At 46.9% G+C, this 143,789-nt stretch overlaps 3 protein-coding genes and 1 pseudogene across 4 annotated transcripts; 2 read left to right on the forward strand and 2 right to left on the reverse strand.

The window, feature by feature from the left end:
* Nucleotides 1-2,934: 2,934 nt before the first annotated feature.
* On the forward strand, nt 2,935-27,573 carry MTMR9 (myotubularin related protein 9). Its single transcript, XM_080926863.1, has 10 exons — nt 2,935-3,370; nt 4,390-4,498; nt 6,462-6,587; nt 8,255-8,428; nt 11,373-11,590; nt 15,402-15,563; nt 18,222-18,363; nt 19,496-19,716; nt 20,779-20,930; nt 23,261-27,573. The coding sequence occupies exons 1-10, from the start codon at nt 3,189-3,191 to the stop codon at nt 23,422-23,424; spliced, it is 1,650 nt and encodes a 549-aa protein (XP_080782989.1). The 5' UTR covers nt 2,935-3,188; the 3' UTR covers nt 23,425-27,573.
* An 18,174-nt stretch (nt 27,574-45,747) lies between these two features.
* Nucleotides 45,748-52,979, forward strand: LOC308427822 (L-threonine 3-dehydrogenase, mitochondrial; the record flags this gene model as incomplete). Its single annotated transcript, XM_080926052.1, has 8 exons — nt 45,748-45,931; nt 48,046-48,088; nt 48,672-48,742; nt 49,573-49,722; nt 49,823-49,995; nt 51,239-51,329; nt 51,679-51,948; nt 52,840-52,979. 8 exons carry the CDS (start codon nt 45,748-45,750, stop codon nt 52,977-52,979), a joined length of 1,122 nt encoding a protein of 373 aa, XP_080782178.1.
* A 21,521-nt stretch (nt 52,980-74,500) lies between these two features.
* Nucleotides 74,501-85,677, reverse strand: FAM167A (family with sequence similarity 167 member A; the record flags this gene model as incomplete). The annotated part of the gene is made up of 2 exons (XM_080926906.1): nt 74,501-74,764; nt 85,294-85,677. The coding sequence occupies 2 exons, from the start codon at nt 85,675-85,677 to the stop codon at nt 74,501-74,503; spliced, it is 648 nt and encodes a 215-aa protein (XP_080783032.1).
* Nucleotides 85,678-131,076: 45,399 nt separating this feature from the next.
* Nucleotides 131,077-131,455, reverse strand: LOC308428372 (large ribosomal subunit protein eL31-like; annotated as a pseudogene). Its single transcript has one exon. The product of its transcript is annotated as a large ribosomal subunit protein eL31-like (transcript).
* Between the last annotated feature and the right edge of the window lie 12,334 nt (nt 131,456-143,789).

Consider the following 143,789-nt stretch of genomic DNA (forward strand, 5'->3'; position numbering starts at 1 on the left):
CATCAATGTTTATTATAGACTGTTCACAATAGCTGAGTTATGAATCAGCCACACCTGGATAAAAAAAGTATGACACTCCCAATGTAGTTTTATTCATATGCACAGAAGAAATTAGTGTTTTCACAAAAGTGGATGGACTTCTGACCATGTTACCCTTAACATGAATGAATCAGATGCAGAGACACAAATACCATGTTTTCTTATGTGTAGTTCCTAGGATAAAAATTTGCTGATTATGCACCCATACCATTTCAATCTTGAGAATAAAGACAATATCTGCAAGGCAATGAAGAAATTCTTAAAAGTATTTATTTAAAAATATCCACTTTATGCATGAGTGTTTTACTTGAATGTATGTAGTGCACTTTGTGCTTGCTTGATGCCTTTAGAGCCAGAACAGGGCACTAGATCTAGGCTTAAAGATGGTTTTGAGTTTCCATGTGGATGCTGGGAAGTGAACCTGGGTCCTTTGGAAGAACAGTGACTACTCTCAGTCTCTGAGGCATCTCCCAGTTCTCCTTAATATTTTAATCCAATTTCATAGTGTGTGTTCTATGTGCATGTGGAAGGGGGGGGGCTGTGGAGTCGGGAGGTCAACATCAGGTGTATTTTTTGAGTCCCCTACACTATATTCTTGAGTCATGTTTCTCTCATTGGTTGGTCCAGAGTTTGCTGTTTCTGCTACCCTGGTTGGCCTGTGAATCCTCAGGATCCTCTTGTCTCTGTCCCCGTTCAGCACTGAGGTTTTAGACCCAGGTATCTTTTTAGTGTGTGTTCTTGGGATTCAGCCTTGGGTTTTCACAGTTGCTCCTTACCCACTGTGGTGGTGGAGTAAGATTGGCTCCATAGGTTCAAATATTTGAATGCTTAAAGAGCAGTGCTATTTGAAAGGATTAGGAGGTGTGGCCTTGTTGGAAGGAGTCTGTCACTGGGGATGGGCCTTGGGGTTTCAAATGCTCAAGCCAGGCCAGTGGCCCTCTCTTCCTACTGCCCGCAGATCCAGATGTAAAACTCTCAGCTCCTTTTCCAGCACCATGTCTGCTTGCATCCTGTTATGTTCTGCCATTCTGAGAATGGACTAAACCACTGAGACTGCAAGCCAGCCCCAATTAAATGCTTTCCTTTATAAGAGTTGCTTTGGTCATGGTGTCTCTTCACAATAGATGCTAAGGCACCCACTGAGCTATCTTTATAATCCTTGCGTAAATTCCTTGTATACATTATAAATTCTATTATCTTCTTGGCTTATCAGAAGCTCCCAAAACCCTTATTTCTTGACTGTTTGGACAGTGAATATTTGTCTACATCAGTGGGCTGTTTTAATAGAAGCATAGCCCTTTAATAGAAGCATATGTCATTGAATTCTACTGCCACCTACTGCTTATATAGAAAATTGCTCCTCGCTGTTTTATTGGCAGCATCCTAAGCACTTGCTTTATTCGTTGGTTTTCTCAGTGCTGGTGAAATTTCTGTTTTGAACTTCAAATCACAGTCGATATAACTTTCTAATAGTTTCTAGAATTTCATTATAATGTCTCAGAAGATATTGAATCTTTTTTTCTCTTGGCAAAATAAAAACGAAAGGAAAATGTATGGCTTGATAGAACATGAAACATTTTTACAACTCAGTGATATAACGTTTTATTAATTTATTTTCAAGAAAACCAGAAGGGTCATGGAATTTCTGGAGAATTTCTGTCTTCTAATATATACTAAACTGGACATTAAGTTCTTCCTTGGACATCTTCCATTCAGGGAACCTTACCCTTTAAGGCTCTACTTTCATGTTTTCTCTATAAAACTTTCCATTATTTTTCAGATTAGAAGTAAAATTCTCCATTCCACAATTTGTAGTTAATATCATATGAAGTTAATAATATGTAGTTAATATCAATATGAGTCATATGAAGAAGGAAAATGAACAAATCCAGTCTGAAAAGTACTTCACATTATTTTGCCTCATTCCCTTAGAATTCATTGTTGCTTGTTTTTCATTTGAAGGTAAACTGGAATCGCAGGAGTGATTTAAGAAGGGAAAGCTTTTAGAAGAAACAAGAACAAAGGCAAGGGCAAACACTGCGTGGTCTGGTCAGCTTCACTTTGCATACTCTAAAGTCAGCTACCGCGCTGTTCTTCGACACTACGTGGTGAGAACGTTCACGGTTAAAAAAAGTAAGAGCAGACCAGGACTCAAACGTAATTCTTAATCTGGGATAAAGTAGAGGGACAGAACTCAAGAAGGGGAACATTACAACGGCAAGACTACCACTGCAGTGTCCTTGAGCAGTTCCACTAGACTGTACTTAGCCGGGACGCTATCAAGCAGTCTTTGATTCAGGCTTTACTATAAATTAACTGAGCTGTCTCTGATGTCACTAGAGTCCTTCACAGGGCAAGGATTAAACAGTTTCTCTTTGCATCCTTTTAGAAAACGCTGTTCTTGGTTAAAATCATGGCGCTCAGGAAAAGTCTAAGGCATAGATCCCCGCGTCCCTTTCAGACACCAAGAGGGTATTTCTGAATCACAATCAGGGCTCCAGTCCTACATTTGACATCTCTTCGTAACCAATCCATGAGAATAGCCACCAGTTATAGCAAACGCCCAGAAGAGCTCTTGAGGGACACCATTCAAGCGGAGGCCGGCAGGTCAGTGACATCTTGTCCCGCCTTCTCCGATAAGGAGTATTTGAAGGGTAAGGATTGAGCCTGTAGAAGGTGAGCCTTTTTTTTTTTTTTTTCCGTTGTAGGAACATAAAGTCATTGTTTCTGGCTGTTTTCCACCGGATTTAAAATAGGATCAACTTCCGGTCCGGCTCCTATGTCTTCCGAGTCTTGAGTACCTCTAATTCTGCACGGAGTTACTGCCGGGTGCAGCGTCCGGTAGCTACTTCCGCCAGAAGTCCCTAGCTGCTCGGCTCCGATGCTGTCCCGACACCGGGTCGGTCTCCTCCGCAGCCCGCCAGTCAGAGGCCGGTGGCTGCAGAAAGTGCAGGGCGTGGCTTGAAGCCTTCTCTGCGACTAGTCCTGGCCACTGATGCTAAAGAGACTCCGGGAAGTGGCCTGGGCTGTCGGTCCCCGCAGGCCTTGACGCATCCGTCCAGTAGGGGCGGGGCCGCCCAGCCGGGGGACTAAATCTACGGATTAACCGCCTGCGGGAGTAGACCTCCCTCCCCTAGGCTGCGCGGAACATGGAGTTCGCGGAGCTGATTAAGACCCCGAGGGTGGACAATGTGGTGCTGCATCGGCCTTTCTACCCCGCTGTGGAAGGGACCCTGTGTCTGACGGGCCACCACCTTATCCTGTCTTCCCGGCAGGACAACACGGAGGAGCTCTGGCTCCTCCATTCAAATATCGACGCCATTGACAAACGGTGAGCGCCCACCACACCCAGGTCCGTGAGGAGCCTGGAACAGAACAGACGCTTTCAGGTGTTTTGTTTGTTTGGTTTGTTTTTTTTTTTTTTCTTTTTGGCATCCTCATTCAGCCAGCCAAATGAGCCTTCTGTGACCTAGATCTGAAAGCCATCTGCACTGGCTCCCTGGAATCTCCAGACTATGGTCTCAGAGTCGCAGTGGTCGTACTTTCAGTGTTCTCTGTAAAAAATGTTTCTTTCATCACATTTCTTAAATGTTCCTTGCCATTTTAAGAATTACTGGTTGTCAGTCTGACTTTATGAAGTTGTGACTGAATACAATTTAAAGCGCCCTCCTACCCCGTTTTTAAATAGGCATGCCCACCCCTTTTCAGTCTAGGCCAGCCTTGAACTCCCTACTCTCCAGCCTCAGCCTCCCAAGTAAGTGCTGGAATTACAGTGTGTGTATGGGCCACTATGTCTGGCTATAGTGCTTAACTGAGTGCACTGCCATTATTTTAACAGACGTATTTTATTCTCTCCCTTAAAAGTTTTAATATCGTTAAGGTGCCAGCCTCCCGTTCTGTACTCTTTACCTATGCAAGAGAGTGTCCCAGAGTCAGTTACATATACTTTGATCTGCATTTAATTTCCCTGTCTTGTCAGTATCCCTTGAACCCTGTGTACTCTAGGCAGAAGGCAAATTGCTTATACAGTTCATCATGAAGTGAGTCTAACAACGTACTTTCTACTACTCGGCTGCATATCTTGAATGTTAAGATTATTACAGAGATTATGCCTTCAGACGATCTGAAGTCATAGTGTTACCAGCAGTTTGGGTGAAGAGGTTGCAGGTCATCCCTCCATCCATACCAGCAGCAGGCTGCTACTCTTTGGTTTATCTTTAGTGCATAAATGTATTCGCTGGTCTCTCATGCCTGCATGATAAAGGATGAATCCTGCCTCTCCGTGTTCTGGTTCTCACCTACTGTCCTCACTGGCTTTCTTACCATCTCATGATTTGTAATTTCTTACAGATTTGTAGGCTCTCTAGGTACTATCATCATAAAATGTAAAGATTTCCGAATAATTCAGTTGGATATTCCTGGAATGGAGGAGTGTTTGAATATAGCCAGTTCCATTGAGGTAAGTATTTTGCAGGCAAAGTTCTGATAGGGAAATGGCAGTATTCTGATTTTGTAAACACATGAGAAGAATCATGTTTACTGTGAAACTCTTGATACTTTCTGTGATGACAACAGTTTTTGAACTGTTTTTTCTTTTTTAGTGGATTCCTTGAAAGAACATCCCACATGGAGTTCTGAGCCAATAAAACAAATACAGTGTAGATAGATCGTGGACATGTTACAGTGAGCGGGTATGATCTTGAGTGTAGTGAATCTTTAGAAAACCCTTGAACTCTGGGCAGTGCTCTTAGTACTGTGGTTGTTATAATATAAGGTCCTGTTAGCATGGGGCTCGTGGATGAACTACCTCACCTCTCACAGCCTATAGTGTCTCATAAAAGGAGGGCAACACTACCTGCCTTTAGGGGTGTTGTACGGTTATATTCGTGGGTATATGTAGAATGCTTAGTATAATGCTTGGCAAATGCTATTGAAGGGCCTTCTGTGGCAACACTTTTATTCTGAGACTTTGTAGAAATGGCCACGTCACATAAAGTTCACTGTCGTAGCCATTTCTCAGCTTGCCTTTGTGCTGTGTGTCAGAAGTGTATTCACAGTGTTGTGGAATAGACTAAAGCAAGTGCTTAGCACCAATAGTTGTCATCTGGGACTTTAGCATATCTGCATGTGTGTGTCTGTGTTCACCGGTTCACCTAAGGCGTGCCTGTTCATGCAGGTGTAAAAGCTTTAAACATTGGTTCTGGCCACACATAGAAACTTTGCTCGGATAGTTTAAGGTCCGTTTCCTTCTTCTAACTATTTTGATATACACCCCAATTTTTAAATTGCCTTATTTTGAATTGCTGCCACTAAATTATATCAATTATATCAACTGACTCTGTTTAAAGTAATTTCTAGGTAATTATGGAGTCAAGCCGATTTTACTTCCTTTCTGTGTAACTGACTTACTGGACTTGATGTTTTAAAAAAAAAGTGGGTTTAGCTCTTAAAAGGAGAGAGAAAAACCTTAAATCTATAATTAGAATTTTGTTTGACTTTAAACAAGAAGTAGAGGATCAGGTGATGTGTTGTTGAGGAATTTACACACAAACCTTTCTACTTTTGCCAAGTTCTACTTGAAGAAATGAGCATGTAAGATAGTCTGTCATACATAGTTGTCACTTGGAAGTATGATCTTGATTTGGCTGTATTCCCCAACGTGAATGAGAAAGCAACCTGAGATCATGTTCCACTCTTTGGACAAAGGAATGCCTAGGGCTCGCTTTGGTTGGGTGTAGGATGAAGATGCTGCGATGCCTCAGCAATTGGCAGATCCCTTTAGGAAGGAGGAAGTGAGCGTAGATGAAGCTTCCACATGTGTGTGTCTTGTAAGAGCTCAGGTTTATTATGTACATGTACTGTTCCTGGCCTATTAGATGCCTTATCTGCACGGAGACTCCTAATAAGCCTGAAGAGTCTCTTACATTGAACAGGACTTAGGGAAAGCTATATGATCCAACCACGTGTAGCTGGGACCTGGAGCTTGAGGCTCCTGATACTTGGCAGCTGGCCAGCGTTAAGCATTCCTCTCTATGGTGGCAAGCAGGCATAGCTGTTGAATAGTTTACAATGTTTAGTTAACTACTGTGTTTTTAGCTGAGACTTTATTAACTAATCCAGACCTACTTGTTTTCAGTAACCAGAGGTTCTTTTTATTGAGCTTTGTTAAACTGTACCAGAAAGCATTATTTCACTAGGCACAGACTGTCTTGGTGCTTGTTTCATTCAGACACCACTTGTTGAGTATAGGTGTGTGTGTCAGGTGTCTTGTTAGATGATGATGTGTGGATGCTGCAGTCAGACTAACTGCGTGTAGAGACACGGCATTGAAGGCCTGTCTAGTATTAATAGAGCACCATTGTCACTATGTGCTGACCATTACTTTGTTAGATTTATCGAATCTTTTGCTTTCTGTCCTCTAGGCATTGTCCACTCTGGACTCGGTCACCCTGATGTACCCTTTCTTCTACCGACCCATGTTTGAAGTGATTGAAGATGGCTGGCATTCCTTCCTTCCTGAGCAGGAGTTCGAGTTCTACTCTTCCGCTGTGAGTCAGCGTTTGACACTGGGTGATAAGAACTAGCACGACTCTTTATTTTGCTTGTGGAAATTCTCCCTTCCCTTTGAAGAGTAGTGAGGTGGGGTTGGGTTGTTCATGTCTAAAGTTAAGAGTGTATATTGGCTGCTGGGGTTCAGTCTCTTTGGTTCTGGGCTGGTTATTTTGTCTCTGTGTTAACATAACTGCTGCACTGGGCAATGCTTTTCCTTCTAGAAGTTAACATAGTCTAGGTATTTTTAAATTTTTTAAAAATCACATTTATAAATATTGTTTTATTAAAGAATAAAAATAAAGCATTGTTTTGCTTAAAGCCAGCCCTGGCAAACTGTGAGTTTGATAATTAATAGGTGTCTCTTGAGTGACAACTTAATGTGTAATAGATTTCGATCCACTCTTCTGTATTAAATCCACAGTGTGCCTAAGATGGCACTGGAGAACCCCCTTGCATGTGTGCTGCCATGGGTTAATGCCTGGCTGGTCTCTTAGGCCAGCTGCAAGAACCAGGTCTTTTTCTTGGCTGTTTGGCTTCTTTATTCTATCTTACTATTATAATGGTCACTTAGAAATCAAGAAGTAGAGATTAGGGAACCATGGCATTTGAAAATGAAGATGCCCATGGTGGCAGAGGGGAAGAAGGAAGGGAGTTTTATGATCTTGTATGGTAAATATAATTGAATATGGTGAAAATGTAGTTTAGCCTAGAGCTTGTTTGAGAGATCTGTATAAAAGATGAAAAGTTGGCGGGAATCAAACGGCATGTTATGAAAAGCATCGGGTGAGAGTGAGCCATAGGCTTCTGGAGGATATGTCTAAAATAAGAAGGGAGCCAGGGTTTGAATCTGCTGAGAAGTGGGAAGAGCAGTTTATAAGCAGCATCCTTCAGGTGTGGGGAAGCAGCAGTCTGGGGGCTGTGCTCGGGGCTTACTGTTCCCCCTGGGCTAGGAAGTAAGCAGTGAGAGTGTACGCCTCAGAGTCAGCATCAGGCCATGCTTATTCCTAGTCAGTATCCCTGGCACATGGCCAGCAAGTGGTAAGGGTTTGTTAAGTGAATAGAAGAATGCAAGAATTTATTTTTATAGAATGGGACAAAGTGGGGGTATCTTAGGGTTTCTGTTCCTCACAAAACATCATGACCAAGAAGCAAATTGGGGAGGAAAGGGTTTATTCAGCTTACACTTCCTCATGCTGTTCATCACCAAAGGAAATCAGGACTGGAACTCAAGCAGGTCAGGAAGCAGGAGCTGATGCAGGGGCCATGGAGGGATGTTACTTACTGGCTTGCTTCCCCTAGCTTGTTCAGCCTGCTTTCTTATAGAACCCAGGTCTACCAGCCCAGGGATGGCACCACCCACAATGGGCTGGGCCCTCCCCCCCTTGATCACTAGTTGAGAAAATGCCTTACAGCTGGATCTCATAGAGGCACTTCCTCAACTGAGGCTCCTTTCTCTGATAACTCCAGCTCACTAGTCATTCCAGAGCGACTGAAGCTGGTCTGAAGAGTGGAGATTTTTCCTCTACAGGACTTGAGTGTGGGATAGATGTCCAAATTCCCTGCTTAATGGCTTCCCTGGAAATCATCTCCAAAGCCTTTAAATCTTAGATGCTTCATGCCACTGAGATGGTTGCTAAGCTTTGAAGTGCTGTGTGTTTTCCAGACCAGTGAATGGAGACTGAGCTATGTCAATAAGGAATTTTCCATCTGTCCTTCCTACCCACCAACTGTCATTGTGCCCAAGTCCATCGATGATGAAGCACTTCGGAAGGTGGCAGCCTTCCGGCATGGGGGGCGCTTCCCAGTCCTGAGCTATTACCATAAGAAGAATGGCATGGTGAGTGTGAGGGGCTCTGCTGGCAGGAGTGGGTGGGGTGAGCAGGGTCTCTGATTACCAATGATCTCTTCTCTGTGTGGTTTCTGCTGAAGTCATTGGCCAGATTGTTCCTACTGTGCATCCTTCCTGTAAACTGCTGGGCACCGGGAGTGGGATGCTTTCCTGAGGAGGACGCACCAAATCCCTTCAGTACTGCTCAGCTTGAGAAAGACTGGGTTTACCTCCAGAGCAGTGGGAAGGAAGACGTGCGTGCTGCAGTAGAAAGTGGGGTTGGGTGGGCTGTTCGTACAGGATGGAGCAGTGCTACAGCAGGAACCTCAGCACCGCTGATGTGGACAGGGCGGGGAGGGGCTCTAGCTAACAGGCTTTGCACTTTTTAGCTTTGCATATGCTGTCAACATTTACACTTAGAGGGAGGTTGTACCATTTCTCTGACCTGACCTTGGGCCTGACCTTGGGCGAGACTGTCTGTTTCACATAGGTCTGTAGCATTGTCTTTGACACATGGCCTACTCACATCAACAAGAAACTTCGCTCAGGGCTTCCTAGGTTCCTCACAGGGGATGCAGCAGTCTAGAGCTTGCCCTGTATGAGTTTTCCAAATTACTTTCTGCTCTCTCTTTCCCCTCCCCTCCCCCTGAGTTTTTGAGACAGGGTTTCTTTGTTTATCCCTGACAAGCCTGGAATGCTCTCTGTAGACCAGGCTGGCCTCAAACTCAGAGAGATCCGAGATCCACCTGCCTCTGCTTCTCTAGTGCTGGGATTAAGGCATGTATCACCATGTCTGGTACTTTCTCCTCTCTTGCTTTTCAGTAAAATATTTTCTTAGTCTGCAGCCCATATTAAATTAGACGGTTACATCTCCCTTCCATTGTCCCCCCCCCCCCCCCAGGAATATGAAAGAGAGGATCCGTGTAACAGAGTTAGAATCTTTTGTCAGCAGGCCACGCCCTGCCAGCAGTGGTGTTGCTCCTCAGTTTTTATTACAGTGTTTAACAACTGACACTAAATGTACTTTTGTGTCCTCTGGTGGCATCAATATAAAATAATTGCTGTTTATTCTGAGCCAAACAGTAGTGTCTGCCCTGGGTGACAGGTTGCATAAGTTCCTGCAATCCCAAATAAAAGAAAGGCACAGGTAGTGCATGTACCGGCTGCACTGGTGAGCACCTCAGCGGGTGGGTGCAACAAAGCAAGAAAGCTTGTGTGAGTTTCAGATGTCACAGCTTTAGATTTAGGGCATACAGAGATCAGAGATTGGCAAAGCCTAATGGTGCATTCCACAAGGTTTTCTTGTAGTCACAGGCTGTTGGGCAGCTGCTGTGGAGAAACATGGTAATGGAGGAAGGATGGACACTGGCTCACAGATCTGATGTTCTGGTCCCCATCCTGCTGCCTTCACTGCTCTGGGCTTGCAGTGAGGTAGAACACCATGGTGGTGGGAGTGTGGGGAGACAGGAAGAAGGGGCCAGCGGCGGGGCTAGCCCTCAGACACGTCCCCAGATACCTGTTTACTCCAGCCAGGCCCCACCTCCTAACATTTCCTCTACCTCCCAAACACTGAAGTGCAAACTGGCGGCAGGTGGGGCTGAGCTGCTTCCCTAGTTCCTCTCGGTGAGGGCATGTGATGAAGGTTTGCCTGAGACACTCCAGTCCATTCTCTGGAAGAGACGGTTTAACAGGCATGGGTTTCTTGAGAAAGGCTTAGAGAGCAAACCTTTCAAAATACATACATGGTGGTCTTCAGGGACAGGTAGTTTCAGAATAGGAAGAGGACGGCAGAGGACAGCACAGGCTGCTTCAGAACATTGAAGATGATTCCCCACACAAGGACACATGTGAAAGTTTTTATTTTGTGTTTTTATGAGTAATTCTTGCCTGCCAACCCTGTGTATATGGAGGTGAAGTTTGCTCTTTCCTTCAAGATTATGTTACTCTGTCAGATAAAGTGATAGAGATATAAAGGTGTTGCAGTAAATATTAAAAGATAAACGGTTTATCTCTTTATCGGCCCTGAGGTCTCACTCCTCAGGCCAGACCCTTATACAGAGCCGTGAGCACCTCTGGTGCCCGGTCTGAGCTGCCACCATGGCCCAACTTGTCCATACAACTCCCTTCCCTGGCGGTTTTCTACCACCTGTTCTCTGCCTCTGTCCCCGGGTGTTTCTCTACCCCAAAATCCCACATAAATACAACTCTACAGCTTTTCATTCAGATTTATATATTCAACTCTCAATCCACAAACCCTCTACACAACAAGATTGCATCAAGTAGACAAAGATACAAACTGCCCTTCTATACGAGATATTAGACCCACAAAATCCTTACTGTTCATAGCCTTTTAACACCAATCAATCCCACCTGGGTCTAGCTGGTCCTTGGGGACCTCCATGTTGCCATGACCTCCACTCTCCTCTCTGACATCCCAGACCTCTCACCTTCCTCGCCCTGCCCAGTCACTGGCTTTCCTTTATTTTACTAATTATAATGGGAAGGTTCAGATGAAGTCACCTCTTGAGCAGTGAGTGACTAGGCAGCCCTTCTTGGGGAAGTGGAATTAACATTAAAATACAAACAGCTTCAGGACAATCTACATAAAGGGGGAAGAACATACATGTCTACTTGTGGGCATAGACTAAGAACCAGAAGGTAGGATTATCAAAGAGAAAGCAATCTGGAGAGGCGTAGAGAGGAATATATATATATATATGTAGTCAGGTGGTTGGTTTGTTATGCAGATGAAGCCTCCCAGATCCAGAAACATAGCTGCTTTCAAGTGTATGGCTTATCTTTGTTTTTACAATGTTAACTGTTGTTAATGAACGCGGAGTTTTTTGTGTGTTCCTTGACAGAGTGCCACAGATTGTCCTTGAGAACCCTGACCCAGCTCCTCCTCAGAAACTTCAACTAACTGCTATTGAACTGGTACCATGTGTGCTTCTAGGTGATAATGCGCAGTGGCCAGCCCCTGACTGGCACCAATGGGCGAAGGTGCAAGGAAGATGAGAAGCTGATAAATGCCACCCTCAGGGCAGGAAAGCGTGGCTACCTTATTGACACCAGATCCCTAAATGTGGCCCAGCAGGCTAGAGCCAAAGGAGGTGGCTTTGAACAGGAGGCTCATTATCCCCAGTGGAGGCGGATTCACAAGTCCATTGAGAGGTAATGAGTCAGGGTGATGGGGACTCCTCGGAAGCCAGCTGGAGAGGGTGATCCTGCTGCTGTTCAGAAATCACAGCCACTGTACATAATTGAGGGTCTGCAATAGGCTGGACAGCTTATTGTGGGGTTCTCTTCCCCATCTGCTTTACTAAGGTTTAGTGGACAAAAGTATGTATGTGTGTCAATACATACAGCTCTCACCTCATAGGGAGTGAGAGTGAGTTTATTCTTGAGCCAGTTACAGTGACCCTGGCCCAGAAACACAGATTTGGGTTCCTCCAAATGAAATGTTCCAATGTGGAAGTGATTTCATGGAGTTTTCATAGTCATAGGGTGAAAGACATAAAGTAAGGTTTTTTCCGGTACATTGGTGAGAACATCGGGTAGGTGGGTTACAGCAAATGGGGGAACCGTCTGCTAGTAGGCCTCAGTGCTGTCTGACGGCATTCTTAGCTTTGGGGCTAGTGGCTTACCAGGTGAATGGATTCCAAAGTTTTACCAGTGGTGGAAAGGTTACGTTGAACACAAGATGGGCCGATGGATGGCTCCTAAAGGACAAGAGATAACCAAACATAATTTGCCTGTGAATCTGCAACATTCCAACTCCACAATCACAACATTCAGATCAGTCCGTCCTGTGGCTTTAACGTAGGTGTGGCTGTTTTCTGCAAACTGGAGTTCACAGTGTTGTGTACGGTGTGCCATTTTGGTTCAGCTGTAGATTGTGAAGTGATAAAGCAACACACCCATCATCTCACCTGGTAGTCTTTGGCAAGAACTGTCAGCAGTTTTCAAGAGTTCCCGTAACTGCTGTGACTGCTCTGCAGAGCCAGCCTCTCAGGTCCATGGCTTGCAGCATCCCAAAAGAACAAAGCAGAAAGCCCAGTATCAGTAACTAAACGTTTTTAAAGCCAGAAGAGAAAGAAAAGAAGGTTCCTAATTCAGTCTCTCATGGCTGTGGCAGTACTGGGACTTGTGGAAAGTCATGAGACAAAAGCCAGAGCTCCGTAGATGTAGTTGTGGGCTTGATAGGTCCTTTCCCGGGAGAGCGCACTGGGTGGCCTCCATTCTTGGCATGGTGGAGTGTGCTGTCCAGGCCCAGGCGAGTTTTAGGACTGTTCTTCTTCTCTTTCTGGCAGACTACCATTACAGTTTTGTAAAGGGTTAAATACAGTCTGAGATTGATTTGGTAGAAGAGTACTCTACCCATTGATCCTGTGAACATGAGATCTCTTTCCATTGATTTGTGTCCACATTAGTTTCTTGAGCATTTTACAGCTTTTAGTGTACAGATCTTTTAGTCTTGAGTAATTCACTCCCAAGTACTTTCTTCTTTTTGTTGTTTTCTAAGTGAGATTTTCCTATTTATTCTTACATGGTTCACTGCTAGGATGTAGAAATATCCCTGACCGGGACTGGGGAGTCAGCTCAGTCTGTTAAAGGTCTTACAGCATGAAGACCTAAGCTCAACTTTCCATTGCACACATAGAAGGCCGGATATGGTGCTGTGTACCTGTAGACCAGTTCTGGGGTGCTAGAAACGGGAGGATCCAAACAGCTCATTGGCTGGCTAGTGTAGCTGAGTCAGCAAGCTCCTGGGTTAGTGTCTCAAAAACTATGGTGGGGAACAATAAAATCAGACACCTGGCATCAACCTCTGGCCTCTAGCCATATACTTGTAGATACATGCCTCTACATATTCCCCCCGCCGCCTCTCACACACACCTACTTCCTGACTCACATATGCTGGTTTTGCAAGTAATCTAAAATTCTTTTTTTCTAATAATTTTTTTGCTGGAGTCTTTAGAATTTTTCTGTTTATAAGTACCTTTGTTTGTAGAGAGACAATTTCATTTCTCCCTTTTGATGTATATAGTTTCTTTCTTTCTGTTGCCCGTTGCTTTGGCTAGTACTATGATGAAAACAGGCATTGTTGTGTGGTTACTGATCTCCAAGAAGACACCGTGGACTACTCTGTGGAGTGTGATGTTGACTGTAGGTTTGTCTCATGTGGCTTTATTGTGTTCAAGTGCATTTTCCTGTAGGTGAGTAGTTGAGTATCAGGAAAGGATGCTGACTTTTGTCTAATGCTTTTCCTTGTGCCTATTGAGATCCTTGTGTTTTCTGTCCTGTATATTGCCACGTGTATTAGCATTTTGAGTTGTGTCCTTGTGAATGAAAGTTGTGGTCCTGGGTGATATTGTTTTAAATGTGCCGCTGAGTTGTGTTGGGTACTGTTTTGGTGGTTTTAACATCCATATTCACCGTGGATGTTGACCGGTGATCTTCTAGTATTTGTCCTTGTCTGGCTTTGATATTAGAATTGGGCTAGTAGGTAAATTCATGGCACTCTTTCCAGGCTTTTGGAAGACGGGCAGGACTGACGTTTAGTTCTTTGCATGTTCAGTGACCTGTGAAGCCTCCAGGACCACTGCTTTTCTTTGATGGCAGATCCTCGTTTTTCATTACTGATTCAGTTTGTTGTTGTTAATCATGATTCGGTCTCTGCAGTTCTGTTTCCCCATTTTCTCATTGTTTAGGGTATTCAGTGTGTTGTACATAATTGCTCATAGAAGTTCACAATTCTTTTCTCTCTCATTTTTTTTCCTTTTGAAGAAGGATGTCACCGTGTAATCCTGGGTGGCTTGGGACTCACTATGTAGACCAGACTAGCCTCGACTCACAGAGATCTGCCTGCCTTCATGACTCAGCCCAGCCTGGACTAAATGAAGGCCCTGCCACCTGCATACCCCTCGACTCTGTGCTGTCTCCTGCATCGCTCACTACATTACTTGAATTTGCTTCCTTTTTAAATTTAATTTAGCTAAAGTGTTCTTAATTTTAGCACCAGCTCACTTTTTGGTGTGTGTGTGTGTGTGTGTGTGTGTGTGTGTGTGTGTAGCAACTGAACACAAGGCTTGGGTATATTAAGCAAATGAGCTCCACCCAAGCCTTACACATTGAGTTGTGTAAGATAAGCAAAATCTCCAGTTGAATCGACACAGATGAGCCTTACAGATAGCAGTCTTTAAATTCAGCCCTGAGAGCTTACAGTGTGTCAGCTGCTGCCAGACTGGCACAACAGACTTGCTACATGCAATTACATCTTCCTGCATAGACGGTTTAGAGGTTCAGGCTCCTCTTTCCTCCTCGTGTTTCCTCCACCTGCTTGCTTCTCCTGGTGTTTTGGTTTGTTTTTGGTTTTTGGTTTTGTTTTTGTTTTTGGCAGTTCTGCACCTTTATTTGGCATTCAGCAGGTTAGCTCATCCACACTGACCGTCTGTAGATTTTGAATGTGGATTGTGGGATGGGAAGTCTTGTAGCCATATCTTTTTTTTTTTTTTTTTTTTCTGCTTGCTTTTTCTTAAAGGAGGGATTTACAGTTCTTCAGGGGGTAGCAGGTGTGTGTGGGGATGAGGGGATTTTGGAGCTAAAATGAATAGGATTTGTTCTGGTCATGGGTGTCTGTGCTGAGACCTAGATGTAATATAGATCATTTAGCAGGTTCAGACGTGTAAGTCTTGGGATCAGATGGTCACAGGGCAAGACCCTGGCCCTGCCCTCCCAGGTAACCCAGCTGTGTGGACCAGCCCCCTCTGTTCATTCAGCGGGAACAGTTTGCCACAAGACACTGAAGCATCTTTGAAGTAGTGCTGAAAGTCATTCAGTCCTTAATCAGTTTGCTGCATGGTAGTGTAAGGCTGTGAATCGCTTTGCCGCTAAATGCACCAGAGATGGATTTGCTGTCTTTATCATCTTGTTTTACCCATCTGTCTTTCTTCCTGTAACTTTCTCTTTCTTGTTTTAAAAGATTCCACGTTCTTCAGGAGAGCCTGATCAAACTCGTGGAAGCATGCAATGAACAAACCCACAACATGGACCGATGGCTCGGCAAGTTGGAGGCCTCCAACTGGCTGACGCACATTAAGGAGATTCTGACCACCGCCTGCCTGGCAGCCCAGTGCATTGACAGGTAGCTGTGTTTGGCTTCCCTGGATGGGACTTGGCGATGACCAGACATTGTTCTTAACCAGACATGTGTGCATAGAGCACATTCAAGTTCGTTCCCACTCCTTAGTGTCCAGATGGCTTTATCAGATACTTCGTGGTGGGCTCTGCTTACAGTTACTGGTGACGATGTGTGGATCTGATAGTGACTAGGCCATGTCTGTTGAGTGAATATGGTTAATGTCCATGTAGATGCCTCTGGTGACACAACTTTTAAGTACCACAGGTCTACTTTTTGTGTGAAATCCTTAACTTATGAGTTTATCATAAGAATGAAAGGGAGTTTTCCTCACAGTATTAGTGGAATAATACTGTCACACGATGTCGCTGTCCTCTCTCCTGTGCTGGATTTCTTGTCCTAAAGCACTCCATCTCAGCTGGGAAGTCCTGATGGTTGTGCAGTTTGCTGAGTAATCTCGGTATTCACTCCCTTCAAGGCTCCTAACCCTAGAGACTCGAGGCAGAAAAATGAGCAGAAGCAGGAGGATTGTATAACTTGTTGCAGAAACAGAGCTTTTTAAAGAAGGGGATTTCCACTGAAGCCATAAGTTGTCACCACCTCCCTGATGGCATTTTGAAATGGTAACTTGTTTTTTGCTTCTAAATTAGGGGAATATATTTTTTGTTTTATTTCATGGCTAAAAAGAAACTAGAGTGGGCTGCTTAAGTCCTTGTGATAAAGTTAGTAAACAGGCAGAAAGCCTGGGGGTGGAGATCACAGCTACTGCTGTTGGTTTTGGTGGCAGATTGGGATTTAGCCAGTTAAATGGGCAATTAAAGACCAAGGTTCTAGAACAAGAAGCCATCAGCTCAGGAGGACACACTGCTGACATAGACATTTTTGTTTCCTTTAGCCAAAGTCTACCAAATTACTCCTAACAAGTACAGAGACTTTCCCCCCATGTCTTATGTATCCAGCCTAGCCCAGAACTTGCTTTGTAGCTGAGGATGACCTTGAATTTCTGATCCTCTTTGCTTCCACTTTGGAACTGAAGGAGTACACCACCATACCTTTTGGGGGGCACTGAGGGTAGAACCCAGGGCCTCCTATGAGCTAGGTGACCACTCCCTGCTGAGCCACGTCCTCGCCTGACTGTCCCTCCATGCCAGTCTTTCCAGCAGTACTGACAGCACAAGGAGGGGAGAAGCCCAGGAATGGCCGCTTTCAATTCCCCATGGGACCAGCTTTTTACTGTTAGGTGTCCCTTTTCAGATATATTGGGATTTACACCTCCATGAGAAATTGGTTTTATAACTAAGTGCTCAAAATATAGAAATCAATCTTAAATTAAGCTCAGAATAAACAGCACTGGCAGTTAAGAGATACATTCAATATGTATTAAAGCCACAGAGTGTCTGTTCAAACTCTTTAGCATAATTACTAGATTTTCTCTAACAGTGGGGATTCTCACCTATGTTTTAGTGGGTATTCTGTTGCTGCAAAGAAACACCGTGACCACTACAGCTCTTATAAAGGCAAACATTTAACTGGGACTGGCTACAGTCAGAGGTTAAGTCCAGTATGGCCATAGCAGAAATCGTAACAGCATGCAGATAGCCATGGTGCAGAAGAAGCTGAGATTTCTGCACTTGGCTCCGCAGGCAACAAGGAGAGACTGAGACACACTATCCAACCTGAGCTTCTTAGACTTCAAAGCCCACTCCCAGTGACCCACTTCTCCAAAAAGGGCGTAGCTACTCCACCAAGTCACACCTTCTAATAGTGCCACTCCCTGTGACCTAGCATTCAAATACCTGAGTCTACAGGGGCCATTCCTATCCAAACCACCGTAGCCTACCATGGGTGGAGTCTGTTATTTGCATGTTAAGAGCTCCAATATAATTTCACAGACAAGTACATCAACCATAGTATCATAAAATGTATAGGACTAAGTAGATTATAATTTAGTCACTTAATGGATTATTATATATCCATTACAATAGCAGTGCTAAGCATGTCATAAAACACAGCTAATGTTTACAGTAGAAGTGAAAATAGTAGGAAATTGTCTTTCATTATTACTGTATGATATGCATGTGCATGGGAAAATAACTGGTAGTAGATCCTAAACATGAAATGTCCTTTTTCCAAAACTTTCTTTACTGTGGTTCAGTACAAAGGGTGGAAGAAGGCAGGGTGCGGTCCATCTAGGTGTCTCTTTAGGATACTGGGGTCCCATCCCCCAGTAACGTGGGCATTGGTGTCACCCCGGCTTTGGGGATGACTCGATTTGCTTTCCACTGTGTCACAGTGTGGTTAGAACTTGATTCTTGGTTACTTCAGTTGATGAAGGCTGAGTTCAGGGTTGGAAAAGTAATTTAATGCCTGCTTATAAGTTTGATGGGAACAGAGTTTGCCCAGCCACTAAAGCAGGGAAGGCAAGTACCTGCTGTGACAAGGACTGACTATGGCTTAGTAAAGGAGTAGGTCAGTTGAAGGGCACTGTGAAGTTTGTTGGTGAAAAAGATTCTTGCTATATGAAATTTGGGATTCACTGTAGTCTCGTGTTTTCCCCAAGAGAATTTCTCATCTGTCCAGTTCATTGGTCAGACCGAAGCACTCTATTCATGAAATGGTCATTGTCCTGGAGTTTCTCATCTGTGCTCTGGGTTTTCTTCTCAGGGAAGGTGCGTCAGTGTTGATCCATGGGACAGAAGGAACCGATTCTACACTACAGGTGACATCTCTGGCCCAGATCATCCTGGAACCGAGAAGCAGAACCATCCGAGGCTTTGAAGCCCTGATCGAGAGAGAGTGGCTGCAGGTGAAGGAATGGGAGGGAGGCTGCCTGCTGTCACTGAGATTGACGTCTCCGTTGTGGTGCTAACATCATTATGCATGAAATTTTGATTATTTGAAAATTTTAAGTTGTGTGCTTAGTTTTCTGTGAGTCAGATAATCTACCTTCACCCAAATAAGAATTTAGACTTATCATTAGCTTTCGGTTTCTCAGTCTCCCATGTTTGCTGAACTGGGCCTCTATGCACAGAAGCAGGTGATCCACCATGGGGTGACAGTCTCATCCCAGCATTCTCTTTGTTTACATGGCTCATGCTTGTGCAGGCTGAGCATCCCTGTTGTGAAAATCCCAAATGCTCCAAAGTGCTGACTCCTGACGTCCTGTGATTACTGCAGTGGGAACACGTGTGTGGCATGACACACAGAACCACCCTCAGGCTGGATGGATAAGGCGTGTGCTGGGAGGCTTAGGTTCTATACCCAACATATCTCACGTTGCACGTACATTTTTCAAACTATGAAAAACCCTGGAACCCAGAGTACATCTGGTCCCAATGAGACAAGGGGTCTTCAACTTGTGTTTGTTACCAGTGTGGGAAATAATGTTAAACATAGAAGGTTTTCCATGAATGACTGAATCTTGATACAGACAGCCAAGCAGGAGGGAGGGTGGGACTGACCACGACGTTGGACTTCCACACAGTCTACCTCTTGTCCATCCCTCCAGCCTACACTTCCTCTAAGATCCGGTTAAAGCTCATGGTTCATGGTGTGTCTCAACAAAGCCTCCTTTCACTCATGAAGTTGATTGGAGACTCTTATCCTGTTGTATTTCTCCCTCGGACACACCATTGCCCTATAATGTTAGTGTGATGCTCTGTAACGACTGTTGACACACGCCTGAGGAGGTTATAAGTCCCTCATTATAAGCTGCATTTGGCGTCTGAAGGACATTTTCAGCCCCAATGTTCATCTTCTCACTGCACAGCTTTGCAAGGGTTTGGAAATCATCGTTTTTCTTAGTTGCAGAACTTAGTCGTTTTAACCCAAAAACTCATCCAGGCAGGAACTACCTTAGCTTTATGGTATTCCTGTGATTGTATGAACTGGTGTTCCTGGGCGTGCCATAATGTGGTCATTTCTGTCTTTCCCACTAGGCTGGTCACCCGTTCCAACAGCGCTGTGCACAGTCAGCCTATTGCAGCAGCAAACAGAAGTGGGAGGCCCCCGTGTTTCTTCTCTTCCTGGACTGTGTGTGGCAGATCCTCCGGCAGTTCCCTTGCTCCTTTGAGTTCAATGAGCATTTCCTCATCATGCTCTTTGAGCATGCTTACGCCTCACAGTTCGGAACATTCCTGGGCAACAATGAAAGTGAACGGTGAGTGAGCTCACACCAGGTCACCTCCCAAAAGACACTGAGCTTTGGGTGTTTGTGAAGGCCATTTATAAAAAGGGAGACTCTGGGCTGGAGAGATGGCTCCGAAGTTAAGAGCACTGACTACTCTTCTAAAGTCCCAAGTTCAGTTCCCAGAAACCACATGGTGGCTCAAAACCATCTGTAATGGGATCTGATGCCCTCTTCTGGTGTGTCTGAAGAAAGCTACAGTGTACTGATATATGAAATGAAAAATTAAATCTTAAAAAGAAGAAGGTGGAGTCTACAGTTAAGTACAAGTTAAACTATGTAAGGTACAGACACCTTATGAGCCAAGCATGTGCTTGGTGAGATAGAACCTCAGCTTTGTGCTGCATTAAATTAGTTAATTCACTGATTAAAAGCTTGGAACAGATTAGGCAGTCATTTTCATGTTAGTGTCTTGGTGTAAGATCACAATTTCATATATTTGGAAGATAAGTTGTGATATAATCAGACATGCCCTCTATCTTCTTCTGTAGCTTAGGAGAATAAGACCCAGAGAAATTAAGGTTATCCAGACATACCAATAAGCCATCAAAAGTGTGGCCTGCGGGCTGGAGGTGGCTCAGCAGTGAAGAGTTCTTATCGCTCTTGCAGAGAACCCCAACTGTGTACTAACACTCTCATTGGGTAGTTCACAGTGCCCTCTGAGGACAGCCGTGTCCATGTGATAACAGATGTCTACTCAAAAGTAAAACTTGGGAAATGAAGCTTTACAATTATAACTCCAGTACAGGTCTTCTGGATCACAGTTTACCCGGGAATTGTCCCCAGGTCCTGAGTGACATTAAACTGTCCCTAGGCCCTGAGTGACAGTTCTGCTTTATAGTCCAGTCATAGCTGCTTACAGAAGGCTTAGGAGCTTCACATCAGTTTCTTCTGACAGATGTTTTTATTCTGAAGCATTTGTTTCTCTGTTAAGAGTTTTATTTTATGTCACACCAGGAGTTGTACAAGCTCTGTCAGGATGAGTACTTAAGGTGTTTGTTAGCCACTCTAATGGTGCTTTTCTTTTTTGAGCAGGTGTAAGTTGAAGCTACAGCAGAAAACAATGTCTTTGTGGTCATGGGTCAATCGGCCCAGTGAGCTGAGTAAATTCACCAATCCACTCTTTGAAGCCAACAACCTGGTCATCTGGCCTTCTGTAGCTCCACAGAGTCTCCAGCTGTGGGAAGGTAATTCCCCCACTGTGTGCAGAGATTCACATACACCAAGCTGTGCCCTGAGCTGTCCTGGGGTCACATGCCACAGTAGGTGGTATTTGAAGATGGCCAGCTGTAGCCCAGAGACCTGAGTGTGGGTGTTACTGTGTTTTCTGTGGGCATGGCAGCTGACTAGCATGCTCTGGTTAACAGGCCCCTTTGATAGGAGCTGGTAGATAGCTGGGACATGAGTGCGGTAAGTTCTTCAGGGAGGGTTTCTATCTCTTTCACGTCTTCAGCATCATTACAGTTAAATGATGTCACAGTCATTTTAGTGGGATCTGTAAGTCAGCACCAAACCCCAGTGGGCACGCAGGTACTGCTGCTCATGTGGAGTAGCAATTCATAATGCATTTCTAAGTGTGTTCCAAAGCAGGTTCTTACATGTGCAATCTTTCCCATGAAGCTAATCTCCTCAAATAGCAAAGCTTTTCTTTTGTTTTGTTTTTTAAAAAAGACCAGATGTCACTAAAGTGTATTAGGTGTTCATTCCACTGGCTCAGTAGATGTTCCATGCAACTTAGTAATGTGTCCATGCCTGTTTGCACTAAGCACCATAGGTGCAGAAAGGCTGTCGATTGGGAAGTTCACCTAGGTTACCATGCATGTCTCTTGACAACTTCCAGTTTGTAGTTCTCTTGGGATAGCTCATGTGTAAAAAGTGATTTGCCCATCACGTGGTGCTTTCTCTGTGTGGACTGCCTTTTGTTCCGCTTGGCATGTCTGCTGAGTGCATCCTCCTCCTCCTCAGGCTAGGGGCCTCCCTCCTTAGAGTGCAGGGAAGCTAAACACCTCCATCAGTGTCTAGTTTCCTGAGCAGGCCCCTGTAATTTAAATCCTTGATGGGGCAGAACCTCTCTGCTTACTCTCTGGATTGTTGTAAATGACTACATGTCACAGAATAAGTAATTTCCCGAATGAGAGATTGCTGCTTTGCTTCCTTTGTAAAGACTTTGGGACTGACGAAGTAGCTCAGTAACAATCTGAGTTTTGTCCCCAGGAATAATGCGGTGAAAGTAGAGAACCTACTAGCTCTGGCAGCTTGTTCTCTGACACACACACAAACACACACAAACACATCATCTGAATAAAATGTAGTGACATTTTCCTCAGTGTCTGAAGTAGTTTACTTAAAAGCTACTTCATACTTAATCACTGACACGAGAGGCCAGCTGTTCGAGACAAATGCCAGTCAGAAGGGACTTCAGAGATGAAGTGGTGGAGGAAACCCAACCGCTGTGTGCTTATGTCATAGGAGGCATTAACCGAAGAGTAGCAGACAGTGCAGTTGTGGAACAGAGACAATGTGAGCCAGCTTTCTCCAAGCATTGGGCTGCATGTCTGTGAAGTTCACGTGCACACACAACCCCCATGTCTGTGAGGGTCACCCGCACAGACAGAACCAGCCATGGATTGAAATTTTCAAAAGTTTGTCCTGTGGCAGGTTAGCTTCTTGTTCACATTCTCTAAGAAGCACAGTACCATGAGTGTTTACAGTGTCTACACTGAACAGGACACACATCCTGAGATGCTTGTGTCCGTAGGGTAGAAGCAAACACTCTGTCATTTGGTATAAAGGATTCAGCATCCAAGAAAGTGATGCCTGGGAGTGACTCTGGAACCAGTCACCTGAGATGACAAGCACCCCTTGAGTCCATTGTCTGAGAGAGGAGCAGCTCCCTGAGGAGCTGAGTATGGATGGTGAGAGTAACAGCCTGTGCCTCTGATCACATCACTATTCCAGTGAGAATGTTTCACTCACGCAGGAAATCTCACAGACCAAATAGAACCTGCAGTTGTAACATGGGTGACTTAGGCTATGAAAGTGGAAACTTCATGGCACTGTCAGTTACCAGCTTATTTTCAGGAGCACATGACAGCAGCGTTTCTGGCTCTAACCTGTGAGCACCTCTCTCCATGACAACTGCACTTCTTTGCTGCTGTGTGGAGTCTTTCAGTAATCAAAGAATCTGTGTAGTTTGAGTGTCATGAAGCACAGGGTGAGCCAGGTGTGGCAGAGCATGCCTGGAATCCTAGCTGCTCAGATGCTGAGACAGGAGGATCACAAGTTTCAGGCTGGCCTGGGCCATTTAGTGAAACCTGTCCCTCAAAATCAGGAAGGGCCGTCATTCTGTAGTAAAACATTTTTCTGTCATGTGTAAGGTCCTGGGCTCAGTCTCCAATGCTGCAAAACAAAAATCTAGTAAACAAATATAATATGAGTTGTGGGAAACTGGTGAGTTCCAGGGACAGAGTACTTCTCTGAACATCCTACCTCTGCTTTTCATTCCTGGATTCTACAGGGATCTTCCTGCGCTGGAGCAGATCCTCTAAGTATCTGGATGAAGCATATGAGGAAATGGTTAACATCATTGAGTATAACAAGGAGTTACAAGCCAAGGTCAATGTCCTGAGAAGGCAGTTGGCTGAATTGGAGACAGAGGATGGGCTACGAGAGAGTCCTTGAGAGATCTCCCACCTGACCTGTCCTGAGGACTGTGTAGGCCTGAGTCCGTCTCTCCCTCTCTGCCCTTCAGTTCATGTACACAGTAGCCTTGAACTTGGCTGTAAGTTTTGGATCCCTGTAATGTTAAGCCTTCTCAGCACTGGAGGTGGAAGTCTCTGACACACAGATATGCCTGTTAGGCACTTGGCTTTGGGAGCAGAAGGTGTTGACACCTCACTAAATGTATGACACCTATGTATGCCCTTGCTGTTCTCCATCACCACTTTCTGAACAGTGTCCAGACTAGTTAAGAATCCATCTAAACATGGGCCAGGTTTATTTGCATTTGAGTATAGAGGTGGGTTTTTGTTTTTGTTTTTTAGTGGAAATGGTTGAGAAGCCAGAATAATTTAACATTCCTGCCCCTCTCCTCCACCTCAGGTATAAAATGATCATTCTTTTTAAAAACAGTTTTGGACTAACAAAGCCTGTTTTGTCAAGAAGGAAAATCAGAATAGTTATTTGTGATAAATCTTTGTATGAGGCCAATGGGTGTGGTCCTCTAGTAACTTTGGTAAGAAAAGGTAAATTTGCAAGTAGACACTGAAAGTGTGTGCCCTAGAGAACTCAAGAGGGAGCTCCTGACTGGTGGCCGTCTGCTACCATTGCTTTGGCTCTTCAGGTTTCTGACCATACGCACCAAATGTGCTCTGAGCAGTGGGTGTGAATGAAGACATAGCTTGAGTAGAACTCACTTTAGTACTACTCAGCATGGACAGCATCTGTGAGCCAGAGGTCTGAGTCCTCACTGCACGGGTTCATATTTCCTTCCATGTGACGTATTTCATTTTAAATGTTTTAAGAGCTGATTTGTGCACAGCTCGGCTTTCATAGTGTGAACCACTTGTAAATCCGTCCTGCGTGAGGCAGACAGGACTGCACTGGAGTGGGACGTTAGGAAGGTGACACAGCTGCTTGAGACCTCGCTGTGTCAGGAGCGGGTGCAGTGGCTGCCGTCAGCTCTGAGTGCTGCGTCTTCGCACGCCTGTGGACTGGTGCTTTCCAGCCGTTTGTCTCATGAGTTGCCAACTGCTTGCCATTGCAAATGCTGTCATTTCTAGAAGAGAATACTGCAGAGTAATTGTTAAAGCTGTATCAACTCCGTCTGTGTATAGTCATTCCCTGGCCCCTCTTCCAGTTATGTATCAAGGTGAAAATAGAACTGCTGGGGGCAGCACCTCTCTAATCCCAGCACTTGGAAGGCTGAGGCAGGAGATTTTAAGTTTGAGGCCATCCTGAGCTATATAGTGGATTCCTAGCTAGCCTACCTACAGAGCGAGGCTAAGACTGGAGTGGGTGTGGCCCTGCTGAAACACAGCAGGGGACACTGCTTTCTATCTCCAGTTGCCCCACCTCCTCTCTCTCTCTCCTTCTAACCCTGGCAGAGGCACAATCAGCATTCCCAGCTCTGCTCCTGGATTTACCCACTGCCACCTCTAAGCTCAGCTCTACTCTTTGGCTCATTGAGGCGTGAATCACATGAAAGGCTGCCTTTCTGTAGGCCTGTTTTATGTGGATTGTTTGTTTATCTTTAGTTTGAAGAAGAAATGGCCTGGATTTCTTGGGGCTGCTCAGTCACCAGCCCTGTCTATCACTCTCCCACTGCCCTGCAGGTTTTCTTCTATTTTTATCTCGGCCATGTGTGAAGGAGTTCTCAGCTGATCCATAAGAAAAACCATCTTGAGGCGCTTTTCCTTTGCGGTTCTTAAAAAGTGATTCCCACTGCTGTGGGCCAGCCTTAAGGCTTCTGTGCACAGAGATATGAAATTTATTATGTTTGGTCAGGGGGTGCTCTACTACACCACACTGTGCCCGCCTTCTTGATGAACATTCGCTGTGCAGTCCTGAGTCCTAACTCCTGTATTACCTTTGCTATTTTTGGTCCCATGATAATAGCAGTCTTCACTATTTTTGACTAGCTTGCAGTTAGTGTTGATTTATAAATGGAGATATCTAAATATCAGCTTTAAAAGCAAACCTTAGTATCATCCCACTCTCCAGGGGTCATTTATTATAGCAAACACTACAGTTTCTTAAGCTCAAGAACTCGACTGGAGACAGGTGTGTCAGCACTGAGTTGGGGTTTTATGGAGTAACGCTGTCATTCCTTTGGATGCAGTGAATAAGTGCCACAGAGACACTTAGGATGGTCAGGATGATGCGGAGTTGCTTAAGTGGCCATAGCTCTGGCGAAGATGATGGAGGGACAACTCATGAGGAAGTGACTCTCTGTAGGAGTCCGTAATCACATGACCCCTTGGGTTAAGAAACTTGGTCTCCTCTGCTTACATCTAAGGGGTTTCACAGTGTAGGCCACAGACTCTGGGAAAGACTCAGAGGTCTTTTATCAGCAGTGCAAGGATGCCTGGGTTTATATTGGTAAGTTTGGAAGTCAGAAAACCAGAGTTACCTGATCATCTCAGAAACCTGACACTTCTTTGTTGGCAAGACTTTACAGTGACAGTAATGTCTTATTGTATGCAATGAAGAGAAAAACAGAAATAATAAAATTCAGTAGTCTTAACACATTTATTTTAAGGAAAAATTAGAATGTCAAAAGACAAAAACTTAGTGTAATCTTTTTGCCAAATATGGGAAGATGGTAGCAGACAGTCATCTGAAAATTTTATATCCAGGGTCTAAAACTCTCGGAATTTGAGGCCTGACATAGTTGCGTCTTGAAAAATGAGCGTTAGTGGGATTTTACCCTTTGATTTGGTCAGGAGTTGGTTTGTGTTAATGAAGTCAGTATCACAGGAAAGATGTGACCAGAATTTAATCTCCTAGTATGAAAACTGGGGCAGAGCGTTTGTCCACATCTCAATTCTTAGATTGGCCACTAGGAAAGGTCCGCATTGGGGTGGAGCCATTGTCACTGTCAGGCTTATGGGATGTCATCGGAGCTGAGTGAGAGCTGCATTAGGGTGGGGACACTCTGGTCCCCGCTCTGACCTCATTCTGGAAGCTTTGACCTTCACCAACAGATGATGCCATTGGGCACATCTGGCACAGATTCTCGCAGTTCTCACTGTGTCTCAAGATGGCTTCCTTGCAATGTTGGCTGAAGACAGCGCTCACTCCAAAGCCGGAACATCTGCCATCTCAACAAAGAGTGTGAAGAGACTGCTTTTTCCGTTTGTAGTTATTGGCAGGTAGTACAGTGCGCACAAGGTCCTTTCTACTGTAATTTTTCACATCTCTAATAAATTTGGCTCTGCTTTCACCTGTCCCATAACCCACTGCCCACGGCAACTGTTTCCTTTGCTCAGCCACCCCAGAGGGAACCCGAGATTGTAGGGCTAGGTTGTAATTTCTGGACTCATCTGACTCTTAGGATGAACCTCCCTGCAGAAGTGCAAATTGTGCGCATAGTGAGCAGTCGGGAAGCTCCCTGTAGGCACTGCCTTGTCCTCCTGGGGCTGGCTTTGAGAGCCTTTCTCTTTAGCCTCCTGCAAGACAAGGGTTGACTGTGACTTGCACTAAGGTGGCATTGTGCAGCACTGCCTGCGCCTCTTGTGTTGAGACATTGGCTCCACTTTTAAACCACATGACTTGGGGAAGGTGAGATATTCCCACAAGTGCACCTAGAACCTGTTGCTTGGTCCTTAGAGATTTGCTAGGGTTACATGAAAAATAAGTATACTTGCACAATTTTATTTAGAAAAAGAATGTGTACTTCTTCAATAGCCGAGCATAAGGATTGTACCCTGTATTTGAATGTCGCTCTTTCGATGGAAGTGCACTATCATTTGTGTCTTAAACAATAAAGTTGCACTGTGTGGCAAATGCGCTTGAAATGTATGCTTTGCTGAAACTTGAGAATGCTGTACAGAACAGTTTTTATATTGTATGTCTCTGTGCACATGTGTGCGGATAATATACTCTTAGGGAAATTCTAAGTTTTTGAGAGTCTGCACAACATTTTACTACTGCCTATAATGTTCAGTTAGTAATTAGTTGATCTGTGTCATGTAACTGGAGCCAGTCCCCTTGAATTGGTTTGTCACTTGGTATGTGACATTGAGAAACAGCCTCTTGAGTATGGTACTGTTTGCTGCATAGTATTTTTATGTCACATTCTCCCTCTGCCTCAGAGGACTGTTACGTAAATGCTGGTGTTAAATTTATTGACAGTAATAATAAAATTAGAATATATTCCAATGCTGTCATGTGGAATCTGATTTTACCATCTCTGAAAATTTTGTGAGGGCGTTTGGTTCTGTTTCAGTTGAAATTGTGTATTTTTATTACTCTCCTCCTCCTTCCGGCTGTTTTGCCTGCATGTGTGTCTGTGTACTATATGCATACGGTTTCCGAGGGGTCCTGAGAGAGCCTGAGAGCCCCTGGGACTTGAGGTACAGTTATGAGCCGCCATGGGGGTGCTGGGACTTGAACCCAGGTATCTGGAAGAGCGGCCAGTGCTTGGTTAACGCTGAGCCATTACTCCATGTACTTTTAAAAATTTAAGATGGTTGGAATAGCAGTGCTGACTTCTGTGCTGTTCTTCAGTAGTGAATAAGAACACTCTTACATTTGCTAACACATGCTGTGTGTGTGTGTTGTTATTACTGCTATTTTGCTAAAGAACACGCAAGTAACTCTTAGATGTTACTTAGCTACAAACAAGCATTTTTCCATTTAAGACTGTGTATTATAGATACTGATGACTGAGTATGTATATTAATTAGTGATTAAAGGTAAGTCAGAGGAGAAAAGTAAAATGCCAGCTAATAAGTGTAGGAGACATGAGATGAAAAGATTGTCACCATAACTGACTTAAGTAGCATCATTCTGAGACTAACAGGAATCTGTGGGCACAGGATACCTCGGGGTGTGCGTGTGTGTATATGAGCCTGAGTCTGACCTTGTGTGATTCTTGAGTCATTCTGCACCTCACTTTTGGAGGCAGTTTCTCACAGGTCCTGGATTACCCATTTGGCTATACCATCTGCCTACCTAGCCCCAGGTGTAGTTGATCAATTTAAGCTTATACACAACTAGCTTACAAATATATGAGACTCAGACTATGATTTTTTATTTGGCGATGACAATTTCTGAGGGCAACCCGAATCTACTTTTCTAACTGCTGCCCTCTCTACCTCCCCAGTGGTGTTCCCCAAATACTTGCTGTTTCTCCTGGCCATGTGCTCATAATACATTTCCTATTGTGGTGCTCTTATGGTTTGTATATGTGCAGCCCAGGGATTGGCACAATTAGGAGGTGTGGCCTTGTTGGAGTAGGCATGTCACTGCAGGTGTGGGCTTTAATACCCTCATCCTAGCTGCCTGGAAGCCAGTATTCTGCTAGCAGCCTTCAGATGAAGATGTAGAACTCTCAGCTCCTCCTGTACCATGTCTGCCTGGATGCTGCCATGCTCCTGCCTTGATGATAATGGACTGAACCTCTGAACCTGTAAGCCAGCCCCAATTAAATGTTGTCCTTGTAAGAGTTGCCTTGGTCATGGTGTCTGCTCACAGCAGTAAAACCCTAAGTAAGACAGGTGCCTTCTCCTCTCTCCTTATGTTCTCTCGTTTCTCTCTTGATCAACCAGGTAACTAAAAAAACCCACCTACTTCTAATCCCTCCAGTAATTGGTTATACCCTTTTTCTTTAACCAGCAGTTTTAAATTAAGAAACAAGGTCTAGTAAACATGAGAATTCAGTTGTAGGCCTAGACATTTGGGTGCAGAATTTAGCACAGAGCAACAGATCAAACCTCAGCACCCATGGATCCTCCCATCTTTGCCACACCAGTGCTAAGAGTGCAGGTGTGTGCTGCTGTGCTTTGCCTCATTACATGGTGCTGGGGAACTGAACTTAGGCCCTCAGGATTGCGTGTCACCCAGTTAGCCAACTCATCCATCCCCTAAAACTGTGGCAGACTTTTCAACTCATCATTTTGCCAGTGTCTCACTAAAGACAATCCAACCCATTCAGGTCCTCATCCCTGATTCTACTGACCCAGCATGGGCTAGAAACGGCTGTCATAAACACCAATGACCAAACAAAACAAATTCTCCGGTACATATGTGGGACATGTAGTCAAATGGACAGTGGACTTAAGGCCTTGGGAGAAAGGCTAAGGTAGGAAACTGGGGAAATTCTTTGATAAAGTAGGACATTCAGAGCAATCTGTGTTCACAGGAGTGCAGAGGGCCAAGCACGTGCCCAAGGGAAATGTGTGCTCAAAAAGTCTGAAGACTTCTGGAGCTTTCGCACAGGGGGCAATCTCTTTTTAAGTTTGGTGCACACCCAGCCACGTGTGGGAGAATGCCAGTTATGGGGTTGATGTACTAACAGGAAAAGAAGTACCTTTGTATGTTGTTTAAAGTTAAAGACTTCTGGTATTCAAGGAAATCTCTTTCAAAACATAATTTCCCAAGAAAGTGAAGGAGCAGAGGTTCAGTGACACAAGAAACTCAGCCTCTGAGAAGACAGTTTGGATGGAAGAAGTGGCTTCTTCAGCAGAGTTCAGTGACTGCACAAGAGAAACTCAGCCTCTGAGAAGACAGTTTGGACGGAATCAGCCTCTGAGAAGACAGTTTGGACGGAATCAGCCTCTGAGAAGACAGTTTGGACAGAATCAGCCTCTGAGAAGACAGTTTGGACGGAATCAGCCTCTGAGAAGACAGTTTGGACGGAAGAAGCTGCTCCTTCTGCAGCAGAGACTCAAGGGTTCTTTGGAGAGTCAGCTGTTGCTGGGCAAACACGTGGAGGACTGTTGTCCTGAAGTGGACACAGGTGGAAGACTAAGGCAGCCTCGTGAAGGAACGTGTCACTAAAGCAGACACGTAAAAGGACACGTGATGAAGGATTCTTGGCTAACAGCACACATATATTGGTTGGTCTGTGTAGTTGAACTGCATTTGTCAGGACTCCATAGAGAGAAACCCAACAAAAATTTCTGGTGCTATGCCGCAGTTTCCTGCTGCTTCCTTGGACTCCGACTGAGACAGACGCAGGCACTTGCTGGGGTAAGACCTGTGCTGAGGCAAGTCCCATGGAGGACACGTGATGTTTGGAGAGAGTATAACTAGAACTCGACAGCCAGCGATGGAGGCCGAGCTAGGCTGTGCAGTGCTAACCAGTAAACTGCTGGTTTCCAGACAACACAGGAGGAGTTGCTCCAAAGGACCTTTCTAAACAGTTCCACTTCCCGTGTCCTTTCTTTTCCACTACCTCTGGTGGGTGGTGGGTTAAACGGAAGGTTAAAGTATTTAAGATCATTACAAATAGGCCTTTGAAAAAATTAAAGTTACAGACTACCACAGTAATATTTCAGTAGTATTAAGTATGGTTAGTATTTTGAAGTAACCAAACAACCTCTCACAGATTTTAGTAACAAGTATAAAATACCAGAGAAGACTGAGTGAGCATCTGGTTTTCACAATCAAATATCCGATATCAACAGAAATATAATGCATGCAAAGAAATAAATTAATTAGAGTTTATTAAAAGGAACAAAACAAATAGAAAATAACTATACTATACAGGAGGAAGTCCAAACACTGGATTTATGAAACAAGTAAACATCTTAAATGTGTTCAGAGGGTCAAAGGAAAACACTGACAAGGTGCTAAACAATGTTTCAGCAAAATGGAAAAAATAAAATATGGAAATTATAGAAAGAAATTGAAATCTTGGATCTGAAAAATACATCTGAAATGAAAGGCTTAGTAGAAAATGTTTAAGAATGTTTGATCTAGAAGAAGAAAGGGTCAGCAGAGCTAAAAAAGAAATGATCCAGTGTGTGAATAGAAAGAATGAGTGGAACAGTGGGGCGTCATCAAGTAGGCAGCCGATGGATAATGGAAATCCCAGCAAGGAGCGGAATTAGACGGAAGGCCTGAGCACTCTGCGTGTTTGATGAAAGGCATAAGTAGATGAAATCAAGAAGCGAAGCAGCCTCCAAAATATAAGCTCCAAGCCTGTTCCAAGACCCATTATACTGAAACCGTGAAAACACACACACACACACACACACACACACACACACACCATTCAGAAAGCAGTAAGAAAAAAAAACTTGTTACTTGTCTTCAGCAATAAAATTATAAACTAGTTTCTCATCAAAAGCCACAGAGCCCCACAGGTCCGTCATATGATATTGAGAATTATATTTCTGTCAAAACTGAGGGAGAAGTTCAGATATTCCTAGATAAAGGAAATATGAGGGGGTAAATTGTCTCCAGTATATGTGATTACAAGGACAAACGTAAAAACAGTTCACAGTCCATCATGTTGAGGAGGCCAGGGCAGTAGGAGCTTGAACAGCTGGTCACATCACACCCACATCCGGGAAACACAGAGGCTCGGCCTCCTACTCCTTGACTGTCTTCTCCATCTGTACAGTCAGGATGCACACTGACACCCACCCCTGCACTCTTGGAATAACTGGTCACAGCTAAGATGGATCTTCTCATATCAACTAACATAACCAGAATAGTCTCCACACAGTCTGAGAGGCCCGCTCCTCTAGGCGATTCCTCATAGGAGTGCCAGAGGTTTGCCCCCTAGCTGATTTCAGATGATCCTTGATCATCACAGTTACTGTGCTGGTTAGTCTTATGTCAACTTGACACAAGCTAGAGTTATCTGAAAGGAAGGAATCTCGATTGAGAAAAAATGCTTCCTTAAGGTCTCACTGTAGAGTGTTTTGTTAGTGATCGATGGGGGAGGGCCCAACCCATTGTGGATGGTGTTATCTCTGGGCTGTTGGTCCTGGGTTCGATAAGAAAGCAGACTGAGCAAACCAGTATGCAGCGTCCCTCCATTGTCTCTGCATCAGTTCCTGCCTCCAGGTTCCTGTCCTGTTTGAGTTCCTGTCTTGGCTTCCCTTGATGATGGACAGTGATGTGGAAGTGTAAGTCAAATAAACCCTTTCCTCCCCAACTTGGTTATGGGTTCTGGTGTTTTGTTGCAGCAATAAAAACCCTAACTAAGACAGTTGCCACATTAATCCTCATTGTAGTCAGAAAATACAGAAAACAATGAAAAATTAGAAGGACAAAAAAGTTTATCCTGTGAAAATGAAACCGAGCACCCAACATCTCAACATGGAAGACAGCAGTAGGAGAGGAGATGGTAGGAAAAAATCACAGCATACTCTGAAAACACATTTTGGGCACACCAATTCCCTGATTAGCAATTTAAATGTGGCTTTCTGATAGCCAGTTGTTGGCATGCCCTGGCTTATAGACAAATTGGCTGATCTTTTCTTTAGCCAGAGCCAAGGGGAAAACCTCTGTATTTCTGTGTCCAAGTACCCACCTTTCTCGTTCTTATTCCATTAAGTTTTACACTAATGTCGTCATCTTAACTGCACCCATCCCTCAGTGTCTAAGGGGAACTTATCTCCTGTGTATACTCTGTGTCTGAGGGGTTTCACATATGATGACTGAACTAACCACGAACTGAAAATATTTGACAACAAATTGTGTCTGTACTGAATGTGACATCCCCTAAATAATCACATTTATATTTCATTGTATTAAGCACTATAAATCTAGAGAACATCTATCGTTCAGAGGAGGATGTGAGTTAGTGGTATGCAAACATGCCATTTCACATAAAGGACTGAGCAGCCAAGGATTTTAGCAGCCAAGTCAGACTTAGGGGTGGCTTCAAAAATCCCCCAGGAATGCTGATGAATGCTCAGGGTACTCTGAGGAATGAGAAAGATTATGACATAGCCTCCCACAGCTATGGAGTTGAAGTCCCCAAGTTGGGAGAGGGAGAGGTTTAGTTATAGTGGAGTGGGGTGGGTCTGAGGACCAGGACAGCAGGTGGTCTAAGTTCCAGTCTGAGTCCACTTGCTTTGTCCCCCAACTTTGTGGGCTAGAAGCCTGGTCCTCAATGTAGTGGAACCTTTAACCCTGCTCTAGTATCATAAAAGGTTGGACGCTAAGCACCAGGAAGGGATCAGTGCTGGTTCTGAAGAGCAGGTGAGTTTTCCAAGAGTGGGTTCTTAGGAAACAAGGCCACACAGCAAGTTTGACCTCTTGCATTGCGACTCCTTGGTCACTTCTCTTCTGGGTTGTATTTCAGCCACCAGTGCCATCTGAAGCTGATGCTGGTGCCAGGCACTTGAGTCTTTAAAGTGGACTGAATGAACCTCTCCCGTAAAAGTAAAATATCCATTCCCTAGTATTCTGTTACAGCCGCAGAAAATGGACTAATAGCTTGAATCAGGAGAGGATCTGTTTCTCAGCTCAATGTCTGTCAGGCAGAGCCAATAAATTTCAGGTCCAAAAATCCTCCTTTATTCCCTCTAACTCTAAGTTCATTTTGCATTCCTTGGAACCCCACCCCACCCCACTACACCCCCATTCCTTTTTGTTGTACAACGTGCACGTGTTGGTCATTGTTCCTTAAGTACATCGGTGGGTCTGAAACAAACCGGAACTAGATCTGTTAGCACACGGTTAGGTATAGGGATGAACAGGAAAGAGAAACACTCTTCAATAAGCCTGTTGAAGACTGGAGGAGAATTTGCTCATGCTTTTGAGACAAGTCTGCACACCGTGTGGCACTGACTAGCCTAGAACTCATTATGTAGACCAGGCTGGCCTTGAATTCACAGAGATCTCCCAGCTTTGGCCTCCTTCGGGCTAGAAATACAGTTAGTTTTGCTTGTTTGTTCATTTGTTTTAAGACAATGTGGTGGTTTGAATAAGAATGACCCTCACTGGGCTGTCTCTGTCTTTGTTCCAGGCCATTGGATCCCCTTCCCGCCAACTTGGACTGCCTGGTTAAGCCTCAGAGGGAGAGAATGTTCCTAGACCTGCTGGGACTAGATGGCTCAGAGTGGGGTGGTACCCAAGGGGAGGGTCCCCTTCTCTAGGGAAAAGGGGAGGGGGCAATGGAGGGAGAGATTTATAAGGGTGGGACTGGGAAGAGAGGAGGGAGGGTGTGACCAGATGTAAAGTGAATAAAAACAAAACAAAAGGAAAGAAGGGAAAGATGAATGGCCCTACTTACACACTTAAATTTGTAGACATCAGGGTGTGACTCTATTTGAAGGGATCAGAAAGATTAGGACATGTGACTCTATTGCAGGAACTGTGTCACTGGGGTGGGCTTTGAGATTTTAAGAGGCCATGCCTTCCCCCGTCCCATACTCTCTCTACAAATCAGGATATAGACCTCTTAACTACTTTTCCTCAGTAGGTCTGCCTATGTGCTGCCATGCTCCCCCCCAGGATTGGAATGGACTAACCTCTGTAGTGTTAAACAGTCCCCAATTCAATTCTTTATAAGAGTTGCCTTGTTTATGGTGTTTGTTCACAGCAATAGAACAGTGACCTAGACACAGAATCTCAGCTTAGGGTGGCCTTGAATTTACGAGGTAACTAGAAATGACCTTAAACTTCTGATCCTCCTCTCTCCATCTCCCTAGCGCTAAACTAAGGGGATGTGCCACCACCCAGAGTCTTGTGCTTGCTAGACACCATGACAGCTGAGCTACACCCCCAAGTCCATACTTCTTTGGATCAGTATATACTAGAGGACGCTTATCCATGTTTTAAATATTGGGTTTGTGCTGAAAGCCAAAGCTTCAACACTGGAAGTGAAACAGATCCTACCCGCCACTGCCTTAGTTAGGGTTTTACTGCTAAGAACAGACACCATGACCAAGGCAACTCTTATAAAGGACAACGTTTGATTGGGGCTGGCTTACAGATTCAGAGGTTCAGATTCAGAGGCAGGAACATGGCATCATTCCTGCAGGCAGGGTGCAGGAGGAGCTGAGATTCTACATCTTTATCTGAAGGCTGCTGGCATAGCACTGACTTCCAGGCAGCTAGGATGAGTGTCTTAAAGCGCACATCCACAGTGCCACACCTCCAACAGGGATACACTCCCTAATAGTGCCATTTCCTGGTCCAAGCATATACAAACCATCACACCCACTGCCTAAGCTGGGCTCACAGAGGCTTCCTTTGCTGACCAAAAAGCACAGGATACAAGGAAGGCACAGACTTGGAGAGCCAGGCTAGCACAGAAGTCTGTGGCTCTGAAGCCAGGAAGCCCCCAGCAGGGTACTTCCAATATGGCTCTCTCACAGCCTCTTAGGCACCCAGTCAGGATTCACACCTACTAGGCATTTTTGCACACAGGAAACCAACCCTCATTACTTCACAGATGTTGGAAGGGACCTTACATCTGTGGGGCCCATGGACCTTAGAGGTCTTGTTACAGGGCAGATTCCTCAACTTTGTTTTTGGACCTGCTGCTTGCCCTGGAACCACACTGTTGTTCATATCAAACCCCGACTGCTTAGAAACCTCACTGTTACTAGTGTGTTTTAGACCTGTACCCCTAAAACATCAAGGCATGGTCACATAACGTGATCACACTGGAAAGAGGAACACACAAGAAGAGATCATGCAGACACAGAAAACACAGCTCTCACAATGGGGAGGAAGTTCATTCTGGAGCCAAATGTGAAAGTCATGGAGCAGAAACAGTCAGGTGATCCCAAATATCACATTCCAACATGGCAACAGTTACATGAAATTTTTGTAACAAAAATCATACATTTCAGACTTTTAAAAAAATTATTCTACGTACATGAATGTTTTCGCCAGCATGCATGTTTGTGTATTTTGGCACCAGCCTAGAAGAGGGGGTAGGACCCCCTGGAACTGGAGTTACAGATTGTTGGTTGTTAGCTACTATGTCAGTTCTAGGAATCAACACAGATCCTGTGGAAGAGCAGCTGGTGCTCTTAACCACTGAGCCATCTCTCCAGCTCAAATGAAGACATTTCTAATCCGTGGACGGAAACATCAGACCAGCCATAGCAGTGAAGACAGGAAGTAGCTGCTGTCACCCTCAGACATTATCTTATTTGGATTTGTTCTTGTTGCTTCTATTGCTGTGACGAACCCCATGACCAAAAGCAACTGGGGGAGGGGGACGAGTTAGTTACACTTTACCGCTCATAGTTCAGTGGTTCTCAACCTTCCCAACTCTGCAACCCTTTAACACAGTTCCTCGTGTTATGGTGAGCCCCAACCATAAAATGATCCTGTTGCTATTCCATAACTGTAATTTTGCTACTGTCGTGAATCGTAATGTAAATATCTGGTATCTAGGATATCTGAAATGTGACACCCCTACCCACAGAGAGACAATAGGTTGGGAGCCTCTGTTATAGTCATCGTGAAGAGAAGCCAGGAGAGGAACTCAAGCAGAGACCATGGTAGAACGTACTGCTTATTGGCTTGCTCCCCTTGGCTTTCTTGGCCTTCTCTCTCGCACAACTCAGGCTGGCCCGCCCGTGGGTACCATGTGCACAGTGGGCTGGGTCCTGCACATCAGTCACTAGTCAAGAAAATACTCCACAGGCCAATCTGACGGAGGCAGTTTCTCAGCTGAGGTTCCTTCTTCCTTGGGAAGTCTAACGTTGCTGACAAAAAATTAACCAGCACAGGGTTGTTAGAAGCTAGGGGTCTTGTTTGTACATTCCCGAAGGTATTAACTAATGGTCACAAGGATGTTAGGTCACACAGAGGGGTAGGCAATAAATGGCTTCCCAGAGACTAAGATTTCCGGAGATAATTTTGGCTCCCAACCTGTAATAGTCTGGCTTTCCACTATCAGTTCCCAAGTCAATCAATCTTGGGAAATGTTTAACATAATAAATGTTTAACAATAGTTCAGTGGATCAAGGTGTTTGACAACCTGGGTTCAAACTCCGAGACCCTGGCAAATTGTCTACCAACCTCCACGGGAATGCTATGGCTCACGCCTACCCCACCTCCTCTAATTAAACGTAAAATATTTTTGCTCCAGCAAGACAGCTACAACGTTGGACTGCCAAGGGAGATACACTCACACCGCGCCTCTTTCAGCTCCAGATGGGAGAGCCCTTGGATCGGTTGTGCACGGTGGGGTCTGGCTTGAGACTGCCACTCAGAATTCCTAAGCCCTCCCTTCTGAGCGGCTGCTCCATCCTGCTTAGTCCTTGCCTCGAAAGCCACTTAATTTAATATCGGTGTTCCCAGGAACCAGAAACGACTAAGTGCTTGGCTCTTGGCAGCTGTGCCACCAGACACTCGTCCGCAGCAGATCTCCCCGGCTTGCATTGTCCCAAATCTAGCCCCCAATCCATTATGGAAGGGGAGTGGCCTCCTTCGGGTGCAGCCGCAAGGTCTGCTCGGTCCCAGACGTAGGTGTGAGTTTGCCACAGGCGTCCTGGGGCGGAGGTGAGGTGGGGGGCGCGGCTCCCGCGGTGAGGCGGGTCCAGAGCGGAGAAAGGATAAAAGGCAGAACCAAACTCTCGGCTCCGCACGTGTTGCTCTGGCTCCCACGCGGCTTTCTCAGCATCCAGCCTTCTGCGTCTTCAGGTCAGTGTAGGAGATGGTCCGACGTGTCTCCTGCCGCGCCTGTGCCCAGGAATTGGACCTCTTTCGGGGCGCGGGAGGACCAGCAAAGTCTGCTGTCTGGGTTGGGGTCCGGGGCGACTGCAGGGCGCCACTGTTTTGTGGGCGGCGAGGGGAGAGATGGGCCTCTGGGTATCCCAGGTTGGCAAGACGCCGCCCGCTCCCTCCTGATTTTAGCAGTGTTCAACCTCTCAGGAATAGGAGTGGGCACGCGGCTCCCAGAAAACTGGTTTGTCTGGTAATCTGGGATGCGATCTTCCCGAAGGATGGCTTGGGAGGGCCCCCACACCCTTTTCATCTGGGAGCAAGCTGAGGCTGGCTGTCCCGGGTTTCTCCTGTTATTTCCCAACCTCAGCAGGTGAAAGCCGGAGACAGGGTGGAGAATTTCCCTCCGAGACACTAAGTAGCTCACTCCTGAAGCTTTCTTGCTTTCAGGGACCAGTATGTAAATTCCAGCCTTTCCATATATATATATATATATATATATATATATTTTTTTTTTTTTTTTTAATGACATGATCGAAGTTAATATGGACAGAGTTTTGCCAGATACCTTTTCTAGGTTGTCTGCTTATATTAAAGTCTCAATATGCTGACATCTTGTCTGATTTAGGAGAATAAGGAGACTCCCCAGACTCAGTGAGAGCATGGTGGTGTGCCGCCTGGCCCTGATCCCCAGGAGGCGAGCTCTGGGGCTAACTGGGAGATGCTCTTGAACCTGGAACTTAACTTTGATCTTTTTTTTTTTTTTGGCGGAGAGTGGGAGTAGTGGTGTGGTGGCTGCCTTGACTGGTGTTCCTTACTAGTTGCAAAGGCCTATGATTGAAGTGTGTAAACGCAGTTCGAATGAAGGTGGGCGTGGCTGGCAGTACCAATTAGCTCGAGAGGACACTGGCATTAGGATGCTACCACTTAGGCAGTGCTGTCCTTTTCTAACAGATTTCTGGGCACAGAACAAAACAGGAATTAAACACAGCAAAAAGTTACCTATAGAGACAGCAAAGAAAGATAAAGTCTTAGGGCAGGTTTGAGAAGAAGGAGGTTGTGTCCTTGGGGAAGAGGTATAGAAGGGATTGGGGTTTGCCTGGTGTCCTGGTTTCTTCATACTTCATGAAGTGTGTGCGCGTGCGTGCGCAAGTTTAAATGTATTTGTGCAGACCTTACTCTGAGTCTCGAAACTCATTAAACTTTTTTCTGTTTGACCATGGCTATGGGCAGCCAGCAACAGAATTATTATATTAAGCACTTTTTTAAAAGGTCAGTAATGTGGGGCTGGAGAGGTGGTTCAGTGGTTAGAGGTGGTTCACTGGCTGCTCTTCCAGAGGTCCTGAGTTCAATTCCCAGTCTCCACCTGGCAGCTCACCACTGTCTCTAATGGGATCTGATGCCCTCTTCTGGTGTGCGGGTGTGCATGCAGACAAACCGCCCATACTCATAAAATACACAAATACATAAATCCTCTAAAGTCGGTAATGACCTATGTGCACTGTCCTGCAGCAGGTCTCTGGCATGCTTCTCTCTCCCTGAGGCAATGTCCACTTTGTTTCCGGGAACGCTGACTATCCATTACTGGGGTGGAGCAGTTGTGTGTGTCTTTATGTCATTCAGCCCCATGTCCTCAGGTCCCACCCATACTGTACCATGTGTCAGTATTTCTCATTTTTGTTGTCTTTGACTTCTTTTGTTAAAAGGCTGAAATTCTGCTGTTTGTATAGGCCGCTCCTTTATCCAGTCATGCAAGGTGGACACTGTTTTATTTTATGCTTACCGTGATGGGCTCGAGACTCCGAAGGTCTCCATTTAGTCCCTGTGACTAAGAATGGTTGCTGTTAGAAGTTTAGGGTGGTTGTGGTTGGAGCACTGAAGCCTTTCCTCGTGGAAAAGGCTATTTCTAAAGAACGTCGACTAAAGCACAACTGTTTATCCCAGGACTGCTGGGATGGAATCCAACTTCCCAGAGGGAAAGCTGGGCCACCATAGTCTGAGAACACCATCAGTTAGAGTACAGATGACGTCTTGGTGGCTTCTGATCTCCGTGCTTCTCAAGTTGGCACGGCTGGTGGACTCCAGCGACACAAACACTGCTTCTGACACCTGGAACAGTGTAACTAACCCCGAGAATCCTCTCACCTGAGCCATTTCTCAAGGAAGCCTGGGCTTACAGCAGCTCACGGGAGACCTTTGCACCCAGGCGCAAATACACACAAATCCAGCTGAGCACCAAGCCTATCTCCAGTGCTTGGTCTCAGTGCTGGTCCCCTCGCAGTGTTTCTGAGGGTCCCTCCATGTTCTGGATGGAAGAAATAAGTCATCGTGTTTGAAGGGAAGAGTGCATTTTCCTCTCCGTCTCATTCTTTGCAGTCAAAGTCCACAAGGAGCTTGGGAGAGGGTCCACTGCCTACTGACTATTTGACTTTAACAAAGACTGAACAAGGATCATGTTTGCTCTTTGAAAATTTACTTTCTGGCCCTGCAAAAGCTGTTCTGGAGAACCCTGAAGATTCCCCAATACCTTCCTTTTGTAGAGTCCACAAGGTCAAACCGCTGGAGGAAGAATTCTGCTGTTTGCATTTTCTTCCCCAGGGCACTAGGGGTTTCTCAGATCTGAGTTTGGCCTCTGGTAGCTAAGGAGAGGTGTGTTTGAGTAGCCTTGTGTTTCTAGAGTCTTGTAAGACTCAGGCTTAGGGGATCTCTATGTCTTTCGAGAGATGAAAGTGGTTTGCACTTCTGTACATTTTCAAACCTTTTTTATTTTTTAAATCTCTGTGGCTTTGGATTTGAGTTTTCCTGCATGCACACTGAAAGGCATCAAAAGGCAAGTGTACATATTTGTGACCGGAAATTCAATAATACTGCAATATAAGGATATCCATTCATATATTTTTAAAGATTTATCTGTTTATTTAATGGATATGATCGCTCTATCGACATGCACACCCGAACACCAGAAGAGGGTATCAGATCCCATTACAGACGGTTGTGTGGTTTCTCTGAACCAACCAAAGAGCAGTCTGTGCTCTTGACCACTCAGCCATCTTTCCAGCCCTTGTTCATATATTTTTATGCTAAAGAATGAATGATTGGCTTGTCAGGGGCTAACAGAAAACTTCAGCCCACAGCTGGCATCGCCGTCCGAGCCCGTGAGTGCAGGGAAGGCTGATGTGAGCCAGTTCACACGAAGGGGGTGTTTATCCAGAGAGAAGGGTGTAACTAAAAGTGTGCCCCTCCACTTCCTGCTGCCCTGTGGATCTCCTGTCAGCCTTCTAAATGATGCAGTGACATCAGGGAATGACGTCGAGACAAAGCCACCGAGAGTCCTCTGGAAAGTGTGACTTGAAGGTCTCAACTAGATAGTGCAAACTCGTTGAAAGTCCCAAATGATTAGATTTTTCAGACTATAAACTAAAATAAACTGCTGTTGAAGTATCAAGCTGGATGGGTCGCCAGATTATCAAATTATACTGTCCAGAAGCAGCAGAGGAAAGGACATCAGACAGAATCACAGCGCTTCCACCCCCAATGGTCTGAACTGCTGAGCCATTTCTCCAACTCCCTTTTGGCAGCAGCTGGCCACCAGGAATCCAGTGACGCCTGGCAGTGTGTGGCATTCACTTGCTGGATACAGAAGCACTAGCAGCACGGACTTAATTAATACAATACACAAGCACCAGCAGCCCTGATTCCCAGAATCACCAACACATGCTCACCTCAGTCCCACAGAATGGGAAAAGGTGGCTCAACACTTGCACTATTTTGTTTCCAACCATCTACTGGGAGTCCTGTGACTGACCTGGCATAGGTTCACCGTTACATGAGCAGCATGGTGAATGCAGCCACCATTGAAAATTTATCCACTTGTGAGGAAAAGCACACTGCAGGACACTCAGTCTGTGTATATGCGGCCAAGTCTCTACCAGTCAATGTTTAAACACACACAATTAATAAGTATTTAAAGAAATCGAACGACCAGGCCTGTAATATAGCATGTGCCTTACTGGTTTAAACAAGCATAGATTTCTGGCTGTAAGTCACTTTTACTGCTCCCTTAAGGACCTCGGCTTCTGAATGCCAGTCTTTATAGGATACTGTGTGGAAGCACGATAAAGCTCCCTCTTCCTAGCAAATGTGACGCTGTCTTGTGGCAAAGCATCTGTAGGACCCAAGTGTGAGCCGGTCCATCCGTCCACTCTTGCTGACAGGACGTCAGTTCTGCTTGAAAAGATGGACAGATTGGTTATTCATACTCGGGAAGCTGGAAGATGGAGTCTAAAAGCTGAAGAAAGCAGTCTGCTGCCCTGCCAAGGAACAAGTAAAGGGGCTCATTCCTGACACCTAGGAGGTTTGGGGCATTTGCCAGAGTGACTTTGACACTGCAGAGGGAAGTAGTTCATTGACTCACCAAACCAACGTTTTCCAAAAGTCTAGTGCATGGAGCTAAGAAATGGGCGAAGAGATTACACAAAAGGATTAGATAGAGATGGGTGGACTGGCTCATGCCTTTGGCTCCCAGCACTCCGGAGGCAGAAGCAGATGGATTGCTTTGAATTCAAGGCCAACCTGCTCTACATAGTCTTGAAATACCAAAACAAAACAACAACAAAACCAACCAGGGTAGACTAAGAGGCACAGCGCGGCACGTGTGCAGTGGTGGCCTGACAGATCACTCATGCAGCCACCCTTACGGAGAATTAGAGAGTGAAAGGCGGCTCCGTTTTATTGGGAACTGCTTGTCATGCACTAGTGAGGACCATTCTGAATCGGATCTATGGAAACCGCCAAGCATGATGCTGCTCATCTAGACTTCCTGGTCTATGCTGGGGAGGAAGGTGGGCAGCGGGGGACAGGAAGAATCCTGAAATCCATCAGCCAGCCTAGCAGAATTTGAGCTTCAGGCTCAGACTCAAAAATTAAAGGCGAAGAGGGGAATGGATTCCCAGCCTCCATCTCTGGCCCTCATCCACAGGTGCATATGTGGGTGTATGCACCCACTACAGACGTCACACACGAGTTAAAGGTTAGCTGACCTCCGGCCTCTAGAGAAGTATCAGAGATGCATATCTAGAAACGTCCATGGCACCACTTTGAGTAGGAGTTTGCATTTTCTTCCGATGCTCCAATGAAAACTCAAGACAGATTGAGCACGGAAGCAGATGTGAGAACCACCTGACGTCTTGACCGTACGCTCTTTTTATTACATGGTTTCTATGTTTGCTTTGGAAAATATAGTTTCTCTCATAAAAGTATCTTTAACTGGGCTGGAGAAATAGCTCAGTGGCTAAGAGACTCTTCCAGAGGTCCCAAGTTCGCTTCCCAGCAACCACATGGTGGCTCACAACCATCTGTAATGGGATTCAATGCCTTCCTCTGGTTTGTCTGAAGACAGCTACAGTGTACTCACATAAATAAAATATTAAAAATAGCTTTAGTAATGCTCAATACAGTAAAGGGACGATGCTATTCACACAAACCTTTCATTCTACAGTTTTTGTTTGTTTTCTAAGATAGGGTTTCTCTGTGTAGCCCTGGCTGTCCTGAAACTCGGAGGCCAAGGCTGTCCCTAACAAAGAGATCTGCTTGCTTCTACCTCTGCAGTGCCGAGGTCAAGGGCTTGTGTGCTATCACACCTGGCTTTCAGCCCGCAGTTGTTAAGCGTGTAAAGGAGGCTGAGTGTGGTAGTGCACACATTTGGGAGGCTGGCAGATCTCTGTGAGTTCCAAAACAGCTGGTGCTATACAGTGAGTTCTGTCTTTAAAAGTGTAAGTGAATCTTGAAGTTGGGAAGTTTGAGGGCTGCTGCTGCTGCTGTGGGGCTAGTCATGCTCACACAACAGTGGAGGCCCAGGAAACACACCAGTAGGAAATGCCACCACTCACCTGATTGACTATTGCATCCCTTCATCGGATTATGGAATTATCACTGCATGGCCTACTGTGGAGCAAGATGGCTGAATGCAGCATGTGGCTGTGTGGAGATGATCTGGGCAGTAGCAGGGCAATGGTCTTTCCTTGGAAAAGCTGCACTGTGTGGAAGGTTCTGTCGCTCTGACTGGAGAGCATGGCAGTAGGCTTAAAGCATGGCAGATTCGGGCACCTCTGCTAGCCTGTGGCATGCAGGAGGACCAGTGCTGCCTGTTTGTGGATTAAGAGCCAGCACAGGTCCGTGTTGTCCATGTTGCCAGGGTAAAACATTTGGCCTTCGGCTAAGAACAGCCATCAGGCACCTCCTTGTGACTTCCTTGAGGGGTACAATGAGATAGGTCAGCAGTGTGGGGAAGAGGGGTTGTCATTCTTGTGCCTTTTGGAATTGGAATTTGTCCTTGACTTTCAATGTCCCGGGGGGTCCAGTGGTTCAAAGGCCTCCTCTGTCTCCTTTTGAACTTTTTGATCTGAGTTCTTACCTGGTGTTGGCTGCAGGGAGGATTTTTCCAACAGCATCCCCCTGAGAGTGGTTAAGGAGAGTCTCAGATGTCCCCTGTATTCTGAGTATTGGGGCCAACACTGGCTGCCTCTTATCTGAGCGGTAAAGCCAGGGACGTGCCCATGACCAAAAGGCTCGTCCAGATCCCCTGATGGGCCATCTGGGGTGAAGGGCCTCAGCTGTTCTGCAGAGCCTCACCACCTGGAGTTTTAACTGCCTGAACTTTTCATACTTTAAAAAAAAATGCCCCTCCCATGACTCATAAGGTAACCTTGCCTACAGCCATGAAACATTATTTAGGGGTATCTCAACCTGTATTCTTTGGTCAAAGACACTCACATTTGGAGGGAAACAGTTTCATCATTGCGGAACAAAAGGTCCTTATTCAAGGCACTTTTTAAACCCATTTATGGGAACACGAGGTAAGTGGGTTGGAGCAAAGCAGAGAAATATCTTTGTTATGTTTTGGATACAACCTGATGACGGTGTTAGTTTTAGAATTGGTGGGAGTTAGTGTCTGCTAAGTTACCACATTCTGAAAAGATTCACCTGATAAGTCACAATAGGCTGGACACAGTGGTGAGCAACAGGTGGCCATTTCAGAGACCAGTGATAACCCAAGGAGGATGTAAATATTTCAATTCTCCACAGTTACCTGTTCTAAGTGGTCAGCCATCTTTGTAGTCTGTAACTTAGGTGTGTCTGTCCTGCCCCAGCCTCCCTTTTTCTCCTGGGAGCTTTGAGTTCACAGTGTGGACACAAGTCCTGCGTGTATGAACCTCTTAACTTCCTGAGACAAGGGCTCCACGGTCTGCTGGTGAAGGAAGGAGGAGAAGGGAAGTCTTTGCACATTCGTGGTCTTGGAAGTACTTGGAAAATGGCTTTTCAAAATGAGCCTCCCGAAGGATGTGGGAGTCAGACAAAGGCTGTTCACAGCTTACTAAATATTGCTAGGCCTTTTTCTTTTAGCCATCTGCTTCCCTAGTCTACTTCATTGCAAACGTGACATCTGAAGAGTAAGCACAGATCAACAATGCTCAGCTACTTAGTCTGGGGCCTGCTTACCCCTCCATATGGTAGGTGTGCACAGGTTGATAGCAACTGTAGTCAAGATTGCAAGCTCTCAACAGATCTGGTGACTGGTTTCCTTTGTTTTTTGGGCAGGTTTGTTGTTGTTTGGTGCTTGTTGGTTAGGCTTTATTGACCTCCACTGTGGGTTTGCATCTGGCTTGGTTTCAATTAGGCTTTGTGTGAACTTTTATCCTTTTGTCTCTGAACCTGACTCAAAGCAGGCGCATGACTGACCTCCTATAGGAAAGTTAGCGGTTAAGTCTGATGCATTCCTGAATCACAAAAGAAAGTGCTGACCCTGAACTGTCATGAGTGTGATTTCAGGGGTAGCTTCTTTCCAGGGCCAAATGGATGTAAAGTTAGTAATGGACTCCACCCTTCCTTGCTCCCAGGGTATCAGAACAGATGCTGCTCCTCGGGATGCTGAAACAGGTGGTCAGCAGGACAGCACAGAGCAAAGCCTCTAGCTGCCAGAAGCTTGTCTTGCCCTTGCAGTTTCTGGGCAGCTCCCAGCATCGAATCCCAGCAGATGCCAACTTCCACTCCACCTCCTTCTCGGAAGCAGAACCTCCTCGGATCTTGATCACAGGTTGGTTTCTCTCCTCCTCGTTTGTGGGGCGAGCCCTGCTTTCTTTGGGGTGACAGGGAGTGTGCTTCACTATATCAGAGCAGTCTATGATGAACACCAGAGCTGGATTTAATGGTCCCACTGCAAAACGGGTCTCGGAATGAGGCATGCCATCATCAAATACTTTCCGTTGGCGTGGTCCCCTTTTATGATTGGGAACAGCCTCTTTTGAAAAGTCTTGGGCTTGGATTCAAAGAGATTGTTCTTTTAGGGTATGAGATTTTTCAGAAGGATTATTAACACTGTAGACAGGGAGACAGCAGCATAGCAGGGGCTTTAAGGAAAGCTCGGGAATAAACAGCATAATGGGAGAGTCTTCCTCCATGTCTCAGGGGATGGGAAGGATTCTGTCCTGGGTAGTTGACGATAACCCAGAGTATGTGCCTGCAGCTGAGATGTCTCTTATTTACCTATGAAGATGAGGAAGGCAGGAATCCAGAAGAATAAGTTACTTTAGTCCTAAAACCCAATTACTGTAGTTTTGTTAGCATCCAAGGGTCTTGATGGGGTTAGTTTTCTCATCTAGTTAAAGAATTTAAAGTCAGGAAAATTCTCATGCCAGACAGAAGCAGCAGCTGAGACAGGCATTTGTTGGGGGTGAGAAGACACATAGGTCGGGCACGCAGAGAAAAGGACTCCCTGCAAAATAGGCGGAGAACAGGAGGGGGACTTGAAGCCAAAACTCTAGTCTCTTAGGCAGAGGGCTGGAGATTTCAAAGGCTCTAAAGAGTTTTCTTCCCTAATTTGGAGTTGGCGAATTTAAAGAAAGACAGACTGGCCCACAACTGTTGTGTGGCCATGTCCTGAGCTGGCCGCGAACTTGTTGAGTGATCCATCTTCAAGGGCCCTATTGGTGGAAGAAAAGCCCACAAGGCTTTTATTTTAAACTGCTGGGCTTTTGTCTGGGGTCAGGAAGGCGAGGAAGAAGCCAGACAGCTTGAAAATTCACCATCTTTGTTACCTGCTCATAACCTCTCTCCCTATCTGTCTGCATACCAGGGAGCCTGTCTAACACCCAGTCTCCCAGGTTTGGGAATTAACAGTTAAACTAAAATGGAGGATCGAACAAAATGGCGTGGTTCTTCCATCTTTAGCTTCCCTTACTCGTTCATAACTGCTGCCTATGTTTGCTTTCCCTGAAATAGTCTTGTTTTCTGAATGGACTCAGGGGCCACGTAGCTGCCCTGGAACTTGGTTTCCTTCTGCATTACACATAATGGTCAGGGCAGCAAAGCCGAATTAACAGCAAGGGTAACAGTTCTGGAACACATCTTTCTCGTAGGCACATCTTTCCTTGGCCAGAGTCGCCAGCCTAAGGTCAGAATCGCCCATCATACTCTCTCACATTGTTACTGCACTTTGGCACGCTAGAAATACAAGAGGATTAAGCCCTGGCGGAGCTTCTGGTTCTCAGTGCTTGGCTCATCACCTCTTCACTACAGTCCCATGATGTCACTGACAAGGTGCTTCCAAGCAGCCCAAGACAACCACTCATTTGATTGACACATTGTTTCTCCCTCCCCTGCCATGTTTTCCACCGGGGAGGCCTCCCTAGGCCTCTGGGTTTCAGTCTCGTGTTGACTGACAGGAGGTCTCGCTGCTCTCCATCTTCTTGCCATGCAGCTGTCTTGCCTAAATTTTACAGCTGTCCTCACTGATTTTATTTCATTTCTGAGGTAGGATCTGTCCCAAGCTGGCCTTGAACTCATGAGATCACCTTCCTCTGCATCCCAAGCGCTGGGATCTAAGGGTGTGTACTACCACACCAGCATGTCCCTTGTCCTTTTGTTAAATGTTTTCTTGCACTCTCCTCTTTGGAGCTGAGCCCAGCATAAATGTTACTTTCTTGCGTCCTTGCTTCCCTCTTCCTCTTGGGCACCTCCAAAACTCTCACCTGCATTGATTCCAGTCCACCATGGGCAGTGGCTACCCTATGCTCTGAGTGTACAGCAGTACTGCATCAGCTCGATCCCCCACCCTCGATTCAACTCATTCAGACAGGGGGAGTCATATTCCACTGTTCTGCTCAGGACAGATTCGAATTCTGGTCTCACCCTGTTTTCTTCTTCACCCAGGGGGTCTTGGCCAGCTGGGAGTAGGACTTGCTAACCTCTTGAGGTAAGAGTTTCAAAACCAAGTTCTTAAAGGTGTACAGTTGTCTCTGTAAACACTGGCTATCTTTTTTTTTTTTTTTTTTTTTTTTTTTTTTTTTTTTAACCTCTGGCCCCACCTAACTAGCTTCATAAAACACATTTCATTCTGCCTCCTGGGCACAAAACCAGCTCTTTGCTCTTGGTCCTGACTTGGGTACCGGGAGAGTCATCACCCCCAATGAACCACTTACCCTTAATGAACCCCTTACTCTTCCGTTGTTTGGAGCAAAGGACAGGGGCCAGTGCTTATAGGAGTTGGAAGGGAATACTCTGGGGTTAAGGATGGCAGGGTGAGAGGGTGAAGCAGAGGAGGTGCCAAGGACATGGAGATGGCATTGGTGACAGTACAGTAAGGGGGGGGGAGACAGAAGCACAGAACAGGCTATGAGAAGAAAAGGTGCGAGCCCAGGGAGGCGAATCGGAGGGGCATGTGACAGTGGTACCGAGGAAGGCCCAGAAGTTGCAGTGTCTGTTGGAAACAGTTACCAAAGAATTGCATCCTTGACACTGCTGACATGTTGGGGGCGGTGGCATTTCTTTCCCTACAGGAAACGATTTGGGAAGGACAACGTGATTCTATCAGACATAAGGAAGCCCCCTGCTCATGTCTTCCATAGTGGTAAGACATAGATGGCCTTTGATGTTTTACTGTGAAAACTACTGTCAGAGGGGAAGCTCACGGAGGAGTCCACACGCAACCCAAAGAGGGACTTGAGCGTGGTTCTGGCTTAAAAGTGTGTTTTCAGTGTTGCTGTTCAAATGCCAAGGAGTAGAAGTGTTCTGTGGAGCCTGAAGTTTGGAATAATCTATTTTGATATTACTTAAAACAATCTTTGGACTAAAATTTCTGATTTCCATTGTTTGAGTTTTTGGCTGGCTGACTTAAAGAGCCCATAAATTAAGTTATTTGATGAGGAAAGGAGCTTGAAGAATACAGAGAGGGGAGATGGCTCCCTGGTTAAGAGCTCTTTCAGAGGACCCGAGTTCAGTTACCAGCACTCACGTCAAGTGGGCCCCAACCACCTGTAACTCCAGCTCTAGAGGGTTCAAGAATCTCTTTAAGGCTCCACGGGTACATGTACTCACAAGAACTCACCACCAATAACTTCAGCATCTTCTTCTGGTCCCTATGGGCACGTGGATATGCACACACCACCACCACCACCAATACCACCACCACCACCACCAACACCAACAACAACAGCAAAGAGTTCCAAGAAAGCAGACATGGGAGATGGAGCACAGCTGTTTGTTAACCCAGTGCTCAGCAGGCTAGCACAGAAGGACCCATACAGTTCCTATCCAGCCTAGGCTACCTAACCAGGTTCTGCTCCAGTAAGGTTGGGGAGGGAGGGTGAGAGAAAATGAGAATGAGATCTCAAGTCAGTGTCAGGGGACCAGGGAGTCCATTTAGCTCTGCATGTAGCCTTTGTCACTCTGTGATCACAGGCCCGTTTGTTTATGCCAACATCTTGGATCACAAGAGCCTTCGTGAGATCGTGGTGAACCACCGTATCAGCTGGCTGTTTCACTACAGTGCCCTGCTGAGCGCCGTGGGAGAGGCAAATGTGTCCTTGGCCAGAGATGTGAATATAACTGGTGAGCAGCTGGCTCTGGCCCAATGGGGCCAGTTTTTTTTGCCCCCAGCTCTTGGTAAGAAGTTTTATTTTCAGATTTTCAAAGTGTTTGTTTGTTTCAGGACTGCACAACATTCTAGATGTTGCAGCTGAATACAATGTGAGACTGTTCGTGCCCAGCACGATCGGAGCCTTTGGACCTACCTCTCCTCGAAACCCTGCGCCAGATCTCTGTATTCAAAGGCCTAGGACCATCTATGGGGTATCCAAGGTCCACATGGAGCTCATGGGGGAAGTAAGCATTTCTTGGCAAGATTGTCCAGTGTTCAGGACCAGATGATTCTAAGTGTCCGGCCCCATACTTTCTGCCTCAGACACTTTCTGCTTCATTCTCAGGGAAACATTTGCACCCCAGAGATGCTTAATTTGCTGGTGTGTTTGTCAGGTGTAGGCCACTTGTAAGGCACTGAAGAACAGCTTAGCTGTAGGTTGCCCCTTGTCCATAGCCGTGGGAGTAATACACAGAACTTTTGGATACTCTGGCCTCAAAACTGCTCCTGTCTGTGCTTGCTGCCTGCTTCGTTTGTAAGGCTCTTGACACTGGGGTTACTGGTGGGAGTGTTAAAACTTTCTGTATGAGAGAGAGACAGAGAGGGGATGGGTCGGAGGGAGAGAATAAAGGTGGGGAACAAACAAGAAGTTGGGTGTCTTTCTCAATCCCCCTCTACCTTAAATTTTGAGACAGGGAACCTGGAATAAGTAGGCTAAGCTTACAGGCATTGAGCCTTTGGGACCCTGTCTCACTTTGTTAGTGCTGGATTACAGCCACATGCTGTGTCCTGCTTTCTTAAGTGGGTTCTAGAGACTCTAACTCTGTTCTTCACCGAGTCATCTCTCCAGACCAGGAGCTACTGTGGAAAACTTCATCCATGCTCTTACTCTGTCTTTACGGTACACTATAGTCAGTGCCTGTTCCTTTAAGCAGTGGACATCAAACTCCATTCATTGAAGCAAACCTGTAGTACTCACGGCAGGGAGCAGGAGCGCCACCTGCAGGCTGCTCTATCGTTTACAGGGTTGATTTAACACTCAGATGGTGATTCTTAGAAGATTAAAACAAAAAAACAAAAAAACAAACAAAAAAAACCAAATAAACAAAGAAAAAAAAAACCCTGAGTGTTATTAAACAAAAGTGAGAAACATAGAAATTCTGAAAATCCCATTTCCTTTCTTTTAAAAAATTGTGTTTGTGCAGGTTATGTGTGTATATTCACACACAGATGTGCCACAGCATGTGTGTGGAGGTCAGAGGTCAACTATGAAGTCTCTTTCCACCTTTATGTTGGTTCTGAGGCTCCAACTCAAGTCACCAGGCTGTGTGGCAAGTGCCTTTATCCACTGAGCCATCCTTTGCTTATTCTTTTGAGGAACCGTTTAGTTTAACTACATGTGATGATATTTTAGGAAAAAGTTGTTTTTTGTTTTATCTGATCTGCAAGGTTGTTATTGTTTCTCTAGTCGGCTTTCTTTTCTCCTAGTACTATTATTGCCGGTATGGGTTAGATTTCCGGTGCCTGAGATATCCTGGAATCATTTCTGCAGATTCCCAGCCTGGCGGAGGAACAACTGGTAAGTGCAATCTTCAGTCTCCTTCATCTTTAATTTCTCTTGTTTCAGGGAGACCCTGCTTAGTCCAGAAACTGGCTGCCTTAGTTTCCATGTATTTCAAGAGAGATGGCCAAGTAGGGAGTGTTTTTAATCTCCCTGGACCCCAAAGTGCAGTAACTGAAAATTTTCTCATTTATTTGTGTATAACAGTAAATCTTGATGTAGCCCATCCATTCAGAGCTTTTTTGGGAACTTAGCATTTTTAATATTCTAAAGAGGTTCTGTATTAAGAGCACTGAAGAACTGGCATCTCAGTTCTGACCCTTCTCTCTCCTGTTGAGAAAATCCACGGGCCAGGGTTCTCTTTTAGATTACGCAGTCGAGATTTTCCACGCTGCAGCGAAGAACGGCACATTTGAATGCAACCTCGAGGCCAGCACCAGGCTCCCGATGATGTACATCAGTGACTGCCTCAGGGCCACACTGGAAGTCATGGAAGCTCCTGCGGAGAACCTGTCCATGAGGACCTACAACATCAGTGCCATGAGCTTCACCCCCGAAGAGCTGGCCCAGGCGCTCCGCAAGCACGCGCCTGACTTCCAGATCACCTACTGTGTAGACCCCCTCCGACAGGCTATAGGTGGGTCCACATGCCAGTCCACTCTAGCTCAAAATAGGGTTCGTGAGTACACATGGCACCCCATTAGGGAGGCTTTAAGGCTGAGGAGCTGCGGTGGTTCATCCACAAATGCTTCCGTGTGGAAAACGGGTCCTTGGGCTAAAGGTTCCAGCTCAGGAAACAGTCCGGCCTCATTTTACCATTACCTATGGTCCAGAACACTCTTCTGGACATAAGAATGTCCTCATTTAAAACTCTGTGAGGTTTTACTAACATGAAAACCCAGTGCAGGTGCCCAGCGAAAGGGAAAGAATCAGCTCAGGACCCAGAACCAAGTTCTCAGCAGAAAGGAGATTTATTTGCTCTAGAAGGACAGAGACAGGAGATAGAGGATGAGGGAGAAGGTGAAGGGAACAAGAGAGAGGAGAGAAAATGAGCAAGAGAGGTGGGTAAAGGGTGTTTTCCACAGAGGACAAAAAAGGACTGCCTCTGGATAGAGAGGAGACAGACATGGCACATTGGAAAATGGTGGTTTATAAAGGTAAAATGGGAAACTCCATATTAGGATGAGGTATTTAATTTTAAATTAGGTGAGCCAAAGGTGGCTTTTGATTGCTGAACTTCTGAACTTTGATAGCTGGACCTTGGTAATCAGCCTCAAGAGGAGGAGGTGACCAAACAAGGGAATAGGTCTTGGTGGCTAGCTTTAGGAATGTAGGGAGAAGCAAAGCCTGTGAGCCATGCTAACCAGATCAGAGTCCCTCCCTTCACCCAGTGTCTGCGGAAGAGTGTGTACTAGTTCTACTCCAGTCAAAGACAAGCTTCCCTCTCTGCCTTCACATAAAATCCATCCAAGCATTCACAAATCCAGAGCCCGGATAATCCAATGTTCTCTCCTGTGTCTTTTCCCAGCGGAGAGCTGGCCCATGATTCTAGATGACAGCAATGCTCGGAAGGACTGGGGCTGGAAGCATGACTTTGACCTTCCAGAACTGGTGGCTACCATGCTCAACTTCCACGGAGTCAGCACCAGAGTTGCCCAAGTGAACTGAAAGAAGAGGAGCAGGCCCCCTGTCCTCACAGTGCAGGGGACTTGGGACATGGCAGACTCTAAGTTGGAGAACCAGACTGGATTCTAGCTGCTCACATGGAACTGCTGGGTGGGGTTGGAGTTCCCTTACACATTGCCTTTTTTGTGTGCCTAGATTGGTCTAAGCAGATATGCCAGAGAAATGAAGTCCTACAAGGTGGTGGCTATCTCTCAGAACTTGCAACATTTGTATTTAATTAAAATCAATTTAAGCGTCACTCCCAAGACTTATTCTCTTGACCAGAGACCAAAGATTACTTTACATGTTTAGGTTTTTCAGAGATGTTCTTTATGTTCAAGACTTGGATACTTCAAAAAACGATCACTTGCAACTTTTTACATAGGATTTATCTAGGTGATTAAGAGTATGAAAGATGAAGTTCATAAAGGGAAAGGGGCTCTAATGGATCCTGATTCCAGTTAGGGGCTGCTAGAAAGCTCAGTGATGTTTATGGGACTTTCATTCCCTGACCCAGTGACACAGAAACCCAGAGAGATTGTTTGAAGATGCAAGTTTCTGGGCTTCACCCCTTCAGACTGACTGAGGACTAAGCTGTGACTCAGTCCTCTTAGGGTCCGAGCACAGTTTCTATCGCTCCTGTGATAGTGAACTCATGGGTTGCTCAAACCCTGGTGGGTGCATCTGACTACCTCCAGAAACCAGCAAGGGGAACTTCAGTTCCACTGCTATATTAAATAAACAGCTGTGCTTCCGCTCTGGGTTAGTGATGCTAAATTGTTATGCATTTATGTTTTAAACTCCTAGGAAGAGACAGGAGTATTTTTTCTTTTAGTTGTAACTAGAATTGAATCTTTTTCTTTTTAAACAAGAGAACTTTTAGGTAGCAGAGTCTTAACAGCTCCCACAGTATAACTTACCTCTCACACATTTGGTAGAATTAAGCTTACATTGTGGATTTTGTTCCCTAAAACCCCCTTGAAAATAGATTTATTGACAGCTTATATACCATAAAAAATTTGAGTTGGGGGTCTGGAGAAGAGGCTCAGCACTTAGGAATACTTGCTGCTCTTATAAAGAACCTGAGTTCATGGAATGGAGAGATGGCTCAGTGGTTCAGAACAATGACTGCTCTTCCAGAGGTCCTTAGTTCAAATCCCAGCAACCACATAATGGATCACAACCATCTGTAATGGGATCTAATGCCCTCTTCTGGTGTGTCTGAAGAGAGCTACAGTGTACTTATATATAATAAATAAATAAACCTTAAAAAAAAATCCCAGGCAGTAGTACATTTTAAAGAACATGAGTTCAGTTCCCAGCATCCAATTGGCAGCTTATAACCTTCTGTAGTTCCAGTCCCAGAGGACCTGACACTCTTTTCTGATCTCTGTAAGCACTAGTACATACCTACATATACATGATACATACATTTTACATACAGGTCAAAACTCATACATGTAAAAATAAATAAAACTTAAATTTTATGTTTTTCAGTATGTTGCAGTCTTGATAACAGAGAAACCCACATGCAAGTTCCCTTCCTCTGAAGCAGCTACTATCTTCCTGTGTCTCTGGATGAGGGGGTGGGGGGAGGGATGGTTAGTAGGGGTTCTGAATATCTCACGTGAGTGGAAAGTAGTCAGTAGAGAAGGACCTTGGATTTGTTAACCTGTTAGACATGAAAGTTTCATAAATGTGGCCCAAAATTCAAGTTCACATTTCATATTAAAGCAACTTTCAGAGTCACCTAACAGGTTAAGAGCAAATGGTCATGGATGGATAGGAAGACGTAAGTTTGAAGTTCATGTGTGATTTTAGAAATCTATGAAAAGTTTGTCTCTCCTTCTGTGGGTAGCCATGGCATGGTTACAATTGTGTGAGTATGTGTGATGCTCAGGGCTTATGCACAGCAGACAAGTGTTCTACCACCAAGACACATCTCCAGCCCCTCTGTTTGCCTAAAGGCTCTAAAGTCCATCATTGGCTGGTTGTACAGAAATTTAACAGGCCCCATTATTACAGACACACATTTGGATTTACAGCCCTTAACTGTCATAAACAAAGCTGTAAGAAAACTGGCTTAAAAAATGCATGCAGCTTCTATTGTCTTAAAGGACTCATGTCTCTTTCTGGAACTTGAAGGACACAGCTTTTACACTCATCCAACTAACTCTAAGCCCTTTAAGGGATGATGCCCCTTTTTGTTCTATCATGATAAGCTTACTAAGAGAATTTGGAGAACTTACCTAAAACGAACCGCTCATACCAAGAGCTTTTCATGCTGTGTAGACTGCGTGTTTATTTTATTTTTTCAAAAAAATATTTATTACTTGTTTTGTTTTTGTTTTTGGCTGTTTGTTTGAGACAGTGTTTCTCTGTGTTTCCCTGGCTGTCCTGAAACTCTCTGTGTAGACTATGCTGATCTTTAAGTTAGCAATCTGCGTGCCTCTACCTCCCGAGTGCTGGGTTTTAAGCTGTGCTCCTCCTTAGTGTGTTCACAGCTCAGACACGGATTCAGGAGCGAACTATTATTTCCAGTGCCTTATTTTACTACTACTAGGATATAGATTCATGGTTTACATTCTAATGCACATTAAGAAAGCAAAGTCATTCTGAAGTTTCTAATTTTGAAGCTCAATGTGAACAGAGTAGCAAAGCCAAGACAGAGAGAACAAGCACAGCAGAGAAACGCTCTCACCTCTGCCCCCAAATCAAAAAAAAAAAAAAAAAAAAAAAAAAAAAAAAAAAAAAAGGTGCTAGGTTGATAACGTGAGTAAGAGAAGTAAGAAGGAGCAGGAGTGAAAGATGTAACAGGAAGGAAGACTGCTCCTGACACTTCTTAGAAAGTGCAGTTACCATTCATAAATGCACCTAACTGTCCAGGAGCCTCTCCCATTGACTCCTATCTGCAGGCATCGCGAAATCAGGACCATAGCTGTGGACAGCGCTATCCCACTTCCGGCCCTTCCGGGTCGGACTTCTCCAACATTTTCTACCATTCAAAACTTGTTTTGTGTGGTCCTGACTATATAGGTCTCTGAAGTGTCCATGTCTATCAAATGTTTACTGATCGTACACCACGAAGAGATCTATCGTAAGCGAATCTTTTGTATACATATAATTTCCCCATAGATAGATTGAAGATTTATGTACTCATGAGATGATATACTTGTTGATTTTTACATAAAGCAGTAAATCTTGGCTGAATGTTTGATACTGCAGGATATACAGCACCTTAGATATACTTTTCAGAGTTAGTCAATGTACTGGTTTTTATAATTAAGACTAAGAATTCCTCCCCACATAAATAAGTAGTTAGCAGAAGTATATACTTGTGGTGGTTTGAATGAGAATGGTCCTCATAGGCTCTGATGTTCCAATGCTTGCTCCCCACTTGCTGGGACTAGTTGGGAAGAATTAGGAGATATAACCTCAGAGGAGGTGTGTGACTGTGATCGGATGTGTCAGTCAGGGTTTCTATTGCTGTGATGAAACACCAAGACTGACAGGCAAGTTGAGGAAGAAAGGGTTTATTCAGCTCACACTTCCACATCGCTCGTGGTTCATCACCAAAGGATCTCAGGACAGGAACCTGGAGGCAGCTGATGCAGAGGCCGTAGGGGAACTGGTACTGGCTTGGTTTGGTAATGAACACTGATGCAGAAGTGTAATCAGTCCATATGTTCTGTGACTTTGCAGAACCCTGACTAATACAGTGGGCTATAAGGATTCAAAGACTGGTGCCATTCCTAATATGCTCTCTGTTCCCTGTTCGCTGTCTGAGATGTGAGCTTTCAGCTGCTGCTTGCTGCCATGCTGCCCCACCATGATGGACTCTTACTCCCCGAAACTGTAAGCCCCAATAAACCCTTCCCTCTAAGTTGTCTTGGTCATAGTGCTTTAGCATAGCAATAAAAAATTAACTAATCCAGGAACATTTCAGAAATTGTTGGAAATTCTATCTTAATCCTAAGCCAAAGTTCAACAAACATCTTTATTTTTTCTAAATGAAATTCAAAGAGGAATTTGAAAAAAATAAACATCTTAAAACAATTAAATTCAAAGATATTCTAATATGGCATTATACAGGCATGATTATAGGAAGTGTAATTATAAGTATATAAGTAATATTATGTTATATATTATAATTATCTAGGCATGATGGTAGGGAGACAAGTAGAGAGGTTTTTTTCCCCTATAATTAAACGATTATGTTTCTGTAATAGCAGAAAAACATTGTATGGCTGAAATATGCGGAAACACCTGATGTTAGGTAGCCTCAGTCTGAGCCATGTTTCCGGCAGTATTTGCAAGCCCATTGTGTGTGGCTATGTTCCTTGAACGCAGTGCTTCTGGTGTGTTGGAGGTAGATGGCTGTGTGCCAACAAGTCTGTTCCTGTGCTGTTCTTCATTGAATGACACATAAATCTTTGTTTATTCTTTTTCTGTCTATTGCAATTAGCTAATAGGTTTTTTTTTTCCTATTAAGACAAAGTCTTACTATGTATCCTAGCTGGCCCAACCTTTCTATACTATGTCAGCTTCCTGGATGCTGGCAATATTGTTTCTAAATGCTCTCTTTGTCTACTTTTAATTCAAATCAATTAAGAGTCATGTGTCTATTAGGAAAAGCAAGCCTCTGGTATCTTAGACAAAGTTACATTGTGACTACTATAACTCTTTTGTGATTTGTTCTTGACAAGTAGAGTGAAAGATGTGAGTTCACAGGGTGGTGGTGGTGTTAGTGAGGTGCATACCTTTAATCACAGCTGTTGGGAGGCAGAGGCAGGCAGCTCTCTGGGTGAGGCCAGCTTGAACTAGACTGAGTTCCAGAACAGCCAGGGCTACACACAGAAACACTGTCTTGAAAAACAAAAAAGCCATCTCTGGAGAGAATTAACACATTAGATTATAAGGTCTCTCATTTTAATGGAACTCTATTCTGACTGGCCTTAGAGATTACAGAGGCAATGCCTCCATGAGATCCAGCTGTAAGGCATTTTCTCAATTAGTGATTAGTGATCAAGGGGGGAGGGCCCAGCCCATTGTGGGTGGAGCCATCTCTGGCCCAGCCCATTGTGGGTGGAGCCATCCCTGGGCTGGTAGACCTGAGTTCTATAAGAAAGCAGGTTGAGCAAGCCAGGGGAAGCAAGCCAGTAAGTGACATCCCTCCATGGCCTCTGCATCAGCTCCTGCTTCCTGACCTGCTTGAGTTCCAGTCCTGACTTCCTTTGGTGATGAACAGCAATGTGGAAGTGTAAGCTGAATAAACCCTTTCCTCCCCAACTTGTTTCTTGGATATAATGTTTGTGCAGGAATAAGAACCCTGACTAAGACAAGGTGGTTGCATTTGAAGTCTGGCTTCTCTGCTGGCTCAGGTCCCCTTCCCAGGATCTGGGTACCATTTCACATTCTCAAGGAACCTCATAAAACTGCTACCAAAGGACACACTGGCAATGCCATCCCCGGCCAGGCTGGACTCCACAGACTGCATCCACTTTGTTCTGCTCCACAACCGTACAGACAACTTGTCCAGCTCGCAGCCAGGCAACCAGGCTCCTTTCCAACAAGTTTGTCCCATTGGCAAGGTGCCAATGCTCTGCCACCTCCACTATTTGGGATCAGCTGGCCTGGCTTCGCTCTTCAGGAGTCTTGCCTCCAGGATCCACAGAGACAAGAGAAACCGTACCCACCTCTTCTGTTATGCAGCCTGCAGCGTGTGCAAGTCTGGGTTGCAGATACTAACAAGGGTCAGAAATGCAGGGAAAGATGGGTCAAAGATGCATCCGTCTCTCAGTGTGGCTTGGGGGTAGCACCAGTGCAGGTGGCAGGGGAGGGGACAGCTGACAGAGCACTGGAAAGGGGAGTGAGCACTCAGAAAGGGAAGAGAATGCATAGGTGGAGTTCCTCTATCCCTCTCCTCAGAATCTGGTGCCTGGGAGACAGACCGTCAAAGAGCAGTTAGGAAGGAAAGGGCTTCAAGCAGCAGCTACTAGGGTGACTGCAGAGTTAGGGACAGTGGTATGCTCATGGAGAAGAGAGGTCTGAGGGATTCAAACAAAGCTTGACCACACAATAGCCCCCATACTACATGGTTCAGAGAAAGGGTGTTGGCTTCATCAGATTCTCAAACAGTCCCCCTCAGCTTACAATATGAACCACGGTATAAGTGGGGTCCAGCAGATCCATTTTTTGTTTGAAGGCATGGCTTGCTGCCTTGATTCATCCTCTGCCCAAGTAGCAAGTATTGCTGGGAAACCCTCCAGAGCCCAGCAAGGCCTGTGTCAGAGCATCTCAAGGCCATTCATGTACACATGCTGGAGCATGTGCCACCCCACTAACCCCAAGGCCACTCTGCTCAGGCCTTGACCTTATGAGCTCAGGCCTTGGAAGCTGATAGCATCCTCCACTATTGCCAGAGTCAACAGGGCTCCGTGCCTGTTTTCTGTAAGGGAGTGGAGTGCTGTGTTGACACCTGGTTAGCATTTGTCTTGACAGGTCCAACTGGCTTTCACTCCTTATCTTTTTGTCCTTAAGGGACTCACAGTGGATCAAGGCCCCTTTTCTCTGCCCTCCCACCCCCACCCCAGCTCTCTGAGATTTCTGACAATAGCTACAGTTCTTCTTGTGTTAGCCCCTTGGACACTTTCCTTCAATGACGGAGATCCTGTGCTTCTAGAAACCGTTGTGCAAGAATGCAGAGTCAACTCCTGGGTGGGAGGGAGCTTTGGATGACAATCCCTGCCTGTGGTGGGCTATCCTCTGCAGAGGTGGACAAAGGGCAGAGGTGAACAGCACCTTTGCAGGCTGATTCTATGTGTGATGTCAGTCAGTTTTCCTCCACTATGACAAAACGCCCGAGATGGTTGAACTGAAAAGACAGAGAGGTTTACTTGTGGCATGGGTTTGCAGGCTTCAGTCCACAGGTGGTTGGCTTCGTTGCTGTGATAAGTTGCTCTAATAAGTCGGGCACAGGGAGTGAGTGGTCAAGAAAGGATGCTCACATCATGGCAACTAGGAAGCAATGGGAGAGCCTTAACATCCCCTACTGACCTAACTTTCTTCCACAAGCCCCAGCTCCTAAAAGTCTTCCCAAATCTTAGGGACACCAGGAGGGGAGAAAAAGCGCCTTGCCCATTGCTACCTCAGGACTCTTCTCTTCAGGCTCGGCTTGCAGAGTTGGAGGTAATGTGGCTTGCACACCCACTCTGGCTTAGATCTTAGATATTCCCCACAAGTCCTTGTGTAGAACCCACGAGTCCTACCTGCAGAACCTCTAAGAGGCTTTTGGGAAGAAGGAAAATTCTAGGGACATGTCTTGAAGCAACTGTTAGGACATGGCCCCTTCCTGTTTCACTTGTTGCTTCCTAGACACTATGGTGGGAGGGACTTGTCCCGAGCCCTTTCTTACTCCCCATGTCTGCCTGCTACAGCTCTCCCCTTCCCCCTCCCCTGCCCCCACCCCACCCCTGCCCCAGATCAGAAGGTAACACACACACTGCTCCCTTTTGCTGTTTACTACTCATCCGGAGACCCATAGGCTGCGGCACCAGTGTTACCCATCCCCCAGAGCTTGTTACAGATGCAGACCCTCAGGCCCTACCTCAGACACCTGCATCAGAATTAGCTTTGTGAACCAGTGGTGTATTAGCTACCCTGCTCACTGTGCGAGAGTTCTCAGTATTAAAATGGACTGGCTTGTGTCAAGCCCTGACAAAAATAAAACAAAGCCAGAAGGGTCCCCAAAGATACCTTGCTGTATGAGAACAGGTCCCAAGGACTAAGAGGACAACAGCCTTGTTAAGAGACCACTGTATCCCTAAACAGAGAAGGAAGCTTTCTGAAAGGCTGTGTGCTCAGTAACTATCCAACTTCTGATGACCACCAGCCTTGTTACTGACCCTCGAGGCCATGGATCATTATTCTAGAAACACCTGTGCAATCCTCATTTTGTCTTTAGAGGTCTTCACGTCCTCTGTCTCCTGTGCCGTACTCCCTGACAATGTGTCTTACATTGTTGCAAAACTCCCTGCTTCCTCCCCAAGAGCGTTGCCACCCTCCACTCTGCCAGCGGCAACGGCATCACAAAGTTGGCCGACCGAGCCAAAGAGACTCCATTTTATATTTTGCCTTCCTCACTCCCACCCAGACACTTGCTATACATTTCTCAGCTTCTCTGAGCCTGTTTTTTTTCCATGCTGGCAAAACAAGTACTGTTGAGGTCCTTTAAGACCGGCAGGAGGATTTGGGGGGTGATAGTATGGGAAGTTCCTGGTGCCTGGCAGGTGTGATAGATGGGAACTCTCCTTCCTTGGCTGCATTTCTAGTAGTTTCCCTGGGGGTGTGGCTAAGGGTAGGTATTTTTAGAAGCCTCAGGTAACTCTTGCACAGGGTCAGGGGACACTGCTTCCTATCGCTTAGGCACCTGATACGCCTGGCACAGTACCCAGAGAGTGTATTTGTTCACTGGGAAGGGCTGACTGGGATTGTGAGGTAAAACTTCACAGTGGAAAGGAGATGCAGTCTACAGATGGCTGGTGGAAGCCATGGCCTTGGGAACCGATAATAGGCAGGCTCCCATCCTTGAAGCCAACTGTGACTTCACTGAAGCACAGCTGTGGACTCTCAGGAGAGGAGGGGTCTGAGGATGGAGCAGCCACATGAGGAGCTTGGTTGGAAAGGGAAGATCCTGTAAAGAATAGGGAGGGAAGGTGATTTTAAGAAAGGATGGTGTGAGCCAGTTCTCCGGGATTGACCAGTGATTAACTCAACACAGGACATTGTCTAAGGGCTGATGTATTTAAACATTTCTGATTTCCCTATATGTGAGCACAAGGATTTTTGTGCTCCAAACTGTTGAGGCCTGCTTCTTTTAACACAACCGTAGCGATTCTGTAGTCAGTCTCCATTTTGCTCATAAGGTGAGATTAAGTTGAAGTTTTCAAACGCTACTTCCCAGAAGTCATTATCCATGGCCGATACTAAAAACAACAACAACAACAACAACAACAACAACAACTATTATTATTATTATTATGTTACCAACAACCAAAAAGTGATGGCTGAATCACTTGTACCTGTTATCTCGATGTTCTGAAACACCCCTGCTCACCACATCACTCAGGACCAATCAGCTTACAGCTTGGCTGATAATACTTTGCCTAGTTAGCCAAAAATACTGTACCACTTCACCACTTGCCTTTGAACGTTTGAACCCGGTTTTTCCTATAAAAAGCCTGCCCTGAGGACAGACTGGTGCCACAGTTAGGCTTTTCCTTCTTCTGGACCTGGATTCCAGAATTATGGTGTGTTTTCAACAAACTATTCCTGCTTAACTGAGACTGGCGTATTTATGATTTGTGGGGCAATTACCAGACCCCAACACAAACATTTTCTGATGCAGGTAAGGGTGATGCCCTACTTCCTGCTGGCACTGAAGACCGTGTTCATGAAAGAACTTAACGGGACAACAGCAAGAAGACCCTTACTGCTGTCCAAGGATGCTGATAATTAGGATAAAAAGAAACCAGCGAAGATGCTTAAGAAGACATTTGCCTGCACTGGTACTGTCACCGAGCATCCACAATATGGAGAAGTGATTCAGCTACAGGGTGACCAGTGCGAGAGCAAACGCCAGTGCTGACAGTGCCTGCGTAGGAAGGATTTGGCCAAAGGGTTGTGGCTTTTAATGCTTGTGACTCTCTGAAGCTTAGTAAGGATTTCCTGGCAGAGCAGAATTTCCTTCTGTTTCTTGTAACAAGTTTTTAAAAACCTCACAGTTTGTTTAATGGGATCATTTGGGGTCCACTTTTAATTTGGACTAGTGTAATTCCTTCATGCAATAAACTGAAAAGAGCACCCCGCCAAAAAATAATTCACAAAAGAATTCATGTCTTGTTTCTGTAACTTTGGGTTCTATCGAGTACAGATTGGAAATATTCAAGGTTGAAAAATCCTGTGTCTGAACTGAACATTCAGATATGTTTCCCTGCTCTCCCCTAAACCATCCAGCACAACTCCCATGGACATGCATTAAGTATTCAAATTCATCTAAGTGTGATTTAAATGATACACAGATTATATAGTAGTGTGCACCACTTTATGTACCAGATATAAACATCCACAAATATGGGTATCTGTGGGTAACCTGGAACCAATTCCCCACAGATGGAAGAGGCAGTGTGCTTATAAAGAAAGTCTCAACTGCTAAGTTGTTCAGAGAGGGGAACTGTATCTGCTCCCTGCACAGGCTAACAACCTTGCAGAAGCCAGGTTTAATCTGCAACCATCCTGTGAGGTGGTTGTTCTATTTACATATGGGAACATCCAGAAGGAGATGGATTAACTAGTTCTCCTGGGACACAGAGCTAGTAAGCACAGAGCAAGGCTTCAAATACAGCGTGCCTACCTTTCTATCATATATATATATATATACTTTAACTATCATTCAATCTATCAATCATTTATCTATCCATCATCTATTTATCTATCTACACTAATGTGCACAGAAAGACATAAAAAGAGAAGGGAAACTATTTGAGAAGAGGAAGGGAAGGAAAGCAAGAGAGAGAAATGGGAAGTAAGAATGATCAAAATTCATGATGTAGTTGAACAAAACTGCCACTCTACTGACAGAGTCAAGGACAGAGTAAATTGCCTTTGGCTGTGTGCTCAATAAATAGTTCTAATCAAACATACACTAAATGACCTCGGTTAAACTAAGAGGAATAGTAAAGCCAACTCAAAAGTCAGGAATCTGAGCAATGAACTGGTAGGGATGGAAAGGATGTTATTATATGTGTGTGTATGTTTCTTACATATATATGTATGTGTGCACATATGTATGTATATATACATATATACATACATGCATATATATGCATATATAATATATACATCAAAACCCTCTCTGTATGTACCAGTTCATATATACATGAAAAAGAAATGCTTAGTCCTGGTAGTTCACGCTGGCCAGTGACAGGTCAGGACAAACCCAATCAGAAAGAAGGGGTTCCAATGGCCGTTCTGTATCCTTTCCATTTCTACTTTTCCAGTATGGAATTTCTGATAAGTATTTATATGGAAACAAAGCATTAATTAAAGGACACTGTGACAGAAGTCACACATGCCTTGGAGATCCATCTGCCCCATTCCCACACTTCCCTAAGTAAACTGTAGTCCTAGTCTTTTATGCACCTTTCCAAAACTTCGGAAACACATATCTGGGCTGGACAGATGGCTCTGAGGGTAAATGTACCATTTTCAGAGCCTAGTGGCCGGAGTTCAATCCCCAAGACCCACATGTCCAGAGGAGAGAAACCCCACCCCCTTAAGTTGGCCTCTAACCTCCATACATGTGCCATGGTATGCTCCCAGTAAGAAATAAAATATTTTCTAAAGTAAAATCAAAATGCATATCCATGCAAGTTGGACCTTATCTCTTCTCTTCCCCACTCCTCTGTGGGTTTGTGTGTTCTATATGATCTGGTACCACAGATGCTACACCACAAACTTTCCTGAACTCAGTAGAGAGGGCTCAATACCTTGCTCTCGGTGGGCCTTGTTCTCTTATCTTCCCATTCTTTCTTTGGGGAAGTTCCTCCCTTGTGGCTGAGTTCACAGAACCATACCCTCTGCCACTGGGGTGCCATGTGACTAGTCCTACTGTCCTATCTCCTTGTAAACAGTGGTGTCCAGTGTCGGGCTCTGACCGTATGTGCTAAGTACCCTTATAAAGAAAAGGAATCCAGGCACACACAGGGGTGTGCGGTGAGGAATAGTGTAAAGGATTCAGGACAAACATAACCATCCACAAACCCAGGAGAAGCCACAGAAGGAGCCCAGCCTGCTGCACTTTGACCTTGGACCTCCAGCCTCCAAAACTGGGAGGGAGGGAGCATCTGTGGCCCAGGCTGCCTGGCCTAGATATTTGAAGGTGGCTGACTTTGTAATCTGACACAGAGGTCATCTTTGGAGCTGGCAAATGGATAACATGAAGAAGTCCTCTCCCTGTGACAAACGCGCTAAGTTGGAATGACATGGGTCCAGGTGTAGGAAGAAACAACATGCTCAGAGGGACTGGCGAGGAGGGTGGAGAGGAGAGGCTTTCTCTGTCTTACGGCCTATTTGTGACCTTCCCCTTCATTCTTGGGAACCCCAAGTCTTCCCAGAACTCTGAGTAGGCTGGAGCCGAGACAGTAGGAAACAAGAGATGCTGTCTCTTACCCATCCATCACCAACTTCATGACCGACACCTGAATTAGAAATGGCGGACAAACAAGAGAAAAGCTTGTTGAGTTGATTAGCCCAAGTTTACAGAGCACTCAGGTAGAGTTGCCTGCTTTTATGTTACATCTGCAGATGGCAGTGATGGGTTGAAGAGACACTTGACAACACAAATTGAGGGGTAATGGCAATAAATGTGTCGGGGGGGGGCTCATTGTATACTCAGGGAAGCATTTTCATGTTGTGGGGTGCAAACTCTCATGAATCCTACTAAGTAGGCCTTGCTTGCTGGGCGAGTTGTATCTAAGGTGCAGGTGTCCTGACTGAATGCAAGACAGGGGGCTGTCCGGAGAGGCTTTAACAAGCCTTTTCCTCTAAAGGAGAAAAAAAACCATATGGCCATGAGGACAAGGTGAACCATGAAAAAGTTGTCAAGAGAAATTCTTTCATGAGGGACAGGTAGCCTTCAAGATTCTGAAGCCTGAGTGGAAGGCAGAGACAGACAGGAGACAGGAGGAAAGATGTCTGGGTAACAGTAAGGAACCCATCCTGCCTGCCTTCAAGGAAGCCAGGCCTCGCTGTGCAGGTGAAGACGGAAACTAAGCCTCGAACCTGGGGAAGCCAGTGCGGGGGAATAGAGACAGGTGGGTGTTCTGAGACAGAGGCTAAAGCAGGAAAACAGGCAGGCTTCTCATATTTTATCCTGTTGGTAAAAATGGCTGCATGAAGCAGGAAGTGCTTTTAAAAACGGGGAGGTCTGAAGGGGCGGCTCAGTGGGGAAAATGCCTGGTGTCAAGAGCTGTATCCTGAGTTTGACCCCTGGAACACACACAATGGAAGGTGATGAGAACCAATTCCTATAGGATGTCTCTGATCTCCACATGTGTTCCTTTGCATGTGGACACACACGGAAAAACAAACAGACCTCCCTCTCTGTCTCTGTCTCTGTCTCTGTCTCTCTCTCTCTGTCTCTCTCTCTCTCTCACACACACACACACAGGCAAAACATTCACACACACACACACACACAGGCAAAACATTCACACACACAAAGGTCACTTAGTTAAGAGTTAAATCACATTTTTACAAAGCACAAACTAAACAGAGAGTTCCTCTTGGTGTCTTTGTGGAACACAAAGGCAGGTCACAGCTTCATTCTAGTGGGGACTCACCTGCCATCTTTGTCTGTTCCATTTTCACTGTTGAAATGGAGTCACAGCTAAGTGATCTGCCAAAGACGTTGCCAAACTGGCTACAACCAATCTATCAGAGGTGCCATGTCCTCTAGGGACATCAGACTTCTCCAAGTCTGTCTGTCTGTCTAGGAACAAGATGCTCACTAGGATCACCCCCACTGGGCTGATCTGCTCTGGTGGGACTGGGAATTACTGGGGGTGGGGCAGATTCCTGCAGCTGGGTCCAAGGATTCCTGGGAGCACAGGCAGAACGGTCAGTTCTGTGAGCTGCTCTGTGCAGTGGGTCAGCTGGGAGACAGGAGGGAGCATAAAGAACAACTTAACAGATGTGTCTGCCATCTGACATGGCCTGGACAACATCACTACGGGCGTTATTCCAACAAATGGCAAATTCCGAGACAATCAAAGATGCCAAGGAAACTGGTTTAGAGCGTACACACACATCCCATGTTTATCCAGCAGAGGGCACCTGAGGTCCTACTAACTGCGGCGGGTGGCAGGCCAGCAGTCTGAAAGCCATTTGTTGGCAGGCTTGTTTTCTTGGACCCTCTCTGCTGTGGTCTGAGCAAGGAGCATATGGAGGTGGGAAGCCAGAGGGTAGAGCTTAGGAAAGAAGCCAGGAGACTTCACCTCATCACTAGCTCTGCCTCTGGCTGACTGTGTACGGGCCAACAGTGTTGGTTTTAGACCCAGCCCCGGGGGAGCCCACTGGTGCCGACAGCACACATTATAATAGCTTTGTCCCAGCAAATCAGTGGGATCAACATAAAGCCATGCGTTTACACGCTGTACCTCCAAGCCTCAGGGAAATCCACTGCCTTCCAGAAATGAAAGCGACTGTCAGTCAGTCATTTAAATGAAAACTCCCTTTGCTTAAGAGAAATCAGTGTGTGTCTTGGTGCCCTGGTGCATTGTTACGGTGGTAGCTTTAGCTTCCTGTCCCTGAGGCTGGCAGCTGTGGAGACCGAGGTGGTTGTGATCAGGGCAGGAGTATTAAAGGTGCTACTGTAAGCCTTATTGGACCCCCTGAAGGTCAGGGGGAGGGGATCACCTGCTGAGGCCTAGGTAAAGGAATTATCAGGGAGGCTGAGGGGCCTCTGGGGGAAGGCCTCACAGGTGTGTGGCCTCACAGGGACAGCAGGCAACAAACAAGCCTCTCAGGCTGGTGGAGCCCATAGGCCTGGGGGTCCTCTGCTAGGCAGCTGGCTCTACTATGAACTACCGTTTCTTGAACCTCCAATTCAGAAGCTGTGACTTCTAGGCCCTGTTCTTAGAATTGGCCAGAACAGTTATTTACAGGAGGGAGGGGAGAGGGCAGAGCAGGCAGGAAAGCCTTGTCCATAGCCCAAGGTTTGGAGCCAATATCGTAAGAAGGTGCACACCTTAAATCTCAGCACTGGGAAGGAATGAGAGAGTTCCAGGGTTACACAGAGACATCCTGTCATGGGGGAGGGGCTGCCCTGTGGAGCTTAGCTTGGAGCAAAAGAGCAGGGACTCAGCCTTTTACTGGGAGAGTGACTGGAGGCCTGCTGTGGTCAAATAGAATATGCCTGGGCCATCTCCCAGAAGAAACGCAGCCTTGGCTCCCGTCCTGCCTAGCACAAGAAGCAGGGCGGGCCCGACCCTGCCACATCCACAGACAAAAGCCGGCACTAGTTTGATTTTGCATATGGATTTCAGCCAAAAGGTCCGTGGTCCTCCCAACTTATGCGTTCTGTAATGAATCGCTGTACCCGGTGTCACGTGCGTTTAGATTTCCCGGGAGACGTTAACAACAGGAGCAGAAGTTGTGATCTTTTCTTCTCACTCTAGCCACATTGTCCTGCTGCCTGCCAGAGACTGATTTGGCACAAGCCAAGTCCTGTGGCTGAAGAGTCCCAGTGGCTGAGGGAAGATTCTGCCTCTACTACAGGGCTGGTGGTCCACCCTTGACTACTCGGTTGCTAATGGTTGTGGGCTTGGTTACCTATGTGCTTCCCTCGGAGGTCATGTTGGTCCCTAGGACTTGTTCTGGCCCAAATACACATGAGAGGTGACACATCTCTAGCTGGAATACTGAAGGGCCGGGAGTGGGAGGAAAGAGGAGAGGCCGGAGAGGAAAAGCAAACCTACTACTCTGGTTGATCTAGTGTGCTAACGTCATTTCTGTTGCTCGGATGAGCACAAGGAACCCAGAGGAGGACTGGCTCATCTGTCTTACACTCCAGGTCATCGCCTGTCATTTTGTGGAAGTCAAGGCAGGAACCTAAGCAACTGACTACAACATATTACAGTCATGAGCCGAAAGAAGTGAGTGCGCCCGTGCTGTCTGCTTTCTTTGCTAACTTCCTACTATCCAGTAGCTCAGGACCCGAGCGCCTCTCGCAATGAGCTGGGTCTTCCTGTATTAATTAACAAGCAAGACAATCCTCCTACTGTGTCAATAGGCCAACCTATTGGAAAAGAGAAACCCCTGACTTAATGAGGCTATCGGCTGAGTCAGGTTGATAGCTAAAGCTAACCATCCCAGCTGTTAGCACAAAGATTGCAGAGTAGGCAGCTCAAACAGTAGCCCCTATTGTCACGGTTCTGAAAACCAGATGTCTAAGTGTGAGCAGGGCCGGCCCCTCCCGAGGCCTGGGTTTACAGTGGCCATCTTGGCCTGTGTCCTCACGTGACCTCCCTCTGTGTGTCTGTGTCCTAGTTACCTATGCTTATGACTTCAGCTTAGCCTATCCCCCTCATAAATACCTCATTTACAGATAGATCTATTCTGAGGTCCACGGCGCTTCAGCTTGTGACACCTAGAACAGCCATTGTTTCCCAGTGGCCACAGTAGGCCCAGGACAGACACATACAATGGCTCCCGAGGAATTAGCGAAATGAATTCAGACCCAGCTACCCAGTAGGAGATTCCCCAAGCCTAAGAGCTCCATTGGCCAGAGAAACTTGCTCATCACTGTTGTCCCTGTGAGGTGACACTCCAGTGAGAAGAGTTGTGGTGGGTACACGGAGAAGTATGTGTCCCAACACTAGCTTTTTGCAATCCTTCCAAGCAAGGCTTGGGAGTGTGGGCTTGGCCAGCTGTGACTTTGTAAGACTCTCAAGCCTAGCAGGAATCCACTGAAGGAGAGCCCACTGGAGGGAGTCGGAGCCTGGCTTAGTGTTTGTGCTCATTTCCTCTGGAGACTTAGCACCTTCCTTGGCAAGCGTTCCTACCTGAGTGCCTCTTCATCCCTGAGGTAGGTGAGAAGCAGACATCGTGGGACCGTTCTGTATAGCAGATGGTTTAGAAACATCTCAAAAAGCCAAGCCTCTGGAGTCTCACCACCATCCATGGCCAGTAGAAACCACTTGTGGCAGGACTCACCTCCTTGTGGCAAGTGGGACGACCCCTTCCAGCGCTTCTACATTCTTCTGAGGTTTCCCTTCCTCCAGGATGTCCCTGTAGGCTGGACTCTGGTCATTTGCTTTATGCCTAGGGATGGGGGTGTTTAATAATGGCCACATCCGTAGCCTTCTCTTGGAGCAGCTCCCACCAGAGGGCCTGGGGACTGGGCCTGTCTGCACAACCCCAGTGGCTTAGCTGCATCTCATGTCCCTCAGGGTAGCAGCAGCTCGGCTCTCCCTCAAGCCAGTACAATCACAGACAGCAGGGTTCTGATGTGGACAATGAACAGGAGGGGAATCCTCTGTATTCACTGAGGAGCAGGAAAGGCTGTGGAATCAATCAATTCCTATTCCTCAGCATCCAGATGGGCAGGTGAGATTCAGGGTCTGGAATGGGGAAGCTGTAGGTTGAGCTGGTGACAAAGCTCCCAGAACACACTTAGGCAGTGGCCACAGCTGGGCTTCGGAACAAAGGGCTGTGTCACTTCTGAGAGGTCATATCCACATTCCTCAGTCTGGTCAGCACCTAGAAGCATCTCTGTTCCTCCATTTCCCTGTGGAGACACTTCTAGAGATGTGAGCAGTGCCTTCCAATAAATGGGCAGAGGAAATACTGACCAGCCTGTATATTTCTCCACTGCCATCAGACTCCCTTCTCCATGGAGTTTCCAGGCCTTCAGCATCTGATAGGACTGCTGAGGCTTCCTGCTTCTCAGACTGAGTAGCTACTGGGTTTAAACACGCAGATTACTATTACTGGACTACTTGAGTTGCTCACGTAAGCCGGTGTAATAAGTGCCCATTTACAATAGTTGTGCATTCTGTTCTTTCTCAAGAACCCTTCCTAGTACATGGTTTTACCCTGTTCATCTGGCTTGAAGAAGTGGACATGCATCCTAGGCTTTGGTGTGAAAGAGTCCATGGCTTCTATGTAGTAGTAGATTTTTCTTTTATCTTTTCTCTTTCTTTTCTTCTTCCTTTTCCTCCTTTTATTTTGAGGCAGAGTCTCACTAGGTAGCACTGACCGCTCTGGAACTCAGTAAATAGACCTGACTGTCTCAAACTCACAAAGATCCATCTGCCCCTGCCTCCTGTGTTCTGGGATTAAGATGCCCAACTTAGTTGGTGGACATCTAAGTGACACCTGTGCTCCCTCACCTGTGTCCACAGGTTACATGCTATGTACTCTGTGAGAGAGCCTAGTCACGCCTGCTTAATCTCAGTGGAGTTGCTGACAGGTGTTCCCCAAAATGGAATTTGTGACCCACCTTGACTTCTACATGGCCTTCCTAGGTTATGAAGACACAACTATTTCAAGACCCTGCCTACCATACCCTTGGTCCTCTGTAGAAGGGCAGATCCCTAGACCTGCTCTGGGAGCGCACAGCCAGAATCCATGTCCTCAGGACAGCTCCACAGCTCTCTTGTACTGATTTCACATCTAAGAGTGAGTGGCTGAAGCATTCGGAAGCCTATGCTTCCCAAAGCACAGTGATAGTACCACTTATTAGAATCATTATAGGTTGGAAAGGGTCACCCCTGCTTTGGCTCTGGTCAAATGCAGGCATGATGGGTACATGAAGTGTGCTCACATGGCCGTACAAGATGGGACTCCATGGTAACCACCTCCAAGTGACCCTTCTTGGAAAAAGGTGCTGAAGAATCTTTCCCTCTCTCCTATATCTACATCTAAGTGTCCAAATTATGCATCTATCCATCCATGTATCCATCCATCCATGCATCTATGCATCCATCCATGCATCTATGCATCCATCCATGCATTTATGCATCCATCCATATATGCACGCATCCATGCATGCATACATATATACATATATGCATCCATATATATATATATATATATATATATATATGCATGCACCTATCCATCCATCCATCCAATTATGATCCTGGTCTGTGTATGCTGTAACCATGACAAGTAAAAAGGCAATAAATGTCTCTATTTGTATATCTCCTTTTGAAATATTTTTATTTCACTTTTTCTAACAGTAATATAGAAACAAATAATCATAAAAATAAAACTGTAAATTGTCCATTGATTATGTAATAGCACTTGGTATTGCTACAGGGGTAGATCTTGGATGAGGCCAGGTTTTGGCCAGGCCTGTCCAGGCCCTCTAAGACTCTGTGATTGCTACTGAGGCCGTGAAGGCATCGGGCACGACCTTGTGGCAGCACAGTGGATAGTTCATGTCTCACCTGGGGGAGGGTGGATAGAGATGGCTAATGAGGAAACACCGAACAGGACAGTGAACACATAGTAAGGCAGGAAGCTGGCTGAGGAAGGCATCAAATGTTGCCACGGACCTACAGACATCTCTGCAGCGATTCTACAGAGTGAACAGTGAACGGTTTGAGCTCACCATGGAAGGCAGAGAGCTAACGGACACTAGGCTACAGGTAAGAAGACAAAATGGGTTTCCCCTCCACCCTTTTCATCCCCTTTCCAAATCTTCCCCTCATCCCAGAATAAGATTCTCTTGGGATGAACAATTTAAACCGAGACATCTAATCTATTCAAACCCATGCCCAGGACAAAGTTCCCCCGGAGAACAAAAACAGGAGGAAGATGCTGAGTGTTTGCCTAGCTGAGCACAGGCTGCTCAGTCACATAGCTGCTAACCACATTCAAGTCGAGCACTCTGCTTTGAGCCAACGGTGTCAGTTACTGTAATAACTGATGACTTTTATGTTTTGAGGCATGGTCTCGTATAACCCAGCCTGGCTTGGAGAACTACGTATCACAGGCTAGTCTTGAACCCCTGATCTTCCACCCTCCACCTCCTGAGTGCTGGGATTAAAGACATGTCTGACTAATGATTTAATTTCTTACAGTTTGGCATTGTTTTTAGAATATGGAACGGGCCTTCTCTCAAGTGTTCTCTGGTCACCAGGGAGTGGGGAGTAACCAGAAGCAGGAGGTGATGGTTAATAAAGGCCTCTTGGGACTTGGCAGTGTTTTGTGTAGTCTCTAAGGAAGGGACTAAGGTCAAGGCCTCTGGACTTCAGGGCTCATAAGAAATCTTGGCTACCTTGTTCTACTTAAAGAACAAAACAAAACAAAACTGTCTGGCTCTTTAAACTCACAAGGAAGAGACCATTCCGTCTTATTTTTCCATTCCAGTCTCCCCCGGGGTGTGTTGTCATGTATGGACACAGCCCATGAGGATTATCAGGAGGAAGAAATGTTACATGCAGAGACTAGCCAGTGTAGACAGCAGAGCTACAAGTGATGAGAGCTAAGGGGCCACCATCCGAGCCTTATGTGCCTCCCAATACTAGTGGTTACTAGGCCTGAGCAGAATGAGTAGGGACTGGGGGAGGGAGAAGCTGACAATTTGTGGGTTTGGCAGAGCATCAGTACCATCTTTTGGCGTTCAAGTTCATTGGCAGAAGATCGAGGCCTGACTCACAGCAATTCCACACCTTATGCTTTAGCCATGGAGCAATCAGGTAACTGGAGGGAAGTCATTCCCTTCTGGGCTTCACTTTGCCCTTCTGCTCATGAGCAGGGCTCAGTAGACACACCCAGAGTCTGAGAAACTTGTGTTAACAGGATTGTGGCTAGGTGTGCTGTACCAGCTCTTCCCTGAATTGAAGATCTTAACATTTTACTGATCTCAAGCTTGCTGCTAGGGAAAACCTATCAAAACTAAAGCCCGAAACTCTGCTTGGCCTACTCAACTGGTTTTCCATTTGGACAAGACTCAGATGGGTATTAACAAGTTAGCAACACATTAGTTAACAGTCACGGTCAATTGAAATCCATTGCTTAAGTCAGGCACAGTCTTGGGAGGGGCTCAGGATGGACTTCTAGGATCCCTAGGATCTTTGGTGTTGAGGATAAGGTGATGCAGTTGACAATATCAGGTCCCACCAGAGGGCCTCTGTCATGGTCCCTACTGTAGAATTCACTTGTGGAAAATCTATCTCCTATCTTGCCTGGTTTAGCCACCAGTGGCTAGTGGCCTGCTAGGTGTTCTCCTGGGGTTATGGGTGGCAGTGACGTAATTGAAGTGGTTGTGACGGGAGACAGCAGGGTGTCTGGGTTGCTCTACCAAAGCTATACAAGGTGCACGTGTCATATGTCATGGAGCAAGCTGGAAACAGCAGAGCCCTGTAGCATCAAGGCAGCTGGGCAGAGATCCTTCCCAGGGATGCTGGTGGCCATAGAAGAGAAGCCTACATTCCCATGTGTCACCTTGTTATCCCTTTAAGTTTTCCTGTCCTACCACATCCTTGCACAGGTTGCTGAGTCTCCTACTTAGGGGCAATTAGAGCTATAGCACTAAGAGGATGGTAACAGAACAAGAGAGATGGGTGTAACTTACATAATCTAATCTTTTCAGCTTCCCTAGAGTAGAGCTTTCTATAGGAACAAGCTTTGGGAGAGGGGGGTGTGGGAAAGATGTCCCCTTTGGGATTCAACATCATAGCACCAGTGATTCTAGGACACAGGAAAGTGGGCCATAGAGGGAAAGGCCACAGAGATCCTGCTGAGAGCCCTGTCCTACACAGTGTCTGCAGACTCTTTGGGTCTGGAACATAAAGACCCAGGTAATGCAAAACTGAAGCCTCAGGCATACTACCACCAGGTCCTGGTGCCTTTCACTCCCAAGCATGGCCTCGGGGAGACCCACTCTGGGTAACTTGGTCTGGGTCCTCTGTCTCTCACCCTTGGCTCTGGTCCCCCTTCCATCCCAAGGCTTCTCAGCAGAGAGAGAACCTTCTGGAGTTGATGTTCATTTTGGTAACGCCAATGAGCTTGAGTGGCGTGGAAAGGCTGAAAGAGGATGCCAGAGGGGAGTCGCAAAAGAGGTCGGACAGCTCGTCCCGCTCCTCCAGCTCAAAGGCTGCGTCGTTGAGCATCCTCCGGTGCAGGCGGCAGGTCTGCTCGATCTTCAGCTTGTTGATGTCTCCGCGGAGGCGCATGAGCTGCCTGGCCAGCTGCTGGTCCTGGAGCCGCATCTCCGCCTGGAAGGGAGAGGCCAGACCTGAGTCAGCAGGGTGCGTGCCGGTCCCAGCTCTGCAAACGCTGCCGAGGACACTCATTAATGGGAATCCTAACTGATGTCCTGAATCATTGACAGATCCATCTGGCACCAGGCACACTCCCTGGCCCAGAGAGGTGAAAAGACACTGCAGTCGAATGGGAAAGTGTTACTGTCCCGTGAAGCTTTGTGCCTGGCTAGCAGCTACGTCTAAACCGCTTAAAGCTGGTTTCCATCCATTCCCACTCTTCGGTGTTCAAGGGGGGATCTTCGAGGAGTAATAGACACCAGATTTGGGGACATAGCTTCCGGGTGGGAAGGGAATGTGATAGACTGGACAAGGGGGGCTTTCTCCTGTGACAGTCCCAGTTAGATCGTGTCTGTGGGCTGCCATGACACGCTCTATTATTTGAAAGTCCATAAGCTTTACAATATACATTGATCATATCCATTTACTACTGTTGTCCTCTAGCTTGTCCTGTCACCCACCCACTCTTAACAAAACCCATGTCCTCAAGAACAAAGGCAAACAGAAAGCCTGACTCCAGAGTTCCGCCCATATACACATGGGTTTTGGGCCATCCACTGGGGTATGGGATGGTACCAGTAGCCATGTTCTTAAAGAGGTATGGCTCTCCCTCCCTCTGCAGCCTGCTATTGTTTTCTTTCATCATTTGTCTAACAATTACAAGAAATACAATTTCTTTTTAAAATAAAGGCTCCTAAGCACCAGTCATAAAAATGAGCTGATATTTATAAGCTGCTTTACTATGAGCCAGGCAGAGCCAACACACTAGAGTTGATCCTCGTGACTGGAGTAAAATTCTTACTATGTCACAAGCCACAGATGGCGAAGTTAAAGCCAACTGTAAAGGGCCCTTGGTGGTAAAGCTGAGACAGGCAGAGGGAGTCTAGGAGACAGAGCTGATAAATGCTGAGGGACCCTAGAGAGGGTTTCTGATATTTTCAGCACCCCTATTTCCTATTAGGAAAGGGATGGACTGAGAACAACTCTCAGCACTACTTTAAAAAAACCCATCTATACACCAAACCTCGTGGTACTCACAGCCTCCCAAGGTACCTGCTTTGATAGTCTATGTTTTGCATGTCAGGATACTGGAACTCAGAAGACTTCAAGTTGTCCTTTAGCCAGTCACCCAGCTGTGACTTGGCAGAGAAGGATTGCTACTGTGGTCTCCTTAGGCTTCCTGGGCAGTCAGTTTCCCATTAACAAAGCTTTGTCACAGACAGGCCACCAGCTGTTCCTACTTGACCTGAGACCCAGTCCCACCCTGCCATTTACTCTGCCCACGCCTACAACTGGCTATTGTTTCAATACTTTTGTGTCCTCAGACACAGCTCTGTGCCCTACCAGGTGCCTGGAGCCAAAGGAGCCCCGAGATCCAGGAAGGATGCCCCGTGGTTATGCAAATGAATGCAAACGGTCACATTTCCCTACTGGGTTTGGAATTAGGAGCAATTGCTTTGGAGAGAATTAGTGAGCATTCAGACTTCTCTCTCTCTCTCTCTCTCTCTCTCTCTCTCTCTCTCTCTCTCTCACACACACACACACACACACACACACACACACTCACACACACACATACACACACACTCACACACACACACACACACACACACACTCGTGCGCATACACACACACACAATTTTTTTTTTCTTAAATGTGGAGGGCTAAAACCCAAATGAAAAATCAATATATAACAAAACATTTGTCACCTTGGTCATTTTGAAGCACAGTTCAGCAGTGTTCAAGGCACTCACTGCTGTGTAACCGTAGCACCACCCAACTCCACAAAACTTCCATCCTTCTCAACTAAAACAAATGCTCATTAAAAAGAGAGAAAATTCCCACCCCCTCCCTCCAGCTCCTGACAAGCCCATCCCACTGCCTGTCTCTAAGAGCTAGATGACTCTGGAGGTCCTCCCCTCCCCCCAGGATTCTTTTGTGGTTATGCCCCTGTAACTGGCTTATTTCATTTCCCATCATGTTCTCTAGGTTCACATGGCTGAGAGGCTTTTTCTACCAAATTTCCTTAGCAATGCCTAAAGCTCACTGTGGATAACAAGGAAAACAAGACCCCCTCACGCCCTGGCTCCCTGGACTTGACCTGCACTGGTTGTTTCCTGTCTTTTCCCCAGCCCTAGGCCAGAGGCATAACATTTACTGTGTTACAGATGAGGAACCTAACTCAGGCCCAGCCCTCCTGGGAATGGTGACATTCAGATACCATCTGAGTCAAGTGGTGCTTCTCCCAGGGCCTGGAAGCAGCAAACTTCTTGGGGAGACCCTGTTGCAAGCAGGGTTCCTCTCCTGTTAGCTAAACCAGTCACACTAATACTTCCCGAGCTTCTAACTTCACTTCTCCAAGAAGGGACTGATGAAGTTTCCAGACCAGGCAAGAAGCTGTATGTATAGAAGCTGTACTGCGTAAATGTAGGACTGTAGCTACTGGTGGCCAAGTATTTCTCTCTAGGCCAGGCCAGGCCCCACAGGAACACCTAGGCTGGGACATTGGTCCTAGACTCCAGCCCAAGGCCCTCAGCTCAGCATAGGTCAAATATTGTCTTCTAAAGCCCAGTGGTGTAGGATGTACTGATTTTCCACCCCTTCCCCAGGGTGGCTTGCCCTGCCTCTGGGGAGACAGGCACAGGCTGGATTCAGAGGTGTGGCCTGTTCTTCCGGTAATACCATAATCGGGGTGCAGTGCCTGCTGGTCAGGGTTGGGGTGCAGGACAATGGTAGGGAGAGGGTCTCCAGGTTCCTGAGGTGGTAGAGAGACAGGGCTGCTCAGACTCTTCTGCTGCCTGGGTGGACACTGGTGATTTTGAGACAATGGAGAAGATTCTTAGGAGAATCGGCTTGTTTCTTCAGGTAGATGGCAAACCCCCAAGGGTATAGGATTATCTAATTAAACAGTAATGACAGGGCTCTGAAAGAGAAGGGAGAGGCTTCCTGACTTCAGAGCTCCCTGGAGAGGTGATAGGGAAGCTGAGGGACAATGAAGGGAGAAAGCTAGAGAGGAGAGGAGCGTGGGCTGGGAGAATCAGGAACAGAAAAGCAAAGCTCATGCCTATTCCATACAGGGGGCAATGACAAGGAAGGCTGCAGGAATTCCCCGGATGTCCTGAACGAGCACAATGGTTACCATTTGACCTGGAGTTTCACCCACATCAATTGGAGGCCAGGACAGGGGCACACTCCAACCACAACACAGATGCGCACAGTCTATCCACACTCTGGATACGATCCAGGATTAGGGAGGAGGAGATTGGAGACCTGTCACAACATAAATGAACCTTGGGGCCATTATACTAAGTGACATTAGCCAGAAACAAACGGACAAATCTGTGACCCACATGTGTGGAACAGCTGGAACAATCCCATTCTGAAACAACGGAAAGGTTTTGCAAGGCTGTGGAGATTGTGAATCAGTGTTTAAGGGTCAGCACAGATAGAAAGAGAATACCAAGATGAAGGACGCAAGTCTAGTCCCTAATTCTGGGTTTTGTTCTGATGCTATCTCAGTCTGAGAGACTCCCTTTGTCTCTGATAGATGCTGGAAAGAATTGGAGGGAGGGCCAGGAGCTCAGCACGTGCGAAGAGACAGAGCACGTTCCACTTCCACACGACTGGGCAAGAGAGACCTAATTCTTGAGGATTGCAAACAGTCTTTGTGTTCTATCAGGTGTTTGTGGAGCTTCACCTAAAGGTCAGCCATTGTTGTGATAAGACATGTGCAATGTCAGACATTGCTGGAGTCTGTGTAGAGCCAGGACAATGCAGTGCACTTTAACCTTGGTTTGACCCCTGTGGGTCCTGGATTGACAAGGGTGGAAGGAGGCAGGAAGTACGGATAAGGTGTCAAGCTCAGTGGAAACTTGAGTTTCCCGGAACCTGTAGAAGGAAAAACTCTAAGGTTCCCAGAAGCTGCTCCACATCATGAATTGGTTTCTGGGGGAGTTGTGGACTCAGGTGGAGCTGGGAGTGTGGTTTATGGAGAGGTTGTCTCTGCTAGGAGGGAATGGGCCACAGAGCAAGGAGTAGCCTCTTCTGACAATTGGGGGAGGGGAAGGGCTGTGATCTGTAGCCCCTGGCTGTGGGCTATGGGCCACAGAGCTGGCACCTTGGTTCCAGTCCCCTGGGCTGATTCAATAGGGAGGAGGGAGCCTGGTATATTGCCTCCTGTCTGGACTTGGCCTCCTTTCTGGGCCTGTACTGATTGGGAAGACCGGACCAGAGTCCAAAGCTGGGAAGAGAGCTCTGGGCCCTTCAAGCCCTCCTGGAGAATTCCTGACTTTGCTCAAGTGTGAAGCTCTAAAGATGTGATAAAGTTTAAAATTTTTCATACTCAGACAGTCCCCAGACAAACTGTTACCTTCTTTATGAGAGGGTGGACTTTCAGGGCAACCAGGGACTCTGGCTCAGTCCCCAAACAACCCGGTTATTAGGTGAACATCCCTGGACAGGTGTGAGCTCCCTGTAGAAAAAAGGGCAAACAATGGTCCCATCTTGCTGCCCCTCCTCCCACTCCCCCACCCAGCTTTATCAGCAACTGGGAAATGGGGGAGCAGAGGTGTGCTTGCCTGGAAAGGGCAGACAGGAGAGGTGAGGAGTTAAGGATGGGTAGGGACCCAGAGTTGACACTTCTCAGAAGTCACTACAGTAGCATAGCAGGCCAACTTAGGAAAAGATGTCCAACACATCCAATCACTCGGAGGAAATGCAAATCAGAAGTGCAACAAAGCCTGGCATGAGACCACACTCGGTGGTTCTAGCCCCTGGGAGGCAGAGACAAGGCTGGCCCTGGGCTGTAAGTTAATTCTAGGCAAGTTTGAGATGCAGAGTTAGACCTGTTTTAAACAACAAACATACAAACAAAAACCCACAGCAAGAAACCATCTCATGCCAGGTAGAAAGACTATGGTCAAAAAGATAAGAACTAGAAATCCTGGTAAAGGTATAACGCAGAGATAGTACACGTGTGTGCACACAGAGACAGAGAGACAGAGAGATGGAGATAGAGAGACACAGAGATGGAGACAGAGAGAGACATAGAAAGAGAGAAAGAGACAGAGAGAGAGAGAGAGAGAGAGAGAGAGAGAGAGAGAGAGAGAGAGAGAGAGAGAGAACTATCTATCTTGATTACCTGGGAAGTTAATATACTTCCATATTCCCATATTTCCTGGAGGATGTCCACTATAGCCAAGACATATAATTGACCAATGTCCACCAATGACTTTTAAAATGTAATTTATCATTCTACCTTAAAACTGTAAACCCTTCACATTTGTACCGATGTAGACAGAAGAAAGAACGTGTTACGCTAAGTGAAAGAAGCCAGATACTTTCCCAGCCAGAAAGACAAAACCCACATGTTCTCACTTGATTTCGAAAGCTGATGAAGCGGAACACTAGGGACCCCTGGAGGCTGGGAAGGAGATGAGAAAACAGATGTCTTGGTAATGGAGAGACCTCAAACCAGGAGAGATCCATTCCAACACTCTTCTGGTAGGCCTGGGAATTGAACTTATATCCTCATGAATGGGAGACAAGCACTGTACCACTGGACTACAGCCCTAGCCCAGTCCTAACTACACAGACAACTAGTCTATGACAAGTTAGTATATATTTCAGAATAACTCAAGGAGAAGTTGAGTGTTCCTAGCACAGAACAGGTAGTACATGAAACAGTGGAAACCCTACTTTTGATTTGACCACCACATACTGTATCTAACTGAACTACCATGCCCCACAAGCAGCTTAACACGTGTTGATTTAAACACACACACACACACACACACACACACTTATAATACATATATGTATTTTTGGAAAGGGATTGTCCTTTCCTACAGACATGCTTAAACTGAACTAGCCTTTTGATCCTTGAGACTACCATGGTTGGGCTCCGTGTTAGCATAAGACATCTATCTCCTCATTCAGAGTGAAAGAATTACTTGGAAAGAAGGCAAAATGGAGCTGACTTTTGAAGAACGACATGACCAAAGGCCAGTGCTGAGCAAGCAGAAGGCACCTTCGTGCTTCCTGACTGAAGTGGAAGTGAGTACAGCAGCCATTCAGAGTGTAGGCTCTGAGGCTGGGCAGATCTGAGTTCAAATCCCCATGTTGATAATCAGTTTTCTCCTCTGTAAAATGGGGATGGTGATGCTATCAACAGCACTGGCCTCAGAAGGAAGCTGTGAGTGTCAAGTGTCTCAACAGAAGGAAGCGCACACAGCGGTGATCTTGGCCTTTGGTTCCTCTTCCTTTCTCAACAGACTGACAGGCAGGTGGGTATCTGTCACCCCCATGTTACAGTGCACCTCATGATGTGCACATGTGACAGGTCTCTGAAACAAGAAAGACTCCTGTCCCCTGAGTCAGGTGGGTGCCATTCTATCAGGCTTAGCCATATCTGTGGCTGTTACTTAACCCCTCTGGCCTGAGACTTCCGGTCTTTCTGAGCCTCTGTCTTCTCCTTTGTAAAGTAGGATGAGCAAACAGTCTCACGCTTCTGGAGCACAGAGTTCTCTCCCCCGGCATCATCACTCATCCCCACAGTGAGGATGACCTGTCGTCTGGGTGGGCATCCAGTAGATAAGATCCTGGAAGCTGGTGTTCTATGTGCCAGAGTTGTGTGCTTGCCAAAATTCACCTCAAGCCGAGGCCACAGGGCACCTTAGAACCCAGGTCTCCAGCTCTGACAAACAGGCTCCTCCTGGTTAGTACCAGTCAGCTTCCTTCTGTTTTCTAACAATTATAAACACCTTCTGCCTGCAGGGATCCAACACCTGCAGGAGACTAACACAGTGTAGGTGGCTACTCACCCTCAGGTTCTCACCACAGAACCTGGGACATTAAGGCTTTTGCTTTTGTCTGCCTCTCACAGAGCAGGAGGTGTTCTGGCCGCTGTTTCTTATCTCATTGTCTGTCAAGAGCCCTTCTGAGCAACACTACGGAGCCAAGACGGAAGGTGGGTGACTGACTGAGAGACACTGACTGTCGGTGGCTCAGCTCCAGGCCCAGTTCCCTGACCAAGGCAACTGGAATTCCACCTCCAGCTGCAAGGAGCTGACAGATTCCTGCTCCCCAGGGACATGGCCTTCTCACACTATAGGCTGCCCTCTGCGAGGACCAACACTTCTACTGAAACCAGGTCCCAGTGGCAGAGACCTAAAATCAAATCTACTTCTGAAGCAAAGTTAGGAAGATTTCAAGTTAAAGAGCTGCCTGGGCTATACAGTGAGTTCAGGTCAGACTGTGCAACTTGGCAAGACCCTGTCTCAGCATAATGAACAGAAGGGGATATAGTTAAGAAGGACACTTGCCTAGCATGAGAAGAAAGGTCTCTAAATCCAATCCCCGGGACTATAGACAACCTTCTGTTGAGTTGGGTGTTTGGAAGTGTGGAGGGGAAAAGCCATAAACTGGCTGGGGTTACAGTCTCACTCCGCCTGCTTCCTTGGACGTGTGGGGAAAAGTATAAATTTGTACAGGAGTCTGACAAATAAGGAAAGAGGGTAGGGGCTCAGGGATTCCAAATTTAAATAAATATGACATAATAAATATTATGCAAACTACTTACACTGGGGCCTTAAAAACAGGTGGATTTCAGAGGCACCTTGATGTTGAACATGGATACATTAGAAAAACAACACAAAGCTTTATTTTAACTGAAACAGACAAAGGCAAGCATCCTAACCAAGCTGCTTCAGGCTAGGTGTTTTAAGAGCTGCCTTTGCTGATGTCAGATCTCTGACGGGTGGAATTGGGCACGGGAGTCCTGAACTCAGCATTGGAGCCATTGCTAGCCTCTGGGAGAGCATTGCCAAGCAGGTGGGGTTTCCTGCGCCATTGGGCTGGGGATACTTAGGGAGGAGCTCTTCACTAAAACTCTTTGCCATCTGAGCTTGGCTTTGTGGGGCTGCTAAGTCAGGGATAGGATATGGAGCTGAAGCTTGGGTATTCCAGATCTGTCCTCTGAAGTCTCTTCTTAGTCCCTCGGGTCTCTTTTCACTCCTTGGTACTCTAGATGTGGTATGGCATATGACATTTAATGTCCCTTGGGACATATTGGAGATTACAAATCCCAGACCCACAGAATACAATGCTCATCCTAAAAATAGACTTGGGGGGAAGGGGCTCTGGATGCACACCCTGGAGTTCCAAGGCCAGATAGCTTTTTCAGCAGGGCCTTCCCCAGTCAGGCGATCTGAGCCCTTGCCTTTGTCACTTCCTGGTCAGGTTCACCGACTCCCAGGAGCTTTCTGCCTCCAACCTACGCATTCTGTTGTCTGCTGATGTCCCCGCAAGCCTGGTTTTAGAGAAACTGGCTGCCTATGGAAGATGCTGTATTCTGGGGCAGCCACTCAAACTAGCATTGGCAAAGTGAGCCTATGGCTCAGGGTTGAAATGCCAGCTTCCTCATTCTCGGCTGTGTTCCTCTCTGAGTCTTTTGTCGTCTTGAAAATGGGAAGGTGAGGTCACACAGCAATGAGAAGTGAAGTACCTGGCACACAGCTAGCACGGTGACACATCTCTCACCACCATCCTCATCATCACTCACCTACGGTCACCCAGGAGAATAGAATATGTTATACAGGTACAAGGCATGTTACTAATGCCCTTACTTCTTGTGCCCACATCAGACAGCCTTTGGCAGACACATTAGTCCTGACTCTGACTGTCTTGCCCTGGGATCAGTTTCCTGAATATGTCTGGCCTCTTCCTCTTACACACTCTGGGTGGGGGACCTTGCCGTGCTTGGTTTGATGTGTCCTGGCAATGGGTGTGAGTATGCCCCGTGATTTCAGACAATGTTCTCTGCCTAGGCTGTGTGCTGCTTTAACTACCCCTTAAAGACTGGGTACTCAGTATCTCATCCTAAATGTTCATTATCTCCTGAGGCACTGGGATCTTTACAAAGCTCCCCCTGGTACCCTTCTATCTAAAGGATGCTGGGAAGTACCCAGGAAGCTCGAAGGAAGCCTCTACTGTTTTCCATTCACTCAGAGGAAAGATTTTCCTACTCCCCCCCTCCAAAGGAATGTGAACTTATTTAAACGGTAAACAACTCTGCTCCTAGAAGTGGTAAACTCTCAAATGAACCCCAAACCAACAAATTGCATCCATGGCTAATGGGAATATTTTCTGTTCCTCTGCGAAGAACAGATGAAAGCAGTTTAGTTTCAGGAATTCGGGTGCAGCTTTCAGGGTCTGTCTCCGACTCCCATGCCCACCTCTCAGGCTTTCGTGAGCACCCCATAGTCACAAAGCAGGAGTCCACAGGAGCCCTGTCTCCTGCGAAAGCCAATAGCAAGAATATCTATGCTTGTCCCTAACGGCATATACAACGGAACAGTGTGTTCTGAGCAGTCTCAGTATCAACGAAAGAGGTTCCCAATTAATCAGATGCCCTATCTCCCGAGCTACTGAAACACACAAGGAGTTTCAGGCCCCAGTGGAGGGATGTCTTGCAGGACTCACCAAAACAAACCAGGCAGGCCTCTGCTTCCTCTTTACCACCAGCTCTGGAGGGCAGCTGGCCTTTGGCTGCTGGCTCCTTGGAGTCAGATGGCTCTGGAGGTGACCCAGGGAAGCAGCTAAAGCTCAGGGGAGGCTTTGTTTCAGGTCTGGGTCTGCTAAGAAGCCACTGTTTGGGGCAAGGGTTGGGGGGACCTCGTGGTTTTCCTGGGGTAGGATGGAACAATGCTCCACCTCCTCTCTGGGAATTTCCGTGGTGAGGAGAGGTTCCTGACCGGAGTCTGTTTGCCCGTGGGCAGTAAAAGGATCCAGTTGCTACCCTACTCAGCATCTTCTGCCTTTGCTCCCTCCTTCCAACTGGAATGCCTGACCCACCCTGACTTCTGGGCAGATTCTTCCTCAACATCCTTTGCCAAAGCCTTCACCCCAGGTGGGATCAGTCAGATGCCCTCTTCTGGAAGTTCTTCACACCTTGAATTATTAAACAGCATTTCCCATGCTGAGCCCCAGAACTTATAGCTATGAACCCCAGACTGAGAGCCCTTCCCAATGCTGGCCACCCAGGGAGACCCACCAACCAGTTAGCTTCAACTACCAGCTCAGGGAAAGAGGCCACTTGCTTGCTGTGGTGGTTCCCGACCCTGTAGGTAACTGCTGTAGAGGGGGAGAGGTTTCAGAGAGAAGTTCAGGGGGACTCTCGGGCTCCCTTAGCTGTCCAAGAATAAGAGTAGGAGACTCCGATGGTGGTGTGGAGAGAGTGTGGGAACACATGTGGGCTCAGATCCTTGGACTAATGCTTACTTCCTCTAGATCTTTGATTAGGGGCTGACTGACCCCCATGTATCCACTGAGAGATGAGATCTACCCTTCACCTGATAGGAAGCTGGATGTGCCTGTGGCAAACAGGCAGAGATGGAAGGACACACATGATGTAAGAAGACAGACAAAGATGGAGAGGGTAAGCAGGCATGGCACATACATGACCCTCTTGGCTGGCAGCCACTCACCAGTTCCTTTCTGAGCCAGGATATGGCTTCGTCGATACTCCGGAAGCCTTCCAGCTTGCCCGTGGTCAGTGGCCTGTCACCCCTGCTGTCACTCCCGGTAGGTGGAAGAAGCTCTCTGGGCTCCCTTAGAGGTATCAAAGGCTCTCCACCCCCACATGCTCCCTGCTCCAGACTCGCCTCTTGCTGGGCAGCTGGCCTTGGGAAGGGCCAGGTCTGCTCCTCCAGCTTGGCCTGCCATTCCAGGTAGGAAGGTCTTCGGGTCTCCAGCCTCAGCTTCTCAGTGAGGGCCTTCAGGCTGAGGAGGTGGTCATCGGGAGGCAAGGCTGCCCCTGCTGGCCTGTCTTTCTCACCCACTTCTTCCACTTGGATCCGGGGCACAGACATTCTCTAGTCTGCGCTGGTAACCAGACATGGGAGGTGGTGGGAGCCACTCGGGAGGCTTGCTGGGTAGCAAGGTCAAGTCCTGCTCTGTAATGGTCTCATGCGGCTGTGGCCATGGCTCCTAAAGGCACTGTTGGGGTAGGAGTGAGTCTCAAGTCTCAGCACCTGGAGCCAAGCAAGGCTGTAGAGTGTGCCTCTCAGAGCAGCTGTGTGGCACAGGGTCTATGATTTGTCCCATAATCCTGTGGTGGCCATGCCTCATGAAGGCAGGATCAGACAAGCATCGGCAGGAATCTTCGGGACTGCCTCCTCCAAGATCTCCCTGTGCCTGCCGGAGGTGTGCAGGTCAAAGCCGAAGGGAACGCAGGAGGTAGGCCTGCAGGAAGGAAAATAATCATTTCAACCCAGGTCTCACTCCCCAAGATGGGAAACTGAGGCTCAGCCATGGGACATCTCTTGGCAAGCGACGGTTCTTGGCAAGAAGTGAGGCGATTTCAGACTCCGTGCAGAGCAGCTGACAAAAACTGGGCAGAGCTTTACTGTCTGTAAAACCACTCTACCTCTCAGCCCAAAGAAGACCTTGCAGCAAGTGCAGGTTTGTTTTAACACTCGATTCACAAAGCAAGAACCTGAGTCTCCAAGAAGCCAAGTGACTCACCGAGATAGATCCCTCAGCAAGAAACGGGGAAAGGCCAGCTGGTCTGGATCTCAGGACACTGGTCTCTCCTCTGGGCAGGTCCTCAGATCCAGCTGACAGCCAAGTGGGATCCTACACAGACTCAAGACAGGTGTCCCCTAGTCACCCTCACACCCACCACAGCCCCACCCTCATCCACACTCAGCTTCTGGCTCCAACAACAACACCTGACCTCACCTCATCAGAGGAAGCAAATAAACCTGCGGCAGGAAAGAAACTGCCGGCTGGAGCCAGACTGTGAAACAGAGCAAGATTCGTGACTCACTCTTGTGGAAAGACAGACGTTTCTCCCATTTACCTAGACTGCCCATGGGGCCAGCAACACCTAGCAAGGGATCCAGCTGTGCTCTGAGCTGATCAGCTTGGCTCTAATGAAGGGTATAAGCCAAGACTCTTAGCCCATCAGACCAAGGCCTTAGCTGAGGTAGAAGCAGAATGGAGCTTTAGAATCTCATGTCCGGGGAGATCTGGGCAAGGGGAGATCACAGTAGGAGGCATGTGACTCGAACTTAGGTTTGAAACACGTCTCTGTTGAGCTCTAAACAGGAATGAGTCGATGTGGAAACGCATCCAAGGCAAGGCCCAGATGAAAAGCTATAGGTCAGACTCTTAGAGGATATGCTCTCCTTGTGCGGAAAAAGAAGAAATGGAGATGTTTATGGGCTTGCGTTTTCGCCCCCGACTTGATGGAGACACAAGCTGGTCATGCTGCCTTTACACAGGCACTGTCTCCACCCTGAGGAGGATTTTCTTTCTTTCTGAGAACGCCCCATCCTTCCATCGTACAAGCCCAGCCTTCTTCTTCCGGTTAGTGGAGTGCCCTTGAGGTGTGGCCAGAAAACAAGTTGTCTTTCTACCTATTGAAATGCTTGAAACTGTTTCTGCGTCTTAGTGACTGTGAATCAAATCAGTATAAACTAAGCTTAAAACAAATCCCTAACCCAAAGAAGAATGGATTCAGGGGATACCTTATCACAGTGGCCGAAACTGGGGTTAGATGGAGGTGTAGACTGAGATAGCCAAGATAGAGGAGGCTTGAGAGCAACTGGGGGCCATTGAAGGAGGGTGCGCCGTTCTTCTTGACGGCCTCACAGATCCTCAGGAAGGTGAGAGCAGGGCTTTCTGCTCAGGACCACTCCTACAAGCCTGGGGCTGTGAGGAGACTAGAGCAGAACCCTGGGTGTTGCCCTCCCCAAGGTCTGAGCCTACCCCACTAGGGCATCATTAGGAAGTGAGAAGAACATCCCACCCTGCAGACGGCAGAAAACCCCAGTTTCGTTTCTTGCCTTCTCTGGGCAAGGTAATGGTACCTTGAGGATCCTTGATCATTCCGAGGGATTTGGAACCCGTTATGTGGGCCCTGAGGTTCCCCCAGCAGCAGCCTCAGCTTCCGGAAGCTCCAAGCACATAGCGTACCTAGAAAACCATCTTTTGAGATGCTGAGCTTGGGCTTTCTGTATAAGGGGTTGATATATCTCATGTGCTCTCTGACTGTGAGCCTGTACAGCAACCTTTTATATTCTGCCCTTGTACTTTCTCACGATTGCCTTCTTCAGATCTCTCCAAGTGTGAAAACTTGGGAGTGGCTTTCTGGGAGCCCTTCCCGGGCGCCTGCTGTCTGCTTTCTGTGCTGAGGTGCCAGCCTTCATTCTGAGGGTACGAACACCTGGGGCAGCTGAACCCTAGAAAGCTTCCTTCCTCAGACAAGGGAGCTCTCATTACAGCCAGGGAGCTTTTTGGAGAAAGTCCAATTTAGACAGACTGACAGGCAGCACCAAATCCTGGGAGAGACAACATGGGGTGGGGTGGGGGTCAGGGGAGGAGATTCATTCTCCTGCATGCTTCTCTGCCAAGAGGATTGTGGCCTGCAGGGTTAGGTAGGGGCCTTCACTCCAGTCTCGCTGTGTGGCTTGTTTTAATTACTGCTTTTGAATAGACTCTGAGGCCTGAACAAGAGCTCAGTGAGCTGGCTGAGTTAGCCTAGGGAGCCTTTGATCCGTTCCTCTCATGGGGTCTGTGGAGTACAGGGCATACTCTGGTTCTCTCCAGCCTCACGAAGAGAGATAGGGGGAGGTGAGGTGCTTCCATGAGCAGGCCATAGGCAGCTGGGACCTGGGCACACAGCACTCCCTGGTTCAGTCCTTTTCTCTCTACCCAGCTCAAAGCTGAAAGGCAATTTGTCAGGTCTGTGGTCTGGGTCTGCGGCTTCAGGACCACTCTGTGCCTTTCCGCCCTCCTCAGAGATGTTGGATACAGCCAGAGTGTGCGCACTCCCAGACTGGCCTCTCAAAGTGTAAACACCGGGTCCTTGGTTTAAAATGGAAAAAAAAACCCAACCAACCAAACAAACAAACAAAACGTCCCAAAGGATTTCAGGATGATGTCTGCCTCTGTTAAGGGGGTAGATGAATGAATGACTGAGGGGTTTGAATCTTAAGGTAACAGAGCTGTTAGCTCTGCACCCAACATGCAGGAGGCCTAGATAAAATTACACCTTTAAAGGGTTGTAAAGCAGATGTAACCTATGGATGATGCCACATTCCAGTCCTGTCACCCCACCGCTGCCCTGAGCTGTCATTTGGGGGTCCTTGACCTTCTGGATGACCTGAGTCTTCTCTACTCTTTTGCATCTTTCCTTGGAAACCAAATGTCCCTGATGTCCGGAGAGGCCTAGAGGGTTTCTTCCTTTCTAACTGGGTGTAGGAGTTGGAATGTCACCCACACAAACCTGGAGAGGTGCCGGGAGTAAGGTTCATCATCAACTGCCCACTTAGAGGGCACTTAGCTAGCTTCATCCTGAACTGTTGGTGAGGTGATAGGTGGGTGTGGGATCATCCACGGGCGGCTTCTTGGGTGGGCAACATGGCAGCAGGGCCCTTCTGTCTTTCTTGAAACACTAGGGTGTTCTGAAGCCTGGTCTCAGCAAGAGCCTTCTGACATGCTGAACAGCGGGGCCAATAAACTTAGAGGAAAGCAGGAAGCTAAGGGGCACTCCCAAACCTGGGGCCCAGGGCACTGGAAGAAAGCAGACAATCTCATAATCCCACGGGGCTCCGGTATGCCCCCACATGGCAGGTACCCCATTCGTAGCAGAGACAAGCCTTGTAGGTGTGCCAGTGTCTCTGAAGAAATGATGTGTGGGCCTGAAGACCCACTTTGCACACATGGTTGCTGTTCAAACATGTCCCAGGCTTCCAGGATAGCACGGGAGGCTTTGCCAGCTGTGAGCTAACTCCCAGGAGGAGGTGGGCAGGGCTCCATCTGTCAGCCAGCACCTTGTCTCTTTATGAGTTAATGTGTTTGTCCGGAAAGCCTTCAAGCCCACTTCAATTGGTTCCTGGGCAGAGGAAGTCTAGGGGTCTTGTTGACTAATGCTCCCCTAGACTCTTTCCATTGGAACCCCTCATTTCCTCTTCAGGAGATACAATCTAACACACACAGAAACACTGCCTCTCCTGCCGTCTTAAATCCCACGTCTTTGTACGGCTGTTCTTTCCCCCCATCCCCCTCCTTTCTCTACCTCAGTTCTCAGGGATTTGAGGCCCTTCTCCTTCCGGAAGATTTCCTTAATCTTTGCTGGCTGGGTGGTGTGCTCTGGTAATGACAGCACACAGGAAAGCAATGATGTCACCACAAGATTAGCTAACACTTACTCAGAGCAACCACACCAGGAGTCATCCAAAAAACTAAGCTGGTCCTAACGCAGGGATGCACGGAAGCCTATGATGCACCAGTTATTGTCCTGTTGTACAGATGGGAAGACTGAGGCCCAGATAGGTGTGGTCTCTTTCTTAAAATTACAGAGCTAATCAGTGATGAAGCTGTGACTTGAGCCCTTGGTGTCTGTGTGTAGGCTATCTCTTTACGGGTGGGGCTTCTTAACCCTCTTACACCAACACACTTATACTAGGGTCTTCTTATAAAGTTTATTGTATTTTATGAATATCGGTGTTCTGTCTGCATGTATGTCTGGACACCACATGTGTGTAGTGTCTGAAGAGGCCAAAGAGACTGTTATATCTCCAAGAAGTGGAGGTACAGATGGTTGTGAGCCACCAGGCAGGTGCTGGGGGTTCAACTTGGGTCCTCTGAAAGAGCAGCCAGTGCTCCTAACAACTTAGCTCTCTCCAGCCTCTAACAAGGCTTTCACGATGGTCTCTGCCACACTGTGATGTTCACAATGTGAAGCAGTATTTTAGCCCTAGATCCAGAACTTAGCATGGTGCTGCCCCTCTGTGATCAAGCTGGAATGAATGGGCACACAGAGCAGACCCCCGTCTCTGTGGCCTGCGCTTGCTCATGTGTGACCCAGTTGAATGGGCTCGGAGAAGCAGAGGTGTGGCTCCAGGGTTTCCTGTGGACATCCCCTCTGTCACCTACACCGTCCCTGCCCTGCCTGGGAAGTGTCTGAACAAGAATATGTCTGTAACCCGTGTGTAAAGCTCCTCTCCCCTTCTCTGAGAAAATCAGGCACAGACTCAGCTTGGGCCACGTTCTGAGAGACTTTGAACTGAGGCAGAGAGGATTCCCTTGGTGCTCAACACTGTATGAGGTCTTTTCCACTTGGCACCTTCTCCTGCCCTCTGTCCTCCAGAAAGACCATTCCACCTTCCTTTGAAGAACGCTCCCCTCAGTTCTTAGGCCACTGACATCTCTCACCTCAGGTGACTTCACTGAGCTAATAAGAGCTCTCCTTACCCCAAGCTGGTCTTACTCCCAGGAGTCACTGTGGTTGCCAAGGGCATCTTGCTATCATAGGGAGAACATTTACTGGTGACTAACACCTAGCACACAAGAGAGTTTGAGCCCCCAATTAGACCCCCAGTTAGAAGCCTGACTGTTGTGGAATGCTGTTCTCTGGGCATGACAAGACTGTTGTCCTTTGAACTCTCAGCAGCTGATGTTACCCACAGATGGCCCATACAGGACTGGGTTCATATTCCATCATGGTAGAAAGGAGCTCACGAAGCCCCACCTTTTCTCAGGCATATGAGCAATTAATAATTCCTAGGGGGAGCATTTTCTTCAGTGGTATAGAAGGAGCCCACGTTCCCACTGGTAACTCCAATTGTTCCCTAACTCCACTGGCTCACTGAGCTATCTTGGGTACATAATTTCTTTGATCCGCCATTGGTTCCCCATCTGAGGTGAACAGGCAATTTATTCAGCCCCTTACAGTCTACAACCTAAGTATTGGGATTCTGTAAACCCCACCCCTCAATTACCCAGCAGTAGTCAGGTATGCTCCGCCCCAGTGACCTGACACTATAAAAGGGGCAGCTTGCCCCCTCCTCTCTCTCTTGCCTCCTGGCTCTCTTGCTCTCCCACCCCTATCCCTCCTCTTCCCCTTTCCTTCCCCCCTCTCCCTCCACGTGCTCATGGCCGGTCTCTACTCCTCTATTCCCCCCCCCTGCCTCTACCACCCTCTTAACTCTCCCATGACCTGAATAAACTCTATTCTGTACTATACCATTGTGTGGCTGGTCCCTCAGGGGGAAGGGATTCTCAACATGGGGCCCCCCAGAGGCATCTCCCCTGCCCCCAGGCCTCACTGCACCTCCATGGGCCATATGCCCCTGACTCTCTTCAAATATCCCCTAACTGGTGCTGAAACCCAGAACATCATCTTTTCACAACATTGGTGCCCTGTGACTTTTCCTTTCAGTGACTTTTCCTTTCATTGGTGCCCTGTCATCTTTTCCTTTCACTAGGCTTTGATAGCACAGTCCTTCAGATTCTCCTCTGAGACGGAAGCTACTTTCAGCTAGATTCCTGACAGTTCTGACTGGCAAGCAGAAACACAGAATAAGGAAAGGAAGGAAAAGAACATGGTGAATGCTTGCTGAGATCTGGCTTTTGTTTCTCTGCCACAACTAGCCTCCTCCTCTGCTGTCTGTAGGGAACTCCCATGTTCCGTGGAACTGGAGGCAGGCCTGGTACTCACTGTGTTTGTTCTCTGGGACCACAGGACCAGCCCCTGGTCCCCTTCTTCCACCAAGGACCTGCCTACTATATTTAAGCATGTGACTTGAGCTTGAGCAATCAGAGACCCAAGCCTGGTGTAAATGAAGAGCCAGTGAGAATTCACATGTGGCTACTTAGGTGTCAGTCCCAGGACAGTTGTGAAATGCAGAGGTCTCTGAGATAATCAGGGGCTGGCTCTGACTTCTGGTTCTGCCCTGTATCTGCCTGTTGTTTTCCTTAGCCCTCACCTCCCCTACGCTGCCCAGTATCACAACCACCTTGCTCTGTGATGCTCTGGATAGAGTAGGGCTGTACAGTTCATTATTATGGGGAAAAATGTAACCGAGAGCCAAGCAATGTCATGAAATATTGTGACACCCCAAAGACCCTCTTCTCCCACACTTCCCTGTGTCCTGTAGAGAGGAATACCATCTGTGGTTGGAACTAACAGGATAAGAAGCCACCTTCTTAGTGAATTTTTTCTGAGTCTGCACCCATTGTTTCCTACTTTACAGTCAACAAACAGCAAGTGGCACCTGGTGTGGATAGGTGACACTTTGCCATATGTGGCTCTTTACACCTCCTCTGATCCTTCTAACAGAAAACCTCACCCATTTGAGAAGCCACCAGGGGGTCATTGAGGAAGACATGCTCTGGGGTTTCCCTAAGGGCTGCTGCAGGACTCCCAGATTGGGGCAAACGTTTGTCTGTCTGGCCAGCCTGGACAGCTATTTGAAGATGTGCCCCTCTTTGGCTACCTCAGCAAGATGACACTTCCCATAGCAAGACTTGCCCAGAAGTGGTCCAACTGCTACAGTTCGCCTTCTGTAGCTGGTCTACATGGGTCTGAGTCCCTCACAGCTCCACACTAGTAGGGTATTAAGAACTCCTGATGTCACCTGGAGACTTCCCAGGCTGCCTGAGGAAAGAACAGGAACCCTAGTATTTTGGGTTGACTTTACAAGTTGAAAACAAAAGACCCCAGTCACAAAACCCCAGGCCAGGAACACCAGCAAGTGGTTGTGATCTTCAGCTAGAAAAAGAGGCACACTAGTTAGAACACTCATGTAGAAGGCTGCCCTAGGCTCAGCACAGGCAGAACACCAATGATAAAAGTCCCCAGAGGGCCTTAACACAGTTGAGCCTCAATTGTTCTGACTCTACAAGGTCCCTGCATGGTTCTTGGGAACAGGGCCCTGCTGGGGAGAGCTGGGAGTTCTCTATCCTCTGCCAACTTCTCACCGAAGCCTACCACACTCCCCACTCCTCACCTTAGACCTGAGACCAGGCATACATGCCACGGTATACCAGGTACGCTGTCTCCTTCTAAGTGACCACTTCCTTTGTGCCCTTGGATGTTTCTCTGGAGCTCCACTTGTGGTGGCCCTTTATCTTCTACAGTGCATCCTGGATCCCACCCTAGCAGCTGTGTTTCTAGGTATTAATAATAACACTGCCAAGCTTCTAATACCTATCAAGCCAGGCACTCTGGAAAAGGAGCATTTTACGCGCTTGAGGGCCTGAGACTGAATATTCACTATATGTGGGAACTGAGGCACAGAGATGAGAAAGAACTCGGAGGACAAGGGCTGGAACTAGGTAGGTATGAACAGAATGGTGCCAGCAAGGTGGAGCTCGGGGCTAAGGGTTAAGCTCTCTCCCTTCTTATAGATCTCAACAGGACAGGGCTCATCTGTCCTCTGGTAGACAACTGTCCTAGAGATAGACGACTCTGTCCATCTCTTACAGTCCAGCGATACTGTCCCCACCTCAAGGGCCACCTTGACTGTGATTACATGCCACATACAACAAGGAAGGCCAGGGTCAGGTCTTTTAGACACAGCTGGACAAAGTGAGTTGGGGACTGAGTGACAGCTCACCACAGCCTCCCACCACATTCCTTGGGGCCGCCGTACTTTTTTCTAGAGCATGCTATCTGGACATGGCTGGCTACTTCCTTTCTGAGTCCCACCCATGTAGGAAACTTTCCATGGGTTGGTGTGGCTTAGTCATTTAGAGAAGGTTCTGGAATGAAGAACTGGCCATACCATGGGCCAAGCCTCCTCAGGATCTGACTTTTCTTAGTAAGGCAGGTACAAGGAATGACTGTCGTCTTCAGCAAGTCTGGCTCTCACACTCCAACACCATCTGGCTGACCAGGCCTGGTCAGTGGACAGAGAGACTCACCCAAATACAAGGAAGTCTGTGTTACTCTACTGAGTGAATTTGCATGTCACCAGGTGGCAAACTCCATCAGAAGGTGACCTGAAGAAGGACCATGTCTTTGGCCTCCCAATCGCACGCTTGGGCAGGCAGCCCCCACAGCCCCACCATCCCCCCTCCCACCGCTTCTACCCATAGGCTGTGCTCTGAGGGGTCTCCACGGCGGTGGAGTGGAGGGCAGAGCCAGCCGAGCTGACAGCCTGCACGCACGTTCTTGGCTCAGCATTGGGCCTGAGTGTGCACGCATGCAGTGTGGTGGTTGATGGTTGTCTTGCTTTATGTGTGTGACCGTCATAGAGCAATGGGTGGGATGTACAGTTTTTTCAGGTTGTAGAAGAGTTATAGATCTGGGCGTCCTGAGCCAGGCAGGCTTATCTGTTCGGTTTAATGATAAACCTGATGCTTATCTTGCATGGGGTGGGGAGCTCCATAACACGACCGTCCTTGCTTAGCAGACGCGCTTCAGTACTGACCAGCTGGGGAAGACGGGAGGGGACACAGCCCCGCCCCCACCCCGCCCCAAGCTGCTGACACAAGCTGGGCACTGCCCAGAGTTCTTTTACTCCTCTTTGGAGTTGCCATGGTGACTGAAACAGGAGGGACACCCGCTGATCTGGCCCTCTGCCAGTCATCTTTCCCCTAACCAGGCCCATCTTTATTCTCGCTCTAGTCAGTGCTGTTGGGAGGATCTGAAATGGGATGTCCCTGGCTGCAGTTATGGGCAGGGAGGGGGCTAATTGTGCTGGTGTGTGTGTGTGTGTGTGTGTGTGTGTGTGTGTGTGTGTGTAGTTGTTTTATTGGTTGTGGAATTGGCTGTCCTTTCTCTCCCCCCACCCCCGCCTCTGTGTGTGTGTATGTGCACACATGTGTGTGTGCTCGCATGTGCACGCATGCAGTGTGGTGGTTGATGGTTGTCTTGCTTTATGTGTGTGAACGTGAATGAACAAGCTATCTACCCAGGGCAACAATGAAGCCATCTGAGTGCTGCCTGGATAGTTCCTTCCTACAATGAAAGCACCATGAAAATCCATTCCTTCCTTCCCAAAGGCTGGTGTCTGTCTCTGGGTGGGAGTCCTCCTCTGCAAACAGGCTTTGCTGCGGGAACACTCAAGCTTAAGGAAGGATCTTCCACACAACTCTTAGAACTTGTATGCTGTAGTGAGCTGAGTTCTGCCTGTGAGTAGGGAGCTGGCTCATTCCTGAACTGACCGAGGGGCAGTCCTGGTACTAGGCCTGAGCCCTCCAGATGAAAGGAGAAGAAGATGGCACAGGGTCCAATATAAGTGATGGGAGCCATGGGGCTGCAGGACAGCATCGGGTTTGGGCAGCCTCAGGTATTTTCCCTTTAGATCCTAGCGTTTCTGAGGCAGATGGAAGTAACTCAACCTGGAGATGGGGAGAAAGACATCAGCCCCAAGCCCACCACCCTGAGGAAACATGACTAAAGGGCTGCTTCGGCGAACATGCAGTGTGTGCACTGCCTCTGCATGCTCTGCATCCTCTGCATCCTCTGCATCCTCTGCATCCTCTGCATCCTCTGCATCCTCTGCATCCTCTGCCCCCTCTGCATCCTCTGCATCCTCTGCCCCCTCTGCACGGCCTCTTAGATCATAGCAGCTATCCACTGGAGACCACATTTTGGAGACACAGACAACAGAACCCATTTACCTTCATTCTCCCAGGAACCTTCACCTAGAAGGGTTTGGTTTGCAGTGCCCTGTGCGAATGGCCGCCCCTCCACTTGGGATCCAGTGCTCTTGCTGTATACCTGAAATAAAAGTATCCATAAACATTTCAATCCGCACCGCCATTTGTAAACTTTTTCTGTGGCCTGAATGAGAGAAAACGACTCAAAAGTTGGACCCCACAGAAACCCCAAACCAGAGAGAGACATCACGAGACTGGCCCAGGATCCCATGGCTCCCTTAGTAGGGCTAACTAGACTTGAGCCTGAACCTCTAGACTCTACGCCTGCTTTCATTGTCTGAGAAATGGGAAGCCTTGTTTCACCACGATGAGACACTTTGAGGAAAGAATCGATTAGAAAAATACTTACAAAGACCTTTGCAAATGCAAAGTGCTAAGTCTGTGCTAAATAACTGAGTAAAGGATGGGCCTGCTCCGCGGGCCTCCTGCAGGGCGCCCGGGAGTTTGCTTTCATTCTGCCCAGTGAGAAAAGTTGCCAAGAAAACCTGTGCATCTACAGGGATGGGGGTCATGACTCTCAGGGTCCATACAGCTAATTTACATCATCCCTAAAAGGAGGGCAGAAAGCAGGGAGCTGCTGCAAGGGGAAGGGGGCTAGACTCCTCAGCATGTCCCCGCCATGGCCCTGGGTTTGGGCTTCTCTGGCCAGTGTGGAGGAAGAAGGTGCCTGAGAGGCAGAATAAGAGAGCGGAAGGAGCCTTGAGAAATGAAGAGAAGGAAGGCGGTCCTCCTAGAAAAGCAGTCTGTCACTGTCTGTCAACCACCCCATGTGACCACTCCTAGGACTCAGGCACAGAGGGCCTTTGGAGCCCTCTGTGGCTATCAAAGCAGAAGGCAGCTGAGGTGTGTATCCTAGCTACAGGAGCTGTGCCTGTCTCCCAGGAAACTCAACCACTTCACAGTTAAGGACACAGTGGCCCACTGGAAAGAGGCCCAAGTGGTTTGTCCCTGGCCCCCAAACAAGGCGGTTAGGCCTATTCAAATCTATAGTAATAGGCTCCAACTTTGAATAAGCAAAATCAACAAGGTCTGGTTCCAGTGAGAATCTGTTCTGTTTGTTTTCTATTTCATTCTGCAAGCTCCCCGAGGCTCAACTGTTTTTGCAAGATTTTCTTAAAAGGATTCCAGGTGCATAGTAGGTCTACTTGAGTACTATACCTCCACACTGCCTGAGTGTGTGTTCTGACTGCTCAGAGATCAGAGGATCTGAGGGATTTTGTTGTTTGGTTTGGGTTTTTTTTTTTTTTTTTTTTAAGCTTAGATGGGACCCAGTAAAGGGTACCATCGGGTTACAGTTGGTCTAAGCTGGGGATGGGAATGGCCAAGGTGCCTTGCAATAGGAGCATGCTGTGCCCACGGTGGGGTATAGAGCAGTTCTTTGCTCCAAATGCAAGAAGACAGAAGAGAAATGGAATCGTGTAATCCTGTTCTCCATCCTGTCAGCAGAAGCTGCACCTGATGGGGCATATAGGGGTGGAGGAGGGTCTGGTGCTTCAGAGAGATAGAAGACAGGGATGGGGCAGAAGCAGATGTTGGAGCCTGCCCACCAACTACCTCTGTGATATTGAATGTCATAAACCTAATGTCTTTAGTGTCCTCACCCATAAAACAAGACCATAGCAGAAGCAGCCGGGGCTCTGGGATGATCAAATGAGATAAACCATGTGTGGTACTGATTGGACTGCCACCTCCTGCCTTTGACTGTGCCTGGCTGGTGTCCCCCTGGGAAAGCAGCTTCCCAACCATTACCACTCAGCAACACAGATGTGTGTGTTCTAAGACAGGCAGAGCACCAATTCAACGTCACCTCTGGCCAGAGTCTTTGTTCCGTGGGGGCAAGATGACCTTTATAAGAATCCTCTGCCTGATGTTCTTCTCGGTCCTAAACGACTTTGGAGGTAAAGAGGGGTGCATGTGCGGGGTGGTTTCAGCAGGCTAGCTGTCCCCAGCTGCATTCAAATGGAGACTCTCTCCTCCCGTGGTTCACTGGGTGGGAAATCCCCGCCCCTTCCAGAGGCAGCAGCTCAGGTGTGCTGTTGTTCTCTCTGGCAGCAGGCACATTCAGCAATCAGCAAAGCAAACATGCTCTCTCTCTCTCCCTCTCTCTCTCCCTCCCTCCCTCGTCTTTTTGAGGACAGAGGTATTCCGAAGGGATGGGTTGAAGCATGAATTTGAAGGACAGATGGACTTGTAAACTAAAGGTACCTAGGGAGTACTCCAAGAAGGCAGATGGCTGGGATGTCAGAGAGTCCCCAGGACAGGCCCACTGGGTCTGCTGGAGCTTTGGAAGTAAACACATCAAAAGATACCTATGTGTGGGCAGAACTTGCCATTCTGTTGGCCTTCACTCAAACTTGATAATGGGCTTACAGCCTCCATGTTTTCAGCGGCTGCTACTGACCAATCGACAAGACAGATGAGGCCACAGCACAGGCAGCTCTGGGCCCGGAGCAGCTGCCTCTCTGACTACTTGGTTTGCTCAGGCTTGGGTCTGTCTTGTGTCCCCAGGGTTCTACACTTGTGCATGCTCAAAGGCTAGGCATCTGATGTCACTCCCGACATGCAGGAGAATAGGGGAAAGCCATCCCCTACCCTGTGGCCTCCTGGTCATATAGGTCCTCATCAAAACTTGCTGAAGGTTTTTAATCCCCACTTTCTCAACCCAGGTCCTTCTAGCTGCCATTGGTCTGTCCCTGAGCACTGCTCAGAGGCTCTGCTGGCCTCTTGGAATGAGGAAATACATACCAACCTGTAAGAGTTGGCGCAATAGCAACCGCATAGGCCGAAGCCCGGACTCAATGCAAATTTGCCCTTTAACATGAAAAATGAGATTTGACCCAGGTTTGCCTTACAGGCCCCACGTAACACATCCTGGGATCCACCACCAACCAGCTCCCACATTTGATTCAGGGTATACTAAAAAGAATTTTTTTAGCCCCAGTGAGGAATCAAGACTCAGTCCCCTGCTCTGAGGTGAGAAACAGAAGCCTGTCCCATTGAGTGGTACTCAGTAAATGCCTCCATGAAGGTTGTTACTCTTGGATAGGCAGAGGTATGAAGAGGATCTGATTCAGGGGAGCTACCTTAGGAAACAAGGCCCTCCCCTGATGCCCATAAGACTCAGGTGACTGTCCACAGAGCTGCTCCTGAGGTGATCTGGCATGGGGGCTTGGTAGATGAGAGAGGGTACAGGAGGTGGGGATATACTCAGGAGGTATGCTCAGGAGGATAGGTCTAGGAAGGGTGGGGGTGGGGTAAGACAACCTCCGAAGGGCAGGTGGGGGGCGTCTTTCAGGTGTTTTCTGTGTGTATGGGTCCTCCTCTCCTCTCCTTTGCTCTCTACTCAAGAGAGAAGTGGTAACTGTTACTGGGGAGAGAATTGGTTCTTGAGGGGAAGAACCCTTGGCCTGGATCCCCAGATCCTGTCAATTTAACCTTTACAGAAGCTCAGAGGCTATAGGTGACTGCCAATTAGCAAGGCTCAACCGCTACTTCCTGTTAAACATTAGCCCACTAGTCTACCCTTGTTTCCCATGAGCTGAGCCGATCTCATCCTTTTAGGTCTCCTTCATAGTGTGTCTGCCTTCCTCCCCACTCACTGACCCAGAGTGCAGTTGAGCACGAGATTCTGCCTGCTGCTGCTTCCTCTTCTTCTTCTTCCTCCTCCTCCTCTTCTTTTTCTTTTTTCTCCTCCTCCTCCCCATCCTCTTTCTTCTTTTGAGATGAAGTTTTATGTAACTCAAGCTGACCTTAAACTTGCTAGGTAGCCAAGGATGACCTTGAACTTCTGATCCTCTTGTCTCCAACTCCCAAGTGCTGGGATTACAGCCACATGCTACCATGTCCAGCATATGCAGTGCTGGATAACAAAGTTGGGGCTTTATGTATGCAGGGGACTTTCTTGGGCCATGAGGTGAGCCCCTCGAGAACTGTGTTTTCATGTGGGTATGGTTTCTTCCCGTCTCTGGGCCATGTTGGATTCCCTGGCCTCCTGAAGCAATCTTTTCCTAAGAGCATTTCTGGAGTGCAAGAGGTTAGGCATGTGGATATCTCTGCATTTCCCAAAGCCACACAAACTGCTCCAAGTTTCTTTGCTTCTCAGTCTACAAACAGAGACTCACACTGTCTTCTCAAAGGGTAATCGTAAAGTTCGATGACCAAGGATGTGCGGGTTCTCAGCAGTGACATCAGCAGAGACACTCCGGAGAGAAGACGTTCACTTTGTTTGTTTGTTTGTTTGCCTGAAGTACAGCATGAGGTCGCGTTGCCAAGCTTTGAAAACTGCTCTGGCAGGATCTTCCCTCTCAAGGCTAATAGGTACTCTGATTACCTTGGCTTTGCCAGGACTTCGACGGAGTCCCAAGCTTGGTGAGAGAGGAGAGACAGGAGAGGGAGGAGGAGAGAAGAGAAAGGAGGGGGAGAGAGGCAAGAACTCTGGTGTGTGGAGAAGCTATTTTGAAGCCACACCTACTGGGTACCCTGTACAGCACTTGTTCTCATCTAAGATTCTCCAGGGATGATGGTTTGGTGGTAGGAAGGATCTTGCTGGTGAGTTTATGAAGCTGGGGGATACCAACCTGGAGCCAACTCATTGTCCAGATGTTCCCAGAAGGGCTGACCCACAGCAGAACCCATACACACAAAAACCACACCTGAGAGAAAGCTGCCCCCCCCACACACACACTTGTTCCTTCTGGTGCTCAGCTCCATTGGCTGATTTGCTCATTCCCTGCACAATGTTTGTGTGTGCAGTCCCTCTGACATCCCTGACATCACTCTCGGGGTGCCATAGGGCTATGCACCCTGGGTCATTTCAAAGTTAGGGGTTGAACCAAGAACTCTCACACCCCCCTTAGATGTGTAGGTGTGGGGGTCACCAGACGAGATGAGTAGATCTAGACCTGAGTCTCAAGAGGCTCCTCTCATATTACAGACTCCAAGCATGGAGTCCACACCTGGTCCCCCACGCCTTCCAGACAGGCCTGAAACCCCAGAAGCAAATAGGAGGGAACCGCGCTGTCCTATAGCAGTGTCTCCCTTCCCTCCAAGGCGGTGGGATCCAGGGCCCCCCCACTGCCCACCCCGAAGACCTGGGCACCCGAGCGCCTTAGAAAAGCCTCACCGCCGAGAACCCACCTTCTTGAGTGCCAGTCGCGTCGTCGGAGCTGTCGCGGTCCCCTCCGCCAGCCCGCGCCCGCCCTCGGAGCTCGGCTCCCGCCTCCCGAGCTCCCGAGCTCCTGAGCGCAGTGAAATCTCCGCACCGTTCTTTTTTGAAGGGACGTTCTTTTGCGTTGCGTCAGGGCAGTTGCCTGGCGACCGCAGAGCTATTCCGCCGCCAGCCTCTCGGCGCCGCCGCCCGCCTCCCATTCAAGCCGCGGCAGGTTGGCCTCCAGGCATCGCTGGTCCGAGGGCGCCCGGGTCCTAAAGACCCTCGATTCTCCCTCCCGGTGCACGGCCCAGCCCAGCCAGGAACTCTCAGCAAGCCCCAGAGAAATCAAACCCAAACCTTTCTCCCCCATTAAAACCAAAGCAAAGAGAGTTGTGTCCCGTTCCGTCTCAACTCCCCTCCCCCCAGCAGGGCAACGTGGCTTTGCCACTGTCAGCAGTTCGTTGAGGGAATGGGCAGGGAAAGCAGGCTGCACTCCACCCACGAAAGGCTTGGGTTCTTGATCCCATCAGCAGCCACCAAGCCCGACCAACTGGCACCGGTCCTCTTATGCCACACCATCGCAGGGAGCTGCAGCAGCTGCGTCTGTCCTAACACTCTTAAGTTCAGGCTCTACTGCCCTAAGGTCCATCCCTACTCCTACTCCGTGGGCACCTCAGACTGCAAGCACCTAGGGTCACAGAGAACAGAGGCTGGACGGACTGACACGTCTGTAGACTCTTAGGACCATTCCAACTACAGTCTGAGGCAAGGGGCCTACAGGAGACCAGCGTCCTCTGAAACATAAAACCCTGGGGTGATGCCAGAAGGTGGTCTCATTGTCCCCAACCAGCTCCCTAGACCCCTAAGGGTGTAAAGTTCCCCAAGAGAACAAGTCATTTTCATATTCTCTTATCCAAAGGTACGTCTGTCTTGTTGCTGTGGTTTTAAGGATGATCCATGACCATTCCTGCAGTCTAGAGAAGCACCTGAGGTGTGACCTCCGCACGGAACCCACCCCTCCCCACAGACCAGAGTCTGGACTCTGGGTAGACTGGGTTAGGAGTGAGGATAGCAGTATGAAGGTTATCAACTAGCCGTCTTGTATCAAGGTATCAGGTATCAAGATCTTTGCCACACCGGCTGCCTTGTAGGTAGGTGTTCCTTGTAGGTCAGCTAATGTTGTGGCAAAGAGATATTAGGGAACTTGCTTGAGCTCAGCATTGGCTGATAACCTTATGGATGGAAGTGGGTCAACAATAGTCGGCAGCATGTTCCAGAGAGAGAGAGAGAGAGAGAGAGAGAGAATGAAAATGAAGAGGAGGAGGAGGAGGAGGAGGAGGAGGAGCAGCAGCAGCAGCAGCAGCAGCAGCAGCAGCAGCAGCAGCAGCAGCAGAAGAAGAAGAAGAAGAAGAAGAAGAAGAAGATGATGATGATGATGAAGAAGATGAAGAAGAAAAGAAGAAGAAAATGAAGAAGAAGAAAATGAAGAAGAAGAGGAAAAGAAGAAAAGAAGAAGAAAATGAAGAAGAAGAAAAGAAGAAAATGAAGAAGAAAAAAAGAAGAAAATGAAGAAAAAGAAAATGAAAAAGAAGAAAAGAAGAAGAAAATGAAGAAGAAGAAGAAGAAAAGAAGAAGAAAAGAAGAAAATGAAGAAGAAAATGAAAAAGAAGAAAAGAAGAAGAAAAAGAAAGAAAGAAAGAAAGAAAGAAAGAAAGAAAGAAAAGAAGAAGAAGAGATGCTGTACACACAGAGACCAGGAAGATAAAAGCTACCTCGATTCGGGTATAAACCTGGGGCTAAAAGCCGAGTCCTTGACTGACCCTGTTGCTTCTCATCACAGATCACTTGTGCTGTTCTGAACGGTCACTGGAGCTCCTCTGCTCATCTGGAAGAAGCCAGAAACCTCTGTGGCTTGCATGTGATCATAAGGTGGAAATAGGTCCTTCTTAGAAAAGCAAGCAGGACCTGAAAAGGTGGAAGATGGGAGCCTTAACTCCCCTTGGCTCCCTGGGAGGCTTCCCTCTCATGCTGGTCATCGGCTACATCGAGACAAGCAGGACAGAATTCATCTTCTACTTTTGAAGCTTTAAATTTGAAACACAAAATTCCCATCTTTCTCTGTTTTCCTGTATTGGCTCTCCACCCATCCAATAAAAACATTATCTTGTATATATCAGACCCTGCTTTGAGCTCCCAAGGACCACCTTAGATAAAAGATTTTGACCTTGCTAGGCTGCCATGGTGGGTGCCATGGTGGGTGTTGGCACACACTCTCTCTCTCTCTCTCTCTCTCTCTCTCTCTCTCTCTCTCTCTCTCTCTCTCTCTCTCTCTCTCTCTCTCTAGAGAACAGTTAGGATGCCAGGTCCTGGGCCAGAGTCTATCAGCTTCTGCCAATTGGTCCTGGAAGAGACTTTCACCACCAAATAATAATACTGTGACTGTCAAGAGGAGCCAGGAATTGGTTGTTTTGGTGTATTCCTCTCTCAGAGAGGACCATTCGGTAACTGAGGGCAGGCTCCTGTCCTGCAGGGAGCTCATTAGGTCCACTTGGGGCCAGTCATCCCAGGAACTTGATGTCAGGAAGGTAATTAACCAACCATTCACATTGTTGCTGGGGTCAGAAAGGATGTCTGCCCAGCCCAAGTAAGGAGCTGGATGGGTGTCAGCTAAGGGAGGCTTCAAAGTGGGTTGGACGTGGGTTGGAGAGCTGGAGAGAAAGAGAAGGCCAGGTGGAGGTCAGGTGCCAAGGGCTGAGCTGTGGTGTATGACAGTCCCCAGGGCAGTGGGATTAAGAAGGGAGGCCACAGCTTACCTGTTTTAGGAAGTCTAGCTGAGGAGAAGTGAGACAGGAGGCTTATGATTAGCTGGTTCTCCCTTCACTGGAGGCAGGAAGCAAAGGACACACAGATTCTGATGGGGAGGAGGGGAGAGCATCAGCTTTGTATTTCCTGGGTGAGGATGCCAATGTGGGTAGCAGAGAGGAGGGACTGCAGGAATTAAGGAGTTAGAAGGACCCGGGTCAAGTCTTGGCCCCGATGGTGTTCAGTGTATGGGAGACCATCACTGAGGTCTTTGATATGCAGTGACTTTGTGGATAAATTAAAATAATTTCCTTGGTGTTGACTTGATTTGTAGGTAAGAGGACTCCCGGGATACACATGGTAGCTCTACCCTGGGCCTGTTCCAAATCAGGGTTAGGGTTAGGGTTAGGGTTAGGGTTAGGGTTAGGGTTAGGGTTAGGGTTAGGGTTAGGGTTTGCGTTAGGGTTTGGTTTAGGGTTAGGGTTAGGGTTAGGGTTAGGTTTAGGGTTAGGGTTAGGGTTAGGGTTAGGGTTAGGGTTAGGTTTAGGGTTAGGGTTAGGGTTTGCGTTAGGGTTTGGTTTAGGGTTAGGGTTAGGGTTAGGGTTAGGTTTAGGGTTAGGGTTAGGGTTAGGGTTAGGGTTAGGGTTAGGGTTAGGGTTAGGGTTAGTGTTATTGTTGGGTTAGGGTTAGGGTTAGGGTTAGGGTTAGATTTTGGGTTACGGTTAGGGTTAGCTTTAGGGTTAAGTTTAGGGTTAGGGTTAGGGTTAGGGTTAGGGTTAAGGTTAGGGTTAGGGTTAGGGTTAGGGTTAGGTTTGGGTTAGCGTTAGGGTTAGGGTTAGGGTTACGGTTAGGGTTAGGGTTAGGGTTAGGGTTAGGGTTAGGGTTAGGGTTAGGGTTAGGGTTAGGATTGGGCTCAAGATATTTCTCTCCTAGTACCCCTTTCTTTGCCTTTTGCTATATTGTCTGGATATCAGGACCCAGGAAGTTTCTGGAGAAATAGCTGTGTGTGAGGCTGGGGAGTTGGTTCTGACTGTAAACTACTTGTCTTTTAAAAAGAAACTCCTGAGTTCAGTTTCCAGAACCTGTAAGAATACCATGTGTGATGATATGTATATATGCACATACATATACATGTATACACACTTACACATATACACATACACACACATGTACATATCCATATACACATATACACATGGAGGCATATGCATACAGCTGCACACACATGCACATACATACATACACACAGGCACATACATACATGCACACATACGTACATATACACATGGACATACACATATACACAGAAGTCTACACTCAGGCACACACACACACACACACACATACACACACACACACACACACATTCATCATTGATGGATGAGAGAATCCTGAGAAGGAACCAAGAGATCCAGATTCCACACTTAGCATCGTTACTAATTAGGTTAACCCATTCTGCATTTTGTACAATCGATTTCAGCTGTGTGACACTCAGCACCCCCTGCCTAGGATCCACTAAAGATGGTGCACAGCATCCGTAGGCTCTCCTCTGATCCTCAAGACTGCACACCACCGCTGGAAGCCGTGACTGCTGGCCTCCTAATGCTGTATGGGTGGAGAAGACCTCTATGCAGCTGCCACTACCAGACCTGGAAACACTTTCTCAATTTCTGCTGTTACAGTGTTCACAGTAGGGAAGAGCAAGCTCCAAGAGGCCAGCCATACTGGAGATGGGAGGCAGGATAGTGACAGCCTGGCTATGTCATCTGTTCCTTAAACAAACCAGCAACACAGGCTGCAATCACGCCCACCCCTGACATTTGAGAGGCCCAAAGCAAATGCAATGAAAGAAGCCCACGTGCCATGTGTCTAAATATTTGAACATTATAAATCAAACTAATAAACTTTGAAATAAGGTTTGTTCTTCCCTCCTGCCTTGACAAATAGACGTGTATAAGAACCTCGAAGGCCAGGCTCTGATTTCACATCTTGTGGGGGGCCTTCTAGTCTTGAACTATGGAACTCAGAGGGGCAGAGGAAATGAAGCACTCTCTCTTTTTTCTTTTCTCACCCTGGGCACTTAGATTGGACAAAGGAACTCCTCAGTCTAGTAGTCCAGCCTCCATCTGGGTCTTTATATCCCAGAAAAGGGACCACAGGCACATAAGGGAATAGCCAAACATGACTATTTTGTGTGTGTGTGTCTTTGTGTTTGTGTCTGTGTGTGCCTGTGTGTATGCATCTGTGTATGTGTGTACATGTGTGTAAGTCCATATGTATATATGCATGTGTGCATGTGTGTGTGCATGTATGTGTGTGCATGTGTGTATGTGTGTGATTTTGTTTGCCTATGGGTAGGTGCATGTGTGTGCATGTGTATGCATGTGCCTACATGTGTTTATGTGTATGTATGTATGTGCATGTGTATGTATGTGTATATGTATATGTGCATGCATGTGCATGTGTATGCACGTGCCTGCATGTGTATGTGTGTATGTGTGTGCACATGTGTATGTGCATGTGTGTGTGTGCATGTACACATATCATCATACATAGCATTCTTACAGGTTCTGGGGAATGAACTCAGGAGTTCCTTCTTCCAAGGAAAGCCTACTCATAGCAGCTACTATTTTTACCTTGGTGACCAAATTCCAACAGAAGTCACCTAAGGGAAGAGGGTTTATTTGAATTCAGGGTTCAGAAGATTTTGCACTCCATCACGGTGGGAAAGACACAGAGTCTAGCATGTTACGGTCAGTGTGTGGGAGCAGGAACTTAAAGCAGTGACTTCTGGCTTGGTAGAGACCTGAACTGCAGCTGGGTTGTTTTATATACTCAAAGCCTGTTCATAGTTGCCAAGTTCCAGAAGCTACCCACATATCCAACCTCCCCAAACAGTGCCACTAGCTGTGGGAACCAAGTGTTTAAACATGTGACCCTATGCTGGACAATTCACATTCAAACCCTAACATTGTTTGTCCAGTCCTGAGCTTTAAACTCACAGTAAGATGACCCTGCACAAGTGGGCAGGAAGGAGTCTAGAGCCCACTGCAGGGTGAAGAAGGTCCAGTGGCTTCTCAGTTCCCCAGCCTTCTTCACACAGATCAGTGCTGTCAGACACGGGCCTGAGAAGTTGACTTCATTCTCATCAGCCAGGCCCTGTTCGTGGATTTGAGGTGGGTTGGCAGAGAAATTGTTGCCTAACATGATGGATCAACCTGATTATTCTGTCCCCAAGAAAACCTAGACATCAGCAGGGAATCCAGAGCTGCGAGGAGAGGGGAGAGTAAGAAACGTGAAGTGTGCCTATATCGTGAGGAGAACAGGAGAGTCTGCGTATCTCCATCCTGCAGCCCCGAGTTTTTGGAAGGGGTGTCCTGGTGATTCTGGTACTGCATGTGAGTTAGCTGCCCTGCTGCACCTCTGTCTCTCCCTAATGGGCTGCTTTGGGCAAACCTGTCAGACTTCAAGCCTCAGTTTCCCTATCTCAGCTGCCTATCTCCTATTGAGCATGGTTATGAGGGTTAGAAATCAATGCTTATAAATGCCTGATGTATTGGTTGGCTAGACACAGGCAAACACTAACGGTGTTCCTTATCTTGTCTACCATAGAGGCCATCTGAGAAAGGGTGTGGCTTCTTTTCCAGTCTAGGTTAATGGCTAATGAGCAATTCCACCCTAGCTGGCAGAGTTGAGAATGTCTTAGCTGCCTTCTTTGCCCAAGGCCTGAGGTTGGATTAAGATTGGAATCGGACACCAGAAAAACAGAACAGTATAGAAGGGGGTGCTAACAGACGTGCCGCAGTTTTGGGGTGCGTGGATGACATGGAGCTTTTCCTAGCTAAGAATGTAGCAAAGCCACTCACTCGAGCAAGGTTCAGCTGCCATCTCACTGACTCACAGTCATGACCCTGCCTTTGTTTCTGCTTCACAGAGAACTGGAGTCATAAAAGTGTGATCAAGAGAGGCAGACACACAGGGCTGGGCTGGCTTATGCAGGAGAAACTGAGAAGCACAGAGGAAAGTCACTTTGGCAGGGACCATCAAGAGCCACCTCCAGCTAATGATCGGACTCAGCACGACATTGCTGTGTAGGTGAGTGTACACAGGGACAACACGCACCGTTATCAGCGGTGTCTGCTTTTCTCTGTTATAGAAGGCAAGGGGGATGGCGTGCCTCTCCATTCCAGAGACATTTGTGTCTTTTCGCAAAGTGCCAGCTTTGTTTTTCCCCAGACATGAGTTGGCCTTACTGGTCACCTGCTTACCAGAGCTTCCTTCAGCTACGGGAAAGTGGATAATGCCGCCATCGCTGATTCCTTTATTGCCCTCACATTACATAGTCTATATGTTTTAGTATGACTGTACCCCTAGCAAGTTTCACGGCACAGTCAAGGCTGAGAATGGGAAGCTTGTCATCAGTGGAGAAGCCCTCTCCATCTTCCAGGAGCGAGATCCTGCCAACATCAAATCAGGTGATGCTGCTGTGCACGCTGTGGAGTCTGGCTTTTCACCGCCACGGAGAAGGCCGGGGACCCCGTGAAAGTTGGCCCCTTTCGCCGACGTCTCCTGTTTGTGATGGGTATGAAACAGGAGAAGTATGACATCTCACCCTAGATTGTCAGCAATGATTCCTGCACCACCAACTGCTTACCCCCTGGCCAAGGTCATCCATGTCGAGTTTGGCATTGTGGAAGGTCTCATGACCCCAGTCCATGCCATCACTGCCACTCAGAAGACTGTGGATGGCCCCTCTGGGAAGCTGTACCCTGAGGGCCATGGGACTTCCCAGAACACCCGCATCCACTGGTGTTGCCACAGCTGTGGGCAAGGTCATCCCAGAGCTGAACAGGAAACTCACTTTCATGGACTTCCCTGTTCCTGTCTGCAGTGTGTCTGTCATGGATCTGACATGTCACCTGGACAAAGCTACCAAGTATGACAACATCAAGAACGTGGTGAAGCAGGCATCAGAGAACCCCCTAAAGGGCACCCTCGGCTACCACTCCTCCAACTTTGATGCTGGGGCTGACATTGATCTCATTCCCAACTCTGTAAAACCCTTTTCCTGATATAGCAACAAATACGGCTACAACAACACAGTGGTGAAACTCAGGGCCTACATGGCCTCCAAGGAGTACGAAGTCCTGGACATGAGAGGAAGTGAGCTCAGCCCAAACACTGAGCATCTTTCTCACATAACCCCAGAAGAAGAGGAGGGGCGTAGGAAAACACACTCTCTTGAATACTATCAATAAAGTTCGTCGAAGTCCCTTCAACCCCTTCCCACCAAAAAAGGCATGGGGGGAGATTGTCTGACCCACTGGAACAGCATATATGCGGTTGGTTAAGAGTAAACTGGGCCTTTTGTCTCTGTGTTAGGAATGAAGCAGGGTGAGAAGAGAGGCCAGGAAGCAGTGATAATAATTACCTTATTGACCTCTGTGGAATGGAGGAGGACAGCCTCATCCCTGACCTGATTATAGCAAGGCAGAGACAGATGTCTCTCCTCTTCTTAATAGGCATTTATGGCCTCTCCTCTTTTCTAAAGGCTGAAAGGGAGCTGTGGATTATATTGTCTCCATTTTCTGGAGATCGGGAAAGGATAAACTATGATACAGCCAAGGTTGAATAATTGCCTCCTCTTCAGGGCTTTTGGTCTTAGCTGGGCACAGGAAACTGCCGGTGCACCTCACTGTACCCTCCAGCCCCAAGTGTGCGCTGGGTTTCTGGGTAGGAACCCAGGCTGGCTCGTTCCCTCCCTCCCGTGTGTTCTTCCCTGGCCTCAAGCTCAGTCTTAGGTGAGAGACTAGTGAGTGTTTCTGCTCTGTAGTCACAAGTCGGAAAACACAACTTGTTCCCTGCTCACCCTGGGTCAGGCTACAGAGCCCTTTGCACCTGGCTTTTGGAACCCTGTGAGCTGAACCAGGCTGAGGAAGGAAACACAGGGCTCGTGCATTTCCTTGACCTGACATCATCTCTCCTGGGCCAGTACTTTTGCCTGAGGGAAGGAGACTTGAGGTAGTCTCTGGCTCAGAAACCCTGATTAGGCCTGAGTCACTCTCTCCATGAGCTTGTGTGGGAAACTCCTTTGGCTGAAGTGTGGGGTGAGGCCAGGGTTTGCAGAAAACAAATGGGGGGGGGGCTCTAAAGATAAAGACGGGTTCCCAGCTCCATGGAAAGCTAAATTTAAAGCCACCAAGGACCCAAAGCTGGACAGCCTACTCTGACATCAAGAAAAGCCCACAATGCACAAATTCAAGGCCTAACTCATGCACCCCCACTTAGCATGCTCCCCAAGTCAGGCAAGGAATCAAAGGTGGATACCCCAGGAGATCAAGGGGCTGAGCTGGCTATTCTCTCCAACTGGGGGGGCAGGCAGCAGGATGTCTGTGGCCGAGGAGAAGAACTAGCCAAGGGTAGGAAGAATGATGTGGGGTGAGACTCCCTCCTTCCCTGTGGTTCCTCTCTGAAGGAGACATCCTTAGCCACTCCTCTGTCAGTAACCCAGTTGTCTCTGGTTTTCTAGACCCTCCTGGAACTTTTTTTTTTTTAGTTGTGAGAAATTTCTAAAAAAAAAAAAAAAAAAAAAAAAAACAAGTGCCCCCTGCCCCAAAGTAACAGTCATTCCTATTCTTGTCACTCATCGTAAACTGCCATTTGTGTTTTGACTCTTTGTGTGTGTGTTTCTAAAATGAACACTCTTTTTAAAAGCATGCTACAGGCTGGAGAGATGGCTCCATGTTTAAGAGCACATATTGTTTTTCCACAAGACCTGAGTTCCATTCCTACCACTCACATGGGGCAGCTGACAACGACCTCTAACTTCAGTTCCAGGGGAGTCTAATGCCTCTGGCTCTGTGGGTGTCTACATTCATGCACACATACTCCTTTCTCCTCTGCCTACCTACACATAATTAAAAATTAAAATAAAATCTTTAAAAGCATGATATGGACTCAGCAGCCAAGAGGGCTTGCTGTTCTTCCAGAGGAGGAGAGTTTGGTTCTGTGAGGTGCACGGCTGCCCATACATAACTATAGCTGCAGGGGATCTGATGCCCTCTTCTGGACTACACGGGCACCTGTATTCACGAGTGTGTACAGACACAGACAGACAGGCAGGGACACACACACACACACACACACACAGAAAGAGAGACAGAGACTGAGACACAGAGAGACAGAGACAGACAGAAAAACAGAGACACAGAGACAGAGAGACAGTCAGAGACAGAGACAAAGATAGACAGAGACAGACAGAGAGTCAGAAGCAGACAGAGACAGAAAGAGATAAACAGAGACAGACAGAAAGACAGTCAGAAGCAGACAGACAGAGAAACAGAGACAAAGAGAGGAGAATTTTTTCAACACGTTGAGGTGTGACCTGAGATCCACCAGAAAGGTACACTTGGGCTGATGCTGAGACAATGAAGATTCTTTGATGCCCGTCTGCATCCTTTCCCTGAGCACTTTTCTAACTTTTAAGAAAATTCCAAAGCTGCTTTTCCCTGGCTCTTCCAGAAATTCTTTTCTGCATCAAGGCTGAAGATCCAGTTTGAACCTAGTCCAAGGCCTACAAGAGGACGGCAACTGGTTTGTTATGGATGACAGTGTGGAGCTCGGTGCCTGCATCCCACCTGTGGCTGGCCATACATGTTATTCCACGGTGCTCCTTTCTCTGTGGTAGGAATTTGCTGCTGCTGTGGGCAGATAACCTTCCCTTCCACATGGCCATTCCAGGTGTCCCAGCCTCCATGCCGTGATCTCCTCCAGCCTCCCTAAATCTCCCTCCCTTCAGGCTTGGAACTAACCACACACACCCGGCCAGTAGGACCCGTTGCTCTGACCTGTTGCCAAGGCGACTCCCCACATATTCTGGCTAGGAGGGGTGGACAGGACCCCAGTGATGCTCTCATTTCCCTGGTTACCAGCGAGGCTCAACACATGCGTTATTGCTTTTGCACGAATGTTCAAGCCCCTCAACATCTTTTCAGAGTCTTTCTTTTCCCTTTCTCCACTTGTTTAAAATGCCAATGTTTTATTTTAATTATTTTAGTGTAAGCCTGGATCATTCCATTCAGCCTCATCCATCCTGTTATTTCTAAGTTAGCTGGTGCCACGTTACTTTAACTATGACTTCATCACCTATCACCAGCCATACGTTTTTTTGTGAAGTTTGGTGATGGTTTTGTTTCCTTTCTGTGGATGGGGAAACTGAAGCTCAGGGTTAGGACGATTTGCCCACAGCCTGTGTCACCCATTTCTAAGGCAGGAGGAGGTCTTTACGTAGGGCCGTGCCTTCTGCTGTCTGCTCTTATCCTCCAGTTCCTCACACTCACATAATGCATTCTTGCATGCTAGGTAGTTAGTAGTTAAGCTTTGTTCCCCAGCTTTGCCATCAGGATTGGAAAGGCTATGTCCACGGTGTCTCTAGCCAGGAGGCCTACTAGGCACTTGGAGACCCACTATGCACTTGGAGACCCACTAGGCTCTTGGAGACCCACTAGGCTCTTGGAGACCCACAAGGCACTTGGGAGCCCTGGGTGGACAGTTTTCTTGTCTCAACCTCAGGGGAACCAGTTCTGAGAATGGCTGATCTGCTCTTCTCTCCCAGACACTAATGGCTCAGCTTGTGTGTGCTCTCCACCCTGGGCTCTAGAAGACCCAGAGTCAGGAGTGTCCCCTCAGCAAGCAGAGAAATGTTCCAGGGGGCCGTGGCGTGTTGGCCTTCTTGTCCATATTTCTTAATCTTTTCACTCTTATTTCCCCTTTTGACTTGTTCTCTCAACTTCATTTCCTTGTGGGACATGTGTTCTTTGGCATGCTGCACAGGGAATTTTGTTAATGCACAAAGCAATAAAGGGACCCATGAATGAGAAATGAAGGTGAAATATTCTGGCGGGTATGGAAGGCTCGAGAGCCCAAACAGCTAATCAGGAGGTGCCATTTGCTGCTGGGGGATCCTAGACTCTGTCTTTAATGGGGAAACAGCCTCTCCTTTTCTAGGGAGAATTCACCAGTGTCAATTCCTAAAGCCACCATGCCTGCCCAGCCCAGCCCAGCCCAGCCCAGCCCAGCCCAGCCCAGCCCAGCCCAGCCCAGTCCAGCCTAGCCCAGCCCAGCCCAGTCCAGCCCAGCACAGCACAGCCCAGTCCCAGATCCAGCCTTTCTGTGCTGTGTGTCCTTGTGGAGTGGCCCTGGCTTACTATCCACACCTACTGCTGCTCTGGGGAGCCTCCTAGGCACTGAAGCCTGCAAGAGTTTACAGTTACTGCACCACAGCTCACCAGGGTGGGCTCTGCAGCCAGGCTGTCCCCTGGGGTCTCAGGAGGGCTAGCTGAACTTTACAAGGCTGCTGACCTTTAAGTTACTAAGAAAGCTTAGTTTGCGGCAAGCTGCTCAGCCTTCGGGATTGGATGCTCCCAGAATTGCTGCTCTAAAACCAGTCATTAGTGGGATTGTGGAATGAAGGTCTGGAAAGGGTTTTCCAAGAAGCAAATGTTGGAGAGGAGAGAGGACTGGCCTGCAGATGGGGAAGCCTAGAATTCCGTCTTGTGCAGTTGCTCCCTGGCTTTTAAGAAAAAGTCCCTTGCTTAACCCTGCAGAACAGGAGCAGTGAGACCTTCAGTCACTCGACAATTGCAGTCAAGTTCCTCAGTGTGGCTGTTGGAGGCTCCTACAGGAGCAGTGGCAGGAGAGAGACCGGCGATCAGATAAACCAACGAGCAAAGCCTCTTTACTAGTCTCTCTAGTGCAGCCAAGAAAACAAAACAGTGGTCAGAGAGAGGGAGGAGGGCATAAACAATGGTCAGAGGAGGCAACCCTCTAGGCCACCAGTGTCCTGACTTGGGGACTAGCCATTGGAGATGGGCAGAGGATGGAGTGCACACAGCCCGCTCGAGAGGGATTCAGGGGATCTGCTGCCCAGGGCAGGGAGTGGAGAGGACTCTAGCCTTTGGATACCACAGTTTTGATCCTCAGAAAGTAGCTAGTCCTCCAAGTGAGGCGGTGATGGAGCCTAGAGAAGTATGTAACCAGAAAAATTCCCTGGGAAGATTTAAGGCAAGGGGGGAGCCCCAAAAACAGATCCTGGGACCTCTACTACTCAGCTGAAGTTTCAACTTTGTCCCAGAGGTGGGCTTCTGTGTGAGTACAGACGGTCGCCCTGCCCAGGAAGACTCGGCTTGGTGACTATTGGCAGTTGGAAGGGAGCAGGTTGGCAGGCCTCTGCTAGAAAGCACTGTTAGCGGAACCTGAAGCCACCCACAGGCCAGAAGGGGCTCAGGTGAGAGTCACCTCTCACATACATTGAGGGGTCAGCATGCTAGGGACCCGAAACCCTTAAGAGATAAAAGGAAAATTGGCTTCAGGCAGACTAGGCAGCTTTATGCTCTTGGCCACCAAGAAGCCCATAAGGACTCATGTGTAAGGACTTATGATATTTAAGAGAAGAGTCAGACATTTGAGGGGTCAGCTACCTTCCAGACTCATTGTCACAAGAACCCCAAGAGCGAGCTGGTTTTTGTTGTCTCAATCCTAAGATGAGGAACTGAGGTTCAGCAATTGGGGGACACAGTGGGACCCTCCCACTGGCCAGTTTATAAGCTGGGTCCTCAACTTTACACCGCATGGCGCTGAGGCCTGCTGCTTTCCTGCCGAATTCAGCAGCTGCCTGTGTTTAACAGACTCCTTTCCAGACACTCCAGCCTGCCATTCTCTTTGGCTCCTTGGGGCCTGAGGCCCGGGAAGTATTGAAAGTTAACTCAGTTGGTCAAACTAACATTGAAGATCTGAAACAGGGGTGAGAGGATAGCAGCTTGGGAGATCCCACCCCTTGTTTACCCACAAATACAATGATTTCAGTGACCACAGATGAAAATAGGTCCTGGAGAGCTTCCGGGTACAGTTAGGAAGCTGCGTGTAACTTGAGACAGGGTGCACAGGCCGAGCACAGAAAGCATTCCTGGGTACATTGTCCTAGCCCCAGGGCAGTTTACCAGCTCAGTGCCAAGGGGTTTCTCCTTGGCCATGATGTTCTTCTGTGGGTGAGAACGGAAGTGCTAGGAATCCACCGAGGATGCTTACTGTCCTGGTCCTTCACAGCTTGTGACTCCTAAGGCCAATGTTAACCCCGAGCTGAAAGGGCTGCTCAGAACCTACCCCACCGTGCTTCCTTAGGGCCAAAGCTCACTGTCTGTTCCTTCTGGGACTTTCCAGTTCATGTTTATGAAATGTTAGCGTCACAGCTTGGGTGCCCACCTACCAAACCTGGAGCTGCTGACTTCCCTGAGAGCACATACCCTGGATGCAGTGTCCCTGTACATTAGGAACCTGGCATTTCCCACACCCCACTTAGCCAGTACCCTTGAGCTGACTCACAGGCGAAGCTTTTCTCCTACCAAAGATAGTCCACCAGTTGGGAAGAGGTACCACCCTCTTCAAATGTGCAGATGCTAACACAACAACAAATATGTTTGCACTCACGCACGAGCACTCACACACACTCAAGAACACGTGCACACATGCACACGTGCAAGCACACACGAGTGTGTGCCTGTACATAAAACATGTGCCGCCGCAGGACACAGTAAGCTTTCAATTAGACAAATTTGGATCTTCAGGTTGCCTGTCAAATAATTCAAAATAATGTTTGTTTGTTTTCTTAAGAGAAGCTCAGTCAAAAGAGTACACACGGTCCAACAGTGTTAGAAAAAGCACTTGGGTAAAACTAGGAGTTCAACAGAGAGATGCCATCAGACAAACAAACAGAATTCTGGAACCGGAGAACAGCAAGAGTGAGGTGAAATGTTTCATTACAGCTGTCCCCAGCAGACTTCACCATGCTGAAGAATCAGCAAATATTTAGGGTCATGCAGTCAGGGAAGGAAAACAACACCAAGACTCTTGGAGGAACTGCGTCAGGCAGACCCCCTCCCCCCCAACACACACACACACACACACACACACACACACACACACACAGTCACGGTCCCGGAAGGTGAGGAAGAGAGGGACGCACAAAGAAATGGTGGCCAAAAGCTGGCTAAAACTTGGGAGAAAACAGGTACCCAGACGAAGATTAAAGGACCCCAAAAAGGACCAATCCAAAGAAGACTGACTCAAAACTCATCATAGTCAAATTGTCAAAAGCAAGAAGCAAAGAGAGTTCTGAGAGGAATGAATGCGGCCACATACAAGGGGCTCCCGATACGCTATATGCATAGTTCTTAGGAGACCAGAGATGAGATATTCAAAGAACTCACGTCTGTGATGTGAAAAATTCTCATCCCACTGTGGGAGCACACTGCAGGAAAGATCCTCTTAACCTTCCCACTCCCTGCTCCCCAAAGCCCACACTTTGATCTGTTTCCTCTAAGCCCTTTGAGACTGGCTGGCACATTTCATATAAAATGATTTTTTTCCAGTCCTCCGTTTCTCAACTGTAGGCACAGGCCTGGCTCGTGACTTTCCGTCTCAGGTTTGTTCATTCACAGAAATCCTCCTATTGCTTATTGTCTGTCATAATGCAGGGAATCAAACCCAGGGCCTGTGCATGCCAGGAAAATTCTGGAACCACTGAGCTATATCCCTAGCCTGTTTGCTTATTGTTTATTTATTATAATTTCCATTTCTCTGTTGAGAGTGCCTATCTGCTGACTCTATTAACATGAAATGTAACACTTTACCCCTTTGAGAGCACCTTCCTTTAATTCCACTGCCATCTCTATGGTAACCGCCTTGAACTCTGAGACTTCTTTGATACTTTGCATTATTTTCTGGCCACTCTTTTGTCTTTGTGTTTTAGTTTTGCCTTTCTTCTCCCATCTGTGACTTTTGATGCAAACTGGGCATTGCCTTGCTTCTGGTTTGGTTTGATTCTCCTGAAAGTTACTGGTGTTTGGTTTTAGGAACCTATTTGGACTTGGTTTGTAAAACGAGCCCCCTGCATGGTGCATAGAGACTATGATCTCTGCACAGCGTAGTATCAGCATTCATCTTAGTCTTAATGTTCGTGTGTGTGTGTGTGTGTGTGTGTGTGTGTGTGTGTGTGTGTGTGTGTGTTCAGGTACCTATAGAAGCCTGAGGTCTTGCATCCCCTGGAGCGGCAGTTATGGGCAGTTGTGAGCCACCAGACAGGAGGGCTGGAAACTAACCTCCAGTCCTCTGCAACAGCTGCGTGTACTCTCAGCCCCTGAGCCATCTCTCCAGCCCCTATTTTACTTTTTAGTCGGGATCCTCCAAGGGTCCAGTCTCTTTCTGGAACAAGAAGCCTCCGCACTCAGCTGCCTGAGCTGGGTGTGGCTGGGGAAGTGACTGCACAGCCAGCCCCTCCCATTGTCCTTTGACCTCACTTTTGGCTGTACTCTCTTTCATCTTACCCCCACCCACAGCCTCCGTCATACTTGCTTCAGCAATTCATTGGGTGTGTAAAGAGATTTTAGTGTCTTGGCTCTATCCTGCCTGAAGGACCTTCCAATTCTGCGTTTCTTTTCACCCTGGATCGAAGCTACAAGCCAGTAAATTTGTAGTTTTCCCAACTTCTTGTCTACAACTGAATACCTTTAAGCCATAAACTGCAGGTTCACTTCTCCACCCCCAAGACCAAACCTGCTTCTCATCCCAGTGCAGTTACTGGTTTTCATTGGCCTTTGGACCAGGCCTGCCATAGGTACCAGCAAACCTATGATTTTCCTTATTCAAAATAGCACAATAGAAGTTCTTAATGATGGAGCATTTCCCTATGATCCGAAAGTTGTTCTTTATCTTTATTTTGTTGATAGTTTTGTCTGATATTATACTTGCTGCCATTAAAGGGGACTAGGTAATGTCTCATGCCACCACCTTTGAGGTGAATCTTGGCTTGGATTATCCGAAATTCTTTTTCAACTTAAATATTCTATTGCTCACATCTTTTGATTTTAATTATAGACAAGTTGTTATCAGAAGGTCGGTGGAGAGACGTGGAGTGGAAAGAGAGCCCCGAGATTTGCATAAGCCACCTCAAATGCACAAAAATAAATGGGGGAAGTGACTAAGGGAAGCAGTCAGGCTGAGCATAGAACCCAGAAAGTCAGAGGGAGGGTCTGGGCTCAGTCCAGCCCCGACAAGACCTCTTTGAGGCTCCCGAACTTTATAAACTGTCAAAAGGGACCATCTAACCTGGTATTCACTCCTTAGCATCTCTCCCCTGGGTCTTCTCCCCAACTGTTTTCCCAGGGGCCCTGTGACCTTGTGAGGGTGAAAATGGCTGAAATTAGCTTTCACTTCTGCTCAGACATCTGAAACCAACAGCAGCTCATTTTCCTGTTCTTTTCTGAGTGGTTGCTAGAATCCATCTCTCTCTCTCTCTCTCTCTCTCTCTCTCTCTCTCTGTGTGTATGTGTGTGTGTGTGCACTCGGGCACATGTGCACGTGCTTCCAGCATCTGTGGTAAACAGAACGGTGAGTTTTTCTCAGATCATACCAAGGCCAAGGTCAAAAGCAAATTGGAATTTCTCTCCTCTCAGCAAACTCTCCCATCTCTCCTGCCCTGCCTCTGGGTAGACAAGCCAGTGTCAGAGCAAGATGGCTCCCTGACTTGCCTTAGTTTTCTTTCAGCCTCAGGTTCAAGTCCAAACAGTCTCTGTTCAAGGTCTGGGAAGACAGTTCAGTTGGCAAAGTGTTTTCATTGCAAGCAGAAGGAGCCAAGTTTGGTCCTCTGAAGTTGCTATAAAAATAAAATAAAAGCTGGTATGTGATTATGATTCCAGCCTGTATGCAGCAGAGACAGGTGGATTCCTGGGACTGGCTAGCCAGCCATCTTATCCTGTTTAGCAAGTTTAAAGCCAATAAGAAACCTTGCCAAAAACAAAACAAAACAAAAAACCCAAACAAACCAACAACAGCAAAAAAAAAAAAAAGATGTCTGAGGAATAATTTCTGAGGCAGTCCTTTGTTTTCCACACACATTTGCCTATTTGTAAACACTTTAGTTGTTTACTCTATCCTAAATACCATGATAGGAGCATTTATACATGTCCCTATCAAACCTTTGGGGACAAGCAACAGCACATAGAACCAAGAGCTCCATGTCCTACTTTTTCCTACAAGGACTTGCAATAAACACTCTCTTAGCCCTAAACTCCCAGAAAGGATGTTCCACATGGGCTGTGGCGTAGGAACAGGCAGATGGATGACATCCTCCATCAAGGCTCCTGGACATTAAGAACGGAGGATCTGCCCACTGGTCCCATGAGACGCCTGGATGAGCAAGGTGATCAGTGCTGCACGATATCTGGGCATCAGGTCCTCTCGACAACCTTCCTGGTCCCATTTGCCCATTGACGGATATGGGAAAGGATGTACCCAATCATAGTGCCACAGTCCTTCCCTGTCACCTCGCTATCTCTTCTCGGAGTTTTCACCGACAGGTACAGTGATCGGTTAAAGAACCTCCGAGATCAGATCCACACTCCCACTGTGGCACTATCACACACGGGGAGAGGGGTGCACACTGAGCATCAATCCCATACGCCCCAGTCACACCCATGATGCCACTGACTGCTCACACCATCCCGTGTCTTCACTAATATTAGCATCATTTAAAAGCAAAGCAAAACCAACTGACGGAGAGGACCCCGCCCTAGTTCCCACAGGTGGCCCAGACAGAACCCTCTGAAAAATACTTCCTGGAGATAGTGGGAGGTGTGTTGACCCTAACAAACCAACTGAGGGGAAACACCAGCCATATGGTGAACCAAAACCCATGAGAAAACTTTGGGGTGGCAGAGGGGTATCATGACCAGCATAGCTGAAGGTCAGGTGCCCATGGAACTTCCTCAGGAACACCTCTGGGGCTGAGGAGCCAAAAGTCTCCAGAAGACTTGGCTGGAGGGTGGAGCTCACATTGGGCTGCTCCTTTGGGCTGTTGGTGGAGGTCTGATCACATTGGGGGCACACGCACCTCTGTGTGCTGTTAGCAGGAAGCCACAAGCCACTGAAGCTGACTGAGATGAGAAGAATCCATCTGGGGATGGGATTGGTTTTTCTTAACTGATTCCAGAGCTCTGGTTCTGCTAGAAGATTCTTCGACCGCATGCACCCTCGAAACTGAACAGCTATGTTGAGAAGCTACTGAAGCCCTGCAAGGTAGGTCTGTCAGCTGGCTTCTGGGCAGCTCGTTTCTCTACACTTTGCAAGCAGTGTTCTGAGGCCCGTGGGATGCGTGAGTGGGCGGAACATTGCTGTGGGTGTTACACAAAGATTTTGTGTACTCTGTGTTATGGCTGTGAATAAGGAAGGCACTCCACTGTTCCTGGGAGGTCTTTGGATTTATAAAAGGGTAGATTGTGTGTCTGTGGCTCCAAGATGGGAAGGGCGATGAAGATTCCCTCAGAGGACATGGAATGAGGGAGAAGAAGGCTAGGGATATATAGACCAGCTACAGGGCTAGAGGCAAGTTGCCCAGCCTGCTAGAGAGGAAGGTAGCTGGAGCCACCGTGCAGAGCCCAATAAGGCCGGCGTTAACACGTGTACCGTCTGGCTCAAGGTCAGTGTTTCTGGTAGTTACTCGCTCTACTTTGGTTTTTAATTAAATTGTCTGGCTTTTTGGGTATTCAGGGGGTGGGGTAATGAAACTAATTTCATACTAACCTTTTTGGCCTAACAAACCAACTATGGCCTAACAAGCCAAGGAGCCAAGATATGTTTTGTTAGTAAAGGTAACCTGAAGCAAGAATAGCTGATAACACCTTTTGAAAGGATGTTTAAAAGTGTCTTAGTCTTGGGCTAGGGAGATGGCTCAGTTGGTGAAGTGCTTGGCTTGAAAGTGTAAAGGCATAAGTTTGATCCTCTAGTGCACAGGTGGGAAACCTCAGTCCTGGGGAGGTGGAGACAGAGAACCCCTGGGGCTCATTGGCTGGCTGGTCTTACCTACTCCATGATCTCTACTTCAGTGAGAGAGCTAAAGCAAACAAACAACTATAAAAAAAAAACCTAAGGTGGATAGATCCTGAGGAAAAACACCTGCGCATATGCACACACGGGACCACATCCACGCAGGCAATGTTGAAAACTTTGGTAGCTTCTCTATTCACTTTGTAATTGGTCATTGGTTTCATCCTCACTGGCCCACACCACCACCACCAACAGCAACAAGACCAGTGTTGCTAATGATCTGGAACTGTGGGGAATTCTCTTGACATGTCTGCAGGAGGGAGAGCTAGTTCCCTGACCCTGATGGGGAACTGAGCCTGGAGTAGAAGAGGCAGAGACAGTAGCTGTATCGGAGATGACAAGACAGACCCCAGGTTAGCCAAGTTACCAAAATCAACTTCACAGCTGTGAACTTTGGCCACCATGCACCTCATTCCTCAGACACAGCCCAACTAGAGAAAAGACCGTAGAGGTCCAATGAGGGCCATTCTACAATGTGTAAACCCTGGAGACGGACAGGGTCACAGAAATAAACACAGGTGGTAAAGTTACAGGTCAGTGTCTCCGGTGCCTTTGTATCTGTATTGGTACATTAGTTCTGGTGACTGCCATTTTTCTACAAATTCTAGAATTGTTTCAAAAGAAAGAAAAAGTTGTGCCCATTTTGCCTCAGAGCAGGAGTGTCCCCAAGGAGACTTCTCTTTGACCCCTTTGGAACGCGGGAGGCCTTTGCTGCCCTTTCTCTCTGGCCATCGTCTATTCTAAGGTGGCACTGTGTTTCCTGCTCCTTCCTATATTTTCTTGTCTGTTTATTTATTTATTTTTGTTGGCTGTACATTTTTGGGGCCCTCCCTTGTGTTCCAGGCTGTGGGGCTGGGCACAGCCTGACCCTCTCTGCGGTACCCAGGGTCCAGGGTGGACTCAGCCTCAAAAAGGTGGCGGGAGGCGGAGAGGCAACGGGGCACCTAGTCCCGCACACAGCGCCTCTCATCCAAATGGAGCCTGTGATCTAGCCTGGCAAAGCAGATGTGCTTCCTCAAAATCAGTGCCTCTGCCAGATTAGCGATGCCCCAGAAGCTGAAGAGGAAGAGAAAAAGACCGACACACTCGCAGAAAGATGACACATAGATTTGAATCACAGTCCTGCGATGATTACCAAACAGAACAGCAGGGGGGTTACAACCTAGCCCAAGGATGCTTCCCACCAGCACGGTTTATGCTCCTTAGGAAAGATTTGTACACTGAGCTAACCCAGCCCCCTTGGTTTCTTTTATTCTGAGACAGAGCTGCACCGGGTGTCCAGGTTCTCCTTTCCCTTGCTTTGTAGTCCAGACAGGCAAGAGACTTGTGGTCCTCCACCCTCAGCCCTCTGAGTGGTTGGAATCCCAGGCCCAAACCACCAGGCTTGCAAACCATTCTTGCAGGAGAGAAGCAGGAATGAAAACCTGGGTGCAAGGGAAGAGTAGGTAGAACACGAGGAAGGGCTGAGCTCTGATTGTCACCGCTAACCGTAGTGATCCCTGTGATGGTCCCTGCGGCCTGTGCTGTGGGCTCTGAAGCAGCAGAGATGGGAAGTGGTATTGTAAACTTCTGATATTCTGCTCCCCTTGAGGTGGTGTGGTCCAGGGGTCTGAACAGGGACGTGGCTGGGAACCTGACAGCTGGGAAGAAGGGAGCTAGTGGCCTGTTGGCATTCTGCCTCCCACCATGTGTAACAGCATCGGCAGCTCCCTCCAAGCAGAGATCTGGGTGCCAAGCAGAACCACAAATGAAGTACAGGTTCTGCTGACTATCAGAGTCTTCCCCAAGGATTGACAGCGGGGCTGCTCACCAAAAGGGTGCTATTTCCCCTGTGGCAAGCAGTTCTTAGGCTTGTCATCCCTACCTTGCTTGGCCTCTGTACACCTGACACCTGGTATGCTGCCACGGACCAATCAGAGAAAACATGACACATCTGGTCTGTTCAATAAACCCAGGGAATATGTAAGTCCACAACCCCACAGTGGTACCCACAAGATGTTCTGGGCTTCAGGGTTAGATCACTTCTGACCTTTAAGACCAGGGCTCTTGTGTTCATTAGAGCTGTCAGGTGCTCTGAGCCTGTAGCTTTGACTAAAGGCTGCTTATAGACGGCGAAGGAAAAGGCCTACAACGAATGAGGAGAGAGGCCTCCGGAGCTGGCGTCGTCTATGGTGCTGCGTGTGCACTCTTGCATAAGGAGCCTATGGTTTCGCAGAGGCTTCCCCTGAGCAGCAAGGTTTGGACATGATCTGCAAATAGCTGATTTCTGCTTAAGTCCTGTGGGTGGGGCGCAGCTCGGGGCCTTGCTGATCTTAGCAGGGCACATGTCTAATTCCGGCGTTCAGGAGGCAGAGAAAGGCATATCTCTGTGAGCTCAAGGCTAATCTGGTCTAAATAGTGAATTCCAAGCCAGCCAAGGATATATAGAAAGATGGGGGGGGGGGACTGAATGTCTGATGATCCTGTCTGGCACCAGCTCTGCCTCTGGGATCCACCCTGGATGTAGCTGGGCCACTGTGAAATGTTGAGATAGAAATGGGTGCTGATGAAAACTGTTGAGTGCACGCCTGCTACTGTCATTGAGAAGGGTAGATGCAGTCACCCTGGCTTCGGATGAGGCCACCACCTCACTGCACCTGGGAGCTTTAGAGGAAACCAGTGCGCTAAAGCAGGCATGTTCAGCCTGTGGCCAGCTATGAATGCAACCCCAACCCCCAATCATAAATGTAATTAAAGCATTATGAGGTGAGGCTTGCGGTTTGTTTGTTTGCCTATTATTTATGTAATTTTTTTAAAACTTCATTACGTAGTTCTAAAACGGGAACTTTGTAGATGACAAAGTTGTGTTCCAGTGTCAGAAGTTGGCAAGGGTTTAGATTAAGGAGATTCTGAAGTTAAGAGGTCTGCTGGTCCCACTGCAGTGCAAGGTTCAGGTTCGAGACCACAGAGTACTTGGAAGTTAAGCACTTTCTAGAAGCTGACGGGAGGGAGGGGTAGTTTCCAAAGTCTGTGCTGATGTGTGTATATGCACATCACCAGGGTGCTACTGGTATGGACAGGAAAAGGTGGCAACCTGGGGTTAAGACCGAGGAGGAGCCCGAAGGTGGACTGTGCCCTGTCTGGCTCATCTCTGAGAGTCACTTCTAGATCCTAGCTCTGGCCAGGTGCCTCTTCTGGGCAACTTCCTCTTTCTGAGCTTGTTTCCAACAGTGCCTTTCAGGGGCGGGGGGGGGGGGGGGGGGGAGGGGAGGGGAGCTAAGCTACCTCTCAAACCACTTGCCAGACCTTAATGGCTCCGTTGGTACAGCATGCACTCGTGTCAAATGGTGAGAGGTGGTTAGGCACCTAGATAATGCCAGGATGCTCTGGTCTCAGCTGGTCCCCAAACAGCCCTGTGCTGGTGGCGGGGACCAACCTAGGGGTCCAGAGCTGGGAAGAAGCAGCATTGAGATGCACACACAGGGTTGCCTCCTTAGGATCCAGCATTAGTCCGCACCTTAGCACAGCAGCAAGGTGAGGAGATAGGGAGGGGGTAGGGTGAGGGAGGGAGAACGGGAGTTGGAGGGTAGGTGTAAGCCTTTACTGAGGTAAGGGCTGAGAACATGCTGTGCCATGGTCTGTACACAGATACCGAGAGGTCAGGAGCTAGGATTAGATGAGCTCCGAGCCATGCAAGACCTCAGCCTGTGACCTACAACCTCTGGATGAGAGTTTCTAACCCCAGGAGACGCTGGCGCCGGCTTGCCTGGGGACACGGTCCTGCTGAGGCTGCTTCTATGGGTTATTCGTGTGGTGACCTTCCTTTTTTCCTGCTTTAGTGTATCACCCTGCCACCTTTGAGGTTAAGTCCTCCCCACATTCCTACATCCCTTTGGCGCTCTCAGCTCTAAAACTGAGAGCAAGTGAGTGAGGTGTGCCGGGCCTGAGAAGCACAGAGCTGAGAGCGGTCATGAAGTCAGTCTCTCTTGTCAATCATTCATTCCGACAGGAGTCCAAATGAGAGGACTGTGGAACTGTCCCCAAGTTCCTTCGGAGCGCTTTAGGACATAGAAAAGGAAGCGAGGTCACTTGTGAGTCCAGAGGCAAATGAACACTGGAGTCAGAGAACAGGAGGGACCTGTTCTTGCTCACTTCCCCTAGCAGCAGGAAGGGCTGGCCATGCGAGAAAAGCTCTTGGGAGCCCAACTAGCAGAGGTCTGCGGGAATCCGGGGCGGACTTGCTGGCAGCGCTCAGAGCCTCTGTATGTTGGAGCCGTCTCCTTCCCTCTAGATAGGTTCCTTCTGCTGTAGGAACCTATCCAGTCATCTCTCAGTAGCTTTCGTGGGAGTAGCTGACTTCATGCTCTCATGGGATACCATGAGGACCACAGATGCCAGGCAGAAGCTGATCCAGGCCAGGGTCTTGGCAGCCAAGGGGCTGTAATGTTTCTCAGCACTAATCCGTCACCGCAGACAAGCAGTTTACATCTGACTCCAAATGTCAGTCTATTTTCGAGCCATGTGATATGAACGTCCGAGTCTCTGATGGCATGAGAAAACAAGACGTGTCTATTCCACAAACCCCATGAATTTAAAAATGGAGCCCCACCCTCACCTCATTTACGGGAGCCGATCTCTTCTGAAGACATAAAATAGGAAGGGTCTGAGGGTGAACGCTAGAAGTGCTGATGGTATCTTTTTTACTCTTTATAATGCTAGGCTTGGGTTTGTGGTCTGAGTCTGGGGGGCTCTGCTAACTCAGCCCTGGTGCTACTTATCCCCCCAGAGCCCAGTCACAAGGGAAGCCACAGGAGGGGTAGGCTGCTGAGACCAGGGAGGGAGAGCCACTGGGAGGGTAGGCTAATTTAACACAGATGTATCATGTGTCTCCTGACTTCAAATCTGTAAAAATCATGTAACCCCAAAGGTAATGCTGAAAACAGACACGACCTCTGATTCAGCTGGCTTTGCGTATGTTGGTCCCAAAGTCTGCTCTTGTTGGTTTACCCTGGACATAGTTTATCACTGATGCACGAGAGACATTACTATGGCTCTGCCTTTCCCCCCTTTCTTTTTGTCATACCTTAAGCATCTTCCGGTGGCTCAATGATACAATGCTCATTGCAAGGCTGGATAAATATTGAGCCTCTAGTTTGCTTTGATTTTTTCTTTTGAAACCATCATATGGAGAGCTGCGGTCCGATAACAAAATAGCACACAGGCGAAGTTAATCTGAGCTGCATCATCTAAGGAATGGCGATTAATCGGGAACACAAAATGCTTAACGGGGAGCTGCTCTGTCAGCTGCTCTGTCAGCTGTAGAGATGGTGGCTGAGACGGAAAGTTTCATCCTCTGTCATCTGACTCCCTGACAACCATCTTTGCTGGCCAGTCCTGTGATGTGGTCTTTGGCCAGAGAACAGACTTTCCTGCCTGAGAGAAGTGACTCATAAGGAAACAACCCCTAGAGCTTTGGGCTAGTTTGTTCTTAATCAGAAGTCTGTGAATCGTTGTAGGCTCTGCCAGGAAAAGGGTCCCTGAAAGAGGGTGCCAGATTTAGCATACTCCAGTTTAAGAAAAAATACTTTTTTCTGTCTCTGTCTGTCTGTCTCTGTCTCTCTGTCTCTCTGTCTCTCTGTCTCTCTCTCTCTCTCTCTCTCCTATCTCTGCTGTGTTTAGGGGAGGGCAAGTGCCATGTGTGTGCCCTTGGAGGCCAGAAGAGGGCATCATACACCCAGGAGCTGGAGTTACAGAAAGTTGTAAGCTGACATATTGATGCAGGGAAAAGAACTCTCAAGTTCTCTGGAAGAGCAGCAAGTACTCTTAACCACTGAGCCATCTTTCCAGTCCATAAATTCCTGTTAAAGAAAAGGGTTTTATGGTAAGCTTATTTTTCTGGGGATATTATTTTCAATTTCATCACAGTTATAAGGAGACTGCAAACCCCGACACAATTTTTGGCATCTCGAGTAGCTCAGACTGGCCTCAAACTTGCTGTGAGGTTAAAGATGACCCTGAACTCCTGATCCTCCCATCTTTACCTGAGTGCTGGGATTACAGCTATGTGCCGGCACACACAAATTCTGAGGTGCTGGGGATGGAACCCAGGGCTTTGTGAATGCTACAAAGGCATTCTGCCAACTGAACTACACCGGTATGTATGCAGCCCCGTATGTATGGTTCTTAGTTAAAGAGAACTGGTTGGCGTTTTTTAGACTAAATGGATTCCACCAGCTTCACATCACTCCCCCGAGAGTCAGAAGAACTGGCCAGCGCATGTGGTCGCTGATAATTAACTATTCCACTGAGCAAGCTGTGCACATCCACCTGAGATGTTATCAGCTAAGGCTGAAGGGGCAATGATAAATCTTTTGAAATGCAAGAGAGCAAATTCGAACACTCAACCACCCCACCGGAATACGTCAGCCTGTTAGTTTGTTGGCTTCCTGATGCCAATAGTGGGTTCTTTCCCTTTCAAATAGCTGTTTTTATTAACAATAGACTATCCTGCCCCACTGTATGGTGGCTGAGTGATTTCTTAAATGTATCTGATCTCCTTCCTTGGTAATCTTGTTTTGGATCACCTTAAAGTGTGTGTACCTAAGGCCAAGCATGGACACACCCAGTTTCCCACCTCCTCAGAAGTCTGCTATGGTCCCCAGTTGCTACTACTCAATGGAGAGGCTTCTTAAGGTATGGAGAGCAGAGCTGTCATCAAAGTGAGATGTTTGCATCTTGGCTGTCTGTGATGTACTACAGTGAGGTAAAGCACCACTGAATATTGGGTCAGTGTGTCATCCCCAAGTAATGGCTAACGGCCACAGCCAGTGTACAGACTCTGGCTGGAGATAAACAACATCTTTGTACGTCTATAAGTTAAAGTGTACATTCTGTGTAGCAGTGGAGTATTAGGGAGGTGGCCATTTTTTATGCTTGGATTTTCCTGGATTGACCAATCAACTGACTGGGTCACTCATCCACTCAGAAAGAAATCCAGGGCTCTGTGGGCACTGTGTAGAGGAGACTGTGCTCAGCAAAGCAGCCTGGTGCCTTGCCTCCAACGGTGTCGGGGTCCACTGCGATGAGAAAAGCCTGCCTGAGAGAGACGCCAGCTTCCTGTCCTGCCTTTAAACATTGGGGATTTTTCTGAGCCACAGCGAGTTTAACATCATGTGATGCTGAACAAGTAGGAGGCTCCGGTGAGAATCGCACTTTCTCTCTTTCTGGTACAAGGACCACTTTACTTCAGCCTCATGGGCAACAGCGCAAGGAACAACTCTGTTCACAAATGAGTGGGGTCTGGGAAAGCTCTTGGGTTCTCTGTCCCTCATCACCTGATAATGTGCCATGCATGGCTGAGTCAAGTGGTCATTCCAGCTCACTGAAACACACAACCCAAGTCAGAGCCTCAGGCCAGTGAGAAATCCTGTCTAACACAACAAAGTGGACATTCCTGAGGATTACCACTCCAGGTGGACCTCTGGCCTCCACAGACATGTGCACACACACACACACACACACACACACACACACACACACTGGATTCTATAGCCCTTTCTCTGGTTCCTTCCTCTTCATGAGTGTAGATGCCTTTCGGCCTCTTACCCACCCCGATAGCTCGGACCCTTTCAAGGATGATTTTCTGTTCTCATACACAGCCATGAACAGCTTCCAGGATGTCAGGGAAGGGATGACTAACTGGACCATAACAGACAGAGACCACACTTCTGAAGACTACACACCATTCCTAGCCAAACTGGGCTCTTCGGGACACAGCCAAGTAGCTGTCTGAGAGACCCTTGCCAGCCTTAGTCCTGCAATGAGGGCTTTTGGCCCCATTGATGGTCCTAGTACCCAGACCCCAATCAGTTGGGCTTGGGTCAAGGGTTTCCCAGTCAGGGAAGGGAGAGACTCTGGGAAACAAAAACACACATTTCCCACCACGTCAAGTCCATGTGCTCTCTGAAGCAGGTCAGGGCTTCAGGAGGCAGCAGAGGATGATTTGGGCTGGGTTGAGCTGGTCCTATGACCTTGCCACTGTATGGGGGAATGAAGTTCCCTAGGGTTCCCTCGGCAGATGTAGAAACTGGAGCTGGGTGAAGGGAGCGCTTAGACAACGACCTGCACCAGTCATGGAATGCACCCCGACCCCAGGTCCCGTATGAGCTGGTGACCTTGTCACCCAGTCTTCAGTCTTGTATGGACACTAGTTGCCTTTACCCACAAGGCACTGACTCTTAAGCTCAGGCTCCTGAAGGGACCAGGAGTTGGCTCGATGCCACTTTGGACACGACTTATGTATGAGTTTGTGCTGCCCGGGTGAACACTTGCTTTCATGAGTTTATTTGACGCGGTTGGGGTTTCAGATGCCTGCCAGAGATGGAACTGTTCATTCTGTACATAGATCCTAATCTTCTTCAGAAGGGGCGGGGTGCCTCGTCCCACTGCGGAGAGTTCGCTCCTCCCTCGAAGGTCATCACACGGCGTGGATGTTGGTAGCATCTCACTGTTTCCACCCATGCCCCCATATCTGCTGACAACACCCGTGTTCCAGCCACAACCTCTTACTTCTCCTCCTGCCAAGGACCCCCGCCTTCAGCTCTCAGTCCCAATCTCGTCTCCACGCAGCAGCTGCAGTGATCTTTGTAAAAAGGTATGTCGTCTCTTCAAAGCAAGCAGTGGGTCGTCCTGGTATCATCAATGAAATCTCAGCTTCTCCTGGGCGAATGCCCTGTACCTCTGTTGCCCGTGCGTCACTGCCCTCCAGTGTGTTACCTTTGCTCTTGCACAGTGCTGAGCCCAAACTTGGCCTTTGCCTCTTGCTGCACCCCCTGCTCAGCAATGCTTCCTTGCCATTCAGACCCGAGGATGATGACTTTCGCCTCACCCTGGAAGAGGTTTTATCTGAACAACCTAGGCCCTCTGGTGTGGTTGACTGACTTTCTCCACGGCGCTCGGCTCTCCTGGGAATTCTTGCTCAGTGACTGGTTTGTGTCTTACTGCCGTCTCTTGGCTCTCGCCCCATGTCGTTCTGAAGACTGGCTCTCTATAGTGCTGGTTCTCACCCACATCCTGGCCATGGAAAAATTTGTTTAGGGATGATGGGGTCGTCTTGGGAAAGGATCAGCCATCTCCAGGATTGCCTTGGGTGGTTGTGTTACCATCGGGAGGCAGTTGACTCTGTCACAGCCTTTCTAGCAAACGACTTGGCAGCTTGGGTCAGGGATCCTGTAACAGTTTCTAGAAATTAATCCAAACTGGCTTTCCTTCTAAAAACCTAGAAAGCCAGAAGAAAGTGCAGAGAGATCCAGTCACCAACTCACACACGTGTGTCAGATAAAGGTAAGCGCACACATGCAAATGCTTATACATGTACACACGTGCATAGCAAGAAGAGTTGTAAAAGTGTGTTCAGGTCTGCATGATAAGAAAGAAGCTTACAATAGAAATTTCAGTGGTAAAAGACAGAACAAAGTCTTGCAGGCCAAGCGCCTGTCAGTGCTTCCACAGATGCTGTGTCAGACTCAGCTTCCAGCTTCTGTGAGACTACGTATCATCCTCCACTTTGCAAACGATAATGTCAGGACATAGGCCAGTACCTTTCCTTATCAACTCCATTAAAACACTAAAACACGAGCACACACACACACACACACACACACACACACACACACACACACACGCACACAGACTCAGACTCACTCCACAATGAAGAGAAGCTCATTAATGTGAGCTGTCAACAAGTCAAGACAGAAATGACTGAGGACTGTTCTGGGGGAGTCTATGAAAGACGTAAGACAGGATCCGGAGATATCCTCCTGCTCAGCGTTCTTTGACTTGGAGAAAAGATGGGCCAAGGGGATGGCTCACCAAGTAAAGGCACGTGCTTCGATCGTTTTGTGGTTTGTTTGTTTGTTTTTGGCAGTTCTGCACCTTTATTTGTCATTCAGCAGGTTAGCTCATCCACACTGACCATCTGTGGATTTTGAATGTGGTAACAGGCAGGTAAGTTACCAGTGTGTAGAGCTTGTCTGGTGAATCCTCATCCTCATTACATTTTCTGGATAAACGTACTCAGGTGTGATATGGAACATGCCTTATTCCCTTGGCCCAGACGGCTTTAAGGAGCCTGGTGTCAATGCGCACATCTGGAGTCCCCACTTCCTTTGTGTCGAATTTCAGAATTTCTCTGAGTGCCCGGGGAGCATGCTTCTTGGAGCCACTCCACAGATGCACTTGTGAATGTGGATGGTGTATTCTTGGGTCACCACCTCGTTGATGGCAGATCGTTCCTTCTTCTCACCACCCTTCTTTGTGAGAGCCATTCTGCCGGGCCAAGCAAGGAAAGATGGGCGCAAGGGATTTTGGGAGGGAAAGTCGGGTAGCTGTACAACTTCCGGTCATGGGGAGGTAGGGCCGCGATTGACTTTTATTTTATTTATTTATTTTTATTTATATGAGTACACTGTAGCTGTCTTCAGACACACCAGAAGAAGCATTGAATCTCATTACAGATGGTTGTGAGCCACCATGTGGTTGCTGGGAATTGAACTCAGGACTCTGGAAGAGCAGTCAGTGTTCTTAACCATTGAACCATCTCTCCAGCCCCCGAGATTGATTTTTATGTTTAAATTTTCTGTGGCCTGTGAGATGACTCAGCAGGTAAAGGTGCTTACAATGCAAGCCCGGCAGTCCTAATTCAGGACCCACACGGAGGAAGGAAAGAACCAACTCCACAAAGTTGTCCTCAGATCTCCACACGCCTGCTTCTACACACACACACACACACATACACACACACCATGCTCACACATGATAGTAGCAAATACAATGAAAACATCTTAAACTTACCATTGACAGTGAGCACGTTTCCACAGTCACACATTTCTGTTTGAAGGACTGATGGGACACCGGTAAACTGAGCAGAGGAACAAGGACCCTCTGTCATAGCGGACCATAAACAAAGGAAAGAGGCAGAGCTAAATTGGGAAAATGTCTACAACATATCACAGAACGATGTGTATATTAAATATACGTGTCTTATTTAAGGCAACCAAATTGTAGCATTAGAAATCATGGTTAATAAAAAAATATGGCACATTTTCATAAAAATAAGTTAAAACTGTTTTTTATCACTTTTATTTAACATGTAGGCAAGGATGACCTTTTTTCCTTTTTCCATTGTCAAGGAAGTGAAAAATAGCCTTTCTTCAATTCTGAGAGCATAATTCAATCTTACTATTACAGACCGGAAGCCTAAAAAACATGTGTCTATATTTGGTACTGAATTCTACTTACAGAATTATAGTTTTAAAAATATCACACAAGGCAAGTGAGATGACAAATGGGTGAAGGCGGCTTGCTGCCAAGCATGATGATCTGAGTTTGATCCCTGGGACCTACAGGGTGAAAGGAGAGAACCAACTCCTCCTACAAGTTGTCTTCTGACCTCCACACACAGACCATGGTGTGCGAGACACACACACACACACACACACACACACACACAATTCATCCATCCATCTATCCATCAATAAGTTTAATTCAAATTTTTTCAATGCACAAACTTCTCAAATTTTATAATTTTGTTTATAATAAACTTATTTATAATCACAAAAATTGAAAGTAACTTATTTGATCAAGGGTGGTTGCATAAATAGAGTAGCAATTAAAAAAAGAAAAGAAAACTTCTATCAAAATTATACTTACTTATAAATTAAATTTTATTTAACTCTTTAACTTTTAATTATTTAATAATACAAATAAATTATATTTACTTATAAATGTAATTTACAGTGTAGTAGTGTTCATAGAAATAATCAAGATTTTAAACAAGAAAAACAGTCTGGATGTTTTACATTCGTGTGCATATGTAACAGCCCTGGTTATGTTAGTGGTAACTATTTATAATAATTTTCTATTAGTGTAGCTATTTTTATTTAGTGTGATCTTAGTTTCAGTTGTTTGGTTTTTGTTTTGTTTTGTTTTGTTTTGTTTTGTTTTTTTGAGACAAGGTCTCATGTAGCTCAGGCTGGACCTTGAACTCCTTTTGTCTCTGCAATTCCATCTGCAGAAATTTAACCTTGATCAGAATTAGTACAAGGGTTTAGTCAGAATTAAGACCTCAGTCCAGGCCGTTAATACACATGTCTGGGGTGCAAAAAAGTGTTTGAAGTAAACTGGTGTGTAAGAGTAAAACTCATGTAGCAAAGGATGAGTTTGAACCTCTCACCCCCACGGCCTGCTGCTGGGATTTTAGGGGATTTTCCTTTTTGAATGTAATACCCAAATATTTACTGTCTACCTATAATACCAGCTTAGCAAAAAAAAAAAAAAAAAAAAAAAAAAAGTGAAACAGAAAGGTAAAGAATACTTTTTAATAAGCAAACTTAGAAAGGGATAGAAGCTGTGAGGGACCTGGTGACTTCTTGGAGAACACCTGATGCTTATGAGCCTGTAATTCCATTCACAGGAATTTAACCTTGACAAAAATTAAGGTGTGGGGGGTATTCAGAATTAAGCCCTTGATCCTGGACATTTACACACACATCTAGGGTGCAAAACGTGTTGGAAAACTAGTCATAAAAGGGGCAGGCAATACTGAGCTCTAGTGATAAGAGATTTATCATTAGACGAGCAATAAAAGATATCAGCAAGGAAAGGCAGCCATGATGTGGATGTGCTCTAAGCGGGATGCAGATGATGATCCTATTTTCTGCTTTTTTAAAACTAAAATAGTCTTGGACAATTACATGCTAGTGTTAACAATGGCTGTCTTTGAATGATGATGCTGGGGATAATTTTTATTTTCCGTGTTATTTTCTGAATTTCCTGTGGTAAAAGCAAATCACTATGTAAAAGAGAAAGGACACTGATCTGATTCGTAATAGGTTTCACTCCACAAGAGTGGATGGAGCTGGCTGGGGGCAGGGTGTCACCTTCTTCCTGTCCCTTTGCCTTTCTCAGATGGGTTCAGGACACATATTCTGTTTTAGATTTTTGAGTGATTGCCTGGTTTTCTTTGTTTTGCTTCTCTCTGCAACAGATATTTAGGGAGGCTCTCACGGTCCATGCAGACACATGAACTCTCCTAATGTTAGCAGCTTGATTTGACTCCATAGATTTCCACATGCAGACTCCCCTTGGCTCCTTTTACAGATGCCGATTGTGTAATAAAGCCACCAGGGATTGTCCTCTGCTTTACAGGAATGTATTGTGGGTGTTTTACCTTCCTAGTTCCCAGCTCTTACTGCACAGCTAATGTTCACCTTGGCCTTTGTTACTTAGCTACAGGTGTGATTCTGTAGATTGTCCATGAATATGTTTTGTTTTGTGTTGGATGGCCCCAAAGGACGTCAGCTGAACAGTAAAAGTTTGCCCCCCCCCAGCCCTTTCTTAGGGCTACCTCCCACAATGGTCAGTATTTTTTTCCTTTTGTGTCTATGTTTTGATTTTTTGAGGGTTTTTCTGTGTAGCCCTGGCTATCCTGGAACTCACCGGGCTAGCCTCAAACTCAGAGATCCTCCTGCCCCTGCCGTGCATTTGCTTTTGTTACAAGAGCTTCAGTAGGTTGGAGGGGCCGGGGAGACCACTGAGTCACTAAGGTGCTTGTTGTGCAAGCGTGAGAACTTGAGTTTGATCCCAATCCCGGCCATGTTAAAGAAAAAAAATAAAAGACAAGTTTGGTGGCAAATGCTCTTAATCGTGGCACTGGGAAGACAATCAGGTGACTGGGACTTGCTGGCCGGTCAGCCTAGCCTAGTTGGTAAAGGTACCCGGGACATCCAAGGTGGATAGCTCCTGAGGAGTGACAGCTAAGGTAACCCTCTGGTCTCTATAGTCATACACACAGAGAACACACAAATCAGGGTGAATTCCAACACCTCCATGGTATGATCATAAAGGCATGAAGGCCTGAGCCATGTTGCCTCTTTCCTTGTCTGCCATCCCCCTCCCCCTCCCCCCTCCCCCTCCCCCTCCCTTCTCCTCCCCAGATTTTCCATTTTCATCCTTTTCTTTTATACAACAGATACCCTAAAAGCAACTGACTTCAGTTCACAAAGAGAACTAATTGGATTCTCCCTCATATAATAAAGGAAACTCCAATATCTTGAGCTCCTATATTTTACACTGATGCCAGTAAGTCAGGAAAAACAAGATATAAATCAAAAGATGTAAATAAGATGGCTGAGAGTCCCTATAAGTCAGTTCAAAAATCTAAATTATATACAATACTCGTGGTGTTGTCAGATTTTCAAGAGTCTCAATATAGTAACTGACTCTCAATATGCAGAAAGGGTTGTTTTACACACAGAGACTGCTGAACTTTTTAGGATGATTTTAAACTGACTTTACTATTTATTCAACCACAACAAATGATCAAAAATAAGATTTGATTTCATATGTCACATAAGATCTCCTACAGGTCTGCCAGGACCTCTGACAAAAGGTAATAGTAAAATTGACCAGCTATTGATAAAAAAAAAATGTACCAGAGGCTTCAAATTTTCATAAAAAAAACCCCACCATATTAACAACAAAGGTTTAAAGAAAAAAAATTCTCTGTCACTTGGCAACAAGCCGAGAAAATTATGAGGCAATGTCCTTGTTACTCATTGTATAACCAAATTCCATTACCTACAGGAACCAACCCTAAGGGTACCCCCCAAAATAAAGTTTGACAGATAGATGTCTCCCATTTTACAGAGTTCAGTAAACTGAAATATGTGCACCATACCATAGACACATATTCAGGATTTCAATGGGCAACTGCCTTAGCATCAGAAAAGGCTGACTCTGTGATTACACATTTGTTAGAAGTTATGGCCATTATGGGAATACCCATACAAATTAAAACGGATAATGGTCCAGTGTGTATCTCTAATAAGACAAAACAGTTTCTTAAATGTTATAATATAAAACATGCTACAGACATATCACACAATCTTACAGGACAAGCAAGTGTAGAGAGATCCAACTAAACTCTAAAAGAGATGCTTAACAGGCAAAAGGGTGCAAGAAAACCCCCAAAGAGAGATTACATAGTGCTTTATTAACCTTAAAACTTTTAAGTGCTAATGAACAAAACAGCACAGCTGCTAAAAGACATTATATTGTAAAAAACAAACAAACAAGCAAAACCCCAAAACCACTGAACTAAACCAGCCTGTTTATATTAAGGATGTTCTGACATCAGAATGGAAAATGGGAAATGTGTTACGCTGGGGGAGGGGTTATGCCTATGTTTCCACTGGGAAAGAAAAGCTGTGTGTTCCTTCCAAGTTGATAAAGATCAGACATGACAAAGGGAGACCCCCTGAAGTCCTTGGTAATAAAGAAGAAAAGAGAGACTGACACAATCAACAAACAGATGACATGTGTGGTGACATCTATGTCTCTATTTATGGAGACAACTCTGGAACTGGATGAGACTAAAATGTCTATACACAGCCAGTAACATTGGGCACAAATTTCTTATCACTTGTTATTACATTCCATACTTTAAGATGGCATGTATACAAAAATATATTACAGTTTGATTATGTGATCAAACTAAACTCTGAAGAAAGACAGTCATCTTTCTTTATTGATCTTCATTAACCAATCTGTGCACCCTACACACTGCATGTGATTTCTTTACAGACTATATGATGGTTGTAAGTTTTGTATGCTACAAGATGAAAAAAGAAAAAGACAATCCTAAAAGAATCTGCACTCCGGGATGCTAGGATTCTGGGACCTTTTATTCCAGCTCCACATTTGATTCTACCTCAACCACATCAAAGCTGCTTCTTTTAAAGACTTGCTTCCAAGACTTTTCCAAAACAGCCAGCTTGCCTATCCAGCCTTCCAACTGTCGTAGTCAAAATGTCAGCTAAGCAGTGAACTTTCTCAGCACATAACGACTGGAAGTCAAATGACGCCAGCTAGCTCCCCTTTGACAAAGCCAATTTTCCTATTTTCCCTTAGGCCCCCTAAAGGAAATTCTTCACCTCAATTCAGCTGGAAGCAGACAAAAGATCATCACCCAAGTTCCTTATGTTGGGGTGGAGGGCTCTGCTTATTTTATACATTATAGGTACGTTGTCATAAAGAGATACTTTACAAATGCAACTTTGGACAGGGAGGGAACTAGAGAGTTTAAACTCAGAGATTGCTACCTTTCTTTTCCTCGTCTTTATCCTTCCTTCTTAGGTAAAAGGGAAGGGGTAGAAGAGAAGGGGAGGATATAGTAATATCATAGAAGTTAGAGAAATAGACAAATAGAGCTAGGTTAACAAATTTACTCTTAAAAATATTACATATTTACTCTTAAACAAAATATTACATAGTTATTATGTCTTACATTGGTAAAAAATCTTTGTAATTGATACGAAGTTAAAGTTATAATCTTTTCATTGCTATAGAATTTATTAGATACAAATTTAAGGTTTTCATTGGTATAATTTCTTATTGATTTAAAATTGACATTAATATTACTACTTTCATATAGACATTGTACCTATACATTTAAGAATACAAGGCTTAGACCCAGTCCTATAACTGCTTTTAGTTGATTAAACAATTTGAGTTAAGTGCCAGATAACAAACTCAGTTATTAAGTTTAAAACACCGAGTCAAATAAAAGGGTGTTTTTGAGATATTTCAATTAGAAATGGCCAAGAGTGGTTAAGGCTGACGGTTCAGGTTATGCTTTGTGTAGATGGTCTTCAGAGGCATCAGAAGTTCACAGAATATGACTGGTTAATGTTTTATACCGTCAAGTAGAATAATTGGACATACACAACGGCTTTATGGTCCAGTGTGAGTGATACTGGTCATCTGGGGGAAAACTGCCTGGATGCAAAGCTTTAGTGGAGCATCTTTTGCTTTCCTCTCTGCACTCCAAGATTCATCTCACGGTCTGGTTCTGAGCACTGCACTCTCAGTCTTTGTTGCTACATCCTTTGCGGCTTTCTTTCCCCTGGCTTTTTGGTACGATTTGTGATGTCTCCGTGGAGATAAGTGAGCATACTCACGTGTACAGTTGTGACTTCAGGGAAAACTAAGTTCACTTGGCCAGGCATGTGAGCTTGCGTTTGTAATCCAAGGATTTAGAAGACTGAGGCAGAAGGATTGATATCTAGGACAGTCTGGAATACTGACTTTGTCTCTATCAATCAATCAATCGATAAGTAAAACAAGGCTGTAAAGATGAACACACTGGTGCAACCCCCCTCCACACACATAAACACTTCCATCACCCCGTAAGTTTCCCTCAGCCTTTTCCCGTTCAGTCCTTCTCACCATACCTCCCTGCCAATCACTGACCTCCCACACCCAGCACATCACCCGGGTGGGGGAATATGGCGTGTTTTCCTGTGTATTCAGTCTCTGTCTCAATGCTCTTAGACTCAGTCGTGTTGCTAGAGGTGTCAGTGGCTCATCACGTCCGATTTTTTAGAATCTGTTTACAGTTAAGAGACATTTCTGTTGAGAGCTGACTTGTAATACTGCTGTGACTCTACCTGGGCAAAGATCTCTGTGCTCCTTGCCTTTCGTTTCCCTTCAGTAACTGGAAGCCCAACCCCAGAGTTCATCCTTCGTCGAGGGTGCTGTCAGTGCTCCATCTGAAAAGACATGCCAAGCCAGATGTGGTAGTGCATGCCTGTGATCCCAGCACTTGGGAGGCGGAGGTAAGACATTCGGGAGTTCTAGGCCTGATTTAGTCTCGCGAGACCCTGTCTCATGAATAAAATAAACAAATAAATAGGTGGTTTATTACCAGTGCAAGGTACAATATAAAATATGGCATGTACTCATAAAGATGTCATAATTAAACTCAATATTTTATACACTAAATTTTTAATTAAAAAAAAAACTTGCTTTAAAAAAAGACATTACCAAAGTCTGAAGAGATGGCTCAGAGGGTAAAATGCTCACTGAGTTCTATCCCTGGGACCCATATTATGAAAAAAAAGAATTGTCTCCAAGGTTGTCCTCTGACCCTTACACAGATGTGGTGTGTGTGCAAATCTGTACACACACACACACACACACACACACACACTGAGAGACATATACATGCATACTCATACACACATGCATACTTACATATATACACAGATGTATACATGTATACTACACACAGGTATATACACACATACATAGGTACATGCACACATACACATATAGACAACATATACAATAAACGTAATTAAAAATTTTAAAGACATAACAAAACCCAAGGTCACCTAATTTCTCCCACGTTGTCTTCTAGAAGTTTTATAGTTTTATGCTTCATAATTATAGCTTCATGATTATAATTAGTTCTATGATCTGGCTTGAGTTCTTTTTGTGAGAGATGTTTTTGTCTAGATGCAATGTGCTTTTTCTTTGGCATGTGGTATCCAATGATCCCACACATCTGTTAAAGAGATTGACGTCTGGTCAGGTGGCTTGCCTTGGTCATTTGTCAAATAGCCATAGTTATAAGAATGTATTTCTAGGCTCTTCATGGTTTTCTCATGTCCCTTCTTTCTCATGCCCCTTTCTGTCTGAGAGGAAGGCACAGTCAGGTAGGATGGGCTCCAACTTTGTTCCTTTCCTGTAGAGTAATGCTGGCTCTTCTGAGTTTGTCTCTCCATAGAAACTTGAGACGGCCTTGTTAGAGTCAAACAACTTGCTGGCTGGGATCCTTGCTGCGTTTCATCTGCGCTCAAGAACCTACAGATAGCAATTGAGTCTTTGTGGTCATGGACCCCAAATAGAGCTCCATTTCCTTAGATCTGCTGTCAGAGATATGTAGTTCCCTCCATATGCTCTCAGGACACATTTCATTAGATTTATTCTCAAATACAGATATTTTGGTATTGATGTAGAGAGTGCTTTTTAAAATTTCAATTCCAATTGCTCCTACAAGTGCATAAGAACATATGTATGTATTAGATCCAGGAAGCTCTTTCTAGAATTTTACGCATTTATTTATTTCTATTTATTGACATGTATTTAGTGTGTGTACATGTGTGTGTGTGCACAGGCAGACACACACAGAGGGGGTCAGAGGACAGCTTGCAGGGGCCAGCTCTCTCCTTCCACGTGTTCTGAGGACTGAATCAGTTTGTCAGACTTGGTGGTAAGTGCTTCACCCACTGAGCCCTCCCTCCAGCTCTTTGCATCCTCTGGTATTCTTGGGATTTCTTTACACAAAGAACCAAGCTGTCTATGAATACAGACTATATCTTTTCAACCTTATGCTGTTTGCTTTCCTCTCTTCACTTATTGTCAGGACTCCCAGAAAGACGTTGGATCAGGGTGGTTCGAGTAGACATTTTTTGCTGCCTGTCTGGTCCTCTGGAATAGTTTTTGCATTGATTTCATTTTCTATTTATACTTTAGATCAGCAGCTCGAACTCCATCCATACATCTTATTTTTTTCAGTCGCTTATTTTCAGTTTTCAAGTCTGTTCTTTTCATGTCTGTGTCGGAGAGAGGTGAGCAGCCGAGACAGAATAAGACAAGTACATGGGAAAATGCTCTGCAAGCTGAGTAGTACCACAGAGGTACAAGCTGGTCCAGAGAGGGAAATTGTTTCCCCTGTCAATAGACTATGCAGGAAACATAGCGGTATATAAGAAATATTCGTATGGAGGACAGAAAAAGGCCATTTCACTTGTAGGCAAGAGGAAAATTAACATTGTTACTGCGAACTCAAAGAAAGAGCCATGGGGTTATCAGTCCCTGTTACAATGCCTTTGAAGCAAAGGCAAACAAAACCATCTAGGTGATGGAGCATCAGTCGGATCACATCCTAAAACACAGATTCCGAGCCCCAGCTCACCTTGTAGCAGAACTGTTGGGATAGGACTCAGTGTACAAAACCAAGTTTCAGAATCCTTTGCCACACAAAGAACTGGCTCCATCAAGTAATGAACTCCAGATTTAATGACACGATGAATAGTTAAAAGTTACAAGAAACTAGCTGGGTGGTGGTGGCACACACCTTTAATCTCAGCATTTTGGTGGCAGAGGCAGGTGGCTCTCTGAGTTCGAGGCCAGCCTGGTCTGCAGAGTGAGTTCCAGGACAGCCAAGGTTACATAGAAAAGTTTTGTCTTGGGGAGGGGGTGGGGGGGAGTTACAAGAAACTAAACACTGCCGTTAAAACAGGACATGAATGTAGCCATGTTGACTCGGGAACAGGTTGTTAACATGTTTCTATGACCACTAATGGGGGATTTAAAAATATAAATTTCCATGGGATCTCCCTCCAAGACTTTTGATTATTTTATTTGTGCGTATGACCACCCAGTGTGCCTTGGGCTTCTGTGCAGCTTCAGAGGGACACACAGTTAATGCATCATAAAGGAGCATGCTTCATCCTCTGATCAGCATCACAAGAAGGTCACCTTCCGGGCTGAAGTTCTGCTCAGAACCCTCAAATGAGTTATCATCAGCAAATCTTCTCTACCAGATTTACCGCATTAGGGCGTGGGAGCATTTCCACAGCAGGGAAGATTTGGTTTTATAAAATTGAAACAGCCTCAAGAGTGCCTCCTACTCCCTGTGCCTCAGCCATCACTGACAGATTTTTCCCCTTATGTGGAGCCACACATGCCTAGGGGTCTTTACTCAGTTCATGGTACAAAGCCTCATCTTCCTAACAAGCCCATTGCTCATGCTGGGAAAATAGACTACTCAGTAGCTAAGTAGGATCAGACATGGTGTCTTGGGGTTACTATTGCTGTGATGAAATACCAGGACCAAAGCAGCCTGGAGAGGAAAGGGTTTATTTGGCTTACACTTTCACATCACAGTTCATCATCAAAGGAGTCCTGGACAGGAACTCAAGCAGGGCAGGAACCTGGAGACAGGAGCTGATGCAGAAGGCAGGGTGGAGAGCTGCTTATTGGCTTTCTCCTCCTGGTTTGCTCAGGACACCTTCTTATAGAACTCAGGAACACAGCCCACAGGAAGCACCACACACAATGATGTGGACCCTCTGCCCACCAACCACTGACTTACAAAATGCCCTTCACACTTACCTACAGACTGAACTTAGGGGAATATTTTCATAATTGAGGTTTCCTCCTCTTCGATAACTTTAACTTGTATCAATTTAGCATAAAATTAACCAGTACACATGGTGAATCCTTTGATGGGAAATGACTTGGGACTATTAGAAGTGATCGCCTCTCTAACAAAATATCTGCTTGCTTGCTTGTGCCCTGTCTGTGTGCCACAGATGAGGGTCTCAGACACCAAGGGACTAGAGTTACAGGTTGTTGTGAGAGGGTATATGGTTGCTGGGAATCAAACCAGAATGCTCCAGAAAAGCATCCAGTACCTTTAACAGCTGAGACATCTCCCTAGCCCCAAATGACCAGTCTTTAAAAAAATATTTCACACAACTTGAACTGTGTTCCCTTAAATAATTCTGATACACATTCTGCAATCAGATTAATGAAAAGTCCTCATTTCTGAACACCTTTCCTTCCTCAAATTTCTTTGGGAAAATACTTGCCTGTGGCTAGATTGATTGACAGCCTTTCTGGGGGCGACTTTTTTTCTCGCAGGCCCCACATAACAAACATGAAATGCATGATGAAATCATAGTTCTAGCTTTTGTACCTGTCAAGGAAAAAAATCAGCTGAAATGTTGACGAGAACATTTTGATGGACATGTGGGACAGACCGCCTGAACATTAGCATCTCTACTTTTGTGTGCCTCCAGTACAGCACACATCACTTAAGTAACATCTGTGCCAGTAAAAGATGCATCTGAATCAAATGGAGCCGTGGCTTCTGGTCCCTGTATAAGAGAAAGGGAGGGCAGGGATATGATATGAACCATAACAAGGACGCTAAGTCCAAAATACAGAACATTTTATAGGACTTGGAGTTTACAAATCAAGGAACATGGAACTTGAGAAAGTTGGGGCAGGAGAATAGTTATCACACATCATGTGTGATTGTGTTGGAATCCCAAGGGCAAATCAAGCAAGAAGCCAGCATGAGATTAGTCCTGGATGAGTTTCTGTAAGACACAGCGCATTGTTAGTAGAGCTGGAATGTTTGAGATCAAATGGTCAAAAGGTTATAGAGTTCTGAGAGCCATGTCTGGGGCTGCTTCAAGTTCAAGTGTGGAGCTAATGACATGGAGTTGCAACTGTGTTGAAGGATGAGCTTGCTGGTTCCTGACTGCACAGTAGGAAGACGTCTGCTGTCCCCAACTGCCATCTGCAGAAGGGGACTCGTAATACTTACATCTCGTGTTTACTGAAGGGACTGTCACCATTGATTCTTCTTGTAGTGCCTATTAGATACTTAGGTGAGCTAGGCACTGTTCTAAGATGTGCTAATAATGAGTAATACTAATTAAGTCTTTCTAACACCCTGGGGACAGAAATAATCACTACTCCAATGACACTCTAAAATCCCAAGCAAGTTACTGAAGGCTAAACAATTATATCCTGCACTCCTCCTTCCTTTCTTATAATGCATATCCTGTACATTGATGTGAGGCCCCCAAAACAATGTCCTATGGGTGGAGTGTCAGGATGAGTGCAAACAGCACCTAATACCAGACAGTCCCTGCCACTCCAGAGCATGATGCAGAGTCAGACAGACCTGAAGCCATACACTATACCCTAGCAATGACTTAATCCGTGATATTCGTTTTC

This window comes from Micromys minutus, assembly GCF_963924665.1.
Source record: "Micromys minutus genome assembly, chromosome: 12".
NCBI classification, from domain to species: Eukaryota; Metazoa; Chordata; class Mammalia; order Rodentia; family Muridae; genus Micromys; species Micromys minutus.

What these genes read in the sequence shown, in the direction of transcription:
- MTMR9 (XM_080926863.1), top strand. Translation starts at nt 3,189, where the DNA reads ATGGAGTTCGCGGAGCTGATTAAGACCCCGAGGGTGGACAATGTGGTG. An exon ending in ACCATAAGAAGAATGGCATG is followed by an intron (nt 8,429 to 11,372) that starts GTGAGTGTGAGG and finishes GTGTGCTTCTAG; the next exon opens with GTGATAATGCGCAGTGGCCA. An exon ending in TCGAGAGAGAGTGGCTGCAG is followed by an intron (nt 18,364 to 19,495) that starts GTGAAGGAATGG and finishes CTTTCCCACTAG; the next exon opens with GCTGGTCACCCGTTCCAACA.